The sequence below is a fragment of the Tasmannia lanceolata genome, unplaced genomic scaffold (genome assembly GCF_043159265.1).
Source record: "Tasmannia lanceolata isolate RefF3 unplaced genomic scaffold, GAP_Taslan_0.1 ptg000003l, whole genome shotgun sequence".
NCBI classification, from domain to species: Eukaryota; Viridiplantae; Streptophyta; class Magnoliopsida; order Canellales; family Winteraceae; genus Tasmannia; species Tasmannia lanceolata.
Window position 1 is genome coordinate 58,274,667 of NW_027518680.1, and position 119,757 is coordinate 58,394,423.

A 119,757-nucleotide genomic window follows, 5' to 3' on the forward strand; every position below is an offset into this window, starting at 1 on the left:
GAGTCAAATAATCAGTTTTGGACTCACAATCAGTTGTTAAAATCCAGAACAAACCGTGCCTATGGTGTACTCATATTATGAATCCAAAATTAACTATTTGATTAAAAATTAAGAGGCTGTTTTACGTCTGTTGTGACTAAGTGTGTCTGCCATAAAATCGGCCATTCATTCATATATATTTTTTTGGGGTGAATGGTAGGTATTAAAACACACGATTTTTAGTGGGATTAATCTCAGCCCTTCAAATAAAAAAGGGAAAGGCAGATTTTTAGGCGAAGCACTTAGTCGGGACGGAGGTGAAACTAAATCAAAAAATTAAATGCAATTTTGAGTCCAATAATCTGTTCGACTCAAAATCAATTCTCAAAATCCAAAATGACGAGTTTAAATAAGAATTCAAACTTCGTAAGACTTATGGAAGTGTTAGCGTCCGCGAAATGGCTTTCCAAACCCTTCCAAATCTTGATTTCGTTTGGAAAATAAAGATGAAAGTGGAATTGAAAAACGATTCAAGGGTTCGGTAAAATCATTTTATATGAATTTTTTTCCATGGAAAATGAATATTCCAGGGTTCGGTAAAATCATTTTATATGAATTTTTTTCCATAGGAAAAAATTCTCCTTGTTTTCAAGGAAAACTACAAGCCTACAAGAATGGAAATTTTTTTCTTGTTTTCAAGGGAAATTTCAGGCCTTATAACCCATGGATTTTTTTCCTAGGTCCAAATGCCCCCTTAAACTCCTACCTAATCCACCCAATAAAAATGAGGGATCCACCATTAATACCAAAGTGGCCATGAACTTGAAATAGACCCACAACTATCATTGCAAGTCAAAATATCAAACTACATTATGCAGGAAGTAGATGACCATATATTGAATTTTGGGTCACTTTGCCATTACATTACCCATTGGATGCCAGAATTATTTTGGTTCTTGGGACTTTTGTGGAACAAAAAACTTCCTGGGAGATTGGTGGGAAAACAAACTCCCTGGAAGTATCCTGGTAAAATAAAAATCCCGTTCTTTGTTTGGTTGCTTGAACTGTTGGGAAGAAAAAAGTCCTTCTTATGGTTATTTTGGTTCCTCGGATTTCGTGCGGGATTATTTAGGTGCCTGGGATTTTTTTTCCAGCTTTGGGTTTCGTGCAGGGTTATTTTGGTTTGTGGGATTCTTTTTTGCCCACTATATACCTAGCAACCAAACGTGGGTTTCCTGCGGAAATTCCACAAAAGTCCCAAGAACCAAAAAAATTCTGGCATCCAAACGGAGATCATATCCATTAAGGGACCTGAGCAGTGGATGTCACTATAAGAGGATAGGAGTGTTAGAGGAATTAGGTCAAGCAAGAGTTCGCTTGAAGCATTACACCCAAGGTATCTAATTTGGAATACCAGGTTTGTTGCCTCCAGACCCTATATATATTAGATACACTAGGGTTTTAATAGGTTAGTGGGCTCTAGCCCAAATAGGCCCACTACACCGGTCCATTATCTTATTGTGCTTATATTAGAACATACATGGGTTATATTATATACCCAACAATCTCCTCCTATGTTCTACATATAGCACAATCCAATAGATAGATAGTGTAATGTTCAAAACAAAATATTGAATCATCCACATCACCATATGGTCTATATCATAAAAGATCTGTAATCCAACTGAAAACATGAATCCTTTTATGACAAACCAAGAGTTTTATATATACAACAAGTGAAACTCAACCAAAAGGTAGTTTCACATATAAGTGAACCCCACTGATCTTAGATGAATTCATTCATGGGGTATGATTCTCATCGAGATCTAAAATAAAGTTCCACAAAAAAGTGAACTCTATGCATACTGAAATGCAAGCATAGTCTTTATGACTTTAGAAGATTTACTCATCAAGTGAGTCATCTTCATCAAAGTCCAAATCAAGACAAGCTCCTCCTTTTTCGCCAATCCCTGTGAATTACCAAATATGAATTTCATGAAAATGAATCCAATCATTTGTGTAAAACACTAAAGTATCTAGTTCTACCTGAAGAAGAACTTAGTACAATTCCATAATTCACGAAAGTATCCAGTTCTATCCGAAGAACTTAGTACAATTCAAAATGGCTGAAAAAGTATCAATATCACTCTCACCATAAGCATCATTGTTAAGTTTCAATAAAGAACAAGACCTAAACAGCTTCTTTTGCAAATAACCATTCCTAATTGTCAAGTTTCATTAAAGAACAAGACCAAATAGTTTCTTTTGCAAAGCATCATTTCATATTTCTTTTTGGAATGTTACAGTCATCTTATCCATATTTGAGTTAAGCTGTATCATCAAGTTTGGAATGTACAACATTTTCCAAAAAGGACATGTCATCAAACGTGGAATGACACACAACAACTGTAAATATCATCGAAACATATCAAGTGCCTATCTTGGCCAAAAGGGAGATTCGAAGATTCAAAATAACATGGATGTAGGTTAAGTCCTGTCTGTACAGACTTTAACCACATTTCCCCCACAATTTTGAATATTCGATCTTTGGTCAATCCCTTTTGTGAGAGCTTCGACCTATTATCCTTCGATTTCGTATCAAGCAAAGTGATAATCCCGTGTTCTTGAGATAATTCAGCATATGACATGTTTCAGCCTAAGATGTCTCCTCTTACCATTAAAGAGTGAGTTTTTCACAACCATTGTTGTAGGTTGATTACCACAGAAGACACATAAGGAACTAATCCTTAACTGGGTCAGTGGAATGTCCATAACCATAATCAGAATCTTTATCTCATCTGCTTTCATTTGTAACTGAAGCTAGTGCATAAAGTTCCAATTCGACCTCCACACAACATCAGTAGAGTTGTTGTCCCCGAATTCTGATCCCCATGATGCATCAGAATATTCTTCCACGATAAGTGGATGGCCACCATAGTTATGAGCATACTCTTGAGTGCACAAAATGTATCTCATCAGCCTCATAAGGGCATTTCTATGCTCATGGCCAGGATTGCTAGTAAAACGACTCAGCATGCCAACTATAAAGGCTATGTCTGGCCTAGTGCAACACAAATCATACATGAGACTACCAATCAGTTTAGAATAATCTAACTGATTCACACTGTCTCTTCTTTAGAGATCAGCTTCTTGGTATAATTAAAATGGTGTCTCAATCAGTTTGCACTCACTGCATCCTCAAAAGGAAAGTAGTTTTTCATATAATGGGCTAGGCCAAGGGTGATTCCTTGCCTTTCAAAAACTTACTTTCATACCAAGAATGGTGTTAACAACACCCAGGTCTTTTCATGTCAAATTCTATTACTCATCACATAAAGAGATTGAAAACAAGAAGCAACATCTACATACAAGCAAATAATCATAACCTAATTCGACACAAAACGATAGTAAGGCATTTATCCGAGTAATTGATCAGAAAACCCAAAGCTCTTTACTACTTTGTCAAATGTCTGATGTCACAATTTAAGTGCTTGATTAAGACCAATACAAGGATTGTTAGAGCTTAACATTCATACGAGCTTTGTAGAATCACATACAAACAAATTTCTACTTACAACCCATAGTCTTAGCCTCATTAGCAAATCGACTAGCTACCAAGTTAGATAACCAACAGAGAGCTCATTCCATCATGAATGGCTTCTGCCCATAACATAGAGTCCATAGATCTCATCACTTCCTAACAGGATGATGGATTATTCTCCATATGGTAGGTCACATAGTCCTCACCATAACCCTTGGGTACTCTATCACATAAGCCAAAGAATGGAGGAGCAAATGAGTTTGGCACTCTATTCAGGATGTGACTTGCAACCAAAGCAATTTCTCCCCAAATGCAACCAGGCATGCTAGCTGACAAAACATGGAGTTTAACACTTAAGTTAACGTCATGTTCTTATACTCAGTTATGCCACATGATTGAGGCGAGTGAGGAGCAGTGGTTTCAAGGAATACGCTCTAAGAGGCACAAAATTCCTTAAACCCTGTCATTGTGTATCCTCCTCTTTTATCACTCCTAAACTTACACTTGTTAATACTTAATTGACATAGTTAATGATATATTATGAGTGTTAGGAAGTTGGATCATTTTCTGAGAGTTTACATGTCCCAATCGGTTGTATAACAACTTAGGATCAATTAGCAGTGAACTATCCTGACTAACAGTCTCATTTTTTTAAACTCAAACCATACATACCATCTATCAAATATGCACAACCAAAATATGTTGAGTGAACAATCAAAATTACTCTACCACACATAAATGAAGTGCATAAACCAAAATAATAGTAACTACTTTAACATCTTATAAAGGTAGTTGTTTACCTGAAGAAAGGGCCAAGTTCGCAGTACCAGTGTGAGTCACCTCCATGTCTGCTCCACTAGCCACTGTACCAGTCTCCTTTACTTCGGTAACACTAGTGAAAAGTTTCTTTGAGTTGCAAGTATGACAGATGGCAGCTGTATCTAACCACCAATTTGACGAATTACTGGCCTTATCTTTTCCCAACATGGCAGTGAAACTTTTAGGCTCATCCTTATCTACCAACATAGTAGCTTCCTTATATGGTGTGTCAAATTATGCTTCTTAGGTAGCCGACAGTCTGTTGCAAAGTGACTCCATTTCCCACAGTTGTGGCACTTGCCCTTCTTTTTCTGAAAGATAGTCTTTTTGGCCTCCAGCTTGGGATGGTCACTTTTAGGTGACTTGGATTTCTTAGGAAATTTCGTGGGATTTGATACCGCGTTAGCAGCAGAGTGTTGTTGTCTAACCATCTCCAAATTATTCCTGGCTCGATCCTCATCTTCGATTCGAATGAATCGTTTGAGAGCATCCAATCCCACTTGCACCTTTTTCCTATACATTTCATTTTAAAAAGAATGCCATTGAGATTCATCAACTTCTTCATTCGTGTCAGCAAAGGTATTCAAAACGGTGTAAAAACAATTCATATATTTTAGACCGAATTGAGTCTTTCACTTCCATGAATTAAACTCAGATCCATCAAATGATTGAAGTTTGACCATCTCAAAGGGAATAGTAGTCTGTTCCATTTTAGACTAACTACAAAAGTAAATATGGAAAGAGTGCACCTGATTTGTGTATCGCGAAAGCCGAAGCCAAATGGGTGAACCAAATCGCGTACCAAATCCAAATCCAACAGCCAAGGTGAAACCCTTCAGCAACAGATAACAACCAAGGTAATAACCCAAACCCAACTGACAACTATTGGGATTTACAGGGGGTGAACCAGAGAATAAAGAAACAGCCAAGGCCAAACCCGAGGCATTTAGGCTCATGCAAGAACTGGTGGCAAACCAAACAGATTCGAAAGAATCCAAACTATCAACAAAACTAGTGGTAGAGAACTGGTCTAAAACCAGTTTCACAAACTGAACCAGTTGTAAAGTCTGAGAAAACTAGTTCCAAAAAACCGGCCACAAATGCCGCGAAGGTAACCAGTTAGAAGTCGGCGGCTTGCATCAGTTGACAGCAATTTCTGAAAAACAGATTTCTCGTCCTACTGTCTCATACCAATTATGTCTGAGAAGATCCACAAGAACCAGCTTACAAGACCACTTGGAACTGGCTGTAATTACTCTTGCGAGATGAATGAATCAATCAACGGTTACAGGTTTCTCGCATAAACCAGTTTCCAAATCGTAAAAACAATTACACAAACTGATTTCTCGCTCTTGTGCGCCAAATATCGCATAAAACCCTCCTAGGCACAGAATATCCCAAAAGGTGATATCGCACACAGCTGATATAGCGCATAGGTATCCTGTCCAAACAGGTGACAAATATCTCTGGTTCGAACCAAATAGCTCCAATAGATCAATCCACCAAGGGGATTTGGCTCCAACAATTGGATTCCGAAATTTCACCGTCCATCACTAAAAAAAAAAATTTCGACCACAAAGAACTTCCACAAGTTCAGCCCTTTGGAGCAGAGAGGTTACGGGCAACAAGATAGAGCCCATGATGAGTCAAAAAAACCCCCAAATCTCAGCCCTTGTTTCCACAACCGGTGGAACCGGCTTGCCAAAACACCAATCTCTTGTAGAGAAAGAGAGATAATTGCGCTCCACAAGAGTTTAGGGTTGCAAATAAGTTGGAGCCCGCCGCTGGCCAAGGAATCTGAAGCTCTCGCTGATTAAGAATCCGAGAGAAACCCCCAACGATCCAACAGATTTCTTTCAAGATGTATGTTCCAAGATGAAAGAAACCCTCGTTTCTATTCTGAGGTGAAGAAAAAAAAGAAACCCACAGCCAAAAAATCCGAAAAACCAATCGATGTCTGTGGGATTGAAACCCACGCCCAAACAAGTTTTGAGGAAGGCAAAACCACGGCCAAATTGGATCTGTGGAAGAATACACCCACTCTCAAATCGACCCCCAAAAGACCCTTGAAATTGTGGTGTCTTTATTTCCACCATGATCTGCCCAACTATGGCTGAAGTTCTACCAGGCTTCAAGAGGAAAAAAATAGAGCAACAGATGTCCTCTTTTTGTGTTGAAAGAGACCAAGAATTCCAATGGTGGTTTTGCAGAGATCCACCACCGAACAATAGCAAGGGTTTCCCAATTCAAAACAATCGATTACCTTTTTGCCTTCTCTGTTGGGTGAAAAGCACGTTGCAAAACCCACGTTTGGTTATCTTTCTTGAACCCATAAACGTGAATCTAATTCGTTGGTCCCCTCTAATAAACGAACAATTGAATTCGGCTATGGCCTGTGTCTAATTGCACCGACCATGTGAGAGAGAGTAACCCCCTTTAAAATTCAATTCCCAAAACAGTGTGAATACGTGATGGGGTATACGAGAGAGAAAGAGGCTATCAACCTCTTCTTGGTCTTGATTCCAACGAGTGAAATAACCCATGATCCAAACTTGGAGGGAAGAAAACCCACGGCCAATCTTGAAACCCACGTCCAAAGCCAAAAGAGGGGAGAAACTCACGCCAAAAACCAATGGAAGAAACCCATGTCAATTCGATTTTGTTTCTGTGTGAAACGTGAATCCAATCCGAGAGATAGAGGCTTCTAATCAAACGAGTAAAAATTAGGGTTCATAATGCTTCAAGATTGTTAGAGGAATTAGGTCAAGCAAGAGTTTGCTTGAAGCATTACACCCAAGGTATCTAATTTGGAATACCAAGTTTGTTGCCTCCAGCCCCTATATATATTGGATACACTAGGATTTTAATAGGTTAGTGGGCTCTAGCCCAAATAGGCCCACTACACCGGTCCATTATCTTATTGGGCTTATATTAGAACATACATGGGTTATATTATATACCCAACAAGGAGCCCTTATCATGCAAGTAAATCTTGTTTTACTGAGTTTTTTAATTTGCTTATATTCAAGGGTTCGGTAAAAACGATTCAAGGGCATTTTTTTTTACTTTTTTTCGTTTTTTTGCATTTCATGGGGATTCAAGCTCACTTGTCTTCTTGTGCATGTGTCACAATGTAAGGTTTCGTCTTTATGATCTATGTGGTACAGCCTATTAACATTGTGGCCCATCAAATGAACGGTTTGGATTATACTATGAAGTGGGCCCAGTACTTTGTAAAAAATACTTGACCCCACGGAGAAATGGCTTTCCGCAAAATTGCCTAGCAAACAAATCCTAGCCATATATATACATATGGAGATAACGAAGAAAACAACTAGGGAAGACAATGGAAACGACATAGAAGTGAGAAACCCCAAATATGAAAGCCAAAAATGAGAAAGCAAAGACAAACGAAGAAGATACCTTCTACAAACAAGGAAGAAGTCTAAGAGATACTCTTACCACAATCAAACAAATCTCGGCCGTTGGTTCTTCAGCCCATCAATCCTAAACATTACTATAAGTAGCTAGGGAGGGTGCACACACTAAACATGTGTGAAAGAGAGCGCGCCCAATTGCATTAGAGGTTTTTTATTTTCTTCCCCCTTGAGTTCTTTATAGCTCTTTCTCATTGCCCTCTTGTACTCCTTTGTTGCCTCGACCTTCTAATAAAATCTCACCATTTCAAAAAAAAAAAGAAAAAAGAGCGCGCCTAATTGCTCGCCATGGGCAAGCCACACGTGTTAGTCCTACCATTCCCTGCTCAAGGCCATGTCATTCCCCTCATGTCATTCTCCCACCAGTTAGCCGATCGCGGATTCAAAATAACATTCGTGAATTCGGATTTCCATCACGCCAGGGTGATGGCGGCATTGAGAGATAGTCCCACCGATTGTGAATTTGTTCGTCTAGTCTCGATCTCCGATGGGTTGCCGATGGAGGAAGATCGGAACGATTTAGGCAAGCTAAGCCGCGCTATGTTTAGTGTCATGCCGGGTAATTTAGCGGAGCTGATCGGAAAGATTAATGAATCTGATGATGATAAAATTACATGTATAATTGCGGAAGAGAACATGGGGTGGGCGTTTGACATTGCCGATAAGATGGGAATTCGGAAAGCGGCTTTTTGGCCGGCAGCGGCTGCGCTCAATGCATTGAAAAGTCATTTACCGATGTTAATCGAGGCCGGAACAATTGATGATAAGGGTAAGACCGCCTATTTTCCAACTAATTTGTAGTGATAATTAGCAAAATGTATGATGACAAAAAACTGCTAAGCCAAAATGACGGGTTTAAAATGTCTAGCTAAAAAAATAGAGAAAAAGTTATAAAAAAAACAAGAAAGGCAAAGGCTCCATTTTTATTTATTTTTTGGACGTAAAATGGGCGTAAAACAAATTTTACGCCTATTGTAACGCCCAATTTTGGCCTAAAGAAACAAAGTCAAGGAAAAATTGCCAATGGGGGACACCAAAATACAAGAATTGCCAACAGGGGACACACTTTTGAAAAATTGTTAGAGAGGGACGAAATGGGGTTTATCAACCCTCTTTAACAATTTTTCAAAAGTGTTTCCAATTCTCGTATTTTGATGTCTCCCATTAGCAATTAAAACGACATCATCGTACTAATAAAAGTTGATAAAAAAAGTTGTTAGATTCATCCAAAATTTCAATACATGTCATAAAATTCTAAAATCTAAAATAATAACCAATGTTTATGCTGCAGATGGAATATTAGCTTACCAAGTGTTGAAGGGGCAGGGAGAGTGGGAGACGGTGAGAGTTGAGAGGGCATGAGTGAGGAGATGATGTGAAGTGTTCTAAGAAAAATAAGAAAAAATAAGTCTATTTTGAATAGAGTTGTTATTCAATACACTTTCGAAGTAGTTTTCAAAAGTATTTAGAAAAATAAGGAGAAGATTTTTAAATATTTAAATGCTTTGAAGTTTTATAGAAAAAGTCTACAATAATACACTACTCAAAATGTAAATAAAATATAAATTGTGATAAAAAAGAGCGCGAAATAGGTAACGCAGTTGGATCCGGAAGCGTTCTTCGACGATCTTGGAGACCGGATAGATCTGAAAATTCTTCCTCTTTTTTGGATTTCTTTTTAGAAAATGATAGATCTTGATCTACGCCACAAGCAAGGGGACGCATGAGCTCGATCAAGCATGAGATCGCCGGATGATTAGATCTACGCCACGAGCTAGAGGACGCATAGGCTCGATCAATCCTGGAGCTAAGTGATGACATTCTTAAATTCAACAAGAAATTGAGTAATGAAAGATACTGAATTAAGATTAGGACACTAATCTTCAAATTTCATAATCTAAGGAGAAAAGATGAAAGATAAAGAGAAGAGCCAAGTATATCTCAAATTTCTCTCCAAGGAAAACCCCTACTCTCAACTCAACTCTCAACTCAACAAATTCCACGTAGAAGAACCAACTAGAGCAAGGATTAGATTCCTTTCACCAAGGAGAACCCATACAAAAAATTTAATTCCAAAAACTAAAAGAACTGAGAAGGAAAGATGCCTTATATAAGCAGACCGTAATGAAACATGAAATTCCTATAACCATTTCATGTGAAAACAGATCCTTTATTTGTACATCGAGTCCTTTACTTTAGAAAGCCCCTTTTTAGAAAGATTACCCTTGTTTCTGTTTATGACTAGGATTGAAACAAACTACTATAATTCGTCCTCACCTACGGCACCTCCGCTAAGATCCATGTAAGAGTCTATGTGTGTCAAGAGGATGCTCCTACATCAAACTCCCCCTTCTTGAAGAGAGCTTGTCCTCAAGCTCGGACCTTCAATATAAGGAATTGAACAATCCGCACAACCCTCTTGACCTCCATGAACCGTTGCATCTAAGTGGAGTTTTGACATTGGAAATACCATTTATGAAAGCTTGAAAGCCATAGTAGAGCCAGAATTCAGCTTATCTTGCTGAAATTTCAGCTTAGTAGTGAATTCTGCTTACAAAACCTTAGTTTCTATATCTCCAAGCATCTGCTAAATTCTGGTTCAGAACTTCAGATGATACGACACTCTGGTTCAGAATCTGCACTCGTTAGACTGTCATCCCTTTCACATTATTAGCTATAGACAATTCAGCATGCTCCTAAAGGTTACAAGCCTGAACACCACCCCACAACTCTTCCTTTCTTCAAGCCACAATCAAGGCATATGCTGAAACCTCAGAAAGCGAAAAAGATTGCGCATTTTGAACACAGTTCAGTCCCTTTTCTCCACACCAACTTGTCATTGGAGAAAGTTAAAGGGAGACAGAGTCCAATACCAGTTTTGGTAAAGCAATATCGTCATAGTACTTGGGTGCCATCTCGGTGAGCTCATCCAATGACTTTTGATGAAGACCAGTTCCAGATACATTTAAATGCAAAGAGGCACTTGAGTAATAATGGATGATTTTTGGGCAGACAGAATTCCTTAAGAAGCTGACCAAAGGCAGTTCATATCAAACAACAATTAAATGTGCAAATTAAACCACATGTAGAAATTTTCTCTGAACTTGAACTGTATCAAGGGAATTTGAAGTCCCAATTCCAAGCCCAACACAAAGCCTTCTAAGGACTCTTCAATGGTAAGTCCAATAAGGTCTAAAAGCTTGAAAACTCTAGCTTTCCAATATTGGTAATATGGAGGGCAACCACTGTGTCACATTAGGCAGAAACTTGGCTATAATACAAATTGAATCAACCTCTCGACTAACACCAATCCTAGAAGCTAGGATAATCAAATTTTCCAGATAGGTGATTAGCAGAGGAAAAAGATATTTTAATTTCCACTGCTGACTATAAAATGGATGGGGTTTCACTAGTGGTTTCCAAGATTTAAAGCTGAATTCAACCTTCATAGTGCAGAACTGTCATGCACATATGGTTCAGGCCAAAGAGCAACCGCATCAACTCCAGTAAACCAAAGAGCAAGCAGCATGTGGTTCTGACCCAGCCTTCTCTTCCACAAATTCAAGGCTTTTAGAATCATTTAGACTTTGTTTCTTTCGACATAAAATAAAATGGGCGTAAAACAACTGTTATTCATTTTTTAAGTGAAAAAACATATGTTTCACACCCATTTTACTTTTAAAAGGCTCTGTTTCTTTTGACATAAAATGGGCATAAAACAAAGTTTACACCTACTTTTAAGTGAAAAATAGGCATAAAAAAAATTTTGCACCCATTTTTCAGAAAAAAATGGAGTAAAATTTATTATACGCCCATTTTATGTCGAAAGAAATGGAGCCTAGATGTTTATAATAAGTCGTCATGGTTTTGGTGTCCGTGAATTTACGCTACTTTGGACTACACTAAACTGGGTCTGATTTGCAGGAGTTCCTACAAAATATGAAATAATCAAGCTCTCTCCGACCATGCCGGAGATGAACACGGCGCAATTTGTATGGCACTGTATCGGAGACTTGGACACATCTCAAACCATCTTTCAATGCATGATCCAGACCAACGAAGCCATGAAAGGCGTCGAATGGCTTCTTTGCAACTCCTTCTATGAGCTTGAGCCATCAGCGTTCGACTTGGTCCCAAAAATGCTGCCCATTGGGCCATTACTCGCTGGAAACAGGCACGGTCAGCCCGTCGGAAACTTCTGGCCGGAGGACTCGACTAGCCTGAGTTGGCTTGATAAACATCCTCCCCACTCAGTCATTTATGTTGCCTTTGGGAGCTTCACAGTGTTTGATCATAGACAATTCCATGAGCTAGCACTTGGGCTCGAACTTTCCGGCCGCCCGTTCTTATGGGTTGTCCGGCCGGACCTCACCGGTGGGCCCAACGGGCCCACTGATGCATACCCAGACGGCTTTCTTGAAAGAGTAGCCAATCGAGGGCGGATGGTAGGTTGGTCCCCTCAGCAGAAGGTGTTGGCTCACACTTCCCTTGCATGCTTCGTAACCCATTGCGGTTGGAATTCGACTATGGAGGGGTTAACCAATGGAGTCCCCTTACTCTGTTGGCCTTACTTCGCCGATCAATTCCTTAACCGGAGTTACATTTCTGATGTTTGGAAAGTTGGACTTGGGTTGAACCAAGATAGTGATGGGATCATCTCAAAGGAGGAGATCAAGAAAAAGTTGGAGGAATTGCTGAGTGATGGTGGGATAAGAACCAGAGCTTCAGAGCTTAAGGAAATGGCGAAAAAGAGTGTGAGCGAAGGAGGAGCTTCTTCAAGGAATTTCAATGATTTTGTTGAGTGGATTAAGTAAATGAAGATGATGGGTTGTTGATGCAGGGGTTCCTCATCGTTTCTTCTCATTAGCATGCATGGTGGGCCAGCCTTGGTGATCCAAGGCTTGGAGAAGTTTACTTTAAAGAGTAGCCACATTTCCCCTTTAATTGTGCATCATACATCAATGAGTATATTTAAATATGCACATTTAGACTAATCCTTGTTTCATTCAGGAAAGTCATTAGCATTTGCATTTCATTTGAATCTGATCTAGTATGTTTTCATTTAAATTCTTGTGTTGGTGTGCATGCAACTAGAGATTCTGGATGTTGACATTCTTGCTATGATTTGTGAACACGGACACGAGTGTCGTGTGTCGACACGGACACGGAGTGTTGGACACGGCAAACTCCCAAAATTTAGAAACGGGGACACGGCTAAAATAGAAACTACATATGATCATGATTTGCGGACACAGATTCGTGTGTCGGACACGACATGGATACACGATATCTGACATGGAATCCCTTAAAAATCTAGAAATAGTGGCACACTCGTACACATACATACATATTAAGTTACCGACACTTCTAGCAATACACTTAAAAGTGTCTAAAGGAGTGTCGACACGTGTGGACATGGGTGTCGTGTCGTGTCGGCAATAAATTCGAAGTGTCGGCCAAATCATAGCATTCTTGTAAATTTCCTTCAAGAACGAGACATCTCCAGGCAGATATTGCCATTTTAATTGGCTATGTATCGTACCTTTCGAGTTTCACCAAGAGAACTGCTAGATCTGAAGATGCAGACTATGTTTCTTAGCTTTTGAGTTTCATATCTTACAACATTATCATCAATGTTAAACCAGACATCTTGGAATTGTGGTAACCAACAATTCTTGCTGTTTTTTGAATGAATTCCAATGCATTTGCTAACCCTGGTTCTTGTAACAAGGGAATTTACTGAAATTTTGAGGAATCAGACCCAATGTTTTGGTGTTTGGTGAATTTGAGCACAGAAACAAGAGTGTTTGTACTGAATGGAGCTTTGAACGATCAAACTAGAAGAGTGCATGTTGAATGCTCATGAAATTTCACCTATGTTTAAATGAGCTTACCTTCTAGCAAGGTATTAAATGCATGTAGTTTACATCTGATGAGAAGTCGAAAGAAATTAAGTGACGGGCGACTCTGATGTTGTTTAAATCATTGAAGGTCATGACAACTATTGTTTTTGAACAACTTTTAAGGAGCTAAGAATTCCATGTTTGATTAAAAGGGAAATTTCAATTGTGGGATTCCTAGTATAAGCAAAATTCCCTATATTTTTGAAACTGAGGATTTCTTTTATATATGACACAAGACATAAATAGTGAAACTTTGAATCGACTCCTAATACCTGCTGCCCTTTAGTGTATTGCCTGAGACTGTTGTGCAAGGTTTCAATTGTTGCTGCCTATGTGGTTTTAGAATATCTTAAATTTTGGAATACTGATTGGAGATGAGAAGGAATTCTTTGGCTATAGGAGTCCTAATAGCTACACCTTAGGCAAGATTCTTCACCAGTAACTGGTTTTAAAACCAACCCCTACAACCAGTTTCCAAAGGGAAAGATGATGTGGAAAGTTCAATCCAAAAGGGATTTACAATTGCTTTAATCAGGTGGAGCTTAGTTCACACACCCAGGAAGGAAAATGGTGAACCATTGTTCTTGGGTAAAATATTATCATAACAAAATGGTGAGCCATGGATGAGATAATTTCAGGATAAGCTTATCTAAGCAGGATAGTCAATCTTAAGCTTATTAAAGAAGAGAAAATCATACCATCCAAAAAAGAAAAGAAAAAGAGACAATCATGCACTGGAATGAAGATGAAAATGACAGGACAAGGAATCCCTTTAGACAAAAAAAAAGAGACGAAAAAATAGAATATGTCACTCATAACAAACAAAAATAGAAGAACAAAATAGAAGATGCCAAAACTCATTCACTAACAGTACAATCACAATATATGAAAAGGTCTATAATCCAAACAATCCCAAACACTAATCCGTAGGCCTGTTGTGATTGAGATTGTTCAGCCACGCTTGATGCCACGAAATGGTTGAGAACTATGAGTGTGCCTCTATCTTAAGCAACATGCCTATCCATCTATGTTGCGTGAGTACGGATACAAGTGTCGGATTTGGCTAACCACATCAAAAGAGGGGATTTTCTAGCGTCCATCGCAGAAGGCATTTCACGGATGGTCTGTTACATCTGACAGCAGCCACCTTATGAATGAAGACAAAATCTGCTGAATAGTGAGCCTCTGTGGCAGCTGTCAGATGCAACAGACCACGAAATGCCTTTTTTCTGCGATGGACGCTAGCAATTCGTGGATTCATTGATATAATTTAATCAATTCTAATTTTATTTCTTTTACATGATTTTTTTTGAAATGGGTCTTTTACATGATAATATGGTTATAATAGGTAATATATTAAGAATTCTAGTTAGTTACATAAATACAATGCCTTTATAAAAACTAATTATTAAAATAGATAATAATGATGACCTTGATGACAAATCTGGGGAACTGAAAATGACAAAATCTCCAACTCCGCTCCATCTTACACCTGCGTGAGCATTGGCTGACCGTTTCATGTGGCTGACTTCCGGCCTTCCGGGCGCATTGTCATGCAAAGATCTCGTATATCCCATAGAACTCCTGCTAGTTTACAAGGACCCGGAGCCTTGTTACATGCCAATGCCAAGGTATTAGAGGAGTCCCCTTCAATGATTAGAGGGCCGGGAATTGATCTCGCATACCATCTCAAACCCCAAAGAAGAGCTTTTACTTCAGCTTCGTCGCAATTTCACTCCAGAGAATGATTGAATCATTCGCTCATTGTTATCTCGAAATACTCTCCCTGCTCGGTTATTTTGTTTTTTTACAGTAAGTAATTGTTTTTTTTTTTTACAAGTACCAAGCTGTTTCTAAGTTAAAATTCGGGTCGAGTCGACTCGACCCGACAACCCGACTTTTCCCCAAGAAACAGCTAAGTACTTGTAACAAAAAACAATTATTTGTTGTAAAAAAGACAAAATTCTACTAAAAACAGTGAATTACAGGAGGAAAATTTTAAAGATGGGGTCGAACCGCTAAAATATCAGGTCAAACTAGCAAAATCTGCGTCGAAATGTCAAAATCTCAGGTCGAACAAATATTTTTTGGGTCTAACTGTCAAAATCTAAGGTTGACCTGGCAAAATCTCGGGTCATACCGGCAAAATTTAAAATGAGGAAGAAGATGCATTATTACAAAGTCAAAAAAATGATGTGACATCAATTAAAGGTACCATCCCTCTGTCATTTCTAATTTAAAAAGTAATGCATCTTTTTTCCATGATTAAAGCTCTAGTGACTGACACAAATTTATATACCTTAATGGTAACACAAAGATGCAGAACAATTTTGCAAAGTGCAATCTCTGAAGGAATCCCTGAGCATGTTCTCATCCAGATTTCGACCTGCAAACCATTGGAAAAACAATCTCTCATAATCTTCCAAAGTAATGCATAAAAAGTTAATGAAGATAATTTGAAAGATTGTGATTATCCAAGTCTAGAGCATTTCCTATGAAGACAATCTTGTTCATTTGATTTTCTTCCTGCTGCCATTTGCGAGCTGGAACAATCTCATATATCTCCCTCACAGCCTGCAGAAGAGTGGAGATGTTAATGTTTCTAAAACCCACGTTATTTAATCACATAAGGCTATACTTGCACAACAGTCACAGACTATTTTATTTTTATTTTTTTGGATTAAGAGTCACAGACTAACTTATCTGTATAAGTATAAACAAGTAGCTGGCGACACGCACAAACTTAAGAAATTGATGCACTTCAACAAATTAAGGGAAGCATTTAATGAAGAAGAGGGCACATTTAATGACATGTTAGGGTGAATGATGCCCAAAAACTAAGAAGCATAATGACAGTGATTTGGGGATAATAGGAAGAGCAATAGGTACTGATAAATTCACTACAGATGGAGAATGATGTTTACGCTTTATAAAGATGTGGGCATCACACTCTCCCAAGCCCTTGATAAGCCTCATAATTCCATGAGGCCCAGAATACTCTCCACGGGGCTCTCAGGCAACGGTTTAAATTTCAGCTTTGGTGTCGGTTTCGGCCACCACCGTGACCGAAGTATACCGAAATAATTCGGTTTCGGTGGAAATTTCAGCCAAAATCATGTAAAACTATGATAATAATTTCGTCTTTTTTTTTTAAATTTCCACCAAAATGACTAAAATTTCGGTGGAAATTTCGTAAATTTCAGTGGATATTTATAAAATTTCAGTAGAATTTTTGTAAAAAAGGGTAAAAAAGAAATTTCAACCGAAATTTTGGCAGAATCTTGGAATTTCGACGAAATATCGGCGAACTCTTGTAAAAAACGATTTCATGTAAATTTCATTTTGGCCTTGGCCGAAACCGAAATATTTCGGCCGAAACGTATTTGTTAGAAGAGAAGAAATGAAAAGAAAAAAGTGAGTTGGAGATAGCTCCCCCTCACATATGTATTTATATAAAAAGATAACGTAGTACAAAGACCATCTTGGCCTTAGGCACATACACACTTCTAACAGTAATGTTTCGGTCGAAATTTAAAACAATTTAAAACCTTGCTCTCATGAACCTGCTTTTTGGCTTTTGTCACTTTCTTCTGGTAAGAACTAAGAACTGAAAAGCAAAATGCCACTTGACCATGAAGATTCAAACCCTAAACTGCAGCTGACAAAACAAGCATCTTTGCAAGTCTCCTCGTTTAGAACAATTAAATGGTATTATTAATGGAAAACTACCTGTATAGTATGAAGTTGGTTGGACTTATGGACATTTAAAATCCCTTTGCAGCGATAGACATCCATATTATATTTCTTTTCCCAGAGAATCTCCTCGAGCCATAAACGAACCTGGAGAAAAGGAACTAAGATTAATCGAATACACATAAATATCTCAATATTCAAGGGAAGAAAGAAACTGATCTACAGAGAAAGCAGTCAAGCTTTATTAAAGAGGAGAAAATTGACCAAAAGGGAACGAAAACATGCATTCTGACAAATAAATGAACGTGAAGGGAGATGGATGTTCATCCCAACATTAGCCATCATCTGCAAATGTCCTTGGAAAAGGAGTTTCTAGTGAAATTAAATGAATGGAAGTTAAGTCCATAGGTACCAAACTTTGATGCTTTCATAATACTGATATCCTTGGAAAAAGAGTTTCTAGTTAAATGAATGCAAGTTGAGTCCATAGCTCCCAAACTTGGATGCTTTCATAATATATGCATTCCAATGATGGCATATCCCAAACAATGTGCATAAGTTGTAGGTTGAAATTTTGGAGCTAACATGTAAGAAAACTAGTCTCAGGAAAGAAATGCCTGGATGAGAACATTTCAAAATCAAGACCACATTGAAACAGAACACATGGGAAGTATAAAGACTGCAGAAGTGGACCTGAAAGATTAGCAAGCATGTTGGGTTTCCTAAGTTAAATTTTGAGGATAAATAAAAGGCAGATTTGAGTTTGCCTCTCTTAGGAGCTTCTTCACTCCAACTTTATCTATTTTTACTTTTACTTTTTGCAGTAAATAGTCATAATTTTCTTTTTTGAGATAAATACTTAAAATTTTTTGGAAACTTCAGTATGAATTATCAGATATGAGAAATTCCCAGTTCTCTATTAGGGAACAGATATTATACACTGGAGAATTTTTCTATATGAACTTCAGTATCAATTTCAGATATGAGAACCAATAGACTAGTCAATTTTTTTTTATCGAAGATATCATGATATCTTGATAGCTAGGAACATAACAGAGAACATGACTTTGGATAGGATAGAATGGAAGAAAATGATCCACTTAGAAGAACCCAACTAGAACCAGGATTAGAGCTGGGTAGATTCCTGTTACCTTCTTCATGAATTTTTTCTAAAGGATTCATTTAGCCGACCCCAACTAGTTTGGGACAAAGGCTTTGTTGAGTTGAGTTGAGATCGTGATATATATTTTGAAAAGATCACTTTAACTACAGTAAAAAATTCCTAATTAGCTTCAATATAACAAACAAAGGTATCTGCACAGGTACAGCTCCACACATGTGATAAATACACTGAAAAGAATAATGCAGTCATGTGTTATCCCCTACCCGAGGTATCAAGAATAGTAGAATATTACTATTTTTAGAATGAGGGTGAACCTTTTATTGATGTTTTCAACAAGTACAACCTACTCCGAAAATATGATCCAAGCCTTTATGTGCAAAGAAGAAAAGCAGCAGAACCTACCACCCCTCTGCAAGTCGCACACGGACTCTTGTTGGTCCTACCAAAGTCAAGCTATCTCAACCATGAGCAACATAAAACCGTAAACACCATTCCCGATGCTTAAAACAGAGAATAAAAGCCTTCACTTAAGGATATCAGCATCAATCCTATGTCCAATGAACAAGGGAGACATCCCATGCATTTGTGTGCTCATTCCATGTTCATTGGAGACATCCCATGCATTTGTGTGCTCATTCCATGTTCATTGGAGACATCCCATGCATTTGTGTGCTCATTCCACCCTTTATGACACCAAACAGAAACAACCATGGACTCTTTAAGGAAAGTTTAGATCAAAACCAAAAAGTGGAATTTGGATGTTGAATTTTTACAATTGTGCGAGTCAATTAGTGAAAGAGTTTAGGCTAATCCTTGGGAGATTCTGGACAGTATTGCACTATTTTGGATCAAAACAGAAAAAGTGGAATTTGGGTGATGGATTTTTATAATTGTACGAGTCAATTAGTGAAAGAGTTTAGGCTACTCTTTGGGAGATTCTAGACAGTTTTGCACAATGCCGAATACTTTTGGCTCATCTATTAGCCATGGTTTTAAATTTCCCCGAAATGACTGAAATGTTTCCGTTTCCATCTCCACCGAAACGAAATCTAAATGATTTCATTCCATGTCATTATTTCCAACCGAAAATCCCGAAATTCGACCAAAATGGTTGGAACAACAAAAAATGGAAAGGTGTTATGATTTACATCGTACAAAGCTATATGCATCGTATTGACATAGAGTTGGGATCCTTGGAGGGGATACTAGTTATTGTACTTATACTTCATTACATTGTACTTTTTTATTGACTTTATTGTTCCATACATGTGAGACAACGCATGCCACAAGGTGTTTGATGTCATGTGATTAAGCCATTATGGATGGCTTTCTTGCTTATGTGATGATTTTTAAGTATGTATTTGCGCTTATTCTATCATTTCCCACGGTTTCATTTTAAAATTTCATCATTTGCATATGGTTTTTTTATGACATAACGGTATCCCCACCCCATTTTAGGGCGGGACTAATCCCTATGGATGCACGCATATGTTTCCATACGTTTCTGTGATTTTACAAGATTTGAACAGAAAGCGAAATGTTTCCATTTCTATGCCGACCGAAACCAAAACCGAAATATAAAACCTTGCTCTTAGCCTAGTTATGGCCCCAGAAATGAGTTGCATAAGACACAGTAAGAGTCAATTTTTGGTGGGGCAGTGTCAGCAGGTAGTATCAATTTCGATCATTGCAGGTACACAACTGTGAATAGGAGACTGAATTAGCCTGGGAAATGCAAATCAAAATCACTTAGTTATGGACAACAATGCAAATGGAATACTTGCTTCTTGCCATCAGTTCATCAACATTCACCAAAACAATGTCTCTTAACACACAGTTTTTTTTTGTTTTTTTGAATGGAAAAATAAGAAACTTAGGTTTAAAGCTATTAAGTCTCATAAACCAAACATACAGATTGGAGAAGAACTGAAAAACCTTCTATTTCCAAAGCAGTGAAAAGCAACCATTGGATAGTAGCACCTAGTTTTCGAATATAAGATTAGCATAGTATGTACAATCACTTTCAATAAAAACAAATTTACCTTATCAAGATCAACTTCCTGCTGCTCACAAATGCACAATGTTCGCAAACTACTGTCGTGACGATTCCTGGCAGGTACAGGCTGGCTTTCTTTCAATAATGCCTCCAGGTGAGCTTCATGCTGTTAAGAAAAAGGAATCATCTGAAAAAATTACTTGGTGGCATGGTTTGAAAATTCGGCCGAAATCCGCCGACATGAAAAGTACATGAATCCGAAATTTCCACTGAAATTGCTGAAATTACCAAAATTTCAGCTGAGATTTCCACCGAAATCTTGTAAAATACCGAAATTGATTTCCAAAATTTTACATGATTAAATTCAAGCCTAAACCAACACCGAAACCGACATTTAAAACCTTGCTTGGTGGTGATTTCTTAAAAGATCTTTCACTTACCCTAGCATCATAAGCCCGGCAGTCCAATATCTTACATAAGTCAACTTGGCATCGGACAGAACGAATGATATTAGCAAGGGAGTTAATGTTATGAATTTCCTTCTCCAAATCATCCAGAACATCTGAGGTCATATGTACGGAATCCTCTGGAGAAACCAAGTCAACCTTGTTAAGAATTATAACATCCTACAAAGAAAAACCAAAACTGTAAGAGTTTATAGTAATCGTGTAACTAAGTATATAGAATTACAGTCAAGAGGAACATATTTCATCAAGATGTGGAGACCAAGACTCGTAATAATAAATGAACTGGCCAAAGCATTTAAAAGAGAAGAACGAGCACTTCAATAATTTATTGATGCTTCCGTAACACCTATCACTGGAGCAAGTGCACGAGAATTACCGCAAATGCAATTTGAAGAAATGCTTCAGGAAATGAAGGTAAATCAAGATGCTTATCAAGCTGCAGCCGGAGGTTTTTGGCATCCACGACCTATTTGGAGGGCAGAACCATTAGTAATCCATTGAAATAAGAAAAAAGAAATGATCTAGTGACACTATGGAGTAACAAACTGCAGAACCATGATACGCCCATGGTTTTAAATTTCGGCCGAAATACCGAAATTTCAGATTTCGGACGGGACCAAAATTTAAAACCGAAACCGAAATTGCCACAGAAATTTCAATCCTTGGATACGCTAGATATATTTATACCCCCGATGCAAACGTAGAAAGTTCATATTTCAAATAAATCACTTGCTTGGAGAAACGGAGAAGATTATTGACTTTAACCTACTTTAGAAAAGGCCAGAAGGAAGGACATGCAAAAGGTCTTCAATACAATCGTGTGACATAAGCTGTTGTCCGTAACTAAAGAATGGTCATAAAATATAATTAATTAACAATGAAGATTGAAAAGTTTGCATCTCAGAGTTTTTATCAAGAATATCCATCCGGTGAACAAAGTATAAAGACTGAACAGTTTTCATTCCTGACTTATTATCACGAATCTCCATGGGGTGAACAAAGAAAGTCTTATAGCTTTAGCGTTAATAAGTGATCAAGTGTGAACAAAAGTGTGAGTGAGGAGATAAAAATGGAAAGTGAGGAAAAGAATAGAGCGCTCTGCATAAAATAACATAGAAACAACCACACAGAAGACATTCTATGCACAGCCATCGAGGAAATACAGAAAATGGTGTGTAAGTCTATTACTTGACAGCACTAGGTGTGAGTGAGGAGATAAAAATGGAAAGTGAGGAAAAGAATAGAGAGCCCTACATAAAATAACATAGAAACAACCACACAGAAGACATTCTATGCACAGCCAAGGAAGAAATACAGAAAATGGTGTGTAAGTCTATTACTAGACAGTATTAGGATTCTCTTGTCTATGCACCCTGGGATGGGCCATTTTAGGCCTTCACGAGCGAAAGGACATTGTGACTCAATCTTGTGAGCCAAGGGAGAAAGCGCTCAGAGAGCTACAAGAGAAAAGATCTTGAACTAGACCTTGCAGGAGGGAGAGGGAAGAAGGGAGGGAGACTCTAGATGCTATATTAGTAGGTTCAACCAAAGTGGAGCTGCACTTGATTTGATCTTGCTTGTACTGCATTAATAAGGGCGAGGTAGAAGGCTGATGGTGATCCTTGTAGTGACACTAAAAGTGTTGAGAGTTTCAATCAATTGAACTCCTCCCTTGATCTCATGCATATCCATCAATTGGGAGCTATACTATTCAGTACAATGATTTATTATTCAAATCCTAAACACATAGGCATTATGATTTGAATTGTATGACTAAATAGTATTATATATATACAACAGTTATACGGCTTTTGATTGTGTCGTATGGTTCAATTCTAGAACCATAGCTTCAATCAAATCATACGACTCAGTTGCATTCAAAATCTTATGGTTGTGGAGAGCAAGGTTGTCTTTAGGGTTCTATTTTTTCTAAATTTTATTTTCGTAGTTTTAAAAAGGGTTTAATAAATCCAACTTAAAACTTTAATTCATTCTATACTATCATGAAAGCAGTATTTAAAAACTTGTACCTAGACAAGAACTCATCCACAGTAAAATGGGGTTCACTCAGGAGAGTCTACGATTGAAGCAGTGAGTTTTTCTTCATGCAGGCAAGCCAAAGGAGTTCTTGATTGACTTAATCGTGCCAAAAACCGAGTGAGTTGCGGAAGTCAATGGTTAATTCGGAAAGAGAAGAGTTGGCAATTTTTTAGTAAAAAAACCCTAGATTTGTTCTTGATTTTTCTTCACAGTCCAAGCACCAAATCAAGTGTTGTTCTTTCTAGAAGGTTCCTAGGAGGGAGTACTTTCATGGTCAAAATTTCAGGTTTCGGTTTTACTTTGCATTTCAGTCGTGATGGAAGTGGAAACATGTCAATTTCAGATGGAAATTTCTGTGGTAATCCTGTAAAATTATGGAAAGGTATGGAAACATTTGCAAATGATAGACTTTTAAGATGAAACTTCAGGTAAATTTACAATAAATACAAATACACTAAAATACCAACACTAAAATACCATCACATAAACAAAAACAATCGTCCATAATGGTTTAACAACATCAAACACCTTGTGGCATGCACTATTGCGCTTGTCTGATAATTCAGTTTTTTTAATGGCAAGGAGATTTATCAATAAAGAAAAGAGGGAGGCCCGTGGCCAAGAAGGTCAGAACAACACAACAGAGAAGAGATACAGCATATACAGCTACAAGGAAACTGCCTCAATACTACAACTACTAAGAGACCACAACTCTCTCAAGGTGGCCAATAATCATAGAAAGCTAGACCGTCCTTAGAGACTCCTTTTCTCCTCTCCACCGGAGGTCGCCCTTGTCCTCTCTGCCCTCTAACTTCCCTTCCAAGAAATCTAGAAACCCTCTCCCTCTCTCTTCCCCTCTCCTCTCCGACCAGGAAGCGGCGAACAGGGCCTATATGTATTGAATGCTAAGTTGTAAAATCCATTTCATTCGTCATTTCGTTTTGGCGACCGGAACGGAATGCTTCGGCGCTTCAGTGTTTCGGCCATTTCCATCCGCGTTTCGGTCGAAACTTTTCGTTCTGCTTTCCGGAGGGAATTTAAAAAAAAAAATCAAAAATTGTTAGAAAATAAGAGAAGCTTGAAGAGCTTAAAAAAAGATTAGAGTAGATCTTAGTTGGTGGGAAAGTGTGTAAATGAAGTTTGTAAGATAAGAGAGAAAGAGAAGAGCGCGGAAAAACAATGGTTAATGGGGTATATATAGTGGTGTGAATGCTTGTGGATGCGAAAAGACGGAAAATACCCTTCAACGGCTATAAAACGGTCATAAACAGTCATAAAATGACGTTAGAATGGTTCAAAAACAGTCCCAGCAGCTATAACGGCATTCCCGTATTTTTATTTTTATTTTAAATTTCTGCTTTTTCAAACAATTTCGGCCGAAACGACCGAAACGGTTTCCAGACTGAAACCACAATTTCGGCCCGTTTCGGCCGAAACGAAATGAAATTTACAACTTAGATTGAATGAGTAACACATGTGAATCATCTGAAACCTACAAAACTGAAGAGTTTAACCGAGCAAACCACAACACTCTGCTCCAACCAAAATAAAATAAAATCCACTATATAGAAGCCACAACCTTTATGGAGTTATTGGGTTACGACACATTGATATTTTGACATCCACAGTGTGAAGGATGAACACTCCATGTGCATCAAGTCACTAGTCGTTAGGAAATGAGAAACAAAAGGCTCACTGAGGAATGAATCACAAAAGCACGGGTCGCCAAGAAGTACTACACTAACGCGACCCCCCTTCTCACCAACCATCAGTAACTTGATTACTTACCCATTAGCACCCTAACTTCTACACAATCCAAGTACAAACAACCACTTACATCAAAACCTAGAAAATGCCAACACTCGTTGAAGAGCTCATAAGAGAAATTAAATATAACTTTACTTCTTGGTTGGCAAATAACAAACACACCATCGTATAACCAGATTATTACAGAAAAGTAAAGGGATTGGACATGGAAGAGATAAAGATATCATCCCAAGCACAAAAGCAATCGTATATAGTTTAAACATGATAAAGGAAACTCACAGTAATAATAGAATCGAGTTTGACTGCTGATTCCAGTTGATCATCCAACCAAAGAACAGAAGCAAGAGGAGCAGGATTGGCCAATCCTGTGGTCTCCAACAATATATGATCCAGTCTGTGGCACACCAAAACCAATAGATGTTTATCGAAGGTATTAAGTATTAGAGGTATGCTTAACTCAAGGGCGCCCTTGCAAAAATGGGGTGAAAGGGCGCCCTCATTGGGTACAAGTCACCAAAGTGCCTTTAATACTCTTTGACTTGCAGCTATCATAAATACACAATGGTGACATCCACCCAATGGGGGTGCCCTTTCAGCCCATTTTTTCAAGGGCGCCCTGAGTTTAGCATTGCTCTAAGTATTAACATTGATTATTTAACTTAGACTGGGAGACCCGCCTCGGTGTCAGAGATAAACATGAGGTCTCATACAAGGAGCGTAAAAAACTCGACATTTGACATCTCCGAACAGTCATATGCCAATTTCAAAAGATATATTTAATAAATAAAGGATCTTTTTTTTAATAGTCTTTAATATATAAAGTTTAAGTCGACAAAATCACAAATATAAAAATAATGCCCAGATAAATAGGAATTGGATACATGTGTCTTATACGATATCTGACAAGTTGCATATGCAAGACCTTTAGTATAAGAAAATAACAGAAATACTCCTTTCTTTCCATTAAATTGCACTGAAAATGTTGTGTGGAAAGTGCAAAAATGACCTGCCTTCTTTTCTTTTCTTTTCTTTTTTTGAAATTTAAAAATGATCTGCCTTCTTAAAAGAACTGACATAATAATCCCCTGTAGCATGTGTCTCTTCTTTTGGATAATTTCTTACAAAGCTTCTCCAAAAGCTAGCAGTAAAACAGAAGTTGTATATTTACAAAATCTATACAAAAGAACATCAATATTTTGTTAATTTTTTAAGAAATCAGGGGCTTTCTTAATTATACAACTATTTTATTCTAGTTCTCATGGTGCCACATCCCAAAACTATAAGTTTAGAAAAGTAAAGACAAGAAGAATCAATTGCTCCAAATGCAATTAGACGAGCAAATTTTAAACACCTTCGATTAATACAAGATAAATAAGAAATATGACCTCTCCTTTCTCTGTATGAGTTGTTCGAGAGCTTGAACCAGACTATGCTTAACCGTGCAACAAATGCACCCATTCGCTAGCTCTACCCATTCTTCAACAAGCGCACCACCCTCTCCCTCATTAATCATAGCCCTCTCGACTCCAATTTCCTCACCAAACTCATTCAAGATCACCGCAATTTTCTTCCCATGTTGAGCATTCAAGATGAAATTAACCAACTGAAATTTCAATATCCAACTTGATGTAAATATGCTCATAACGTTTGAATTCAAGTTAAAAGAAATGCTTTCTAAACTACAAAGATACTAAGCGGAACAGAAGGTTCCAAACCAATAGCTTTAGGGTTTACTTTGCATTGACTTCAGAATATTTACTTATGAAGAATTTGATCATTTAGTGCCCTTTTGGATACAGAGTACAATATTTTTTCGTGCAAACTTATTTTATCACATACACACAAAATATAATATATTGCATGAAAAAATACCGCATAAACAAATTCATCTTCAGGAGATATTTCTTGTAGAAAACAAGCATAATAAAGTTGTCTATCCTATATTTTCATGTAATATATTATATTTATAAATTTGCTAATGTGATATTTTTCACACAATATATTCTATAATGTGTGCCACGAAAAAAAATACATAAGAGAATATTTTACTGTGTTGCCAAATAGACCCTTACTAACCAATCTTTTCAATATCTTATTCGCGGCTTTTGCATTGAGAAAAAATACAAGAAACATTTCATTTTACAGCATTTGTTACAATTGTTCCCATCAGTCTTACACCCTTATCTTCCCTAATCAACCCTACCCTTGTCACCCTTAACAGTTAACACCATACCCTGAGCATATCATCCACCCCTACCACATCACCCTAATAGTTACCGTTTGGCGATAGTTCAGTATTTTTTTGTAGGTCTGATTTATATGACGGACTTTGTTTGAGATCTGTTTCTTTTTCTTTTTCTTTTTGGATTAGCTAGTTTATTTCCTTGGTTAGAACTTAGTGTTTAGAACTCACTTCGATGGCTTAGTTTTAGGTTCTATTGACTATAGATTTTAAAGGCTCTGAATCTTTATGATAACCTTAGCTGCTATTATTATTATTATTATTATTATGTGCTGCCTATTTCATTTTGGGTATGCATGTTGCTACTTAAAAGAAATCATTTTATGCTCCAAAGTTCAGAGAATTAATCTTGCGAACCCTAGCTTTGCACCATAATCCTTTTTAAAGCTAATAACTGATTGAAGGTAGACTTCTTCATTCCATTTTTTTTATAGAATGAGACATACAAAACCCAACGGAACGTAAACGTTTAATAAGAAAAAACTTTAAGAACCAAAGGCTCTTGTTTACATGTGTTGCAGTGCAACTCAAATCACTGGATTGATTAGAATTGGGCTAGACTATCTGATCATTTTTCAAGTTTAATAGTTAAACTTGCTGGCCATTTCATTTTGCCCTTATCTTAGTCATTCTAGACTGGATCAATCAGTTCCCTCAACCACGAAATTCTTCTTGCTCCACTGGCTTACTCCTCTGGTTAATCCAGAGCATTTAGATGGTTATCTCTAGTCTACAACTAGCTCGATAGAGTTCTTCTTTAGTTTCCCTTACTTCTCCAAGTGTTCAACACTTCTTGGTCCCTAGCCTTAATTGGGTCCTACATACATAAATAACCAAGAGGACATGTGGGAAGCACAAGCAAAAATGAAACAAAGGAAAATGCCCATTACAAATGTGTAGACCTAAACTTAATGATGTGAAGACTGTGGGGGAAAAAAAGCAAAATGGAGGGAATGAGAATTCGAGATAAACTTCTATAAAACCTAAATTCTAAACAAACTTTCTTAAATTGAAATAGACACCAAAAAGAAAAAGACAAATCAACTATGATTTCGCCGGCACTTTCAATATATTGTTGACACATGTGTCGTGTCGTGTCCGACAGACACCCGTGCCCTCACGTGTCGACACTCCTTTTGACACTTTTAAATGTACCTCTAGAAGTGCCAGACTTCATGTGGGCATGTCGACAGGTTTTTGTACCGTGTCAAGTGACATTCTATTTAATTATTGAATATTGTGCTTATATCATTTATTATTAACTCTTCTTTTATTATAAACGTTTCTTTTAGCTCTTCTTTAACTAATATTTGCTGGTATATCCCCTCCACTAAACCTAAAACCCTAAACAAACTCTTATTTCAATATTATATTCATTGTATCATATTAATCTTTCTATTAGAGATGGAAGAGAACTATTTTTTAAAATGATGAATGCATTGTTATTTGATTATCTCATGTTTGTTTTAGATTATAGATGATTAGTCCTAAGATTTATTAGTTCGTGTGTTGTAAATTATGACAACTAATAAATCTTAGGACTAATCAATCTTAGGTACCTTACCGATACGCCGAAAGCTTAAGAGCTGATGGAATGCGTTAGGCAAGTTCTAGGTAGCCCTTTCCCTTTCCACAGGTCACCCCTTCCGTGACTTGAACACGGGACGTGGTGGCTGCTCTGATACCAAATGTTAGGTTGCTTACCGATATGCCAAAAGCTCCAGAGCTGAGAGCTGATAGAACGCGTTAGGCAAGGCCCTTTAAACCGGTCCCATACCAGGCTGGGTCCCACTCATTCCCATACCTAGGCGGGCCCCGACTCAAGGACTGTAACAATAAGCCAATGAAAACTTGCCCACAATCTTTATCACACAGTCCTAAAATAATAACTCTTATCTTACCTTCCTTATAATATCCTCAAATAACTAATTTATTTATAATCCTAACAAACAGTATCTTTAACCATCTCTTAACAAAAATTTCACTGTAAATTCTCATTCACACAACTCTAATTTCCATTTCACCATTTACTTCAATCAATTCAAACAAGTTAGAAAAAATGAAAAGAAGAATAAATCTAAAGTAAGAAATTTCACCGAGTTTGGTAGATGAAATTACCGTCGATTTTCCGGCACCGAGATATCCGGTGATAACGGTAACGCCGACGGAATCTTCGTCGATATTTCTTCGGCGAGTTGAGATTTCGGAGGATTCCAACGGATTAGGTTCTTCAATTTCCACGGCAAGTGGAGGATTCTCATCGTCTTCTTCCATGACCCAGGCCTCGGAAAAGAGATGGAAAATGAAAGTAACGTGAAATGATTTTTTTATATGGTGTAAGCCCTTATAGTAGAGTGAAATGAGTTTTTATAGGGAAATGTTATCAGCACTACTGTATTTTGATGAAGGCACTCCTCACTTTATTAAAAGTACGGTATGGCCCGCACCATAGGATGATCCAAACTGTCCATTAGACGGGTCACAACCTAAATAGGCTGTGCCCCAAAAATTATTTCCATAGCTTGATCCTAACCCTCCAATCTTAATGTTAGAGGGTTGATCCTAACCCTCTATAGATCGGAGGGTTAGGATCAACCTATAGAAACGTTTTTTGAGGCAGAATCTATTTAGGCTGTGGCCCATCTAATGGACTGTGGTGCTAGCCATACCGTACTTTTGATAAAGTGAGGAGTGCCTTCATCAAAATACAGTAGTGCTGATAACATTTCCCTTTTTATAAGGTGTAAAGTAAACCATTATACTCCCTTATTTTTCTATAGGATGATCCAAACCGTCCATGTGATGGGCCATAAACGTAAATAGGTTGTGCTAAGAAGATCAAGGATGATCCTAACATCTGATCTAAGAGGTTCTATAATAAATGAACGGTTTGGTTTATCCTATGGAATGGGGCCCTGATGTATTTTTGGAAAAATAATGACCACACTCGGAATTTAAAAACTCTTCTCAAAGTTCAAATGTGCAAATTATCCTAATGGGGGTGCGAATTTATCATCGCAATAAATTTCTTGACATTGTGATGAGCATGCATGTGTGGACAATTAGCCCAAAAAAACCTTCGTGGAAAATTTTACTTAGAAATTTGTTTTGTCTCCATAATTTAGAGGGGAAATGATATAGTTGCGGCTTATTTAGAGGGGTATATTTTAAATTGAAGGTCCCTCTAAATAAAACTTGGACAATGGAAAACTGATAAATTTTGGAAAATAAATTATTTTCCTAACTTTTTTCAGGAAATTCCGGCAATCCAAATAGGGCCTTAATTTGTGTTAGTGTTACGCATGGTTTTAAATTTCGACCGAAATCCAAAATTTCGGATTTCGGTTCGAAATTTCGATTAAATGCCATTATTTATTTATTTTTAAAAAGTGTTACAAAATTTCTGAAATTTCGGAAATTTGGTCCAGCATTTTGAACCAAATTACCAAATTTCAGTTTTCGGTAGGGTCCGAAACGGTTACCGAAACCAAAATTTTAAACCATGGTGTTACGCGCCTAATCGGCCATAACACAAGCAAACATAAAATAGAAAAAGAGGGGGAGAGAGGTTGATTCGAGGCAACCAGACCTCCTAGTGGTTCATCCAAGAAACATAAGTCTCTTTGCTAGAAATTTCTCTTCTTTTCGTTTCATTAGATTGCTATTACATAAATACAAGCAAGGGAGATTGCCACATCACAAGCACCTACCCACTAACAAGACACCTCATAAATAACTAACTCCCACTACCCTACAACACATAGCTATCTAACTATCACCCATAAACACACATCCATCCGCTAACTAACCATATTTACACCACCACTAGCATGCACATATCATTCCTTCGCCCTTAGAAACAACCTTGTCCTCAAGGTCGAAATGTTGGAAAAAAATGCTTTATTCCACCGGGATCCCAAATCATAATGGAAATGATTTTGTTGAGTAGCATAATTAAAATTGGACTTCCCTCTTCAAAAATAACAGTTGCGATCTTTTGAACTCCATTTTCAAAGTCCACCATGATCAAACTTATAAAGAAATTGGATTTTTCATCTTTGTCGGCATCACTCCTCACACGTGTGTGAAGACCCGCCTTAAAAGTTTCCCACGTAATCAGCTCCCTCTCTTCTTCCTTGAGGAGTTGAGACCACGACTGAACTTCACCTTCCAAATGGAAAGAGGCCATTGGAACCTTTTCCTCTAGTGTTTGATGAAAGTCGAAAAATTGATCGGTCCAACTTGTTGGATCTTCACCACCGCTAAAACGCGAAAGGTCCAACTTTACAGACTTGGGTGCGTATGAGTTAGTGGAACCGGAATGATAAGAACCACCATTGCCATTAACCCGACCTTCATGGATTCTAATAGGAACGTGAGAAGTCTATCCAATTTCACTAGCAGATTGACTAGTGATTTGCTCCACACGCTCATTCAATTGGTCAAACATCTCCGCCATTCGATTCATTATGTCATGCTGGCCAGTTAAAAGCGACTCCACAGCTTGCTCTAACCGCTCCACTCGTTGATCCATGCCTGAGCTCTGATACCAATTTGTTACGCGCCTAATAATCGGCCGTAACACAAGCAAACAAACGGAAAATAGAAAAAGAGGGGGAGAGAAGTTGATTCGAGGCAACCGGACCTCCTAGTGGTTCAAATCGAGAGGAACCATGACTCTCCAAGAAACATAAGTCTCTTTGCTAGAAATTTCTCTTCTTTTCATTTCATTAGATTGCTACTACATAAATACAAGCGAGAGAGATTGTCACATTACAAGCGCACTTACCCACTAACAAGACACCTCATAAATAACTAACTCCCACAGTCCCACTATACTACAACACATAGCTATATAACTAACACCCATAAACACACATCCATCACTATTTACACCACCACTATCATGCACACATCAGTTAGAGATTAGAGTTGTCTAGTATAATTCAAGAGTTATCCTTGGGCAATTTTATGGAAAAAAAAAAATTATGGTACCCAAAATATGATAGAAATGTATAATGTAGGTCCCATTAGGTCTAGATTCGATCAACGAGGAGACCAAACAATTTGCATAATTAATTCTAAAAAAACAAGTTGCATAATTAGATAATTAGTGGGTTTTTTCTTATTATTGTTTTAATCCGGAATTTATCTAGAAACCCAGGGCGGCACCTTAAATTATAAAAATAGCAGTTGTTATTTTCTATGGGACCAATTACCAATGGGGGACAAACATTAGGCAAAATTATCAACAGGACCCATGCTTTTCAAAAATTATCAACAGGGGACAAAAGAGGTCTTGTCAATAAAAGCTGGGCAAAAATACCCTTTGGCATTTACAACACATTTTGACCTTGTTTTCTTCTTCTTCCCTCTTCTTTTACTTCTCCATTATCACCTTTTGATTTTTTACCCTACTAGTCATCTTCCTCCTTGTTCAGCCACCATTGTTGCTAACAAATCTTGAAAACTTGAATGTTGAGTTCTTACCATCTATCTCTTTGTATTTACGTTTTTTTTTTAGTTTTTTTTTTTTTTAGGGTTTTGCACTATTTTTCATTCCTCTGTTTCTGATTTATCTTGTTAGGGTTTAAGCGATTTGTTTTTTAGGGTGAGTTCTGGAGATAATGCATGGATGACTTCACTCACTTTTTTGGAAGACAAGTGGTTGTATAAGAAAAGGTTGATGTAATACATGAATGGATGGCTACACATTTTTTGATTTACTTAATTTTTATTATTTTTTTTGTAATACACAAATTGGGATGTAATACATGAAGCACATTTAATGAAAACAACATCCATTTCTTTTGCTATTTCTATCATGAGCAGAATTATAATGCCATTAGAAGAGTTGCTATAGGTAGGGGTTTTGTAGCAGAAGGGGTTTATCAACTCTCTGGAAGGGGGTTAGTAACTCTCAAAAGTAGGGTTACTAATTTTCGAATGGGCTTATCAAGTGCTTGAAAATTGGCAGAGGGTACTGGAGTTTTGGAAGAGGGTTTTCAAGTTTCTAGGATTGGGGTTATCTAGTATAAAAATGGGGTCACCAATTTCCGAATGGGGTGATCAAGTCCCTAAAAATTGGCCAAGGGTACTAGAGTTTTGGAAGGGGGTTTTCAAGTATCTGGGATTGGGGTTATCTAGTATAAAAATGGGGTTACCAATTTCTGAATGGGCTTATCAAGTCCTTGAAAATTGGCCGAGGATACTGGAGTTTTGGAAGGGGGTTTTCAAGTCTCTAGGATTGGGGTTATCAAGTATCAAAATGTGGTTACCAATTTCCGAATGGGCTTATCAAGTCCCTGAAAATTGGCCGAGGGTACTAGAGTTTTGGAAGGGGGTTTTCAAGTATTTGGGATTGGGGTTATCTAGTATCAAAATGGGGTTACCAATTTACGAATGGGCTTATCAAGTTCCTTAAAATTGCCCAAGGGTACTGGAGTTTTGGAAGGGGATTTTCAAGTCTCTGGGGTTGGGGTTATCCAGTATCAAAATGGGTTACCAAATTCCGAATGGGCTTATCAAGTCCCTTATGAACACTTTTTGACTTCCTGTTTTTTTTCACTCGTTCATTTTCACATTTTTTTTCTTTCTACCGTACGATTCATCTTCCTCATCCTCCATTGAATAGGAGAAGGAGAAATGCAAAACCCTAAAACAAATGAAAACACAAAACCTAGATATTGAAAGATAGATGGGAATGAACTCACGTTTCAAAATTTTGAGTTTTCTCACCTCCAATGGTGGCTAAATGATGAAGAAGATGACTGATAATGTAAAAAAAACAAAGTTGAAAATGAAAAAGAAAAAAAAAAGAGTGAAAGAAGAGAGAAGAGGGAAAACTGGAAAAGCAAAACGTGTTGCTTAAGAAAAGGGCATTTTCGTCCAGCTTTTAATGACAAGACCATTTTTGTCCCTTGTTGATAATTTCTGAAAAGCATGGGTCTTGTTGATAATTCCACCTAATTTTTGTCCCCCATTGGTAATTGATCCTTTTTTATGCAAAAGGACCGTGCAAAATTGTATGGTACAAAAATGTCTACACTCTCGTACATGAGAACAACAGTTTATCTTTCCTTTTCATTTTATTTTTTAACTGGGAATTTATCTAGGAAGCCGAGATGGCATCTTAAATTAGAGCAATGATAGATACAAGGGAGCCCTTGCATAAAGAGCGGCAAAATGGCTATTCATTGGCTATTCATTGGATCCACGTCACTCTCAGTTACTTTTTAAAATTAGTTGAAAAAGAAAAACAAGTTACATTTGATGACGTGGATCCAATCACGAGCCCTTTTGCGGCTCTTTATGCAAGGGCTCCTTGTATCTATCATTCCTCCTTAAATTATAAAGTTACCGGTTGATATTATTTATGCAAAACCACCTTGCAAAAGTGTAGGGTTTCTTCTTTATTTTATTTTTATTTTTATTTTTTTACCCACAATTTATCTAGTAACCTGGAGCGGCAACTTAAATTATATAGTTAGCGGTTGGTAATTTTTTATGCAAAAGCACCTTGCAAAATTGTAGGGTATTTTTCATCTTAACAAATATATATGGAGATTATACCATCAGGATCAAGGGTCAAATCAACTCTAGCGTCCGACTCAACCGATTTTAAAAGGTTACCAAAAATGACGTGGATCCAATCAAGGGCCCTTCTCCGGCTCTTTATGCAAGGGTACCCTTGCGTCTATTATTCCTCTCAAGGAGGAACACAAAATTATTTCTCTCTATAATTTTTTTTATTAATTCTAGGTTTCTAAATTTAGATGTGTCATAATCTTGAGGGTCGCGCTGACCTTATCTCCATATAAAAGTAAAAATGAAAATCTAAACGAAAACGCTCCTGCGCTTTAGTTGTTTATAACGCCTCCCATTTGTCACTTTTTGTGGACCCGCAAAGGTGTACCCGCTAAATGTGAAAGTACTAGCTGTACAATAAATAAGGAAATGAATGCCATTATCAAAATAAAGGCCATGGATTTCATTTCACAAAAGAAAATAAGAAATTAATAAACTGGGCAATGATAAATTCACCCCATATTTTTCAAAATGGACTGTACAACCCACACCATAAGATGATCCAAACCGCCCATTTGATGGGCCACAACGTAAATAGGTTGTGCCCCAAAAATCATTACCATGGGATGATTCTAACCCTCCGATCTAAAGAGGGACTCACATTATGGAAACTTCTATAGATCAGACGGTTGGGTGCGTTCTATAGATCGGAGGGTTAGAATCATCGAATGGAAATGATTTTTGGGGCACAACCTGTTTACATTGTGGCCCATCAAATGGACGGTTTGGATCATCCTATGGTGTAGACTGTACCGTCCATTTTGAAAAATATTGGGGCATTTTTTAAATGGTTTTCTTTCACAAGTGGAGCCTTCTACGAAATCCCGGAGAGACACAACAGAATAAGATATTCGGCATCCCCAATTTTTTATATTAGCACCCTCTCTACAATAGAAGTTTAAAACAAAGAGTTGGTGGAAATATCAAAATACAGGGGTGCAAATATCAAACATCTTCCCAACCTTACACTCCCAAATTTCCCCAAAAACAACCCTCAGAGAAGAAATAAAACTAGAAACGAAAAAAAAAACGAGCGTTTCTAAGTAAAAAATGAAAAAAACGTAGAGTTTCGGATTCAGCTACAACCTAAAAGGAACGAAAAAATGAATCAAAAAGAGAAAATAAAAGCAGTTTCATTGATGATATTACTATACAACCTTTTTCTCAGTCGACCCATAATAAAAATCAACCAATCTCTGCAAAATCTCAATCTGGGTTCTTAAAAAAACGATATAATTCGCCGTTTCTTCGAACAATCGATCAGACCTCATCTCTTCTTTGGCCGGAATCAGCCTTTTCAACTCTTCGAGCCTCTCCTCCACGGACCCATCACCACCTCCCCCATTAAAAACATTCTGAAAATTCGGTTCGTGAGGATCTTCGAAACGCTTTTCTTGGGGAATATCGAAACGTTTTTTCGATCTTCTTGGGCTTCTCTTTCTTCTTGGAGCCTTAAGGCTTCTGTTTATTGAGCAGAAGCTCATGGCGTGGTGAATAGAAAATGGCGCGTTGGAGGGGGTTTAAGTAAGAGAGAGATACGGAAATGCCACTCGAATTTTAGAAAACTACGAAAATGCCATTATGTCTCCCTTAAGAAATTATATGTTGTCCGACCGTGAAGTATCGTCGGGGCCTACTTCAAAAGTACCACCCTTGATATCTGATCCAACAGCAGCCTCTTAAAAAGTGGACTGCTGTTGGATCAAATATCAAGGGCGGTAGCTTTTTTATGCTACTTGACGGTCGGGCATCATATAAAAGCTCCCTTTTCTTCTTCACTAATTTGATAGAGATTCGGAATGTGTTTCGGCCCTCACCGAACTGAAACCATTAAAAACGAATATTTTATTTAATATCAAATTTCGGAAGAAATTTCTGGAAAAATGCTTTATATTTTAAAAAAATTGAGGTTTTTGGGTTGAATTTCTTGAAATTTCGGACGAAATATTAAAAGAAATGAAATTTTGGCTGAAATCCGGTACCATTTTGAGTATTGGTGATTTTGGTTTCGGTGTTGAAAGAAATTCGAAATTTAGGTCGAAATTTAAAACCATGAGCTAGGGTCGAACCTTCGACCTCAAGGTGGAAGGCCAAAGACCTTACCAACCAGAGGCTCAATCCCTTTTTTTTCTTTTTCTTTTTGCTTCACAAATGAGATTTTTTTCTTTCTTTCTTTGAAGGTGGTAATAAAGGTGTTTTTTCCTTAAAAGGGGGAATGCTAGTATGACTCGAGCGAGTTTTGCCTTTGCCTATACCTTCAAAGTACAGGTGGCATTGATAGATTCAATCTAGTAGGTGATTTTCTAGTGAAACCTATGGTGGATAAGCTTCTATATGAATATCTGATCCGTTGATTTCGATCATCTAACCGGTGACATATGAAGAAACCCTAAATGTGCGAGATCCAATGGGCGACCTATCAAATGGATTGTTTTGATCAAGCAAATTTAGGACCCATTATGCCATAATGGGTCATTCTCATGGTAATTGAAAATTAAGCTTTACACATAGATTAATTATAAGTATCTGTTGTTCTTGCCTTAATTATGTGTAGCTTCACTTAACTCTCTCTCTCTCTATATATATATAGAGAGAGAGAGAGAAAATTGTTGGTGAGCTTAAGTGCACCATTTTTTGGGTGCGCTTAAGCTGTTATAACACCTCCCATTGGTGCGCTTAAGCAGGACCCAGTGGGACCCAAACATTTAAACGAATGGGAGGCGTTATAACAACTTAAGCGCACCAAAAAAATGATGAGCTTAAGCGCACCAACAGTTTCCTCATATATATATATATATATATATATATATGAGAAAAATGATTGTGAGCATGAAGCTCATATAGCTTATATGAGCTTGAGGGCCCAAACACATGTGGGCCCACATTGTTAGGATGATCCAAAGCATTCATTTGAAAGGCCCTTACATAGATAGGATGTGTACAAAAAATCGGCTCCATAGGATCATCCTAACCCATCAAAAAGTGGAGGGCAAAATGGACAGACACTGTTTGCCACAAATCTGCCCATTTTGCCCTCCGCTTTTGGAGGGGATATGATGATCCAATGGAGCTGGTTTTTGGTACACACCCTATCTATGATGGGGCCTTGCAAATGAATGGTTTGGATCACCACAAAAAATTTGGGACCCATGTGTTTGGGCCCTCAAGCTCATATAAGCTATATGAGCTTCAAGCTCACAATCATTTTCCTTATATATATATATATATATATATATATATATATATATATATATATATATATATATATAAAACGGTTCCTACACATATGTGTAGATAAGTTATCTACACACTAGCTTAAAATACAGTGGGGGCCACATTTTTTGGGTGATCCAATCCATTCATTTTTAAGGCCCTCACATAGATAGGGTGTCCACAAAAAATCAGATCCATAGGATCATCCTAATCATTCGAACTGTGGAGGCAAAAAATGGACTAATTTGTGAAGGTTTAAAGGCATCCATTTTACCTCCACAAATCGTAGGGTTGGGATGATCCTATGGATCTAATTTTTTGTAGACACCCTATCTATGTGAGGGCCTTTAAAAGGATGGCTTGGATCACCCAAACAATGTGGGCCCCCACTGTATTTTAAGCTAGTGTGTAGAGAACTCTCTACACATATGTGTAGGAACCGTTTTCTCATATATATGATGTTATCCAAACCTTGGGCTATGTTTGGCAACCATGAATTTCTTTCCCACATAATATTAATTTATCGGGGTGATGAGTAAGGGGGAGGGGGGAGGGGGGAGGGGGAGGGGGAGAATTGAAAGAGCATGAGTGGCAAAAAATCTGAATTTAGCCCTATAATTAAACCCATGTTTCTTCTCTTTCTTGTGCACCTGGCAAAAATTTCGATCTAGAGTTTTTCATAATGTGCAGTTGCTTTACAGATCGGAGGGTTGGGATCATCCTATGGAAATGTTTTTAGGGGACAGCCTATTTGCATTGTGGGAACAGTTTGGGGAGACCATGGTTTTAAATTTCGATCGAAACTGAAATCCACTATACCGGAAATGTTATAGAATTTCGCCAAAATTTCGTATTTAGGCCGACATGGGCAAAATCTCAAATTTTTTAACTCAGAAATCTAATTTTTTTTAATAATATAAAGTATTAGTCCGAAATTTTGGCCGAAATTTAGTAATAAATAATATATATATATATATATATATATATATATATATATATATATATATATATATATATATATATATATAGAGAGAGAGAGAGAGAGAGAGAGAGAGAGGTATATAATGGTGAGAAGATTTCGGCCAAAATTTCGGGTCATGGAAACAACCTTTCTCCAAAGCAGGGGTAAGGCTGCGTACATCTAGCCCTCCCAGATCCCGCAATGGCGGGAGCCTCGTGCACTGGGCCGCCTTTTTTATTTTTTGTTTTTTTGTTTTTTTTAAGGCTGAAACGCATACCAAAATGGTAGCAGACTATTAACTCTCTATTTGGATTTTGGGTAGACTCGTAGGCAATGGTATTTCCGTAGTTACAATCAAATGGAGGGTAATTTAGTAAGCAATTTGAAAAGTTAAAGAGCGGGGCACAGCTTGCGAGCAAGAATTGTTGATGAGAGGAGGCCGGCAAAAAGCCTGCGAATCTGCAACGGGGCATGTGGAGTTCCGACTTTACGTTCCATATGCCGAAAATACCCCTATTTAGAAGTTCGAAAACATTAGAACAAAATTAACCAGGTAAAATTTTTTACGAGACCGAAACTACACCTTCTATTTGAAAATGATTAACATACCCCCAATGGAGTTAAGAATTAATTAAAAGAGGAATGATAAAATGAAGGGTGCCTTTAAAAAAACAGCTTCAAGGGTGCCCTTATTGGCTGATTTATGCAAAGTCAACACGGTTTCCACTTTTTTAGAGCCATAAATCAGCCAATAAGGTCTTCCTTGAAGCTGATTTTTGCAAGGGCGCCCCTTCATTATATCATTTCTCTAATTTAAATGCTAGTTGTGAGGCTCCTTCCAAATAGCTATTCTTTGGGACCTGTTTGTGCGACATCTATGTGATCGGATCTATTGATCTGACTGGTAGCCACAAGCCCGGTAAAATGCCGTTGAGAACATCTTCATCGGATGATCCTAGGGCATTGATCCATTATGCCTTTTAGGGTTTTACCGATGAATGTGAGTCGCCTCGTGATGTTCTACAAGATCAATGGTCTTGATTTCACATATACATTTTCCCATATGGGATTCAAGGATTGATCCTTACCGTTGATCCTGATGTTAGTGTTTGCCTAATCCTTCTTTAAGAAATAATAATAGGGCAGTCGTAGAGTTCGAAGGCGCATGAGAGGTTGGAACATTACCAGGATTTTAGAATGATCTGGACCTTTCATTTTGGTAGGACCTCAATGGAGATGGAGATAATATATCAAAAAAATTGTGATACAAAGGCCATGCTGGCAACAATGAAAATTAATCCATGGTAAAATTATGAAAAAGAAAGCCCAAGGTCTTAATAAGGTTGAAATTTTCAATTCTAAATGCTAGAAATTTTCAATCCATGGAAAATGAGTTAGGCAAATGCTGGAAAACTTACTTTCAAGGAATTTTTTTTTTCCAAGAATACTTTCTTTGCAACAAAAAAGAGGAAGATAAAGAAAATATCCGGAAAAGGTAGGTTAGACATCTTATTAAGGTTCAAATTAGAGTCCGAAATTGCCCAAATCCGATTTCGTCCAAAATTTTGAAATTTCGGATGAAATTTCAAGAAATTCAAACCCAAAAGTCTTAAAATTTTGGACATATCCAACGTAGGCCTTTGGATGCTCTGGTGAGAAGAGGCGACTCTTGCCAAATTGATTGAGTAAAAAGAGGTGGGGGCAGACCGAAAACAACTTGGGTAGAAACAGTGATGAAAGACTTGATAGCTAGGAACATAACAGAGAACATGACCTTGGATATGATAGAATGAAAGAAAATGATCCACGTAGAAGAACCCAACTAAAACTAGGATTAGAACCGAGTAGATTTCTTTTACTTTCTTCTTCGTGAATTTTTTTCTAAATGATTCATTTAGCCGACCTCAACTAGTTTGGGACAAAGGCTTTGTTGAATTGAGTTGAGTTGAAATAGCATTTTTCCGAAATTTGGACTGAAATTACCGAAATTTCGACCGAATATATTAGTCTTAATCGTGAGAGCCGAAACGGTTACGAAACCGAAATTTAAAACCCTGGTGTTTGCTGGATAATATTATTTACTGAAAAGTTCTGAGGTAGGGGTAGTATGGATAATGTGGGTGGCATTGAAGGGTAAAATGGTCTTACGTGAGTGTGGTAAGGGCACATGGGTGCACATGGAACGGTGTACCTTTGAGTTGGAGGGGTGGGGGCCACAGTTGACAGGTGGGACACGAAACTGAGACGAAATGTACAGCATGTTCTGCACATTCCCTGCATGGAATTGATAGGAAAAAAGCAATTTATATCCACGCCATTATTCTGATAATGGCACCCCAAGCCCTATCAAATACTTTTTTCAAAGGTTTTCCTTCGCTCCATTGTAAGGAAAAAAAGAATTATATTGCACGAATTTTCTAAAAATGTTTAGAAAGGAAAAACCGTTTTTAGAAAATTTTGCACCCATGGTTTTAAATTTCGACCGAAATTTGAAATTTTGGATTTCAGTCTAGACCGAAACCGAAATCCACTATACCTGAAACAATATAGGATTTCGCCGAAATTTTGGTAATTTTGCCCGAAATGGGCGAAGTCCCAAAATTTTAACTAAAAAAATCTATTTTTTTAATAATATAAAGTATTAGTCCGAAATTTCAGTATTTTTGGCCGAAATTTGGTAATAAATAATTTATTCTTTTCTAATTGTGAGAGGATATCGGCCGAAAGTTTGGTTTCGGTGAGGGCCGAAACGCATACTGAATCCGAAATTTAAAACCTTGTTTACCACACCCTACTTGTACCTCATGTACCCCTTGATCCTAAGGCCTCATTAAGGGCATGCATGTTTGCCAATCATGAAAAAAAATTCATGAAATGTTGGTTTACCTAGTGCAGGAGGGGGGCAACGAATGGAGCTGGAAAACAGGGAAAACTAAAATCCTACTTAAAATAGTGATTTTCTTTTCTTACTTCACTAACACTATCCCATGCTCTCCTAGGTCACAGTCACGCCCCTCTCAAATCTCTCTCTCACAGACCTCATTACACTTAAGTGTAACACAAATATTTCATGATTTTTTCATGGTGCCCAAACATACCTTTACAGAAAAGCTAAAGTTTTGATTTTTTGCAACCCTAATGTCTCAAAATGTGTTCAATTTAGACTTCAACAATGAATCTTGGATTCAAAATCAATTTTCAAAATCCAAAGCGAACAGGCATAGGCCCCCCAGTTTGGATTTCAGAAATTTTCTGAAAATTTCTGAAAGGAAAAATACTTCTAAAAGGTCCTACTTTTTTTTAAGTGGAAAAAAGATGAGTTGAACCAAGACTATTCAATTTTTTTCATCTATAGGGACCTTCAATTTATTGTGATACCCCTCCAAATTAATCTTAATCACATTATTTCTCTCTAAATTGTGAAAAAATTGGTTAAGAAATATTTTTCTTGCAAGAAAAACCCATTATAGCGACAAAACTATAACGGGGAATAACCCGTTATTGAGAAAAAAAATTCCTCAAACATAAGTTTCTATTTTGGTCGCAAACTCTGTACTTAAATACAAGCACAAAGTATTGCAACATCACCCTATTAACCCACTTACATGGCACAAGAAATAAGTAATTAACGCCCGTAACCCTAAAACACATATCCACAACTACATAATAGCTACATTACAGGCTTACAGCTACCCATAAATACCATAATCATATGCACATATCATAAGTTCATAGCCGTGGTTTTAAATTTCGACAGAAATCCAATATTTCTATTTCGGATTTCGGTCAGCACCGAATCCGAAATTGGGAATACCCGAAACTGTACTTTATTTTGCTTAAATTTCGATCATATTTCGTTTTTCCAAAATTTCATCCCAAAAATCTCGACGCAAATTACTGAAATTTGGTATTAAATATAATATCATTTTTAATTGGTATATAGGATTTTCAGTTTTAGTGAGGACCATAACGCATTCCGAAACTGAAATTTGAAACCGTGAACATCATCTCCTCACACACATGCTCTCTCAAATTCTCTCCCCTCTCCTACTCTTTCTCCCCTCTCCTACTCTTTCTCTTCTCTATCACTACTTGGCATATACTAAAATTTCCTAGTTGTCAACTCATGGTCTCTCTCTCTTTCTCTCCTAGATCAACACCCGTGGCTACTCCGTGTGGTCTCTTTCTCATGAGCGGGTGTAGTGGGGCATATGGGTGCTGCCCCATGTGCACATTAGCCAGTGCATGGCATGTTGGGTTTATAGGGTACGTGATTGTGATAGCAACACCCTTTTTTAAGCCAATGTTTCTCTTTCAAACCAATTTTGCTCTCTCAAGCCCTTGTTTTTACACTGTGGTTGCAATGTTTGAAGGGAACAGGGATGGAATGTGAGGGACATTATGATTTCTGGTCGTACCTCACAATACCCTTTTCTCACTACACGACATTTTACTCAACTTTTTCTTTAATCTCTCCTTTTGCTTTTTGAGGCTGTGGTTCCATGTGCTTTGGCTTGATTTTTTGCTAAACGACAAATAGGGTGGGACCCATTTAAGAATCGAACCGTGGGCCCCACTAGTAAGGTCATGAGTGCCCAAACATTGAGGTCATGGGTTTGGGTTTGAACCCAACACACCCACACCGAGACAATGACTTTACAGTTTGAGTGTTTTGGCCATGATGATAGTAAAGTGAGTTGCTAGGCAATTACGCAGAAAGCCATTTCTAGGCTCAGTTTTGCATATTAGAACAGCTAGCCACACAGGCTCACTTTTTAACATTTTTTGTCTTATTCATTTATTACTCATCAGAGGTGGCTGTTCTCCCGTGAAAAAAAAAAAAAAAAACTGCTGCAGAATGATGGTTTTCCGTGAAATTGCCACGATAATAATAATAATAATAACAACAATAGAGGAAATGAAGTACGTGCAGCTGCATAGATAAGCTATATGTGCATGGCTACACAAACCATAGTAGGGGCCACATTTTTTGGGGATCTAAAGCATTCATTTGGAAGGCCCTTCCATGGATAGGGTGTGAACCAAAAATCAGCCCTTTAAGATCATCCTAACCCTACCATTTGTGGAGGGAAAAAATAGGCAAAAACAGTGTCTATCCATTTTCCCTCCAACTTTGATTGAGTTAGTATAATCCTATAGGGCTGATTTTTTGTACACACCCTATCCATGGAAGGGCCTTCCAAATGAATGCTTTGGATCCCCCAAAAAATGTGGCCCTCACTATGGTTTGTGACCCATGCACAGATAGCTTATCTGTGCAACTGCACATACTTCATTTCCTGATAATAATAATAAGAGAAAACGGTTTCTACACACATGTGTAGATAAGTTATCTACATACTAGATTAAAATATAGTGGAGGCCCACATTGTTTGGGTGATCCAAACCATTCATTTGATTGGCCCACACATAGATAAGATGTCCAGAAAAAATCAGCTCCATAGGATCATCCTAACCCTTCGAACCGTGCAGGCAAAAAATTGACAGATTTGTGAATGTTTATACACGTCTATTTTACCTCCACAAATCGTAGGGTTGGGATGATCCTATGGAGCTGATTTTTTATGGACACCCTATCTATGTGAGGGCCAATCAAATGAATCGTTTGGATCACCCAAACAATATGCCCTGCACTGCATTTTAAGCTAGTGTGTAGATAACAGTTTTCTCTAATAATAATAATAATAATAATATCCACGCTATCATATTTGGATAATGACACCACTCTCTTCATTACACACTTTTAACCAACTATAAAAAAAGAAATTAATTAAAATTCCCAAAAACTCTCATCAGTCAATCATAAAAGTGTAAAACAACGTAATTAGTGCAATTATCAAAGGTAGTGAGGATATCAGTTCCATAATAATAATAATAATGATTAACATATGATGAGATGATGATGGTAATACTAGGCTACTGATATTCCTAGTACCCTGTTTTGATAATCAGAAAAACTCACCTCGTCTTTTACTATTTACAAGCTGTCAAAAGCTAATACAATTCCCAAAATGAAATGACAAAGTGAGTTCGTTTCATTATCAAAATGGCAATACAATTATCAATAGCCTAATAATGATGATGGTATTGATGATTTGAGGAATGCTAGATTCACAGGCGCCCTTGCGAAAAAGGGAGCAAAGGGCGTCCCCATTGGTTAGATTCCATTTAAGAGAGTTATTGCCATAATTTTCTGTGCCGTCTTAAATCGAATCTGGCCAATGAGGGCGGCATTTGCCCCCTTTTTTGTAAGGGCGCCTGTGAATCTAGCATTCCTCTGATGATTTTGTTAGTAATAATAATAAGGGACTTTCTGGGAATTTCACTAAAAGCCATTTCGTGGCTCACTTTTGCAGCAGAGAACAACCACCTTGGAGCAGATTTTGTCTTAGTCATTTAATTAATATGAGGTGGCTAATCTGACCTGCAAAAGTGAGCTGGGAAATGTCTTTTTGCAAAATTGCTTAGACAATCCCTAATAATAATCATAAAAAATAGAGTCCAGACCCTCACGCTCATAATAAATTCTACTGATCAATTTTTATATGTGTAATCAAGACTGATTATCTTCTAGACCATCATAAGGCGACCCATGTGGTCATAATCTTAGGAAAATGGACATCTCATTAGTAATATGAATGAAGGTTTATAAAAATCAATATTTATTTTTGTGGAACCTTTCAATAGTCTTGATAGAAGTAACATATTTGATTATGGCCCCTAAAATCAATATTTGATTGGGAAAAATAAACTTAGACCCCCTGTGGTTTCTGACACATTCAACTTAACCCCAAAAGTTTAAAAAGTTACAAGTAGACCCCCTGTGGTTTCAAAACGTGACAAGTATATCTCCTCCGTCAGTTTAACCTGACGGAAAGACTAAAACTAACCACTGTTAATATTTTGAAGGCAGAAATACGCTCATTTGTAGAGGGATTAGGGTTACGCCATTTTCCACCGCCATCGTCGCCCCTCCGGCCACCGCCTTAGTCGCCACCTTCGGCCACCGCCGCTGTCTCCATCTCCGGCAACTGCCGTCACCTCCACTACAGACATTCGAACCCCACCCCATGGCTACATCAAACCCACATTTCAAGAAAAAAAACTTTGATAAAAACAAAAAAATAAAGTCCTAAAACATTATGGTTTTTGTGCAAATCATTATAATAATGTGAATGAAGACAAATAAAACTCATAAATGGAGGGTTTATGTTGATAAATCAACAAAGGGTTTGAATCAAACCCCAATTTTTAGTTTTCAAGTATGAAAATCCTAATTTCCAGTTGGGGAAGACGAGGGCATTCTGGTATTTTCCACCACACCGTCAGCTCCGTCCAGTTAAAAAACCCCAATGAAACCACTGGGGTCTACTTATAACTGTTTAAACTTTTGGGGTTAAGTTGAATGTGTTAGAAACCACACGGGGTCTAAGTGTATTTTTCCCTATTTGATTTTTTACCTCCTTTATAGTCCTCTCTTTTGTATTGTTATGTATCTCCTCTTGTTGTAGACCTTGACCATCTCGGTTATGAGCCCCTTTATCCTTATTTATATAATTCTGATCTTAGCCATTAAAAAAAAGGGCTCGATAGATCAACGGTATAGAATTATCAAATCAAGATCAGAACAACAACAATGGGCTGGACTTGAAGTTATCGGTCAGATCTCCACGAGTAACATGCGGGGCCCAAACGTGACTTTTAGGAAGGAGGATAACAGTCAGTCTTTTTAGAATTTATATTGTAAAATGCAAAATGGACAGTGTCAGAACAAAAATGCTTAAACCTCCAATAAAAGGAGGGATACCGTTGCATACTTGATTTTTATGGCCTATTTATTGTAAGCATGGTTTGAAATTTCGGACCAAAGTTTCGGTCAACCCCGAAACAGAAATTGCAAATACCCGAAACGTTACACGATTTCGAAAATTTAAGGAAAATCAACCTAAAGAGTCGAATTTTTAAATCATTTAATATTTCCCAAAATTTTAGTAATTTCTGCCGAAATTTGGGAAAAGATAAAATATTATATTTAACAGTTTCGTCAAATTTTGGCCGAAATTTCGGTTCCGGTGATGACTGAAATGCATTCGGAAACCGAAATTTGAAACCATATGGTATCTTATAATCATGCATGACTGTAAGATATCACTTACACTTTTGCTGCCAATATTTTTTCGGAAATGTTATCAGCACAACCATATGTTGATATTTGCACAAAACCAGCTGTCTTTTCTTCTTTAATTGGCTCGTGAGAGCTTTCTGGGAAATGTCACTACCTTTTGACAGCTCTTTAAATACTAAAAGACAAGATATATTAGCGGAAATATCAAAATATGGTTGTGCTGATATCATATCCCCATTTTTTTTCTAGAAAACTACTCACCGACATCCTATAATTCCTCGAATTTATGTTGGTGCGACTTTGTCATAACCTTATCAGTAGGGTGATTGTACTGTCCTTGTCACATCTCATATTCCATTAACTGTTTAGTTGGAATTACAATTGTCCTTGTTTTTCTTTAAGATAAAGTGTTTCTCTAGGTTTGATCTTATCATCAATATTTATTCGACAAACAATGGATAACTAATAACTTGGAATTGAATATGGGGTCACAAAATAAGGGATTGAGCCTCTAGCTCAATGGTTAAGGCTTTGTTCGTAAACCCTCCCCCCTTATTGATCAAAACCATCAATCTACAGCCCAAAACACCGCCAGTGAGTCAATTGAAAATCACTCTAAATAGTCTTATTAAACTCAACCTTCCCTAATTTACCTTTGCCAAGTTCTGTCCATATGGTCACTAAAGTTTTTTGAGTACATGTAGATGAGTTCAGGTCTTACCATATGACCAATTTTAATCAAGGAAACCACTCTTAGAAGTATGAGAACATTCGAAACGTAAACAGATGCTCTAGTAGAGGCAGCCTCATTGTAATGCAATGAGGCCTGATCCACAGGATCCAGTTAGCAAAACGTGATTTGGCAAAACAAAGGGATGGCAAAAATTCGAGTTTAATACAGCATCGGTTCAAAAAACGTAGTTAAAAAAAATGGAAACACAAGAAAATGAGTTTAAAATTGTCATTTACAAAATACGGTGGGAATAAAATTGGAAAGTTGGCGAAAAATGTGTTTAAAACATTTAAAACACGTTTTAATCGTGTTTAAAACGCTTCCCTGAAAAGAAAAGAAACCCGTTTGAAACGGAGTTTTGCTAGCCGACACCCCAGGTTCCAAGATAAATTCCGGGTTTAAAAAAAAGGTGAGAATTGTCCCATCTACGGCGCAACGGGTGCCACCTTTGGTTGATCAGAACCGTCCATTTGACAGGACTTGCTTTGGATACTCTCTAGCCCAAAAAAGAGGTCAAAACTATCTAAAGGAAGGTGAAAACAAAAACATTGTAGAAAACTGGAACTTCTCATGCAGTGTAAAAGAAAATATTATGCTCCTACCCATTGACAAAATTTTCCCCCAAACATACCACTACCAACCAAAAGGGAAAATGTAATATACATCAACAGTAATAAAAAAAGTTTTTAAAGCTTGTTCCCAGATGTATGATCACAAGCCTAAGAGCTAAATAAGCAAATTCTACACGGCAAAGGGAGATAACTTTACTTGGATCAAAGGGGAAGACAACAAGCTTACCCTATTCTCTGCTTATTGATTTCAGAAGAAGGTTCCGGAACGTCGAGGGGGAGTATCTTGCTGTATGGGTTCGCCCGTGAAGGGATCAAACTTGTAAGGTTGGCCGGTAAAAGGATCAAATTTCACCTGAGGTCGTTCTTGGGGCCGTTCCACACCAGTGGAATTGTGGGATTCAGATGCGAGGTAGCTTCTGTAACCTTTGGATGACTCAGAGGGAATGTGTGAGAGAGAGCCCATTTCTCCAAGTTTTCCAAGACTTGTCCGAGGCACGAGAGGATCATCTGATACTGATGAGGGATAAGCGTAGAGCCCCGGCGAATGTTTATAAATATCGTACCTGCAGAAATTCCAGTGACTTGCATTAAATACTTGGGAATATTGGTGGGAGTACGAGTGGACAAAGATATATGTTGAAGTAAAAAGAAAGAAAGGGTGGCCCAGTGCACGAGGCTCCCGCCATTGTGGGGTTTGGGGAGGGCAAGATGTACGCAGCCTTACCCCTGCGCTTTTGCAGAGAGGCTGTTTCCATGACTCGAACCCGTGACCACCAGGTCACAATGGAGCAACCTTACCGTTGCGCCAAGGCTCGCCCTCTTAAGATATATGTTGAAGTATAAATGATTAAAATACACCAACTCTAACAGCTTAAGCTTTTGGACTGATTGGTTGTTTCACATGGTATCATAGCAATTGCCTGACGGCAGTCCGGGATTCAAAACCCAACAACTCGTTCATATAAAAAAATCCATATGTAAACCCAAAAGAGGGGCCACATCCGCCACATTTACGGTCAACCCACAAAAGAGGGGCCACACACGAGGGGGTGTTGAAGTATAAATGATTAAATTACACCAACTCTAACAGTTTAAGCTTTTGGAATAATTGGTTGTTTCAGAATATACAAGAAAGAAATAATAATACAAGAGAATGTAGGTATTGAAGCTTGTTAACTAACCAACTTCTTCAAAAGCTTAAGCTGTTGGAGAAAGGCGTTATTTATCTTTTATACTTTAACACTCCCCTGCACATGTGGTCCACTTGGCAAACACGTGGCACATGTGGTCCCACTTTGGGTCAACCATCGAATGTGGATTCTTGTTATCCGGGAGTTTTGAACTCGAGACCTTTGGCTTTGATACCATGTTAACTTACCAACTTCTCCAAAAGCTTAAGCTGTTGGAGAAAGGCGTTATTTATCTTTTATACTTTAACAAAGCTATAATGAATTAGTAATAGATATGCATTACGACACATTAATTACTAAAAGGTTTCTTCTAAATTTTTGGTAGATACCATAGGATGGAACATATGAAGTCAAGGTTAAGCAGATCATGTTCAATTGAGGGATCGATGCGATTTTGAAGTTGAAAACATTAGAGGTAGATGGAGGAGAGGGTTTTAGCTCAAAAGGCATCAACTGAGACCGTGAAGAAAAAGTCTGTGGATGAGGATGCTAGGGCTAAATCGAGTAAGATGGTCGGGGGACTGGCCTTGCCTCTTCTGCAACTATTGCAACTTCAGTTGGCGGAATAGATGCCGACGATGCCAGCAAAATAAACAGAAATCACTATCTCCAATCGTTTCCTTACTTGACAGAAGCCATTCAGAATCATGTATGTGTCGGTTGTGGGTGTGTGTGGGGGGGCTCTCAAATGGGGAGTTAAGAAAAGAGCAGGCAGGCGGCATGGAGACTAGTCTTGCACTCTTGCCCCTTTTGTAAGTATTTCAACTTCAAATGGCGGGACAAATGCCGTTGGTGTCGGCAGGTTAGAAACTCCCCCAATTTAGTGACCCGTGTTAGTCCAACACCCTCACTGGAGGTTGATAGTATTGAGGGCGAGCGATGGCCTGCCACAGGTAAAATCTCCTCAAATGCGGAGGGAGGGGTTTCAACCTTATCCATCTCGGGCAGGGAAGTGGAAGCACGAATGGATACCCTAAAGGCTTGTCTGATAGGGAGAAATAGAGATAACATTGGGACCCTAAAGGACCTCTGGCTTTGGGCACAAAAGTATTGGGATATCCCATCACTTCATTGCCCCTGCATCATGGCGAAGAACGATTTCCTTTTAATGTTCAAATCGGAGAAGCAGGTCTTAAAGATTCTCACCAAGTCTGATGCTTTGGGGAATCAACTGCTCTCCCTCGCACCTTGGAATAGGGAGTTTATTCAAGGTGCGGAAGCTCTCTGGGTCAATTTCTATGGTATCCCATTACACGCTTGAGCCATTTCAACGGTGGAAGCTATAGGGAGCCTCAGGTTCTGGAGATGAAGATGGAAGGGTAACCCCCAGCAGCATTTGCATGAGTTTTGTATCGGCCAAAATCCTAGCTCCCCGATGGAAGTTTTCAAGTACTTTTGTTAAAATCAGAATCTCAGACCAATACTATACCATTGGAATTGAAATTCAAGAGAAAATAGGGGAATGCCCAACTAATTTCGAGCCCTCCAGCTCTAAGGAGCAACCGCTTTCATTGGTCGAAGCTACTCAAGGTCTCGCCGGTTTGGGTATTTCGACAGTGCCACCGCTCGAAAGCTTTCCAGAGTTGCAGGGCTGGCTCTCCGGCGAAAAGTAGGGACCTACTCTGAATTCAAATTTCAATTCTGACCAATCAAATTCTAATGGCGCGCTGCTCAAGAATGGACCTGTGGATGGTGCATTGGGATCTGAGAACAAGAAATTTGGTCAAACTTGCTCGTTATCTGCTGAGTCCGGCTCTAAGACAACTAACCAACCTGCCCCTAAAAGAAAAGATGGACGGATGGATCCTCCTACCAAGAAAAGGATCTCAATTGGTCATAACCCAAAACTTAGGAGCTTTCCAGAATCTCTTAAAACTCGGGCTTCTGGCTTGAGCCATTTTGGATTAAAATTCAAGGTCCAGAAGGCTAGTTCTAAAGGAAAGATTCTTAAAAGGAAATGGGAGAAACCCTCGGAATCTACTCTAGTAGGGATAAAGGAGAAATCTTTTAGCCGGATTCCAAAATTTCATAAAACACTCGAATCTGCCTAGGGTATGTACTGCTTATGGATAAGCAATCAATGGCCTCCACCTAGTTTCTGTCCCAGATGAAGCTATTTGGGCTTGAGGGAGTGGGGGCCCTAGTTCATGGTACTTTCACTAGGGTTTGGGCTAAAGATAATTAAAGCGTAGTGTAGAAGTATCCTCGACATCATTATCTTTTTGGGTGTTGGGGAGAGGGTTGCAATCTAACATTTTGGTGTGAAAAGACCCATCCTGTCAAGATTAGATTATCATTTCTCAACTCACCTTCGCCTGTTGAGCATAATTCTCTACATAGCTCTTTTATGGAGGAAAAAGAAGTTGTAAAGGTTACGATATTGGGTTGGAAGGCATTACTAGTCCCGTAGTTTAAAGGGAAGTATTTATTCGCACTAGTGGAAAAGGGGGACGGCTATTAGGCGGTAACCCTTATATAAAGGGGGAAGGAGACACCATTGGAATCCCTTTGGATAGTTGGGTGATCCGTTCTCTTCTTCTAACAAGCAGGAATGGACAATCAAAGTAATACACAGAACGACTCACCTGCATGCTCCGGAGGTCGCAACAGAAGGTTGTTTATGAAGATTTTGATTTTGGAAAAGATTCTTTCTAGAATGAGGACGATGACTTATGATGAAGAGAGGGCATCCAAAAGAGGTTTCGGGAGATCTTCTCAGAAAACAATGGAAATTATTTAAGAAAGAGACTCAAGATTGTCCTTGGACATTCCATAGTCTTCGTGGGGCAGCTACGGTCAAAGATACCCACTCACCTTTGCATAAACATCCTTTTTTCAAATTAATTTTGAACGAGGAAAGGATTGCGAGGAAGCGGCAATGGGAAACTAATTAGGTGGTGGGCATCCGGCTAGTGGAGGAAAGGATTGCTAGTAGAAAGAGCCATGGCTTCTTGGATATGATTTTGGAGGACCTTCTCACATACATGCCGGACTTTCAAATCCCTTATCTTCTGGAGTTGGAGAAGTGCTCTTCCTAGGTGAGCATATTCGTGCTGAGGTGACCTCGGAATGTTATAGAAGAAGGGTGATACACATAGCTTTCCGGACGATTCTAGAATATAGGAGCTTTTTGTTGGTCTCTATACAAATGGTGTTAGAGGTATCTTGGTCGCCACGGAACTGGATTTGGAATAGAGAGATTTTCTGGGTAGCCGGTGTTATATCCCAGGGCATCTTTTGTTTGTTTGTTTCTTTTTTTGGGACTCCTGGTCCCAGCTCGTTGTAAAGTTGCTTCAGACCTAAATATAATGTCATTTTTCAAAAAAAAAAGAAGATCATGTTCAATTGAGCTACAGACTCAATCCCTCGTCAATTAAGTTATTAGTAATCTGGAGAACATTTTTCATTAATTGAAGTTAGAAACATTTGAAGGAATTCACGATGGCTAAATTATCAGAATTAGAACTAAGAGAAGTGACGTAGATACGAGGGCAACTTGGGTCGATTTTTGGGAATTCGGGTTGAGCTTTTACCAAAAAATCGGATTGGGTTTGGGTTATTCAATTCATTTTTAGCAAAAGCTCAACCCGAACCGACCCAAATCAAACCACTTTTTTCTACTAATCCAGATGAATTTTCTATAACATATCTTTATATAGCTCAACTAATATTTATATGCTAATATATCAGGTTTCAAAAGGTTTGATGTCCCAGACATGAACAGACAAGTCCGTCTCCAAGTAAATACTCATAGATAAAGAGTTAACTTGAGGGGCCTAATTCTTAAGCGTATGTTTTACCCACAAGCCACATAGAATCTGGTTTACCGTCTCACCAGCCTGAGGGGTGCAACTTGGGTTGGGCTCAACCCGAACCCAACGGGTTTAACCCGATTTTGGCTCGGGTTGGGTTGGCATTTTCTCAGATTGGGTTGGGTTAGGATTGGAAAATGCCAACCCGATTTAATTTCGGGTTGGGTTACTGTCGAGGTCTTGGGAACCCGACCCGGCTTCCATCCTCTAATTTTATCATGATTTTTTAAGGATTATATTTTTTTTCTTGTATTTTTTGTTTGGCCGTAGATGAACCCGAACCCAACCCGACCCGATTTGGAGGCGGGTTGAGTTAGGGTTGACCATCCTCAACCCGAGGCCCCGGTTGGGTCAGGTTAGGGTTGAGGGAATGCTATCTCGGGTTAGGTTAGGGTTTGACCCAACCCGACCCGAGTTGCACCCCTAACCAACCTATTGTCGGTCAACAGAAGAGAAAAGAAATCCTACTGTACAATGATGTTGATCTGAAAGGAACATTTTTCATAGAAGAAAGTTGAATATATAAGACTGACCTAAGTGAAGCAGTCCCTGCAGACCGTGGAACAAAAGGATCAAACGAGGACACATGAGTCGAACTAGGTAAAAGCAGCTCAGAGTCCCTCAGTGCAAAATCCCTTGTTCTTCCAGGCAGATGTGATGGGTTCCGATTCGATCTCAGGTTACTAACCTGGTGCTGCAAAAGAAAGACAAAAAACATTAGCATATGCACAAATGGAGATTTTATAGGATACAGAAAATAGAAAAAGACTTTGACAAGCGAATGTGAGTCCAAAACCGACAATTGGAATCAAGTTCATGTTTAATTTTGAGTCCAATAATCCGCTTTGGACCCACAATCGGTTGTCAAAATCTAAAACGAACAGGGTCTAATGGTGCATATATATACCTTAGCAATTAGTCCAGCAAGGTGTCTTCCCTTATCATACCCATCTGAGGCTGATAAAATGAACTGCAACAAAAGTATATCAAGCTAAAAGAGGAACTGCACCCAAAAGAATAAAAACAAAAGAGTGGTAAAAGGTATATGATAAGGACCTGATCAAGGACTGCTATAGCTGAAGATTCAGGAAGCTCTTTGAGGCGAGTTATCAATGGGAGATCAATCTGCCAATGCCCAACAACATCCATAAAGATAAATAAAGCTGCCATTTCAAAAAGCTGACAGTATAGTCCCTGTTTTCTCTGCTTTGGAAGCAGCATACATCAAGACCAGAGAAACTAATGTCACAAATATCATTCTATTGAATTTCTCGGCAAGGGAAAATCTTGGGATATATATATATATATATATATATATATATATATATATATATATATATATATATATATATATTTTTTTTTTTCGGGTTTATATTAGGAAGAAAACGATAAAAATAAAATTATTTAAAAAATATAGATATATATATATATATATATATATGAGGAAAGTTTTCCTAAGCTATAGCTTATCTAAGCTTATCTAAGCTATAGCTCAAAAACACATGTCGCCCCACATTTTTTGGGGGATCCAAAGTATTCATTTGGAAGGCCCTTCCATGGATAGGGTGTGTACCAAAAATCAGCCCTATAGGATCATCCTAACCCAATCAAAGGTGGAGTGGAAAATGGACAGACACTGTGTGTCTATGTTTCTGCCCAGTTTTTCCCTCTACAGATGGCAGGGTTAGGATGATCCTATAGGGCTGATTTTTGGTACACACCCTATCTATGTTGCATGGATTCTTTGCCTCCCTGTGCCGAATCTGTGTCGACACGTCTCCGCATCCGAATCGGACATGGATTCAAGTGGGAGACACCCGGATTCTTGTCGTAGCCATGTCCCGCATGAATCCTGTTTTTTTCGGCGAATCCGATTCATCGTTGTCTCTTTTGAAATGCGAATCCTGTATATTTTCCCTTTAAAGATTTTTTTGTTTGTTTTTGAAATGGTCCTTTAAACGTATTTTCTTCTTAACTTTTTTTTTTATATGAAAGCACAACCCATACTCTTTTAATAAAAACCCTAGTGCCTCGATCCTCGAACATCGACCCCTTTCCTCCTTCAACTCTCTTAATACAAAACTCGCCTCAACCCTCTACCCTCAAAATTTTCATGAATATATATGCATAGACACACACACACACAATATATATATATATATATATATATATATATATATATATATATATATATATATATATATATATATATATATAAGGAAAGTGTTGGTGAGCTTAAGCTCACCAAACTTATGGTGAGCTTAAGCGCCCCAATCACATGGGTCCCACATTTTCTGTGGTGATCCAAACCATTCATTTGCAAGGCCCTATCATAGATAGGGTGTGTACCAAAAATCAGCTCCACAGGATCATCCTAACCCCTCCATTTGTGGAGGACAAAAATGGGCAGATTTGTGGACAAATAATGTCTGTCCATTTTGACCTCCACAAATGGATGGGTTAGGATGATCCTATGGAGCTGATTTTTGGTACACACCCCATCTATGATAGGGCATCTCAAATGAATGCTTTGGATCATCCTAACAAAGTAGGCCCCAATGTGATTGGGCGCTTAAGCTCACCATAAGTTTGGTGAGCTTAAGCTCACCAACACTTTCCTCATATATATATATATATATGAGGAAAGTGTTTCTACTCGGCCGAGTAGAAAAGCTTATCTACTCCTCCCTTTAAAAAGTACAGTGGGCCCACACATTGTGGATGATCCAAAGCATTCATTTGATAGGTCTTATCATAGATAGGGTGTGCCCAAAAAATCAGCACCAAAGGGTCATCCTAGCCCTTCATTTTGTTGGGCCTTGTAGAAACAGAATGGACGCATCTTACGCATCTTACACAGTGCGTCCATTCTGTTTCTACAAGGCCCAACAAAACGAAGGGCTAGGATGACCCTTTGGTGCTGATTTTTTGGGCACACCCTATCTATGTTAAGACCTATCAAATGAATGCTTTGGATCATCCACAATGTGTGGGCCCACTGTACTTTTTAAAGGGAGGAGTAGATAAGCTTTTCTACTCGGCCGAGTAGAAACACTTTCCTCTCTATATATATATATATATATATATATATATATATATATATATATATATATATATATGTATAAACTTTAAATTTTAAAATTTTATTTTATTTAAAAATTACCGAATCCGAATCCTACTTTTGGGGGTTTGTCGAATCCGACACCTCGAATCCGTGTCGGATCCCAACACGCGAATCTGAATCCATGCAACACTGCATCCTATCCATGGAAGGGCCTTCCAAATGAATGCTTTGGATCCCCAAAAAAATGTGGGGCCACATGTGTTTTTGAGCTATAGCTTAGATAAGCTTATCTAAGCTATAGCTTAGGAACACTTTCCTCTCTCTCTCTCTCTCTCTATATATATATATATATATATATATATATATATATATAATCCATTTCAAAAAAGAGAATAGAGTTTTTGAGGGTGCCCTCATATAAGCTTATATGAGGTGGCTCTCACAAAACATAAGGGGCTCACATTGTTAGGATGATCCGAAGCATTCATTTGAAAGGCCCCATCATAGATAGGTTGTGTACAAAAAATCAGCTCCATTGGATCATACTAACCCCTCCAACAGTAGGGGGAAAAATGGGCAGATTTGTGGACAAAACGTGTCTATCCATTTTTGCCCCCACTTTTGGAGGGGTTAGGATGATCCAAAGGAGCTGATTTTTTGTACACACCCTATCTATGATGGGGCCTTTCAAATGAATGCTTCGGATCATCCTAACAATGTGAGCCTCTTAAGTTTTGTGAGAGCCACCTCATATAAGCTATATGAGGGCACCTTCAGGAACTCTATTCTATTCAAAAAAACAATATATATATATATATGAGAAAACGGTTCCTACACATATGTGTAGATAACTTATCTACACACTAGCTTAAAATACAGTGGGGGCGACATTATTTGGGTGATCCAAACCATTCATTTTTAAGGCCCTCACATAGATAGGGTGTTCACAAAAAATCAGATCCATAGGATCATCCTAACCATTCGAACTGTGGAGGCAAAAAATAGACTAATTTGTAAAGGTTTAAAGACATCCATTTTACCTCCACAAATCGTAGGGTTGGGATGATCCTATGGATCTGATTTTTTGTAGACACCCTATCTATGAGAGGGCCTTTAAAATGGATGGCTTGGATCACCCAAACAATGTGGGCCCCCACTGTATTTTAAGCTAGTGTGTAGAGAACTCTCTACACATATGTGTAGGAATCGTTTTCTCTCTCTCTCTCTCTCTCTCTCTCTCTCTCTCTATATATATATATATATATATATATATATAAGAAAAAGTATAAAATAAAATTATCATAAAATATCAGGATAACATCATGATGATTAGTATCGCGATATTTTATGACAAAAATGAAAATATCGCTATATTTTTAAAATCTCGGGATTGTTTCGGGATTTTGTCGGTTTATCAAAATGTCGCAACAAAAACACGATCATAGTTGTAAAACTCTTACGAGTCGTACAAGTCAACTCTCGAGTTGAGTCGAGTCGCATAGGTGACTCGCCTCTGTTGAAGACTCTTACGGGTCCCTACAAGTCGAATAAAAAAACTAAGATTCTTACGAGTCAAGTCGAGTCGCTGGGCCTGGGCTTTCTTGTTTTGATGGTTGAAAACTTGGAAGTTGGAACTTAGAAATTAATTCTTATTTTTGAATGGTAGGCAATTGCATTAAATGTGAAAAAAAGACCAAGGAGGTCCACACAAATAAAGAGACATAAAAAAGAAAAAAGAAAGAGAAGAACAGGCTCCACTGTAAGGGTCAAGGAGGAACGAAGTCAACTAGCTCAACTCTCTCCCTAGAGACACCAACTCTAACTAAACTGTCCGCCACACCATTAGTTGACCGCCTAACAGGATGGAAAGAAATCAATCCATCCCCCACCTTGTCTTGGATCTCATCGAAGAAAGAGGCAAATGGGACCCTTATTCCTTGTTCAAATCTTCATTCTCAAGATACCTTATTACTTGGGAGATAGCATGCACTTCAGCTTCATTAACGTCTGCTCCAATGGGACCCTTAACAGCCCAATTTATAGCTCCAAATTCATCCCTCAAGACTCCCCCAATTCCGACAGGACCAGGCTTCCCCATGCTAGACCCGTCAAAGTTTAGCTTTAAAAAACAATTTGCGGGAGGCTCCCAGCCTTGGACAATCTTGGTTCTTGGCCTGAACCACCACAAATCTCCTTCCAACCATACCATTAATCATAGGTGGATACAAATCTAAAGCAAGGAAGGGTTTTTCCCCATGATTAAGTTCTAGCCAGAACTTAATTATTTTTGTACATGCAAGTTACAAGCATATAGTTATTTATATTTTTTGGTTAGTGCTTTATCTATGTGCTATTGGGTTATATTTTTTGCATGCTTCATCTTTTGATATATAATTATATTTTTTCAACTAAATTTCTGTTCTTGTCAAAAACTCTTATGAGTCACGAGTTGAGTTAGTCAAAGTCATAAAATTAAGAAATCGAATCACGAGTCGAGTCATGGTTTGACAACTATGAACACAATGTTTTCAAAATATCGGAGACATTTGTGACATAGCTGAGAAACCACTTACATCATATCGAGTAGCTATACGCATACGAAATATCCGAAGTAGACGCTCTGTAACTTCTGAGGGTAATGAAACAACAGCCTTTTCATATGGATCAACAGCAATGGGTGCCTATATACCACAAAGCAACACTCATATAAATGAAATAACTGTCGCAGATTTACAGTCCAATATACAATACACAGCAAAACATCCACATTATAAGATTTAGTACAGAGATAGGACATGCAATATACAAGACCAACCAAGCTTATCAAACATTGTTTTGTTTGTTATTGTTATTTATTGTTGACAAAAAAAAATGCCCCACTATGGTTAATATCAGTGACCAATGCCTGGATCAGGTTCTTCTTAAGAACGTTAAATGAACTTAATGCGTCAGACAAAGCAAAAATGTTGCATTTCTCCATAGCATTGGCTAACAGGAACACATGGAAGCACATTTCTGGCGATGTAAAAGAAATCAACTGATTGTGCCTCTCAATGTGTTTTCAGTTTGTGCCTCAAATTATGCAAGACATCTACGACAGTTTGAACTAAATATGAACAGGTAAAAGCAAATAACAAAACCTGACAGTGGAAAATGCATAAATGTATAGTGTCAATGCCAATTCACTTTTCTTTTATAGAAAAAAGAACATAAAATGGTATGAGATAGACCCGAAGACGAAGAACTATAGGGTTTACTACTACGATATAACATGCGAAGGCTGACTAATACACTCTTTAGCTAGGAAGTCCATAGAAGCATGTAAATAAGGGACTGGTCAACGCACTGGTTAGTAAATGTACTTAAGATTTACATGTGAATAAGGGAATACCCAATACCCCCCCCCTCAAAAAAAAAAAATGAATCTACTAAAAATAGTTTCAAGACCAAAATCTAAAAGGATAAAAAGTCAACTTTCCAGTTCTAGTACAAAATTCGAAAAAGGGTCAAGTCAAAATCTTAACTTCCAAACGATGGGGTATTTTCTCAATTTAAATTTTTTTTAAATTATATCATATCCAAACATTATTAAATCTCAAAAGTCTGGTAAAAAAATCTCATAATTTGGTCTCTAAATTTTTTTCATCTTGCCAAGCACTGGATAACGCAATGGTCAACAGACTGGTCAACAAAGGCATTTCTGATAGTGATTTTCCTTTGAGTAAATGTTGGATCTTTTAATAAAAAGTGTTTTTTTTTAATATTTGGTTCATATAATTATGGGAAATGATAAATGCGCCCCTTTTGATTACTTGGGACACCATCTGCAGCGTACGTGGCAATCAGGTCGGTTGAATCCTTCCCATGTGAAGTACATAAGCTCCTCTGCCGTCACAGATACACTACAGTCGGGTGTCCATTGTAATGAATAGGGGCGCATTTATCACTTCCCTATAATTGTTTCTTATTTTTTTAGTAATTTCTTATTATTTAATTTTTTTAAATATTTAAGTATTAAAAAAATTCTCCGACCCTTCACGCTTCTTTTTTAGTAATTTTTTTATTTTCTATTTTGTTTTTAAATATTTAACCATTAAAAACAATTCTTCTACCCTTCACGCTTCCCGCCTTCCTGAGAGCCTTCGCTTCCCGCCCTGGCAACCTTGGTGCACCCCAAAGACCCAAGAAGGCGCACTTTGTGGTCCCCTTATGCTCACAAAGGAAGCCACCAATGCCTGCTGGCCCAGGATTCCCCAAGCTGGAAGCCTGAAACCACCAAAGTTCAACTTAAGGAAACCTGAAGGAGGAAGTGTTCATCTGGGGCTCACCCTGATCTGCGAGGTTCTTCTTAAACGATCTCGTTCTACGAACTTCTTATTGAGTTCTCCCCAACTCCTTTTGAATTCTTGCAAGACACTAGCCCATTGTATTGACAATGAGAGAATGCGTAGCTGGCAATCTAACCTTCTAGCCATGTCCTTCTAGCCATGCGTAGTCTCCACCAAATATGAACTAAGATATCAAAGGGATAGATCAATTGTTTGCTGCTGGGTATACCATTGATTGGCGGTGAGGACTTCGTTGACAAGTAGATGATGAATTGGACAGTGGTGAACGGGTTGACGAAGGCCTAGTGGCAAAGTCAGTGGTCTAGCCACAAAAGCGAACGGTGCGCACCAACCCCTTTAAGGGCACCTTAAACTCAGGTACAATTGAGGCTTTCTCACATTGTCCACTAGGGATTCGTTGATTAGCCCCTCTCTTCGGATATGTGCATAGCACAGCCTCACTAGTGCGAGTTGAGTCCATATGCAACGGGACCATTAGACAAGCCGAGTAAAGAAAGCAGTATCGAATAGAGCGGACTCAAGTACACGAGCGAGGGAGCGATCTCCATGAGGGTCCCCATCCCTGATGATGAAATGGATAGTTTAGCTAATTGATGTGCCACCCTCTTACCATTCTTATGAGTATCCGCATTCAATTAGAAATTTCAAAAGAAGAAATTAGAGCGTGTTGGGGATCGAGGTCGAGAACCAGTCCCATTCAAGCCCAGCTAGCCCGCTGCTATAGTGCCACAGCTAGCCATGGCCTCATCAGACAGAACCATCCAAGCTAGATAGCTACCAGCTAGTTGTTCCGTTCTGTCCGTAGGCCCTCACTTCACTAACTTATACTTCTCTCTTGCGTGCGAGAGTCGTTAAAGGGAGGCTTTGCCAACCACCATGAAAAGCACATGAAATAAGGACAAAATAGAACTCTTTGTAGCCATACAATTAGGAGAGACCAGCGAGCGGAAAGAGCGAGCCAAGACTTTGACAGTGAAACAAGAAAGAGGCGCTGTCAAGCCCTCTTCATCCTAACTAAACTACCCAGAAACACATCCGTACCATTTATCCCAAATGATAGTGTATCAGAGACACCAGATTTCCCAATGGGCCGAAGTCTAAGTTTAACTTCAGTTGCCTTTCGTAGGATATGACCGTCATGATACTGCATTGATCAATCTAGTATTATCATCCACAACTTCTCCCGTTTATGAAGGTTTGTTGTCCCACCCAACTATACTCCTTACTAACCAAATCCCAACTTATAAATATAGATTTGATTTTACAAACCAATCCCTCAGACCCTCACTCATCCTATGTGTGTCCTTTACTTGATAACTCCCTTGCCATCCTACCCTACACATGCTCAAAGCTATTGTCCCACTCATAATTTCACTTAAATAAGGACTTTCAGGTGTAACCAAGGTTTTAAATTTCGACCGAAATTTTGGGTTTCAGTGGCTACCGAAACGTTACTTTTTTTCAACCGAAATTTCGAAATTACGTTTTCCTGAAATTTCGGACCGAAATTCCGAAATTTCAGGGAGATAATGTTAAAAATTGTCTTCTATTCTTTATTTAATATTTCCCTGAAATTTCGGGCGAAATTACCGAAATTTCAGGCGAGATAAATATTACCTTTTATTGATTTCGTCAAATTTCGAACGAGATTTCGAAATTTCGGCAAAAATTTCAGTTTCGGGGAGCACCGAAACGCATTCCGAAACAAAAATTTTAAACCTTAGGTGTAAACCAACTCCACATCCCATGTTCGTAGACCCACATGTCCCACGACCCATGCTCCTTCTACAATGATGGGGTCTACTTACCTTCATACGCTTGATCTCTTCCCACCAACAGAAGCTATTGCACTTCTTCACCCAACATTTCCCCATCCCTTTTCCACAATGCCAAACTGAAAGCTCGAGCTCGTTGCAAGTCATGTTAGGGCCCCTAACCATCCGCTCTCTTCGATCACAGTTGCTTGACCCAACATCCTCACCAGCTTGATCCCAACCATTGTTACCACCTTGGTCTTCTCCCACACATCAGTGACACAGGTCCTCCCATCTTCCATTTAACTTAAATGTTCATTGGAAAACATAGGTCCTCCAAGAAGGAAGCATTAGAGGAGGCGTGATCAATCTGTCAAAACAAACCTAAATATTCTCCCAAGGCTAGCAAGGTCTCAATGCCCCAAGTTCTGTACCACATTTGTTTGAAGGGATGACATGGGCTGAATTCCATTTCACTGAAATGACTATAAGGCCACCCTAAGTCTCAACTTACTTTATGTACCCAATTGGCTTGTTCCAACAGGGGCATAAATAGCCAACTAGAACTCCCCAACTGCTTCCAGGATATAGCACTTCTATCCTCCATTGCCAAGAGATCCATTTTTGACATCTTTACAAGAAGCTCTCTTCCATATGCTTAGAAAAAGTTCATAAGAAACTTCCATTCAGCCATCATCACTTCATCCTTGTTGCAACTCTCAAAGAGCCCTCGCGGGTAAACTCTATACAGGGTTTAAAATTTCGGTTTCGGTGTTTCGGACCTAACCTAAATTCGATGGGAAAAAAAAAAGCAAATTTCATTAATGTGCCGAAATTTCAGCTTAAATTACCAAAATTTAAGCCGAAATTTTCAAAAAATATAACTTTTTAATTTTTTTCTGAAAATTTGGCCAAAATGACCGAAATTTCGGATTTTCGTGGTTTTGGTTTCGGTATTTCGGCCGAAATTTAAAACCACGACTCTATAAGCTATACCATCTAGAGCCCAATTACCTCAACAACACTATTGAAAAAGCAAGCTAAAGACATACTTCCCCAGGATCAATCCCAACTCCTAGGGATAAACCCATTCCATTTTGACCTTCAATGTCAAAACCAATTTACTAACAAATTCTACATTTCATGCACTTTTCTAAGGTCAACACCCACAGCCCCAAGCAGCAGCCTCCATCAGTAGCTCTCCACCTCGATAAAAGCAACCGATAAAACCCCTCATCCTGATTTTTTTTCTATAGTTTCGTCTTTTTATGTGATCACAAATATGCATATTATCGATAGCCTAAATAGTTGCAATTTTAACCATATAATATCTACCAAGTTGAAAACCGATTTGAGTTTCCACAGTTCTTGCTTGGTTCATAACTAGTGCTATTCAATATTTGGTAATTGAGTTTCCACAGTTCTTGCTTGGTACATAACTAGTGCTATTCAATATTTTTTAGAAGTAACACCAAAACCAATTATGTTTTAGTGCAGACTGTTTTTAGTTTGCAATTATGTAGCCAACTTTACAGTTTTAAGTGTTCTAATTCAACCAAATCTCAAGTCCTAGAAAAGCTGACACCATGGCATCTACATTGCTATGTATGACCAAAAGAAAGTATAAAACCAGTTCCACAAAAAACAACCTCCAATGAAGTTTTCAGTCGTGTAGCCTTTGATTTATGATCTTCTGAAGAATCACAGGCATGACGATCCAAGTATGGTTTGTCTTGAGATTCATCACGAGCCCGCTTCCTATCTTTTTCAACAGGCCTTGCAATTGATACCTATTGACACATAAATGTTCATCTAATTATTTCATGAATAAAAATCAGAGAAGGAACTGTTTTTTTTTTTTTATAAATAGCAGGATGAATTCATTGAAGAGGAAGAGGGCCGAGATGGACCCCAAACAAAATTACAAGAAATCAAAAACAACAAAACTAAAAAACAATACAATTCTCAAGGAGGAAGGAAGTCCAATAACTGGTTCAAACATGGTTTTAAATTTTGACCGAAATACCGAAATTTCAGATTTCGGTTGGGAACTGGCACCGAAACCGAAATCACCAAAATCCGAAATTTCAGCCAGAGTCCGAAATTTCGGAAATTTCAATTTTGGCGAAAATTTCGGGAAAGTGTTTTTTAAAGTTTTTTTTCCAAAATTTCGGTAATTTCGGCCGAATTTTCAGTACATTAATGAAATTTGCTTTTTTTTTACCAAATTTCGGCCGAAATTTTGGTTTCGGCTATGTCCAAAACTGAAATTTAAATCCTTGGTTTAAACAAACCTGCTAACATTAAAGAGCACAACTCCAAAAGCAGATAAATTGAGGCTACTAGTGAGATTTAGATCCATGCCTGAATCTTAAATTTTGGACCTCTTTCTGGCCCCTGGACTGTTTTCCCATCCATTTCTTTGATTGCATTGTCTAGTTCCTACGAAAAAAAAAGATTAAAAAAATATACCAAACATGAGAATTATACAAAAAAACATTATTAAAGAAACTATTAACTAAATTTTTTTGAATGGCAGAAACTGTTAACTACAAGCGAGCATGGAATTTTTAGCTGGCCATAATATTATCATAGAAAAAAGATAGTCAGTACTTGAATAGAATCAGAGATGTCAGACAAACTCAGACACAGCACCTTGTATGAGACCATTTATTTATAAAGGCTACTGATATTTGCAATACCATGTTTTGATAATGACACATTGTCTTTTCCTTTTTAATTGGCTGACGAGAGCTTTTTGGCCTATTCAATTAACCATAATAATAACCAGACTTTGAAATTTTACCGGTGCTAAACTATTAAATCACGGTGACCATAATATGCAAGACTAAGGCCAAAGACCATAGTGCTTTAGTCAATAATAAAGAACAAATTCAGCGAAAGATATTCATTTACAAGATATTCCAGAAACAAATGAAAACAGAAACCAAAAACTTACTGAGCGTTTAGAGAAGTGAACAAACCCAACTGGAAAGTGGCTCTTCCTGGATAGTGCCACTCTTTCTAACTGAAAGGGAAAAATTTATGAACAATAAAATTTCCGAAATGACATTGCATAAGCCGAAGTCAAGAATTTCTTTAACCATTATACACACCTTTCCAAATGGTTCAAACAACTTCTTCAGATACTCTTCATCAGCATTTGCAGGAAGGCTTCCAACAAATGCTATTTTAATCTGGAGTTCGGCAAATGAACAAAGATCAAAATGAAATGACTTAAATACTGAGTAACAATTAATTATTCTTATGCAAATCCATACTTCAAAGTGGAAAACCTAGCCAAAAAGCTTCTACCTTAGCCATTTCTTCTGGATCAATTTCAGGTTCCTGTTCAGCCCAATCTACAATAGGATGCCATTTACCACTGAGCAGAAAATCTGGGTTGGAACCAACTCGATATGCACGTGCAGCAGCCTGTGATGGAATTTTCAAGCGGACAAGATCAAAAACCTAAGAGCTGGGATGGAACGATAATGGATTTGATAAGCTGTCTTCCACAAGATGAATGGTCAAAAAGGCTGATGGAGCGGAATACTCATGTCAAGATGATGGCAAATTCTCAACAATCAAATGAATTGGTCGAGTGAATGGTCAAAAGGCCGACAGCAAAGGCAATGAAAAAATTGATCTGGTAATGAGTATGCAGTACTAATGGTGAATACAAATTACCTTTATTCAAATTAATCCAGAAATTTAAATTCCTGAGAACAATCAACAAGGAGGTATGTTTGATATTCGATTGTTCGATAGGTATGCATAGATCAAATGTGACATGGAATTTTAGTGATCTGATTTTAACTTGAATTTGGAAACGATTTTCTGTAAAAAAAATATCCACAGATTCCTAGAAGCATTGCCAATGTTATACAATGGAGTGAAAAAAGTAGGATGAATCCCATGTTCTGGAGAAACCATCATGATTCTTGAAAAAATTTCTGGATCCAATTGTCACCAAAATTAGAAACATCATATGGTTATTCACAATTGTGAAGCATGCATTCACAACCTGCAAATCCTATCTGTGTTTCAATTTCCCATGCACCAAATGAGACATAATCACAGAGACAAGATGAGAAGAGAAAATAAATTAAGAACCCCAAGATTCAAACCAGTCTTTCAAAGTGATCATTAGATGAATAAACGAGGTACTATGTTCTTGTGAAATATGTAGCCAACGTAGACGTAAGGACCCATGAGAAGAAGAGGGTCATTTATGTACTCAGTGTACCAATTCACAAAATTCATGTTGTGGGTAGAATTTATGGCTCATGCAAAATATGCATAGATAAAAAATAAGTATATCTCTATGAAAGTCTAAAACCTCATTAATTGTAAAGGTTAGATTCCATGAACCATAACTTCTCTTCGACTTACAAGGGAAGATATATAGTTAAACGCCCTTCAACCACTAGCCTGCCAGCAAAATTTTTAGCGAAGTTTGAACTTCTAAAAGTGTTCTAGCCTTGGCTTGGTTGAATCTTTGAAATCCTAGAGGTCCCATGAAAGCTACAACAGCTTTGTCTTCGTGATGTATGGAAACATCTCATATGCTTTCCACTTAGTTATTCACTTTATTCTCACCATCACATTCAAGTTCTGATGCAGATCCCATTGTTAAATGCCAAAAATTCATGTCTCCATTCTCCATTGGCTGAAGTTTTTTGCCCTCTTAAACTTCCACAGCAATGCTACTTCATCTCTTAATATTATGTTGGCCCTCTCCATCCATAATCCACATAATGTGGTATGAGGGATAACTGCTCACAAAAGTATGCCCTCTTGTACTATACAACCCTTTCAACCCCCCTCTAATAGATCAAAAACACCCCTACATCCCAAACAGATTGGGGGATTGTTTGGCTACATAGCAATCAATTTCAAGGGGATCTCAAATTAAGGGGAATAAACTTCTTGGGGGAAAAAATTCAAGGGAAATCAATTTACATATTTGCATGGGTGAAAGGAATGCAGTCCAAAGGTAGGGACCGGTGAGTGTGTGAGGGCAGATCTATAGACGGTCCTGCACACGAGTCCCCTGCACCAGCACATTTAGTGTTAGAGCGGTTGCACCAAGCTGAGCCATCCGGATGGAAAAAAGACGAAATAATAAAGAATATGAGTGTCGCCAAGCCACCCGAAACATCATCTATTGCTAGGAACATCTAGTTCATCCGAAATAATTTTACTACCTACATCCAAAAACCCCCGAGGAAAAATTGTTAGATCTTTACAAGTTGTTGCGTAGGGGACAAGGTGGTAGACCCTATCTAAAGATGAACCTGTAGCATTCCATGTAGATTTAGCAAAAAGAGTCACATCTTAGACTAGCAAGAGCCCCCATTGTAGATAAAGCACTTTGCTTGCAATGAATTTTCCTATTTAAAGATGCTTGAATGTCAAGATGCACATCTATAATTGCTATTTGTTGGATTGTGGATCTAGAAAAAAAATTGGTAGTGGATCACAAAATACACCAGTCGTTGCACTGTCCCTTCGCATTTTGGGCTTATTTTTTCTCCTCTTTGACTAATGCCTGGATCAATTTGAGCATTCTTAAAGACTGCCATTTTTCCTTCTTCTAGTTCTAGCTAGTTCTTTGAAAGTTGAGCTTGGTGGCAACTCTATGGTCTATTAGGAAAGAAAAAAATTAGAGAATTTGATCATGTGTGCAACATTTTGGACGAGCTTTGGCAAACATTTTGGAGTATCAACTGTTGCGAAGATCATGGGAGGTACTTGTTAATAGTCATGTTCGTTTAGCAATTGAAGGATAGTTCATTGGGAGCTTCCTCTTTGGCAAACACTTTCGAGTATCAACTGTTGCGAAGACAATGGGAGGTACTTGTTAAAGGGTAGTTCATTGGGAGCTTCCTCTTAATGTCGTCAAATTAAATTTTGGTAGTTCAAGTATTGGTAATCCTAGACCGGCGTGAATATATCGCATGTTACATATCATGGGGGAAGTAAAATTGGGTGGATTTTTGCATAGTTGAAGATTAATGTGCTTCCCTCTATACGTTCTGCATCCAGGAAGCTACACCTCTACTTCCAAAGCAAGACTGGCACACTTATAAGAAATGTGGAATTGAATTGGTGGAAATGAACCCAAAATGAATTATACAAGATAAAATGGGATGGAATACCAGTTAATGATTGTATCAAAAATACTACAAGCAGAAATTGAAAACAACTAGATTCATTATTGAGCTTGGGCAGTCACTCCAATATAAAGAGCCATCTGAAATTATTAACTAAGAGCAATTATTTGGATCCTGCGAACAGGCTTCCACAATCAACAGCCTATGATCAAAAATGAATTTCTGATGGCCATCAACAGTTATGCAAGTTTCTGGATTCTTAAAAGTTGCAGTCGCTGGACATGTAACAAGATGCATAAGATCATGAATAGGATGCAAAAAAGTCAGATATAGATGGAAAAAAACGTAAACAAAAAAGAAAAAATACTGCGCATATGTAAATGGACCAAAGTTAGAGCTAAGATTAAAATCCAATAGCAGAAAGACTCCCTGAGCCGCAAAGGATGGATCATAAAGAACAAGGGGATCCAAGTGATGCAATAAAAAGACCAAGTTCCGCCAAGCCTGGCCATCTTGACCTTCCAAAGTTCATAACTTTAAACCCCAAACACCTGTTTGGAAAGATATATAGCTTGTTTGGAGGATGAAAGAACAACAGTTATTTCTATGGATTCTCAAGTATTTTTTCTTGAAGGCCTCAAAAAGTAGCCCAAGTTCAACTAGAGATTTTTGTTTTGACAATTCTTTGTTAATTTTTTGCTCAACTTGGTTTTAGCGGGCCCTATCTCGAAAGATGGATTTTGGCTATATAGTTGCTAGTTTTGTTCTAGAAGTCGACAAATTATAAGAAAAGTCTTTCAAGCACTTGGCTACGGACTGAGATAAGTCTAGGATCGACGATAACTATCAAAGTAGGTTTTAGATTGATTGGAGTATAAAAGACGTTATTTTGTTGCTTTTGGCATTCTTTTTCTGTTCTTTTCTTGTTTTACAAAAGTTGCTCTTGGCCTTTTCGAAATGGAAGACCAGATGCAATGGACATTTCGGATAATGAAGCCCATAGAGAAGAAGAGATGCAAGGCTTCAAACAACAATTAGATTGGATAACTGTGGACAGCAGATCCTAGAGAAAGATGCTGACTATTGTTCTCAAGAACCCGAAAACCGCCTCAATTCTGTGGTCCACCTGATGAGCCAGTAGAAGAGATAGAGTTTCAAAACTGTCTTAAGTCACAAATCAAAAATAGAAATGATCTTGAGCCCCAGATCAAGATCCAATAAGCGATCACGAGTTGGTAGCAGTTTTTAATGATCCTGATTATAATAAATATCTCGATGAGGAGATGGATCTGCCAGAGTGATATAGAGATCTGACTTTTTAGATTATATAACAACGTTGAGGAACGTGTAGGCTCTTTTCTTTATTTAAAGAGAATGTCGGAGAAGGGGGAAAGCCAACTGTTTGATTAAACTCCAGATAGACCATTGGTTATTAGGCATGCTGTTCTTTAACAATTATATGGCTCCAACTCAAGTAGAAGGAACATGAAACGAACCTGAGAAAATACGCAAGGAAAAAGTACTCATGGGCTTGGATTGCAAACTCATAAACTTAGCATGGTTGCCTGCCCCAAGTATTTGTTTTCAAGGGTAGGGGACTTCATCTGTACATTTTTTCAAACCCAAGTTCATGTTCTTTTCTCCATTTGAAATCCTAAGCTGTACCAGGGTTTTAAATTTCGGTTACGGGAATATTTCGGGTTCTGTACGAAATTTTGACAAAAAATTTGTAAAATGACGGAAACATTTCGGTACGAAATTACGGCTGAAATCCATGTAAGATTCTTCACTATTGGTTTTCTTTTAATTTTTTGTTGTTTTTATAGAAATATCTTAAAGGAATCTCGTCGTTCTTTTATTTTCTGCAATAGAGTTGATTTTTGTCAGGTTTTTGGTCGAAATGTCGACAATTCGACAGAAACTTTGCTTTTTTCAAAAGTTGCATGGTTCACATATTTCACTGAAATATTAACGAAATCCTATGGTAACTTTCCGAATCCAAGTGGAAATCCCTTCGGGAACAATAGAGATCGACATAGTTAGGCCGAAATTTAAAACCATGAGTTGAACAAAGGATGAAGATAATGCATTTTTAAAAGGCATAATTTCACACTAGAGTATATCTTTTGACATGTCTATAGGTTGCATTAATGATCATACCAAAAGCTAAAACAGCTATTTCTATAGAGTTTGCCAGATTTTCTGTTTTGAGAGTACAATGAAAAAAATCGGTGTGATCTTTAATTAATCTTTAGGGCCCAGAGTAAACGAAGAAAATATATGCGATCTTTAATTAATCTTTAGGGTTCTTTTAAGTTGTTTTTTCACTTTTGAGTGGCCCTACCTAGGAAAAAGGCGAGATGAGTTTGGTTCTTTAACTGTTTCAGTTGATGTTTCTGTTTTAGAAATTCATCTATTTGGGAAAGCCTTTTACACTTAAGGGCTAAGATTAGGCCAGGATTAATAGTGAAGATCTGAGTTGGTTTAAAGGCTGATTGGAGTATCCAATATGATTTTGCTGGGTTTGACATTCCAATGATCTAATTGTTTGCTTTGTTATTGGCTCTTTACCTATTGCTCTTTGCTGCTGAATCAACTACTTGCTGCTTTCTATTTGTTTTCCTGCTTTACCATAGTCCAGATAAAACTACTCTCTTGGCAGACTTGTTGACAAAAGGTATTCTCTTTAGAACTTCATATTGTAGCTTTGAGAATTGATATCAGAGGAAATCTCTCCATAGCATAGTCCGGACAAAGTTCCTCCTATTGAAAATACGCCGAGAAGATTATTAAGATCTTGAGTGATTACATCATGGATCTTGATATGCATCAAATAAATCAGGACACACTCATCGGACTAGAGTTTTTTTATTCCCTATAATGAGTAGTAACTCGGAGAAATGCAGCAACAACCTTTCACTCTTCTAACCATTTCCCATTAAAGGAAGTTAGATTTTCTTTTCTTTTTTCTTTTTAAATGATACAGATGTTGTAATTTGTTATGGGCTATGATTTGTGGACACGGACACGGAGTGTTGGACATGGCAAAGCCCCAAACTTTAGAAACGGGGACACGGCTAAAATACAAAGTATATGTAATCATGATTTGTGGATATGGATTCGTGTGTCCACTTTCGGCATGGATACAAGTTGTCTAAACGAGGGAAACACAATATTCAATAAAAAAAAACAGAACGTCACACTTGACACGGTACAAAAACATGTCCACACCCCCACATTAAGTCTTGCACTTCCAGCAATACAACTAAAAGTTTCCAAAGGAGTGTGGACACGTATGCCGTGTCAGATACGGCAGGACAGGTGAATCGGCGATAAATTCGAAGTGTCGGCCAAATCATAGGTTATGGAGAACATGATAAACCTGAAATATGTTACTCGACATTTTAACAAAACCCAATTTTAATTTCAAAAGTCTTCGGATTTTTTATGTATAAGTAATTGATTGTTTTAATAGAATGGATTTCAACTTGTTGACACTTTTGAGTATTCATCAATATAGCTGTACTGCCAATTCCACAGTAATTACCACAAAAGGAAAGATTCTAGGTAGAAACTCAAGTCTCAATCAATGATCTAAGATCTAAATGCAGATTGCTAACTAAACCAAGGTGAACCACAAAAAGAAGAAATCAACGGAGATCACCAAAGATCTCCTCTTTAGTCGAACCCAGCTCATAAAGTGGATAGGTTTCGAAACACAGAGGTAAAATGAAGCTACCAAGGTAAATAGATGAGAAATTAAACAAACAAAGCAGCTAAAGAAAGAATAAAGCCAGTAGTAATAGAACGGTAAAATGTTAGTGTGATCAGCCATCGAACACCAATAGGAAACTATGCCATAATTTGACATTGACCAGATAATAACTTACTATTGAGATTGAGATCAGGATATTTGAATCATCAAGAGAATGAACATACTATTGAGATTGAGATCAGGATATTTGAATCATCAAGAGAATGAACATACTATTGAGATTGAGATCAGGATATTTGAATCATCAAGAGAATGAACATACTATTGAGATTGAGATCAGGATATTTGAATCATCAAGAGAATGAACATAATATTAGAACAGACTTGATTTAAAAACCAAAAGTTCATATAACATGAGAATTCATGAACCATTATCATTCGATAACATCCTATTTGTACATAAGGATGAACTAAGATAGAAAGGGAGAGCATTTTTTTATCGCGATCAACAAAGGAACACCAATAGGAAGCAAAGTCATGAATTGAGGTTGACAAAATTATAAGTTATTATAGAGACGAAAATCAGGATTTTGAATCATTGAGAGAGTGGTCACAACATTGCAACATACTTGAGTTAAAAGCAAAGCTTCATATAACATGAGAATTCACAAAACATTCTCATGCGGATAACATTCACTGTGTACACAAGGGCGAACTAACATAGAATAGGAGAGTTCCTAAGGCCACAATAGAAGGTTATTAGAAAGACATCATCAAAAGTTTGAAGACAATTGAGATAATCGAGCTTGCAAGGCTACATATGCACGTTCGGTGTAAATTTCTGTGAGTCACCAAACCAAAGGAAAAAAAAAGATGTCAAAAATCAGAAATTAAGTCAATTGTATCTACAGTCATATAAAAAAAATCACACCCTGTGAGAAGTAAACTGAAACATAATGGAAGAGGAAGAAGAGTATCACACAAAATCATGAAAGACTGCTTTAAATAACATATATCCATCAATATAAAATAGAAAATCAGAATAGAAACCAAGATGATAACATACTGCATGAGAAGAAAACAGCACAAAGGCAAAACCACGGTTTTGTTGCCTTTTTCCGGTGGATGTGTCTTCACTGCTCGCAGCCGTTGCAAGATCAACAGATACAACATCTTTAAAGGCCTATGCAGCAAAGAGTGTGTAGATTAGAACATTAGAACCACAGTTAGCAAAACTTCGTTTTAAACGGTGTTTTATTAAAAAAAAAAACGATTTATTGGTGTGCCGTTTAATACTCCATTTGAACCTTCAACAATGAAAAAAACGGAATGAATTTTAAACACTGTTTTTTGGCCAAATTTCCAATTTTACCCTCACCATATTTTGTAAATGACAATATTTTAAACTCATTTTCTTGTGTTTCCGTTTTATTGACTACATTTTTTTTTAAAACAATACTGTATTAAACTCGAATTTTTGCCGTCCCGTTTTTTTTTTTTTTTTTTGCCGAATCACGTTTTGCTAACTATGATTAGAACCAAACAAAAGCTGCAATTCATTTTCACAGACTACAGTTATAAACCATAAATTACCTGTCGAACCATTTTCTCAAATTCATCAGAACTCCAATCTGACAGGCATAAGAGAGCAAAAGAAAAAGATAATCCGATGGGTAAATAAAAGCATAATCAAACACCAAAAACTGAGAGGACAACTAGAATAACACCAAAAAGAAACGGCTTGACACAAAAAAAAAAAAGAGAAATTTGAAACCAACGCTCGGGCATTGCTAGTGAACGAAATAAAGAAATTGCTAACCTTTACGAAGATTGCCCAAAAACAAGGAATCTTGATCTGCTGATAGAGAAACACCTATCTTTTTCCCTTGCAGCTGAAACAATCAACAACAAGATGATAAGGTATGCATTACTAAAATATGCCTATTGAATATTAATATCTAAGACATTCTTGAAAGCAACATTTCCACTTAATAGATTACATGCACACAACATGTTTTGACTTATTAGAAAAGCAAGAAGAAGAAAGAAATAAGAATTAGATTTCAAAGTGGTCCCCCCAACAAAGAATAGTTTTAAAGTTCAGATATAATGAGAAAATTGGTGAGGCAAATATTCAAGAATGTAGGGAAATTCAGAAAAAAAATTAACAGCAAATAAGAAAACTTAATAGTAGAAAAATGTACAAGAAATAGGAAATATTTTAACAATAAAAAAAAAGGAAATATTTTTACTTCCAAAATTTTGCCAGCATTGTTTGGGTGATCCAAACCATTCATTTGATAGGCCCTCACATTGATAGGGTGCGCCCAAAACATCAGCTCCATTGAATGATCCCAACCCTTCAAACTGTGGAGGCAAAAATGGACAGATTTGTGAAGGTGTTTACACGTCCATTTTTGCCTCCACAAATCGTAGGGTTGGGATGATCCTATGGAGCTGATTTTTTGGGCACACCCTATCTATGTGAGGGCCCATCAAATGACTGGTTTGCATCACCCAAACAATGTGGGGCCCACTTTATCTTAAGCCGTCGGTGTAGCTACACGTATGTGTAGCTACACTTCTCTCTCTCTCTCTCTCTCTCTCTCTCTCTCTCTCTCTATATATATATATATATATATATATATATATATATATATATGAGGAAAATGATTGTGAGCTTGAAGCTCATATAGCTTATATGAGCTTGAGGGCCCAACCACATGTGGGCCCACATTGTTAGGATGATCCAAAGCATTCATTTGAAAGGCCCTAACATAGATAGGGTGTGTACAAAAAATCAGCTCCATAGGATCATCCTAACCCATCCAAAAGTAGAGGGCAAAATAGACTGACACCGTTTGCCACAAATCTGCCCATTTTTGCCCTCCGCTTTTGGAGGGGTTATGATGATCCAATGGAGCTGATTTTTGATACACACCCTATCTATGATGGGGCCTTGCAAATGAATGGTTTGGATCACCACAAAAAATGTGGGACCCAAGTGTTTGGGCCCTCAAGCTCATATAAGCTATATGAGCTTCAAGCTCACAATCATTTTCTCTCTCTCTCTCTCTCTCTCTCTCTCTATATATATATATATATATATATATATATTGTGCATGCAGAAATAATTGTGCATGCAGATCCTGGAGATCACGCTGTAATAGAATCTTTCATGTCTTTAACAAGAGCTTGATTACTCTACAAATTATAGTTAAACATAACAGCTCGGAATTAGAATTCCTCTTAGGCAACAAAGTAAATCCTACTTCCATCATAGTCTTGAATGATGACAGAAAAACCACCATCCCACTTCAACATTTAAAAATGCCATTGAACTGAAAAAATGAGACTATGCATTTGCAGATGAAAAAAAAATCTAAGAACAATGCCATTCAAAAAAAAAATTCCAAGAATAATAAACTATATTAGTGCATTACTCATTTTACCGTAAACCCATTCTTTTCTTTCTGGGCTTTAAAAGCGGCCTCTTTTGTTGCAAAACGTACAAAGCAAAAGCCCTGTAAGGTCAAACAGGAAAACTGTAAATGTGCTCGCCAGCCAAGAAAATAGAAATATTGGAGAAGAAAATGAAAAGCTAGTGAATAAAAGGCCTAATTCAAACAAGCATAAGAGTTAAAACCTTCGAGTTGCCACTGTGATCTTTCATCATGCGTACTTCCACAATTTCTCCGTAAGAAGAGAACAGCTACAAGGTAAACCACAAGCCAAGAAAAAACTATTGTCTTTAGTTAACTTAGTGCTTTGCATAGAACAGCGAGGATGATATGGCAACAATCATCCACTCCATTCACAGCATACAAGTTTGAGAAAATCAAGAAAAATATTTTAATTAATTGTATAATGAAGACCAAACAAATATCTTTGCAGCAATACATTGAGAAATACATTAGTCTCCCCGCAAAATCAACAAATGTGTATTCAGTAATATCTGTAATGTAAAAGATTTTCAATCAAAATTCTCAAATTAAACAAAGTCAAATAGAGTTGCCATAGTGATGTGATCCGACCGTTGGATCACCACTTTATTATGTTTGCACTTATTTATTTTGGTTTTATTCGACTTAGTTGACATTATTAGTTTATCCTAGATGTGGGGGATGTCCACATCATCTAGGGCCCACCTTTGCACACACCACTCTGCCCTTATTTCTTTTGTTTAGCTTGTTTTCCCTATTATGCCCTTATGTGTTTAATTGTTTTTTCTTTGTTTTAGGGGCAAGGCGGCCTTTTCACCTCATATTAAGTGAAGCTAGCAAAGTGTGTGTGTGTGTGTGTGTCTATATATATATATATATATATATATATATATATATATATATATATATATATATATATATATATATATATATATATATATAGCAGAAGAGATAAGGAGAGAATTTTTTGAATTATTTCAAAATTCTATGAGAATTACACATCACTTTTTTTGACTTTTTTTAACAAAGGCACTCATTCAACCCACATATTTTCAATCCTACCCCCTCCTTTATGCTTTTTAACAAAGGCACCCATTAAAGCCACATAATTTCAATCCTACCCCCTCCTTTATGTTTTTTTAATAAAAAATCTATAGGGTGATCTTAACCATCCGATTTAAGAGGAACAACATATTATGGAAACCTCTATAGATTGGAGGGCTAGGATCAGCCTATGGAAATGATTTTGGGGCACAACCTATTTATGTTGTGTTCCATCACATGGATGGTTTGGATCAACCTATGATGTGGTCCATAAAGTTCTTTGTCAACCCGTGCATCGCACAGGGTTTTTTACTAGTATATATATATAGCAAAAGAGAAAATGAGAGAATTATTTGAATTTCTCCCAAAATTCTAATAGAATTACACATCAATTTTTTTGACTTTTTTTAACAAAGGCACCCATTCAACCCACATATTTTCAATCATACCCCTCCTTTATGCTTTTTAACAAAGGCACCCATTAAAGCCACATAATTTCAATTCTACCCCCCTCCTTTATGCTTTTGTAATAAAAAAAGTGGACAAAGCAGTGTTTAAAAACTCGTTGACTCGGCACGGAACTCGGCCGAGTCGACTCGGTTTCGTGAAGACCGCATTTTGGAGTAGCAGACTCGGCGAGTCCGGGCCGAGTCAAACACGAATATTACTTTTCTCTTGGATGGGATCAACTAGCAGGAGAATCTTGGCGATCCGTGACTTCTCCCACTGGTTGATCTTCCCAAAACATATTTCTGAATCTAAGGCGTAAAAAGACAAAAAAAAGAAAGATCCGTGCTTGATTTATTCAACAAAAATGATACGATTCATACCTATAAATCTGTGTTGAATGTCTCACATTTCTATTCATCATTTCATCCAAAGAAAAGCTCAATCTCCCTTAGTTCCTTGTGCAAAAACCTTTTGCCATTGCCTTCATCCACTGTTTTCTTTTTGTGGAAGCAAACCCACATCTAAAGCCTATGATAAACCCTCCTTGCGGGGTTTCCTACTAGTTGCGCTTTCAAGTTTCAAATTTTCGGCAGAAGAAGAAAAATCGAAGAAGAAAAATTCTCTGGTTTTCGTTCATTTCTCTGTTAGGAGGAACTGAGGAAGAAGAAAGGTTCTTTTGACTTTTCTAGTTCTTATCTGGTAAGGACCGTAAGGTAATGAAATTATGAAACCCTACAATATAGTATTTATTAGGGAAATTATACATCCGGCCCTGTCTTACCTGGGACAGCCCCCCATCTTTGTAAAGAACAGACATAAACACATGAAGGTGGCTGTCCCAAGAAAGAAAAATGGGGTATAGTGCATTAAATGAGGGCCCTTTTTCTTACTTGGGACAGCCCCTTTAAGTTAAAGAAATGCTACAAAGTACAAAGTACAGATACACTTGAGGTGGCTGTCCCGAGTAAAAAAATGGAGTACATAACTTTTAATAAAGTGAGGAGTGCCCGAATCAAAATACAATAGTGCTGATAACATTTCCCTAAAAAAAAAAAAGGAAAAAAAATTCAAAATTGCTTTTACAGCCATACCCATTTAATGCCATTTATTAAACACAGGCATAGCATAGCATAGCATAGGTGTACTGGGCGGCTACCCATTTTTCTATGAAAAAGTTAGCTGCAATTAAACTTTTAATGTTGGATAATCCAAACCGTTGGATAATCCCCTGTCCGATCTATTTTAATTGGTTTGATGACTTTGATCATCTGAGCCGTCCATTTGATAGGTGACAACGTAAGTAGGTTATGCTCAAAAATTTATTTCAATACTTATTGTTGATTCTAACCCTCCGATCCATAGAGGGTTAGGATCAACCCTCTAACATTCAGATTGGAGGGTTAGGATCATCCTATGGAAATGATTTTTGGAGTATAACATATTTAGGCTATGGCCCATCTAATGGACGGTTTGGATCATCCTAGTGTGGGCCATACCATACTTTTAATAAAGTGAGAGTTCGCTCATAAGAAACAGTAGTGTTGAACTGTTGATAATATTTCCATCTTTTTTTTATTTTATAAGAATTTGCTACCAAGCTTCTCGTATGGCAATTTCTCGGCAAGTGGCCATGGTGGTGCAAAGATACGCACCTGTTGCTAGCAAACGAAAAAAAGTAATCATTACCCAGAAAAAGTAAAATAGCTAAATTATATAGTTTTAAATGAAAATTTACGTAAAAATGGTTGTAAAATTGTAAAATTACAAAACAAATACCAATAAGATATAGAAGGTTATGACAATTACGAAAAAAACAGATGCTATAAAATCAGAATAATTATTACAATCCCTATATCTGCGGCAGAATAATTATTACAATCCCTGTATCTGCGGCATATTAGCGGGTGACCCGCGGGTTGACCCGGCCCGACCCACCCGTTTCCCAGGTCTAAATGTGAGCCATACACTTACAGTACTTCTTGAAATATAATAAATCTGATATATTTTTTGTATGGCTCACGCATAGGATGATCCAAACCATCTATTTGTTGGGTCAAAACATCAATAGGTTGTGCCCAAAAAAATGATTGCCACAAGATGATCCTAAATCTATTGATAACTGCATATTATGGAAAGTTCTATAGATCAGAGGGTTGGGATCATCCTATGTAAATAATTTTTGGGCCACAATGCATTTACATTGTGGCTCATCCAATGGACAGTTGGGATCATGTTATATTTTAAGCCATATAGTACTTCTTGAAAAATAATGGACTATAGGGGATTACACCATATAGAACCTCATATAATCTAATCCCTTATTTTAGTAATGACAGTCATCTCCTATTTTTACACTTTTCTAGATATAGTGACACTCAATGCCGCTTGATCCTGCATGGGAGCATGGGACGATGTCGAATCCACCATCGAGAAAAATGGTGCGTTGTATTTATTGTAACAAAATCACTACCGGTGGGATTAATCGCTTTAAACATCATCTTGCTAAGTTACATGGCAACGTTGCCGGGTGTCCAAGCGTGCCTGAACAAGTGATGAAAGAAATGAGAGCTGCCCTCGAAAATTATAAAGAGGAGAAACAAGCAGTAAAGAACGTGAACGAACAGATTGCTGAAGAACGAGGCACACAAGAAGAAGACATGCTAAGTAGAGATATGCGTGCAGCGAGGAAAGCTAGTCAACGTACATTCTTTATGGAAATGGAAGCACAACGCATCGCACGAGATGGAGCTGGCCCATCATCAGGACCTTCACGTAGGTCAGATGCAGACCCGTCATTTGCACCTAGACGTAGGTCTGATGCTGGTCCATTTGTGGCAGCACGAAGTTCTGATGTTGGCCCATCGGCGATAGGGCCCACAGGTACGGGCAGAGGTTTTCGTTCAGCCTCTTATCACGAGGTTCCTACAAGGACTGGAACTTTAGACCCACTTACGTTTGTACCCCCATCACGACAACCTACTTTAAGAGCAGCATGGGGGAAAGACTTGAAGAAGAAGTTGGGCAGGGTGGTGGGAAGACTATGGTATTTTGCCGGACTGCCATTTCATGCGGCTTCCAATCCATACTATAGGGCGGCCATAGAAACAGCGCAACAAGTAGGACCTGGAGTTAATCCACCAACTCCATACGAACTTGGAGGTCCCATATTAGATGCAGAGGTTGAAGATGTCAGACAATATGTTAATGACTTTAAAAGAATATGGGACAGATCGAGATGTACAATTATGGCCGATGGTTGGAAAGACATCAATGGAAGGACACTGATAAACTTTTTGGCATATTGTCCTCGAGGGACAGTGTTCCTTAAATGCATTGATGCTTCAAGTGAGCAGAAGAACGCAAAATATTTATTCAAACTATTTGACAAAGTGGTTGAAGAAGTTGGAGAAAAATATGTTGTTCAGTTTGTAACTGATAATGCAGCGAACTATAAAGCAGCTGGAAGACTATTGATGGAGAAAAGAAAAAATCTTTTTTGGGCCCCTTGTGCGGCACATTGCATTGACTTAATGCTGGAGGAGATAGGAGACTTGCCAGAATTAAAAGAGTGGATTGAGAAAGGAAGAAAGATAACAAAATTTATTTATAATCATTCACAAGTCCTAAATTGGATGAAACATCATACTGGTCAAAAAGATATTATTAGGCCCGCTGTCACACGATTTGCTACCGCATACCTATCACTTTCTAGCATAAATGAGTGTCAAGCAGGGTTGAAAAGCTTGTTGGCTTCGAGAGAATGGAATGGATCCCGCTATGCAAAACTGGCAGATGGAAGAGAGGTTGAACAAATTATAACAGATCGAAAGTTTTGGGAAAATATTCAGCGAATCATCAAAGTCACACAGCCACTTGTTACCGTGCTAAGAATGGTGGATTCGGAAGAAAGACCTGCTATGGGGTTTATATATGAAGCTATCGATCGTTCAAAGGAGGAGATACAAAAACTAACGAAAAACTTATGCAAAAAGTTGTGGGATATCATTGACAAGCGATGGGCAGCGCAACTCCATCACCCTCTTCATGCAGCAGGTATAAAAGCTAGTTTTTTCTAATGTAATGTTGAGAATTTTGTTGGTAAAAACATCTGAAAATTCTGATTAACTTAACTTTTGCAGGCTACTATTTAAATCCAATATTTCAGTATGGTGGTAGAATGTCCAATCACCCGGAAATTATGGAAGGGTTATTAAAGTGCATCAACCGCTTGGAGCCAAGTTCCTCAAAGCGAATGAACGCATCAATTCAAGTATAAATATTTACCAATCAAACATAATTTATTCATTATAAATTCCTTTCATTAGATTCAATAGTATCTTATGTAGTATTACTGATGCATTCTCTTTTTATTTATAAGATTGCGGAGTTTCGCGATGTTATTGGTAATTTTGGGAGTGAAGATGCATTGAGATCCAAATCAGCAATGGACCCAGGTAATTTATTACGATGTAATTGTAAATAACATATGATTGCTATTTGATATGATTCTATCAAATTTATATGAATAATTATTTTTTACGTTTTTATTAAATACAGCGGAGTGGTGGAGTTTACATGGTACTAAGCATCCTGAATTGCAAAGGATTGCTGTGATTGTGTTAAGCCAAACTTGCTCATCTTCAGGATGTGAGTGCAATTGGAGTACATTTGCTCACATTCATACAAAGAAGAGAAACAGGCTTGCAGTGAAGAAGATGGAAAAACTAGTGTATGTCCATTAAAATTTGAGATTGCGAGAACGAAATGTTAGAAGTGTCCCAAAGGTCCAATTGATTTAGATATAATTTTTGCTGAAGAAAATGCTGAGGAATGGTTAGTTGAGAAGGAACCACCACTTTTAGATGTTCAGGCAAGTAGACGAAAAGAGATGGAATGTGAGGAGTCACCGACAAATGAAGGTGGGTCAAGTGACAGTTCTGATAGACATCAGCATTGCATAAATGATGAGCCTAGTGATAATGATGATGGTGATGGAGACGACGGAGGTGACTTTGCAGTTTATAATGAAGGTGTTGATGAGCCCAACCCTGATGCGCATGGAGACGCTGCGGGTCATGAATATTTTGTTGGATCTGATGATCAACATGATTATGATGACCGTGATCCGTATCAACACTACACTGGGGACGTTGACGCTTATGATTTGCATGGTGCTCTAGAGATGGATCCGAATATTGGCTATACATGGCAGCATAATATAAACACATTTGGCATATTTCTTGAATATTCTGAGAGTAACTCGATTGATAACCATAATTACACCGACCAAAGAATCCATCAATTTCCATATAGCCACTACGAGAGTGGCTATGATCCACACTACTGATGTGCCTACTCTTATATTCATCGAGAAGAAATTGTCTGAGCGGAAGCCCTTGTAAAATTTTGAATTTAATGTAACACAATGCATGTCTTGATCATGGGCTATCTTAGGCTCTTTTCTTTGCATTTTTGTCAAATATAATGTATTCTTTTTTTGTAGAAAAATATGATCCATTTCACTAATGATTTAGTTACTAATGATACTTTAATACTTATTTTTACATTATTTCTATTTTTTGAATTATTTATTTATTTTTATAAAAAATTACGGCTCATCTGACTTGGCCGCGTCAACCGCGTTCTTGACCGCGTCTGCGTCGAGTCGACAAGGATTTCCTTCGGCCGCATTCCGCGTCGAAACCGCGTTTTTAAACACTGGGACAAAGTCAACATAGTGACGTTTTTTCTATGCAAAATTACGGATTGGGTACATATGTTACATAATACTACGGATTTTTGTGAACATATTACATAATACTACGGATTCATGACGCCTTTCAAAATATTGACGAACCCGATTATTTTTTAATACAAAACGTGTTCATTTAGTACATAATACTACGGATTTCGACCACCTTTCAAAATATTCCGGGTTCCACTCGAATGCATGGGTTTGGCTATAGATGGTGCGTGAGACCCACCTGTCAAAGCGTGAGTGTGAAATACTCCACCGCATCAAATAGGAAAGTGATTAACCATTTATATTTTTCTCGCCCCGTGCATCGCACGAGTGTTTTTACTAGTGTGTGTATATATGTGTGTGTGTGCGTGTGCGTGTGCGTGAGAGAGAGAGAGAGAGAGAGAGATACAGGGAAAAGCAAGGTTGCCAGAGCGGGAAGCGAAAGCGAAAGCGAGCCGCGAAGGCTCTCAAGAAGGTGGGAAGCATGAAGGGTAAGGGAATTTTTTTTAATAGTTAAATATTTAAAAAATAATAAAAAATAAAAAATTACAAAAAAAATATATAAGAAATAATAATATGAATCAAATATTTAAAAAATACTTTTTATTAAAAGATCCAATATTTACTTAAAGGAAAATCATTATCAGCAGAAATGCCTGTGTTGACCAGTCTGTTGACCGGTGCCTGACAAGAAGAAAAAAATTTAGAAACCAAATTATGGGATTTTTTTTACCGGACTTTTGAGATTTACTAATGCTTGGACATGATAGAATTTATGAATTTTTAAAATTGGAAAAATACCCCATCGTTTGGAAGCTAAGATTTTGACCCAACCCGTTTTTTCGAATTTTGTACTAAAACTGGAAAGTTGACTTTTTATCTTTTTAGATTTTGGTCTTAAACTATTTTTTATATATTCAAATGGGGGTTATTCCCTTATTTATATGTAAATCTCAAGTACTTAAATGACTTTACATGTAAATACTAAGAAGAGGAAGAGATGAGGACTAGCGAGAGACAAGGAGGGTAGATAGGAAACGCGCTTCCCACAGAGTGGGATATGCGGTTCCCATAGAGTGGGATACGCATTTCCCATAGAGTGGGAATCGAATTTCCCATAGAGTCAGATTCGCGTTTCCCACGTTTCCGAAACGAGATTTTCAAAAAACGGGGAATCGAGAAGATTCTCATTTCCGAATCGATTTTCGGGGAATCGAGATTCCCCATTCTGAGTAGAAATTCCTGCTTCCCTGGGAAAAGAGCCCTAGCTTTTGAAGAATTGTGAAAATCCAAGAAAAAGGAGCTGTTGCCCGTTGGTCTCCCCTTCTCTCCAACACTCCAATGGCGTCTTCTCCTCCCCTTACCCTCACGTGTGGTGAGTCTTCTACCTTTCGATCTTCCTCTATTTTCTTCCTTTTCCTCCGCTCTTGTCATCTATCTCTCCCTATTCTTCTCTTCTTTCTCTTCTTCCTCACTGTTTCATTCTTTTCTCCCCCCACCCCCCTCCTCTGACCCTAACTCTCTGTTCATCTCTCATCTCGCCCATCTTTCTGTCCCTCTCTCTCTATTCTCTTTTCTCACTCGCCCCCTCCTACCTATCTCTCACTCTCACGCCTCTCTCATTCTCTCTGTCTCGTCTCTCTTGTTTTTCTCTCGCCCTCGTTGCCCACTCTATCTATCTCTTGATTTCCCATCTCTTTCTCCTTTCTTGAATTTCCCAACTCCCTACCCTCTTTATCTTCTTCTTCTTCCTCGTCCCCAACTATTTTCTTCTCCTCTACTCCTCTCGAATCCTCCTCATCAACAAATATTTGGAGAAGTTGTTGTTGCTAGGCGTTTGGGATCGTGACCACTGGATTTCCCCATTATCTTGGCCTCTTTGTTAGCACGATTCAAAGTGAAAGGACTGCTGCGTTTGATGGTGAGATTTTTCCATATTTTCAGCCCCTTTTAGGACTCTTTTAACTTCAGAATCCCTTAGGAACCTCCCTAATAAATTATCCCTAGCAAGTTTTAATCCATTTATTGTTTTCTATTAAATATTCGGGCCCTACATCTTTATTTCTTGCTGTGGAGAGCAATGAATCATTGAATGAAGTCTTTTATTTGAGCCTTTAAATCCCAACTTGAGTTATTTATTTGATATGTCAATAACTGCTTGAAGTAGAAGTATTTTCATTAATGGTTCGTTGTCTACCATTCATTTTATGCTGAAAAATTTGCCATTAAATGTTTCTTCACTTGTTTATGGGTCATGGATGGTTGTATGGATATGAAGATTTGGTCCCATTGAGCTCCTAAAGTCCTGGTGGTAATCGCGAGCCTTCCGGGTTTGCACCACATAGTGTAAGAACTGACCGAGTAAAACTGACTCAATCGAAATTAAGATCAAGTTAATGGACTAACTTGACATTTTCAAAAGCCAAAGAAACTTGACGAACTTAATCAAGATGTATGGCAAAAATTGATCAAGTTTCTATGACTGGACCTCGAACTCAAAACATTCAATCAAGCACTCAAAAAACAAGTTCACTTTTTCTCGATTCTATTATGTTCTAAACCAGACAAAACGCCAAATCCCTCAATTGCGTACTCGGCCAAGCTTTTAGCTTAATAACTATTTGGCCCCTATTGAGTTCAATTAGATGTTAAAGCTTTAATATCTTGATTATTTTGACGTGTTACCCAAAATTTATAGATTTGATACATAGTATAAGAAAAAACAAACCTCACGAATCTTGATTTCTGTTACATTGCGAGCCAAACCCCCAACAAAAATCTCACAACCTTTGACACGGTGCTCTGCTCAATCCACAAAGCCATAGAAAAAGAGTCATAGGTCTCAAAGTTTCATACTCTAATGGCTTTTCACCAAAAAACAGAGCTGAACTAGGGAAAAAGGAAACAACCAATCTAGCTTACCATGTTCCCCCATAGCAGCATGTGATGAGTGTTTTGCCTGTAGCATTAACAAAAAATTCCATCAAACCCTATGTAACTAGTAGAAAAATCTAACAAGTTTACAAAATGCAACCGATGCCAACATTAACGATTCCTTTAAATAAAAGCCTATCTCACCCAATCAAAATAAAAGATGTGAGAATACGGGAGGGATTTGTCTAAAAGTCCATGATATGCATGCAAAACAAAACCCCTTGAAACCATCATACCCACATTAGAAAGAATTCAAATTGTGTGAGAAAATATGTTCTCTTTTTGAAAGATAAGGGAGAAAATTATGTGAGAATATATGTGAATTGACTGAAATGCACTTATTGTGCAGACATCAGCACTTAGCAATAACACAAACATTTTGAATGGGGGCTTCTTCTTCCGTGGTTAAATTAGGAGGACATCTAAAAACTGAAGAATATATGAACAGTCTGAATTTACATATGTTAATAGAGTAGTTTATCATATGCATGGTCCGGACGATAGACCTTCTCCCGGTAGATCACCATATAAAGAGTGGAGACAACAAAATGCCCAAATTATAGCATCGCTTCGGAATAGTATAGATCCCATTTTTAGCAATAATGTAATGTTTTTGGATGCTACTAAAGAAATTTGGGTCTCTCAATATGAAAGGAACTCAAAATTATCACAACTGATATGACTCACATGAGCTTGGCATATGTCACATGAATCTTACCAATTAATGGAATTATTGAGAATCATTGCTAACTTTGAACATGGTGATGCTTAAGACTTCTATTTGTGTTAGTTTATTTCTAAATTTACATTTAGCATCCCACTAACATTTTAAAATTTAGCGTTTGAGGTAAGTTAGAAAGACCAGTTACCTTGGTCGGCTATTGTAGGTTATTCCTAACAGAGTTTTAAGTAAAAATAGTGGGGACTTCTAAATGAAATTAAGCGTTGAGATTTATTCACATGTTATCATCATTTGCGCTCTTCATTTTTTAGAAAGTTAATTAATGGATGTTAGAAGAAGTTGCTTTAGAGTTAATGTTTGTGTGTCTTTGTAGCAACTTTCCATCCCTAACATAAGGAGACTATGAGAGTCATATGAGACGTAATCATTAATAATTGTTAGAAGAGAGAAAGAAGGTTTTGCGGTATATAGAAGAGCATGTGTTGTAAAAGTACGTTTTGTACAATTTTTAATGAATTCAATTAGATATTTCTCTCCTTTTCCCATGTGTATCTTCTTCCTATGTGGTTTTATTCCCATATTTGTGATACCTCAGCTTATGTGTATGGATTTTTGGAATTCTCAGCGAGAAAACAGGGTTAGACAACAGACCAGAAATGACACCTTCTCTAAAATGCATTGGATGTATGAGTCAATGGTAAAATCCCTTGAATTGAAGCCAAAAATCGACATAACTCATAATTGAAGTCACTCTTCAGTGATTCAGCATTTGCAACAGCAATTTACTTAAATTGATCCTGAAACTAAGGCCATGTTTGGATTGCAGGATTTTCCTGGAAAAGTTTGGGAAGGAAAATATTTCTAAAATTTCTTACTTCTTTTACACACAAAAAATGAACCAACCCTAATCAATTTTTACTTGGAGGAAACTTCGATTTATGATAATATCCCTCTAAATTAACCATAATAATAGTATTTCCCTCCAGATCGTGGATATGAAAAAAAAAATCCCAAGAAAAAATTTCCATTAGAAATGTTTTTCTTGCAATCCAAACATGGCCTAATCCACACAAAAAAAAAAAATCTTCTTCCAAACTTTGAACTCCCATCAGTGTAATTCCATCTCGATTCTGAGCATTCAACGTAACAAATGGGGAAATCTAATTTGATTGGGCAATAAAAGTATAAAACCCTAATTGGCCATTTCGATACAAGGATTTTACAATCTAGGTTTGTAAAATTTGTAAAATCCTGGATTTCACAAACGGCCAATTAGGCTTGTAAAATCCAGGATTTTACAAACAAAAACCTGGATTTTATAAGCCAAAATTTGGACTTTATAAGCTGAAACCTAGATTTTACATTCCAGGTTTTAGCTTATAAAATCCAAGTTTTAGCTTATAAAATCCAGATTTTAGCTTGTAAAATCCTTCTGGATTATAAAATCCATGTATCCAAACAGCCTTTAAGGGTGCATAAAGGTAACCAGTTTCTCATCCACAAACCCTAAATTCAATTTTTACAAATTGGCTCAAAGAAATTGCAGTAAATGGTAGAAGAATCCTCAAGCAGAAAACTTGTAGCAAGAAACAGATCTCCGAAACAGAAATTAAAATGAAATAAGAGCTAAATGAAACTAAAAACTTCGATAAACTACGAATTTCAACATAGAAACTTGAAGATTTAGAGATTATAAGAACTGTTAATTAAAGGAATGTATATACCTGCGCCATTAAAGACTGCAAATCGGTAGTTCTATAGGCCAGTTGCGAGTAGGGAATTCGAATCGAAACCCTAAAAAGTTTTCAAAGTGTTTTCTAACCCTAAAAATGAGAGAGGACAGGGGTTTTGAGCGGGGAGGGTACTTCGAAGAGGGATAAAACTCGGAAATTTTTTTCCAGAGTTTGGTTAAAGAATTTTCCATGGAAATCTTTCTTAATTTTCTGCTGTATCCAAACAAGTCATGCTCTGTTTGGTTGCCTTTTTTGAGGATAATAGCAAGGAATGTAATTCTATTGATTTGCTGAAAACTGTTTGGTGGGAATTTAGCTAAATTGGAGAGTTTGACCACCGGAGATTTCGGGCCCTTGTCTGGTGATGTGGCACCGTGAAAACTCCCTCGATAAATTTCTCCAAATCGAAGAAAAAATGGGAGAAATTCTCGGGCAAATCGTATCTCCACCTTTTTAGATTTGCTGGCAAATCTTCGGCAAATTTGGGCAAAACCAAACAATGTCTGTTAGATTTGCTCTCAATCTCCCCGTTGACTGATTTGCTTTTGATTTGCTTTTAATTTGCTTTTAATCTCCCCTTTGACTTCTTCTTCTCTAGATCTCCCAGCCATCTACAAACAATCAAACAAAGCATAAATGCCTTTTTCACACGGAAAGGGCCTCTCTACTAAAAAGTGTTTTTCTTTCTTGGGGTGAGTTCGGTTGCATCACTTTCCAATGAAAAGCGTGGGAAGTAACTAACCAAGTTTTCCGTCAAACTACCTTTCAACTTAGGATCATTTGCCATTAACCGTATTTTCTTGTTTTTCCGGTCATCGGCATTCAATGTTATTAGACATGGATGTGGTTTGCTGATTTCTTTCTGTTAGTTATCTTACCAATATGACAAAATCTCCAAATCTGATGGAACGAATTATGCAAGGCCTTTTAAACCTCTACCATGTCAGGCTAGGACCCACCCAGTCCCATACCTAGGCGGGCTCCCACTCAGGACTGTAATACTTTCTGTCCTCTAATGCAGAATGGATCCCTTTTTCATCTCCTCGCTTCATGGCCAAAGCCATCTCTTTCTTTTATCAAGGACACACGTGAGAAGGGAACAGTGTGTTTCTTTATATAGTCCTTTTGGGAGTTAAGAAAGGGAACTCACATCTTACTATTGGCCTACTAGGGGTATCAATGGACCTAGACAGTTCGATGGGACCATCCTAATCCGATTATGAACTTAATGGGCATGATCTAGTTCTAGAAACGTTAGCATGATCCATGGACACATTTGGATCCCTGTCATACCATTCGAAATTATTTCCAATATGATCTTACAATTACTTAAAACCCATGGAACAATCCTAAATCCAATTTTTATTATAACATTGTAGGCACCCCTTGTTGTCAAGGTCATGCTAATGATAGGTTGTCACAGGGATGTTTCCTATGATGAGTCCAGGAGCTTCTCTAGCCTTTCTCTAGATTCCTAAAAATGAGAGCGGAGAGGGCTTCGAAGAGGGATAAAACTCCTAAAAAAATTTCCAGAGTTTGATGCAAGCATTTCCATGGAAATCTTTTGTAATTTTCCTCTATATCCAAACAATCACGAAATGCCTTTTCACAAGGAAAGGGCTTCTCTACTAAAAAAAGCATTTTTTCTTTCTTCGGGTGAGTTCAGTTGCATCACTTTCCAATGAAAAGCGTGGGAAGTAACCAAGTTTTCTATAAAACTACCTTTGACTTGGGATCACTGTATTTTCTTGTTTTTCCAGTCATCGGCATTCAATGTTATTAGCCATGGATGTGGTTTGTTGATGCCTTTATGTTAGGTATCTTACCTATACGACAAAAGCTCCAGAGCCGATGGAACGCATTAGGCAAAGCCTTTTAAAAATGTGCCATACCCGGCTAGGTCCCAACCCAGTCCCATACCTAGGCGGCCCCTCACTCAAGACAGTAACACTTTCTCTCCTTTATTAGTTGTGGCCAGTTAGATCACCTTAGTTGTCAGCTAACACCCAGGGAATGCCGGAATGGATCCCTTTTTCATCTCCTCGCTTCATGTCCAGAGCCAAAAGAGTGGCCGGGTGCTCTACGATTTCAACATGAATACAAAAAACAACTCATTATCTTTTATCGAGGACACCCGTGAGTAGGGAACAGTGTGTTTCTTTATATAGCCCTTTTGAGAGTTAATGAAGGGGACTCCCATCATTAAGGGTGTCAATTTTGGCTCGGGCTCGGAGGCTCGCTCGAGCTCGGCTCGAAAAAAGCTCGAAAAAAGCTCGGCTCGAATCCTTAACGAGCCGAGCCGAGCCGAGCCGGCTCAAATTACACTAGTAGGGCCGTCCAGGGAAGATGAGGGGTGTGAACATAATATAACCCGAGCTCGGTAAGGCTCGCGAGCCTGGCCGAGCCCGAGCCGAGCTTTTGAGCTTAACGAGCCGAGCCGAGCCTGGCCAAGCTTGGCTCGGCTTGGCTCGTTTACACCCCTACCCATCATACTACTGGCCTACTGGGGGTATCAATGGACCTAGGCAATTCGATAGGACCATCATAATCAGAATATGAACTTAACGGACATGATCTAGACCTAGAAACGCTAGCATGATCCATGGACACATTTTGGATCCCTGTCATACAATTCAAAATTATTTTCAATCTAATCTAGACAATTATTTAAAACCCATGGAACAATCCTAAATCCAATTTTATTATACTATTTTACAAAAATTCCTACTATTTTTATGACTTAAAGTACTATTTTAGGTATATTCTAGTAAAAATAAGCCATATGCATTTTGTTAACGATTCCTACATTGTTATTCATCGTCGACTCATCTGAATCAACTCCCTTTTACCCTGGTTGCGTTCTAGTATGAGCTTGCATTTTGTCGTAATAGTTAATCTAGACTCCTTTGACTATCTGGGTTCACATTCTAACTTCTTTTTAAAATTCAACAATATACAGTATATGCACACAATGTATGTAGGATCTATTTGAGGACTTAAAGACACAATTCGAAGATTAAAGTCAAGTCTTATTTGAATTAGATTGTAAAATCAATATCCCTAACTTAGAATCCAAAAGAGGCATCAAGAGTCACCTAAAAGAGACAAAAATAAGTTAAAAATATCAAAGAAACCAAGTAGAACAAAGCGCAAGAGCCAAATAGAAGTTCAAATGGCAAAAGAACTAAATTAACACTTGGTCGGTCGACCAAAGGCCATTATCATAGAGCTATTTGAGCGTTCGTTGCGATCTTTTCTAATCTAAAGGCGAAGGCGTCACGACATGTTGTTGATATTGATTGAGTTGGAGGGACTTTCGCTGACTGAATCCTACCAACGTGATCTTGTTGCCCCCGGGAACAGACATGCATGAAACCTTCTGCGAAGGATGAAATTTCTACCAAAGAGATGACAAGTACTGCTTGGCCGCAAGCGCTTGATGCGATTCACCAAGCTGGGGCAAACAAAGCCATCCGGCCCGGGGATCCTTGCCATTCCACGGGAAGACAAAAGCCGAGAAGAGCCCTCCTGCCCACACCCATATCTCTTTCTGAGTCAAAATGCAATAGAATGAAACCCTTGTCCAGCACGGATTCAGGGAATTTTAGTAAGAAGACGGCAACCTTGCTCCGATCCCTGGATAGGAATCGGAAAACAGGGCTGGGCGATGCTCTCAGAGAGCCTTCTTGCCACATTAAATCGCGAGCAACTCTTTCTCGATTTGGTTACTAATAGTTCCTTCATAGCCCTGCTGTGGCAAAAAAGATAGATGCTGATCGATGAGATTGAGATGATGCCCACGAAAACAAAAATCAGAATGAGGAAGAACAGAAAGAATAGCTTTTAAAAACCTTCGATGGCTAGTTCGGACTTGGTCACTACCATCTGCTGCCCCTCTAACCACTTAACAGACAGTGTAGAATGGATCTTCACGCTTGTGATCCGTTTTGATTCGTTCCCTCGCTTCAGGCTCTGTCACTTTCAGGCGCCCTCAATCTCCTTTCTTTCTTTAGTTCGCATTCCATTTGCTAGTCGGATTGCTTTTTGCTTGGAACGCAATCCTGAAAAAAAGATCATTAAAAAACTGAACTTAGATTCGAACGGAATTTCACCGCTCCGTGGGCTTTTTTAATGTGATTTTTTTAGCGTAAGCGGGTTTCACGCCTCAATGAGGACAATCATCTGACTCTTTTTTTGGCGGGAGAACGATTTGAGCGGATCCTCCAGGAATAGCCAGTCCCAGGGAACAAAGCCCTCCCGAACCGCATAAAAGGAAATGATTTGTGAACCAATTCCAGATAAAGAATCTTGAATAGAAGAAGTGCGGCCTCGGTTTGCTGCGTGGACTTCCTATGCATTTTCTACAAAGTGGAACCCCCCATCTAGGGGTGTAAACGAGCCGAGCCGAGCTCGGCTCGGCTCGTTAAGCTCACAAGTGAGGCTCGGGCTTGGCTCGAGCTCGAACCAGGCTCGGGCTCGGCTCGGCCAGGCTCGCGAGCGGCTCGCGAGCCTTACCGAGCTCGGGTTATATTATGTTCACACCCCTCATCTTCCCTGGACAGCCCTACTAGTGTAATTTGACTACTTTTTTTACACTATGGGGGGTGGTCCTAGTAACAAATGGGGTTCCAAAAATGAAGTGACATATTTTGCCCCCCCCCCCCCCCCTTTCACTCCATGGTATATATATATTTAAATATATTAAATTCTTAACGAGCCTTAACGAGCCGAGCCTGGCCTAACTCGGGCTCTGCTCGTTAAGCTTAACAAGCCAGCTCGGCTCGGCTCGTTAAGGATTCGAGCCGAGCTTTTTTCGAGCGAGCTTCCGAGCCCGAGCCAAAATTGACACCCTTACCCCCATCTTTGTCGTGCCTCAAATGTATCTCACGATTCTCTTTGCTGCTAAAAAATGTGTTCTCGTTGGCAGTATAAAAGATAAATAATGCCTTTCTCCAACAGCTTAAGCTTTTGGAGAAGTTGGTAAGTTAACATGGTATCAACGCCAAAGGTCTCGAGTTCAAACCTCCCGAATAGCAAAAAATTCACATGCGATAGTCGGCCCAAAGTGGGACCACATGTGCCATGTGTTTGCCAAGTTAGCCACACGTGCGGGGGAGTGTTAACAAGGAATGCCTTCTCCTTTCCATTACTTTTCTTTGAACTATTTTAATAAATATAAAAATGAGAACTTTTGCTCAAAAAGTATTTCTCCTATTTTTCTTTTTTTTGAATGGCACCAAATTTATTAAACGAAAACAAAGAAAGACTGAGATGGTCGATACAAAGAGGGTAAAGATATAATAAACAAAAGGAAAAAACAGCCTAAAACAATAGAGATACAAAGAAAAAAAATCAGGGGGAGACCTATTTGAATGCTTGTTTTTTAGAAAAGGAGAAAAACACTTAACTCATATACTCAGTGATATAGTATGGTCAATGAGGCCCATATATATAATATAACTAATACCTTATATATTAGTGAAAAATTAAACTTATGAACCCCACATGAATACTAATTAGTGATCTACTTGTGGGGTTAAGATGGATGGCATATCCAAAAGCTAATTAGACCCACATATAAAGTAATGTGTTCTATGCTAATGGTTCCTACGTAGAAGGCTTGATGACGAAGAGACAATGGACCCATAGTTAGCAAAACGTGATACGGCCAAAAAAAAAAAAAAAAAACAGGATGGGAAAAATTCGAGTTTAATACAGTATCGGTTAAATATAAAAAGAAGTTGTCAAAAAAAAAAAACAGAAACACAAAAAAATGCATTCAAAATTTTGTCATTTACAAAATATAGTGGGGGTAAAGTTGGAAAGTTGGCCAAAAAAACATGTTAGTACATTCAAAACATGTTTTAAATGCGTTTAAAACGTTTTCCTCAAAACAAAAAAAAGGATTTTTTTCAACATAAAAGTTTTAAATGGTAAGCCAATAAAACACTATGAATGGACCCCACACATGCTTATCAATGACCTATTAGCTAGAAGGCCTAAGATGTGGGGCACGTGGGGAAAAAATTATTGAGGCCCACATGTATAGAAATCATTTATATAGTATTTGTGCCCACATAGAGAGATCACATGTATATTTAGAAATTAAGAGGTGATCACATTTATCTATAGAAATTATTATGTACTTATATACTTTTTTTTATTGTGTAGAGGGAGCTTGTGGCTATGGCGATTTGTTCCAGCAAGGATATGGCCTCTAGACAACAGCCCTAAGCACAACCCTCTATAATATGGTCTAACTTGTGGTGCATTCTTTGAGATCATGTGTGTTACTGATACACAGTGGTGCTTACCGGGCTCAATCATTGTGACCGCAACTAACTTTTGCCCTCCCGATTATTCGAAGCCAAACGAAAACTAGTGCAACCCTCCGCTCAAGCATTTTGACCTTTGTAATGCGGGTGCTTAAGAGGGAAGAAGAAGAAAATTAGAACACAAGAACACAACTTAGAGAAGAAGAAGAAAATGGGAGCAATGCTCAACCCAATTGATATTCCATCAATTACATAAGTTTATCAACATAAAAAAAATCCCTCTAAAGATGGTTTCGAACTCTTTAAAGAAAAGAAAACCAAAGCAAATTCGTTCAAGCTCCTCCACTAGCTAGCTTAGGGACTAACATAACATTAATTGTATAGGAACTCACTAACTTTGACTGTTTTGGGAACCCACAGACATAGTCCACAAAAACTGCCATAACTTTCTGTCATCTTGTCCAATTTTCAAGCACAAATGCTTGTTGGAAAGATCTCAAAGAAACCTACAACTTTATAGTTCACCACTTTCCATAATTCTTCCATTTAAAAGCTCAAAATCAGGTTCAAAACGGGCCAGCAACATTAATGAGGGACTGCACCTTGGAACTTCACCAAAACCACCTAGGCATGACATGGCTACCATGTTGGCACTGCATCATTATTTCCGGGTGAGAAAGAACTCGCCCACGAGTTCTCATCAAGCTCTCCATGATAAGTTGTCAAGTCTTAACATTGAAGTTGGGTGGGTATTAATATTTGGAGGGAGCTCAACCTTGAATGCATTATCCCCAATTTTCTTAAGCACTTAAAAAGGGGCATCCACACGATCTTGAAATTTGCTAAACTTCCTTGGTTCAAGAAAACTCGCCCTCGAACCTTGAAGTATAGAAGAATGATCATCAATTGAAACTTCCCAAGATCAAACTCCGCTTCATAATCTCCATGAAGAAGTGATAACTTGTCTAGATTTTGAACATGTTTGAATATATAAACATCAACTGTGAGCTTCAATGTAGGATCGAATAAAAATGGATCGATGTAATTGGATGAAAAAAATCGATGTAATATTTTTCCATTCACCCATCACTTCAATATCCATCGGTTCACCTAATATGCAATCGGATCCAATTTCTTTGGCGATGAATTTATTGAATTGCCGTTGAAGTTCCTCGTACTCCTCGTTAGTTTCAACAACAAGTAGAGCATTGAATTTACCATTATCATTGGTCTCTTGATCAAATTCGTTCTTGGAAATAAAAAAGTTACTCTCATATCCTTTCTTGAACCATGCAATCCGATACTGCTTTGGATGTTGTTCGGTTTTGAGTTTGTGCTTGTTCACCATGTCATGAGATACGATGTTCTCAGATAATGCATCACTTTGCCAACCCATGTTCACCAAGATTGCTATATACCAGGCCGGGATTGTCCCTGTGACTCTGTGAGCTTTCATCGTGTTCCTTACGTTAAGACCTGTGGCATGAAATTTGAGCTCTAGGGTAACCCTGGGTGGTTAGAGGTTCTAATCTACAATATGGGTGGGGTGGGATATGTTCACGAAGTGTCCATTAAGGGCTCCAACACAAATTGGATACAGATGTCACGAAATTGGGGGCAAAATTGGCAGCTAAGACTACTGTCCAACTGGAAGGACAAAGCTTGTCATTCCAAGTGACTACCAGTGATGGTAAGATGGTGCAATCTGATAATGTTGCACCCACGAATTGGCAAAGAGGGCAGACCTTTGAGGGCAGAAACTTTTAGAGAGAGGTGATCTATGAACAAACGTGCCATAGAAATAATATATTTTTACTATTATATTATAGTTGTTTCCTTATTATTCAAGTTATATTTTTGTATCTGAATCAATCTGTCTCAATGTAAACATGGTGTTTAAATAAATGTAATAATATTAGAAAATGGAGTCCTTTTCTTTTTAACTTATTCCTTTTGGTTTTTCCAATATTGGTCTAGTAGATGCCATGCCATTACAATGTGGTCATCTTCAAGGCAAGTATGGAAATTTTAGAGTAATTTCTGATCGATTGACATTTGATGTTGACGTACAAATGTTCTAATTGGATCAATTCAGATTAATGGAAAATGTCGATGGATGTACGTTAGGGTACAATGAGTGATGCCGCACCCTTAGCATAATTGATAAGTAAATGTAAATATGCGAATAAAAAAACAAAAAAAACTTTAACTACATAAAAAATATATTTGTATTCTCTATTTTTAAACAACATATCACCTACCTTTTTTTATCCCTACAATCATGTTATTTTAAATTAAAAAAATTATTTTCTTACCTCTTGGAAATCCAATCAACCCAACTCTCTCTCTCTCTCTCTCTCCCCCCCCCCCCAGTATGTCTCTCCTATTTTAGAAACCATGTGAAACTACCAATTACTCCAAAAGCTTAAGCGATGTAAAGTGAGATACCTTTCAATTCGGGGATTAGCCCGGATTCGAGGCGTACCTTAAACAAAGAAACAGTCGCCATCCAAGGAAGTAGGCCCTGGATCACATGCTGTGCTCTGTCGCAACAGATAACCAGAGATACAAAAGGTCCGTGCCTGATGACGAATGGGGAAGGGGTTAGGCGCCCTCAATTCGCCCAACTGCAAGCACCTGGTCTCTTATGCCATTTATTATTAACTTTGAAGAGTTTTGGGCGAAAATCATGCGAAATGGGAACGAATATCCCCGAGATAACTTCTAGCTAATCATGCATGTCTCGGAGATGAATAAGAAGCACACACAAAAGAAATGAAAGACATGGCACCTAAGAATAGCTAGTTTATGAGTGTCATGCCTAATTGGTGTCTAAGTTCTGATGGGCAAACACATGCATGCTAAAGCTAAAGGTATAGGGTCTGTACATGAAAGTAAGAAAACACAGCAAAACACACAACACAACACGACTCCACACACGACTCGACACGACAAACCGTAGACTCTAATGCGATACTTGACTCGGACCAAGATGACCATCCGTCCTGGCTGCACTACGTATCCTGGCCTCGGGAAGAATCAGAGTCAACGTAGTTCGGAGACCTATGCTAAACTACAATGCCTAACCCTCTAGGACCGCTATCCTAGACTCGATCAACTAGACTCGACTAGTTTTTAAAGCTTCTTGCTATTACTTAAGTTCAAGTGAATTGTAATTTTTAGAAACATACTCTCCCTTTCTTGTGTGCAAACCAAACAGCCCCACAGGGAGACAATGTTGAGAAGGGTAACCCTTACTCCTAAGAATGAGAATATTAACACCAACATTAGTAATTTCCTCTACAGATTTTGAAAATCATCCATAATTGCCATTCTAAACTTTGGAGACAATAAATGTCCACCTCAAGAAACTGTAACTGTAACACGCCGCCTGTCCACCAAATCAATTTTGGTCTTTGTTTTAGTTAAATTGTCGATGGTTGATTTACCCAATGAATTATTTTGATAACACAAAGAAAAAAAAAGAAAAATATATCTGAAGTCTTCTGTTATACAACTCAGAGTGTTGTTAAACAGGATGTGATATTGATTTGGGTGATCTTGTATATGAACCTCCAAGAGTTGGCCCAACCTTGTGGGAGATAGGTGTTCCTGACCGTTCCGCGGCCGAGTTCTACATTCCTGATCCTAATCCTATGTATATAAACAAACTTTATATCAATCATCCTGAAAGGTCAGTTCTCATCCTCTCTATCTACTCATTGATTCTTTATTCTCATTGCTCCTAACTTTACACATATCTATATAGAATATGGCAATGACAGCAGAACATGTAGTTATGATCTGAAGCTCATTTTCATATATGTAAATGAGACCAAACTGATCAATATCCGATTAGTATGCAATGATTGTATATAGCATTCAAGTTATTTCCTTGCTTGTCGTGGGTCACAGACAATTTCTTTCATGGGGATATGATTCCATTGAAGTTATAAACCTTGAACTTCTCTTGACAGATTTAGGCAATACGGTTTGTGGGAGAGATATGCCGATCTATATCCCGATGGAAATCTTGTCTATACAGTTGGTGTCAGTGATTTTCGAAATGATTGGTTCTTCGCACAAGTTACCAGGTTTGATTTCTTCAACTTGGATTTTTCGATAGGTTCATTTACGTTTGCATTTCATCTTCTTTTCGTCTCTGTTTAGACATTTATATTTACTATGTGTTGCTATGAAAATGAAAATGTTCGCCTGTTCCTCATCATCGTATGTTACTAGATGATACCTTCTCTACCTTATCCAAAACTCATCTCATCATACGGAAAATACTAAAAAGTTCACTATTGGAGATGGCGTTATTGAATTTTTTATACTTTAACACTCCCCCTCATGTGTGGCCCTTCTTTTTAGGGTTGACCTACACGTGGCACATGTTGCCCTTCTTTTGGGTTGGCCATTCATTACATTTGGATTTTTCATGTCAAGGAGGTTTGAACTCAGGACCTTTGCTCTGATACCATGTGATCCTAAGAATTACTCCAAAAGCTTTAGCTGTTGGAGATGCCGTTATTTAATTTTCTATATTAAGAACATGCCATCTTCCCTCTTTGGCTCTTTGCCATAAAAGTGAATAAAAAGAGAAGAAAATATCTCTCATCGATCCCCAAAATGTCTCTTCTCCATTCTCTACAAATACAGGAAAAATAAATAAATAAAATCTCTTCTTCCAAGATTCACTCTCTCACTCACATTACTCTCACGTCGGTACAAGATATAATCATACACTCTTTATTAATCTCATGCTTCTCTCTTGTTACAAAGTCAAAAATAACTATTTTCTCTACCACTTTTTTTTTTGTTTTTCAATTATTTTATACCGGGGCAACACACATCGCATCACATATGTCCCAATCTTCATACAGGGTTTTTGCAGCCCACAACCTACCTTTTTCCGTAAACGTCGATTCAGCCATCAACAATTGAAACGACAAATTACAAGGATCAGAGAAGCACCTATTCCTTTTCATTTATTCATATTATTATTTGTTGGGGTTCCACGCAAAAGCAATAGTCCCACATCAGACATGTGAAATGGATGTGGATGGGTTTTAAGGGAATGGGCACCCTCCCTCTAATAGCTAGCTTTTGGGGGCGAGTTCTACCCAGTTTGATTCCCTACAAATGCTATCAGAGCTAGGGCGCGGTAACTCTCGGGAAAATCTCGGTAACCCTGGTGTGCCTCCGAGGACAGTGGAATTCCCTCGGAGAAGATCTCGTGGTTCCCACGTTGCTGCCGCGTGGAGGGGCGAGATGGTCCACGTTGCTTCTGCATGGAGGGGGAGATTTGTTGGGGTTCCACGCAAAAGCAATAGTCCCACATCGGACATGTGAAATGGATGTGGATGGGTTATAAGGGAATGGGCACCCTCCCTCTAATAGCTAGCTTTTAAGGGGCGAGTTCTACCCAGTTAGATTCCCTACATTATTCTTTATTTGTTATGATTTATTCGATCTTATTTATTTGATCCAAGTTTTAATCACTAACCATTTCTTCACACCTTATTTGCCATTTCATTATTTATGCTTAACATTTATTTAAAGAACATCTAAGATTTATGTCTCATTTATCTCTTTAATCTATGGTTTTATATTGCATTTTTAATCAACCATATTTATGATTACACACAAAACATCATCTTTTTATGTTATGTTGTTTTCAGTAAACAAAAGAACAAGCACGCAATACTTGTGAAACTTACCAACTTCTCCAAAAGCTTAAGCTGTTGGAGAAAGGTGTTGTTTAATCTTTTTATACTTTAACACTCCCCTCACGTGTGGCCCCTCTTTCTAGGGTTGGCCTACTCGCGTGGCACATGTGGTTCCTCTTTTGGGTTTGGCGATTGCATGCAAAATATTTCTATCCAGGAGGTTTGAACCCAGGCATTTGCTCCGATACCATGTGAAACTACCAGTTACTCCAAAGGCGTAAGCTGATAGAGGTGGCGTTATTTAATCTATTATACTTTAACAATACTGTTGGTGGTGGTGGTACCAAACCCTGGGTTGTTTGAAGGAGCCCTTGTTCTCTTTCCTATACGAAACTCTTGCCAAACCCTGGGTTGTTGAAGAACATGGCCTAGACTAGTTCGTAGTGATAGAACAAAGATCCTCTTACTATGGGTGTTTCACACTTATCTCCATATGAATCTTCTCCATCTTCAACTCCAACTTTGTATTTGTGAGACAAACAATTACTCTTAAGCTGTTGGAGAAGGCGTTAATTATCTTTTATACTTTAACACTCCCCCTCACCTGTGGCTCTTGTTTTTAGAGTTGGCCTACATGTGGCATGTGTGGCCCCTCTTTTGGGTAGGTCATTGCATGTGTGTTTTTATATACCAAGGAGTTTTGAACTCAGGACCTTTCATGTGAAACAACCAATTACTCCAAAAGCGTAAGCTGTTGGAGAAGGCGTTATTTAATCTTTTATACTTTAACAGTATTCACCATATCCATATGAACATAGACGTCAAAGATCGAGGCAGTTTGAGAACCAACTCTCTAAGAGGACAATCTTGAATTCATGACTCAACGTTCAAGAATTAAGCTCACTAAAAGTAGGGGCTTCAACTTTCGTTTTCCATTGCAATAGCAACTGAACGGTACCTAAGCCATTTAAGGTGTGAGTGAAAAATTCAAAATTAGAACTCAATGGCTTATTGTTGCTATAGAATCTCAAATGCTTTTGATGTTCACGAGGAATGCAGTTATGTATTTTGAACCCTTTTTATGAAGATGAATGAATAGATGGCAATATTGGGTCTATGATTGTTGAATGAAAATAACAAATTTTTTTATTTTTTATTTTGATAAAGATACCGATTTCATTAAAAAGAAAGGATTACAAGTGCACTTTCCATGTAAAGTGAGGTTCTAGATGCTCCTGATTTGGCAAGACAACTAGCTAAATCGTTGGCAATTTTAGGAATGAGAGAAAAAAGAGAAAACGCCATACAAACACATATCTTTAATCTCATCGATGAGATTGGCTAGTCCCCACGGGTCGTCGCAAATCCCTTGGCATACAAAATATATTAGAGGAATCATTTCCACTTCTAAACTGCACTCTTTCTGGGTGATGAAAATGGTGATCAATCCCTGGTAAAGAGCATGAAGCTCAGCTTCAGTGAAATCGGTGATGCCAATTGGGCCCACAAAGGAGAAGATGATGTCACCAATGAATTTCTAAAAACACCTCCAATACCCTTGCCTAGGTTACCAAGTTAGCAACCGTCGACATTGAGTCTGATGCCGTTTCTAGATCAGGGTTTCCATCTCACTATCACTTAATTTAGTTTTGAGAGATCTCCCTCTAGTGACGATGTCTATCGAGTATTCTGATAAAGATCAGTGATATTGAAGAGCCCAAGTACTGCAGTTGATTTTATAATCCAAGCCATCAAATTAAGAGAGGACCCTCGACCTACAATAATACTCCAATTCCTCTCTTTCCAAATAATCCAAGATTCACCAAAAGGTGTGAGGCGCCACAATGTTAGACCAAAAGAGCCAAAACTTTTTTTTTTTTAATAGCAGGAGCCAAAACATGTTACTCTCCAAAATAATCATCTAATAGGTCCTAAACACTATCGTATGTTTGGGCGAGATTGGTAGGAATCGCGACAATGGTTGGTTGGATACAACATTTATTTTTATTTTTTTGCTGAAAGCGCATTTAAACACAGTACTTATTTTACATTGTTCAGTTAGCATATTTCTGTTTTTGCAGAATGCATATTTAACTCTGTGCTGAATTTGACAAGAAAGCAACCAAAATGTCATGCATCCCTCCTTAAGATTTGATATGTAGTGAAAGTAAAATTCCTCACTTGACCTAAAATCTCACCCTCTCTCTTTCTCTCCAATCTTACTCCATCTTTACCTTGTCTATCTCTTAATCGCCCGACAAAGTATGTTTATCAGTTGAACCGCGAAAATAAATTCCAAGAAAATACCATCCAAACAAATGCAAAAATGCGTCCTTATAAAGTATAGGATGCCACTCCAAAAAATGTACGTATTTCTTATTTTAGTGAAATTTGTTAATGTTTTAAGCTTTCAATGGAATTGAAACTTTCACCAAAATTAAAGCAAAATCAGTACACACAAACGTCCTTCTACTTTTCATTTTCATGTGTTTCAAAACTACGGAATAAAAAAAAAACAATAGTTTAAAGCAGAGTATAAGAAGGCATGCATTGCATTCGTAATAAGCTATTAGAGTTGGCCTGTAATGCATAAGTATAGTATATATGTAAGGGAAGTGATATATTCGCCCCCTTTTTACTTGGGACAGCCTGCTCTGGTGTATTTATGACTACTCTAGCTTTTACACTAGAGGGGGCTGTCCCAAGTAAAAAAAGGGGGCTAATATTATATCATTTCCTAACATGCAATTAATTTTTCTAAGCCATTAATATTTGCACTGCCATGTTTTGATAATTGCCCAAAATCCCCTTTCCATTCATTATTTAACCGTCAAAGGTTATTACAATTCACAAAAAGCTCTCAGAAGCCAATTGTGAGTTAGTGCAATTATCAAATCCTGGTAGTGCAAATATCAGTAGCATCTTTTTAATACGCTCTCTTATACTTTTGCCATCCCCTTTCTCTCACATAGATGCGTGCTCTTTTAATACACGTGATTATGTTAGTAACACTTGTAATTTGAAATGAACTATTCACTGAGGGGCCGTTTGGATTCGTGATTTTAGAATCTTGGATTTCCTCAAAATTATAGATGGGAGATGAGAGAAGAAAGAGACCAGCAATTATTTTTTGATTTCTCGCTCTTCTTTCCGTCAGCAGGAGAGCAGGAGATCATTCCATGCTTTCAAGTTTTAGAAATCTCACGATGGGGGAGAGATATCTAAAACCTGGATTTCTTACTTAAAATCCAAGAAACGCTGTCGGCACAACATATAGCAGCTTGATTATGAACCCTCTTTTACACTGTTTTCAAACTAAAAACTCAATTCGAAAATCCGCGTATCCAAATGGCCCCTAAATATTTACATATCTTTTTTTGGTAGGTAATCTGGGATCGAACCTGCAACCTCAAGGCAGAGAAAAAGAGCCTCAACCATTGAGCTACAGGCCCAACCCCTAAATATTTACATAGCTGGTCTGGTTTGATAGATACATGGCTCCCAAAAAGCTGTAACAACCATTGGGATCGAGAAGTTTAAAAATGGAGAAACTAAGGTATATCTACAGCGAAAGAAGGGCTAGCTGCAATATTAGCCACATATCTTAAAATCTAAATGCGCGTAGAAACTTTCCCTTTCTTTGCAGTTAAATCTTTTGGAAATTAACTCATGGTTTCGAGAGCAAGTGATTACTCAGCATGAGAAGGGAACGTGGTGATCCTTTATATGGGCGTTTAGGAGTCAGGGAGGAGACTGATCCCATCACACTACCTTCCCTTCTTCCTCTCTATCCCATATATCTACATTTCTATTAGGGCCTGTTTGATTGCAGGATAAATTTTTGGTGGCAGAACTTATTCCAGTTCAAGTGCTTAGCCAGCATTTGTTGAACAATTGTCCCAAACAGTAACAATCCTTTCTGATAACTTTAACCTAGAAAATGAAAGCAACTGAAATAATAGATGAGAGATAGAATTTCAATTACTTGGGACCAAAAAAATTAAAATTCCTAAAAACGTGAAAAAAAATACTAAAACATCCATATTCCATTAAAAAAAAATAAACGAAATACCCCTATCTGTTAGAGAATGACAAAAAAATATCCCATGCTTTTATCCTAACACCCCTTGCCCTTTATCATGACATATCCCCAATTGTAGATCACTGCACCCCCTTCATTTTTTTTTGCACAAGAATTGCTTGTTGTCATATCTTTCCTAATGTCACTAAAGTTTGACATGAGTCCTTTGTTGGAAATTATCCGTGTAGTGGTTGAGAAGAAGATAAGAAGATGCTTCAAGGCGCGTAAACGTTCTCCTTAAGATGATAGTCGCCTCCACCAGTAGTGTGCAAAGGGGACCACGAACTCGCCTCCAAGATACAATGAAGCCCGGTTCCAAACCGATTGTTTGACGACGTTCTGCACTGAACGAAATCAAGCCTGAATCACCTTTGAATTTTGTAAGTATTTGAGACCCAAGAGCTCTGTTTCTGCAGAAAACAGAATACTTGAAAGGATTTCTAAAAAACAGTAAAATAGTAACTTTGTAGGGGTTTAGAGAGAGAGAGAATTGTGCTGGAAATAGTGATTTTGGATATGCCAAAGTAGAAATCCGAATTCTGTATAGAATGAGTATTTTCTGCTGTTTTTATAGAGTTTCTGGTAGCTTTTCCCGTTGGAAAACACCCTTTTCTGGACATCCTTTCAGCGGGTTTGAATTCTGACCATTAGATCGTGTCTAATCGCGACTCTACGGACTAGATCAATCCTAGAGTGACCGTTGGCTTGTGTAAAAACCCTTTCAACTCCGAACCGCTAGATTGCCCATCAATGGTGCAGATCGCACCCTTTGGGCCTTTGACCATTGAGTAGATGGGACACCATCCAATGATCATCTTCCACTAGCCGTTACACTACGATCTGACGCTTCTGATCGCACCCGCTCACACACTATCCATTGGAGCCCCTAGGCCTGCTGGGCCAACCATTGGGCCCGAACTCAGGCCCAACGGTTGCGAAGTGCAAAGTGCGCCTAAAAAAATGCCAATAAAGCGCCACTATGCGCCCTATAGCCCATTGCCCACACCGCGCGCGCGCGAACGGTGCGTTGCTCCGTCCTGCGGTTCAACCCAAGGCTAAGGCCCATTGAGCACCATAATAAAGAAGAGAAAAGAGTAAGGTTTTATAAGCCCAAAATTTTCTTTCTTATGAGTCAGTATGGGACTAATTTTTTCACACTACTTTTGCACTCTTATCTTTCTCTTGCAAAAAGCAACTTTTTCCAAAGAAAAATTTTTCCTTTTCCAAAACACTTAGAAAACATTTTTCGAACACTATCTTTTGACAAAAAAATAAGATTTTGAAAATCAAAATCTAACATCATTCGTTGTCGCTCATTTCACATTCCAGTTCTCCCATATTCTATTTTTTTAATTCTTCTTTTCGTATTTCAGTTGAGGTGCCTTTCTTAAGGTGCGTGTCTAAAATATCCAATCCTTTTGGTTGAGGTGCTTCATTGAAGTGAGTGCCCGAGTGTGTAATTCTCTTCAATGAGGATCGGTATCTAAAGCCAACCCATGTTCATCTTGCCCATCGAGGCAACTTCTTGTCCATTCCGGCATTGGTCCATTGTGACTCATTCTTGCTCATTCCGGCATTGGTCCCATTGTGACCCATTTTTTGCCTATTCCGGAATTGGTCCATCGTGACCCATTCTTACTCACCCATCGAGGCTTGAGTCATTCTTGCCCATCACGAAGACTCGCCTGTTGAGGCTAGAGTCCAATCAAGCCCATTGAGCTCTCCGCGGCACATTAACAAAGCGGTGCATTTTTCAGTAATCATCGGCAACAACATCAACAGCCATCATCAAGGGATCTTCGTCGTCAACTTTTGACACTGCTAATCAAATTAGTAGAAATTTGAGAAATTCAATTTTTTCTGATCGATTGACATTTGATGTTGACGTACAAATGTTCTAATTGGATCAATTCAGATTAATGGAAAATGTCGATGGATGTACATTAGGGTACAATGAGTGATGCCGCACCCTTAGCATAATTGATAAGTAAATGTAAATATGCGAATAAAAAAACAAAAAAAACTTTAACTACATAAAAAATATATTTGTATTCTCTATTTTTAAACAGCATATCACCTACCTTTTTTTATCCCTACAATCATGTTATTTTAAATTAAAAAAATTATTTTCTTACCTCTTGGAAATCAACCCAACTCTCTCTCTCTCCCCAGTATGTCTCTCCTATTTTAGAAACCATGCGAAACTACCAATTACTCCAAAAGCTTAAGCCGTTGGAGATGGCGTTATTGAATTTTTTATACTTTAACACTCCCCCTCACGTGTGGCCCTTCTTTTTAGGGTTGACCTACACGTGGCACATGTTACCCTTCTTTTGGGTTGGCCATTCATTACATTTGGATTTTTCATGTCAAGGAGGTTTGAACTCAGGACCTTTGCTCTGATACCATGTGATCCTAAGAATTACTCCAGAAGCTGTAGCTGTTGGAGATGCCGTTATTTAATTTTCTATATTAAGAACATGCCATCTTCCCTCTTTGCCATAAAAGTGAATAAAAAGAGAAGAAAATATCTCTCATCGATCCCCAAAACGTCTCTTCTCCATTCTCTACAAATACAGGAAAAATAAATTAAAAAAATCTCTTCTCCCAAGATTCACTCTCTCACTCACATTACTCTCACGTCGGTACAAGATATAATCATACACTCTTTATTAATCTCATGCTTCCTCTTGTTACAAAGTCAAAAATAACTATTTTCTCTACCACTTTTTTTTTTTTTTTTTTAATTATTTTATACCGGAGCAACACACATCGCATCACATATGTCCCAATCTTCATACAGGGTTTTTGCAGCCCACAACCTACCTTTTTCCGTAAACGTCGATTCAGCCATCAACAATTGAAACGACAAATTACAAGGATCAGAGAAGCACCTATTCCTTTTCATTTATTCATATTATTATTTGTTGGGGTTCCACGCAAAAGCAATAGTCCCACATCGGACATGTGAAATGGATGTGGATGGGTTTTAAGGGAATGGGCACCCTCCCTCTAATAGCTAGCTTTTGGGGGCGAGTTCTACCCAGTTTGATTCCCTACAAATGCTATCAAAGCTAGGGCGCGGTAACTCTCGGGAAAATCTCGGTAACCCCGGTGTGCCTCCGAGGACGGTGGAATTCCCTCGAAGAAGATCTCGTGGTTCCCACGTTGCTGCCGCGTGGAGGGGCGAGATGGTCCACGTTGCTTCTGCATGGAGGGGGAGATTTGTTGGGGTTCCACGCAAAAGCAATAGTCCCACATCGGACATGTGAAATGGATGTGGATGGGTTATAAGGGAATGGGCACCCTCCCTCTAATAGCTAGCTTTTTAGGGGCGAGTTCTACCCAGTTAGATTCCCTACATTATTCTTTATTTGTTATGATTTATTCGATCTTATTTATTTGATCCAAGTTTTAATCACTAACCATTTTCTTCACACCTTATTTGCCATTTCATTATTTATGCTTAACATTTATTTAAAGAACATCTAAGATTTATGTCTCATTTATCTCTTTAATCTATGGTTTTATATTGCATTTTTAATCAACCATATTTATGATTACACACAAAACATCGTCTTTTTATGTTATGTTGTTTTCAGTAAACAAAAGAACAAACACGCAATACTTGTGAAACTTACCAACTTCTGCAAAAGCTTAAGCTGTTGGAGAAAGGTGTTGTTTAATCTTTTTATACTTTAACATTCCCCTCACGTGTGGCCCCTCTTTCTAGGGTTGGCCTACTTGCGTGGCACATGTGGTTCCTCTTTTGGGTTTGGCGATTGCAAGCAAAAATTTTCTATCCAGGAGGTTTGAACCCAGGCATTTGCTCCGATACCATGTGAAACTACCAGTTACTCCAAAAACGTAAGCTGATAGAGGTGACGTTATTTAATCTATTATACTTTAACAATACTGTTGGTGGTGGTGGTACCAAACCCTGGGTTGTTTGAAGGAGCCCTTGTTCTCTTTCCTATACGAAACTCTTGCCAAACCCTGGGTTGTTGAAGAACATGGCCTAGACTAGTTCGTAGTGATAGAACAAAGATCCTCTTACTACGAGTGTTTCACACTTATCTCCATATGAATCTTCTCCATCTTCAACTCCAACTTTGTATTTGTGAGACAAAAAATTACTCTTAAGCTGTTGGAGAAGGCGTTAATTATCTTTTATACTTTAACACTCCCCCTCACCTGTGGCTCTTGTTTTTAGAGTTGGCCTACATGTGGCATGTGTGGCCCCTCTTTTGGGTAGGTCATTGCATGTGTGTTTTTATATACCAAGGAGTTTTGAACTCAGGACCTTTCATGTGAAACAACCAATTACTCCAAAAGCGTAAGCTGTTGGAGAAGGCGTTATTTAATCTTTTATACTTTAACAGTATTCACCATATCCATATGAACATAGACGTCAAAGATCGAGGCAGTTTGAGAACCAACTCTCTAAGAGGACAATCTTGAATTCATGACTCAACGTTCAAGAATTAAGCTCACTAAAAGTAGGGGCTTCAACTTTCGTTTTCCATTGCAATAACAACTGAAAGGTTCCTAAGCCATTTAAGGTGTGAGTGAAAAATTCAAAATTAGAACTCAATGGCTTATTGTTGCTATAGAATCTCAAATGCTTTTGATGTTCACGAAGAATGCAGTATGTATTTTGAACCCTTTTTATGAAGATGAATGAATAGATGGCAATATTGGGTCTATGATTCTTGAATGAAAATAATAAATTTTTTTATTTTTTATTTTGATAAAGATACCGATTTCATTAAAAAGAAAGGATTACAAGTGCACTTTCCATGTAAAGTGAGGTTCTAGATGCTCCTGATTTGGCAAGACAACTAGCTAAATCGTTGGCAATTTTAGGAATGAGAGAAAAAAGAGAAAACGCCATACAAACACATATCTTTAATCTCATCGATGAGATTGGCTAGTCCCCACGGGTCGTCGCAAATCCCTTTGGCATACAAAATATATTAGAGGAATCATTTCCACTTCTAAACTGCACTCTTTCTGGGTGATGAAAATGGTGATCAATCCCTGGTAAAGAGCATGAAGCTCAGCTTCAGTGAAATCGGCGATGCCAATTGGGCCCACAAAGGAGAAGATGATGTCACCAATGAATTTCTAAAAACACCTCCAATACCCTTGCCTAGGTTACCAAGTTAGCAACCGTCGACATTGAGTCTGATGCCGTTTCTAGATCAGGATTTCCATATCACTATCACTTAATTTAGTTTTGGGAGCACCATCTCTCAAAATTTAGATCCAATCTCTAGTGACGATGTCTATCGAGTATTCTGATAAAGAGTGATATTGAAGAGCCCAAGTACTGCAGTTGATTTTATAATCCAAGCCATCATATTAAGAGAGGACCCTCGACCTACAATAATACTCCAATTCCTCTCTTTCCAAATAATCCAAGATTCACCAAAAGGTGTGAGGCGCCACAATGTTAGACCAAAAGAGCCGAAACTTCTTTTTTTTTAATAGCAGGAGCCAAAACATGTTACTCTCCAAAATAATCATCTAATAGGTCCAAAACACACTTAGAAAACATTTTTCGAACACTATCTTTTGACAAAAAAATAAGATTTTGAAAATCAAAATCTAACATCCTTCGTTGTCGCTCATTTCACATTCCAGTTCTCCCATATTCTATTTTTTTAATTCTTCTTTTCCTATTTCAGTTGAGGTGCCTTTCTTAAGGTGCGTGTCTTAAATATCCAATCCTTTTGGTTGAGGTGCTTGATTGAAGTGCGTGCCCGAGTGTGTAATTCTCTTCCATGAAGATCGGTATCTAAAGCTAACCCATGTTCTTCGTGTCCATCGAGGCAACTTTTTGTCCATTCCGGCATTGGTCCATTGTGACTCATTCTTGCTCATTCCGGCATTGGTCCCATTGTGACCCATTTTTTGCCTATTCCGGAATTGGTCCATCGTGACCCATTCTTACTCACCCATCGAGGCTTGAGTCATTCTTGCCCATCATGGCATTGGTCCTTAGTGACCCATTTCTATAAGGTTTGGTATTTCAACCCACCCATGAAGACTCGCCTGTAGAGGCTAGAGTCCAATCAAGCCCATTGAGCTCTCCGCGGCACATCAACAAAGCGGTGCATTTTTCAGTAATCATCGGCAACAACATCAACAACCATCATCAAGGGATCTTCGTCGTCAACTTTTGACACTGCTAATCAAATTAGTAGAAATTTGAGAAATTCAATTTTACTGGGGAATATTATTGTAATCAAATGTATATCTATTTCCAAATGGAAAAATGAGAAAAATAATAAATAATATTTTATGTTAAAAAACCTAGAATGCTCATATACTTGTATCTCTTAAAATTACTCAAATACCCTTATCTCGTAGCAAATGCCCTAAATACCCTTATCTTATGTAAAATGACCAAAATACCCCTACTCATTAAATGACCAAAATACCCTTATCTCATAAAAAATTATCAAAATATCGAATCTTATTAAAAAAAAGAGGAATGATAGATGCAAGGGCCGGAGAAGGGCCCTTGAATAGATCCACGTCATTCTTAAAATCGGTTGAGAAACTGAATCCTGTTGCACTTAGTGAGGTGGATCTATTCAAGGGCCCTTCTTTAGCCCTTGCGTAAAGAGGGCCCTTGCATCTATCATTCCTCTAAAAAAAATAAAAGCAACCCTATTTTATATAACATTATAAAAATACCCTTAACTTTTGAAAAATGGTGAAAACATACTCATATTTCGTTCACCCATACCTCTCATAGGGGATTAGGAGTATTTTGATCATTTTTATGAGATACAAGTACTTTGGTAATCCTCTATGAGACATGAGTATTTTGGTCACTTATCATAAGATAGGTATTTTGGTTATTTTCTATGAGACAAGGGCATTTTGACCATTTTCTTCTGCATAGGATCGAGTAATTTTAACAAAAAACAAAGTCGACAAATAACAGATAAACTAATTCAGGACAAGCTATCCGTAGCAACATGCAATCAAAGAAAAGGTCATATTTAAGGCTAGGCTATCCTGATATCAAACATATATGATCATGGTCGTAGATCTCTGCAATAGCCATCAACGGTTAGGATATTTCTTAAAGAGAATTTCATCATTCAAAACTTTCTAAAAATGTTTATGTAACGCTATTTCTGACATAGGGTATGCAGGGTAACATTAGTTCTGACGTAGAGTGCCAGTAGAAAAGATTTGAGGAGAGATTTTCTTAACTATTCTTAGCTAACTCCTTCATGTATGCTCTGTATCATTTCTATAGCTGGCCTATAAATACCCATTTGCTTAAGCTTGTTTACACAGTGTGATTAGGGAGCTAAGATGGCTAGGTGTGAGCATGTAGTTGGGTTCTTGGCTCTGGTTCTCTTCTTTGCTGTAGCCGGGGTGACCGGCCAAGGCGGATGGGACTCCGCTCATGCGACGTTCTATGGCGATGCAGGAGGTGGTGGAACCATGTGTAAGTCTGAGGGTCCTTATTTATGTTCATGTTATGTATGTAATTTTTACTGCCAAAATTGAAGTTTATGGTTTAGGGTTAGATAGTTAATTTAGTAGATTTTGATGTTTTAGGGATCTCTAATGTCTCACTACTAAACTAAAAAACAAGGAGTTGTTTAAATGAATTTTCAAAGAAATTATTTTCCATAAAACTCTGATTGGATAGGCTAATGCTTGCTGAAACTATTTTATGTGGTGACTGTTTTTTACGTGGAAACTCATAAAAACGAATAGAGTCTATATGCCTAGGGAATTCCGTGGAGAAACATTTCACAGCTGACACTGGCCCACACAGGCTCATGCTTCAGCAGATTTTGTCTTATTATGAAACGTGAGCCTGTGTGGATGTTCTCTCATGCAAAAGTCAGGTGAGAAAAGGTCTCTCTCTCTCTCTACGACAACATTCCACTTTGATTGCATTGCCAAAGCAAAACAAATTATGGGTTTGTTTGGTTAGAAGGAAATACCTTTTCCTTGGAATGCTTTCTCCTTTCCCTTACTTTTCAGGACACTAATTTAAACATTGGGTTTCATATATATGAAAATGGGAACTTTTCTCAAAGGGAAATGATTTCAGCACAAACATATTCTGATACATGCGCTTACTTGCTTGTCTTTTAGTATTTAATTAAGAGCTGTAAAAAGGTTATTATGATTCCCAACAACCACTTTCAAGCCGATATAATACTAAATGACAAGCAAGGTGAGCGCATATATAAAAACTTGGTTGTGCTGAAATCATTTCCCTTCTCAAAATGTATGTTCGATGGAGCCCATATATACACTAATGAGTTATTTAATAGTAAAAAAATTATGAACCATATTTGCACACAAATATAATGTGTGCAAAGGACCTCACACTGTTAGCTAGCGGCCCAAAGATGCAGCCGCCAGCAAAAAATTGTTGAGGCCTATTGAAGTATAAATTATTAAATAACACCAACTCTAATTAACTTAAGCTTTTGGAGTAATTGGTTGTTTCACATGGTATCAGAGCAATGGCCTCATTGCAGATTCCAGGTTTTTAACCCAACAACTCCTCAATATAAAGAAATCCACATGTACGGCCTACCCAAAAGAGGGGCCACATGTGGCACGTGCATGGCCAACCCAACAAAAAGAAAGAGGGGGGCCACACGTGAGGGGGAGTATTGAATTATAAATGATTAAAAAACACCAAAATGTAACAGCTTAAGCTTTTGGAGTAATTGGTTGTTTCCACAATTTTAAATTTCGGTTTCGGTACCAATTTCAACCAAAATCCCAAAATTTCAGCCGAAGTCTTGTAATAAAAAAAGTATTATTTTATTCATAATTTCGGCTGGAATTTCGGAATATATACATTAAAAAAAAAAATCAAATTTTCCGAAATTTCTGATATCGGCCGAAATTTAAAACCATGGTTGTTTCATAAGGCCCACATGTAGAGAAATCACTTATATACTATTTGAGGTCACATGAATATAGAGAAATAACTTAGGTACTTATATCTTGTACAGATGGAGCTTGCGGCTATGGCGATTTGAAACAGCAAGGATATGGGCTCGCGACAACGGCCCTAAGCACAGCCCTCTTCAATAAGGGTCTAACTTGTGGTGCATGCTTCGAGATCAAGTGTGTTGATGATCCCCAATGGTGCTTACCGGGTTCACGTTCGATCATTGTGACCGCAACCAATTTCTGCCCTCCAAATTACTCTAAGCCAACAGAAAACTGGTGCAACCCTCCTCTCAAGCATTTTGACCTTGCAATGGATATGTTCCTAAAGATTGCAAAATACAAGGCTGGAATTGTCCCAGTGACCTACCGCCGAGTCCCCTGCGTTAAGACGGGTGGCATGCAATTTTTGCTTCAGGGCAACCCTGGGTGGTTAGAGGTCCTAATCCTCAATGTGGGTGGGGCAGGAGATGTTCACGCGGTGTCGATCAAGGGGTCCAATACAAATTGGATACAGATGACACAAAATTGGGGGCAAAATTGGCAAACGGTTCCCCCACTTCAAGGGCAAGGATTATCGTTCCAAGTGACTGCCAGTGATGGTAGGATGGTGCAATCTGATAATGTTGCACCCCCGAATTGGCAAAGAGGACAAACCTATGTGGGCAGAAATTTTTAAGGGGAGGTCATCTATGGACGATTGGGCGATATCTTTTCGATATGATTTAAAATAATAGTAATAGTAATAATAATAATAATAATTAGAATATAATTCAGGAGTGACATTGTTTCACAATGTATGTCTCACTATGTACAAGGCATTTAAATGAAAGGAATATTCAGTAGAAAATTGTTACCAACCTATATCGGATCGCAACGGATTTGATCTTCTCGGAGGGAAGATCAGCCTCTTGACCCACTTCGACGGAAGGGTCGTTCCTCCTTTCTGTGCAAAAAAAAAAAAAAAAACAAATTTGTGATAACTTTCTTCATTCCCTCCAAAAGACTGGTTACAGGTTATTTATTAAAAATCCATAATCTAGATAAGCCTTATCACTAAGACTCCTAACTAACTAAATAACTACAAAGCAAATATGAAAATAACAAATATCACAACTAACTTATTTCAGCAAAGGTGGGACCCAAATAAGCACGTAACATTCCTCCCCCCTTAAATCAACCTTATCCTCAAGGTTGGATCATTGGAGCAGATAATTTATGCCGCCGGGGTCCCAAATCTTATTGGGCATCATCTTCACGAAAAACATAGTTGACATCAATGGTTAAGACAACTCTATCTTTAAACCGATCTCATCGCGGCGTTCATCAAAGCTATGGCGATGTTTTTTTTCTGAAACGATTTGGATGTTGACAAACGGATGGCTGTGGGCGAGAATTTGTTTGATGACGTCGGACAGTTTGAGAACAGGCTCTTCGACGACGAACTTTCTTTTGTGCCTTTTTCACCTTTTCTTCTAGCTGATTTTTTTCTCCCTTCTTCTTTCCTCCTCTTTTTCTATTTCGACGTTTCTTTTTCATCGTGCAAGCATTTTCGACCGTTGTGCCGGTTTTGTTCAAGCCTTCCGCAAATCATCGATGTTTTTCCATCATTTCCAAAAGAAGTGCTTTAATCTCCTGCAGATCTCCACGTATTGATTCCCAAATCTTCGAAGACGTAGCCATGGCGCAGGATCGAACGCTCTGATACCACTTGTTACGAACCTATATCGGATCCCATCAGATTTGATCTTCTCGGAGGGAAGATCAGCCTCTTGACCCACTTCAAGGGAAGGGTCGTTCCTCCTTTCTGTGCAAAAAAAAAAAAAAACACAAATTTGGGATAACTTTCTTCATTCCCTCCAAAAGGCTGGTTAAAGGTTATTTATTAAAAATCCATAATCTAGATAAGCCTTATCTCTAAGATTCCTAACTAACTAAATAACTACAAAGCAAATATGAAATAACAAATATCACAACTAACTTATTTCAGCAAAGGTGTGACCCAAATAAGCACGTAACAAAAATGTAGTCTTTTTCTTTTTGGTTTGCAACCATGGAAATTTTAGATTAATTTCAGACGGTTCGAAATAAATGATGCAGTGCACATAATATAATTGAATAATGGGATTTGCTAGGCAATTTTGCAGAAAGCTCACTTTTTAACATATTTATTCTTATTCTAATGCATGTGCGGTGGATATTCTCTCATGCAAAATCCAGCTGCCTAGCAAATCCCTTGAGAATGGTAGGATGGTGCAACCTTATAATTAGGGCTGCAACTCGGGTCGGGCGGGTCGGGTTTTGGAGAACCCAACCCTACCCGAGAAATATCTTGGGTCGGGTCGGGTCGGGTTTTTTTTCGGAAAACCCACGATTCCTAAACCCGGCCCTACCCATGATAAATCTCGGGTTGGGTCGGGTCGGGTTAGGTTTTTTCATGTTGACGCAATTTTTTAAGGAAAATTCTTGTTTGGCAAGGCAACTCAACTCATAGAAGCAGAAATTACACTCACATTACACTTGAAGAAAACAATGATGCAATTAGACTCACATTACACTTGAATCAAACAATGTTGTAATTACAATCAAACACTTGAATCAACTCAACTCATAGAAGAAGAAATTACACTCACATACAATAACAGTGGGTGCGTGGGTTTTCACTTTTAACTTTTAACTAACAATAGAAAAAAATGTACATACTATAACTTATGTAACTCGGGTCGGGTCGGGTCGGGCCCCTTCAAACCCGGCTCGACTCGAGATTCATGCGGGCTTTTGAATGCTCAACCCGGCTCGACCCGAGATTCATGCGGGCTTTTGAATGCTCAACCCGGCTCGACCCGAAACCCATGAAACCTGAACCCAACCCACGCTATTTTCGGGTCAGGTCGATGCGGGTCCGGTAAAACCCGGCTCTAGTTGCAACCCTACTTATAATGTTGCACCCCCGAATTGGGACAGGAGATCTATGGACGGTCGGTCGATTTTGTTCCAGTGAGATTTAAAATAATAATAATATTTTTACTTTGTTTCCTTATTAATCGGCTTCTACTCTAGCATATATGTTACTGAAATCAATTTAAAAGAGTGTGACTTATTAGAGAATATCAGATCTAGACGTTGGATTGTGTTGGCAGATTGGGCAGTTAGGATAGGTTAGGATTTCTGTTCAATTGTGTTTATTTCCAAGTGCTTATATTAAGCATTGATTACATGAAGTCAGAGCTTTTCAAGGTTGGTCAAATGCCATCAATGCTGTAGCGAAGTGGAGCTTTGTAGGGATGATGCTTAAATCAAGCCTCCTCAATTGAAGAGATATATAATCCTCAAATAAAGGTAACAAGGAAGGAGATATGGTGAGGTGAGAATTCTAAGCCTACAGTTGGCTATGGCAGTTTAAACTGAAAATGAGGCCTGAAATTATCACTCTCCCTTTACTCCCTACACGCCCCTTCTTTGCCTTTTTTCTTTAGCATTATAGCAACCTCTAAATTGATAGGGACACTCCATTTTCATTATAATTTTCTCTCTCCTTCATTATCCTCTCCTTTTGATCACTACACCCTTCTTCTTTGTCCTTATCTGCCCCCCTACTTGACAGCAGCACCCACATTGAATCATAAATATCCAATTCCAGTTAGGACGCTCATTTCCTTCACACACCACTTCCTCCTGTCCTAAGTGAACCCCTCCAAAAATTTGATATCCACACTCTCCAAACCCAAAAATAGGGAATTTTTGCACCTTCAAAATCCCTAGAGTGCGCGGTAGCATTTTTTTCAAGATTGCCGATATTTGCCATCACCAGCAGAGTTACTATTTGTTGCATATATTTTCATTTCTATTTCAGTTGAGGTACCTCTTCGAGGTTCGTGCCTGAAATAGTAGCTCTACTCAGTTGAGGGCCCTCAATTCCTTGAGGTTTGTGCCTGAGAGAGACAAATACCATGAGGATCGGTAACTAAAACCAACTGTGAAGATTTGCCCATTTAAGCTTGGTTCATTGTGACCCATTCCCTTAAAAATTGGTATCTAAAACCAATCAATCCTTGAAGATCGATATCTAAAATCGGTCAATGAAAACTCACCCACAGAGACTAGAGTCCCATCAAGCCTATTAAGGCTCATCTTCCAAGCGACATCATCTTCGGCAATTAGAATCAGTCATCAGGCAACAAACAAAAGTCATCAGCTTCAGCAACATCTTGATATCTTTAGCGGACAATTTGATTACCATGGGGAATTTTTAAATTTCATTGTAATCAAACGTATATTCAATCCACATATGTTTGAGGGGGCATATTAGTCCACATATGTTTGAGCGGGCATATTAGAGAATATCAGATCAAGACGTTCGATTGTGTTGCCAAATTGAGCAGTTGGGATAGATTAGGATTACCATTCTCTTGGTTGGTTGTTTAGATTAGGATTACCATTCTCTTGCTTATCCTCATCTTCTATTATGTTTATCTCCAAGTTCTTATATTAAGCACTAATTATCAATAATGGAAACAATCGGAGATTAGTAGAAATCAGTTATTCGATATGACTCACTATATACATGGTGTTAAATAAAAGGAATATTAAAAAATGGTGTCATTTTCTTTTATTTATTATTCTTTTTTTTGTGATATGCTGGTGTAGCTAGTAGATGCCATGTCATCAGCATGGGTTGTCATCTAAGAGGCAAGCATGGAAATTTTTGAGTAATTTAAGGCTAATGGAAAGTAGTGATGCAGTGCATATACTCTAATTGAGAAATATATTAAAGAACAAACAGGGGTGCCAAACCCTAAATCACAAAGTCGAAGAACCCCAAGTTCTCTTATATGTAATTCTTTTATTTCAATATCAAAATTTCTTCTCATAATCAAACATCATTTTTTATAATAAGAAGTCTGCTTATAACAACTTCTACTTTAAACCGACCAAATATTCCCAATTAGCTTGAAGCACCAAATGATCTACTAAAAAATTGCCCTTGCAAAAACCTACTACAACGGAACCACCATTGTAAATACCTGAAGTTGCCCTCCCTTTGAAATTCGTCCCCTTTGTTTACCAAGGGTATTTTGGTCATCAAGAACTAGATTAGAAATTAGGGCTTCTTTAGAAAAGTCTATAAATACATCTTTGAGAGAGATTAAGAAACCCTAAACCGTTTTTGCAGCCCTAAGAGAAGATCTACAGTGAGAAAGAGAGGAAGAACGTGATTTGGAAAGAGCGAACACGATTCGAGGTAAGACTTTTGATCTTTATTAGTTAGATGAATAAAAAGAACCCTAAACTAAAGATTTGATATGAGAAGAGATGTGATTAGAGCCTTGATTTCAATCTATGGCAAACTCCATGTTAGATCTTGGATTCATTGGGATCCGTTTCGTGTTGAATCCCCAAAGAACTCAAGATCAATTGATTTTTTGTCCATAGAAAACCCAATATTGAAGGATTTGACCTAGAGTTAGATTTATTTTCTAATAATCAATCGTAGTGATTCGGAGTGTGAAATCAGGTCTATTGGATCCCTCTTGTCGACCCGATTCCAACGGATCCGACCACACGCAAATCGGAGTTTGGATGAAAAAGATATGATATATTAAGGTTATGTGAAACCGGGTAAAAATCTGGAAATTTCACGACTCGGAAGAAACCCAGCCTTGATATTTAGACGCCCGAAATTGAGTTTGAACGTCCGGCTCGGACGGACAAATACATGGGAATTCGGAACCGGAGAGTTGATTTTTCCCCAATTTCTCAGAGACGCCCAAAGGAGGCGTCCAGAGGGGAGGTCGGGCGTCCGAACGACCAGAAAATTGCGAATTTATTTTTAGATTTCCAATTCAACTTATATGCTTTGCCTTAACCATTTAGACCCTTATGTGATGTATATGAATTGTTGGTACTAAGTGTTTAACAAGGAAAGGATTATAGGAGGCAGTTTGATATTGAGGTATGTAATTTCGTACTACCTTAGTACTGCGATTTTGTGGACCCCGATCCCGAGGACGAATGGCGAGGGACACGAGATCCCACGCCAATCCTCTAAGATCTCCACAATGTGAAGCAGAGCTCTACCAAGGAACTCTCGAAATGGTGCCACTCACAGCATGGGTGGCGATATAAATGAGATACCTCTCGATTCAAGAACTACCCCGGAACCAAGATGTACCTATAACAAAGAAGAGTCGCCATCCAAGGAAGTAGGCCCTGGATCTTATGAAATACTCTGTTACAATGGATAACCAGAGATACAAAAGTCCGTGCCTGATGACGAATGGGGAAGGTGTTAAGCGCCCCCAATTCGCCCAAGTGCAAGCACCTGGTCTCTTATGCCATTTTTAATTAATTTTGAAGAGTTTTAGGCTAAAATCATGTGAAATGGGAGAGAGTATCCCCGAGAAAACGTCTATCTAAGCATGCATGACCCGGGGATGGGCAAAAGAAAATAAACATCCAAATCCTAACTCACCGCATCTAATCTTAACCCATCACATCTAGGAAAGCAGTAACATCCGCACGCACA

The 119,757-nt window shown here is 38.0% G+C and overlaps 4 protein-coding genes, 1 long non-coding RNA gene and 2 pseudogenes across 7 annotated transcripts; 5 read left to right on the plus strand and 2 right to left on the minus strand.

Moving 5' to 3' along the window:
* The first annotated feature begins 8,202 nt into the window (after positions 1-8,202).
* LOC143869969 (UDP-glycosyltransferase 83A1 pseudogene) lies at positions 8,203-12,688 on the plus strand (annotated as a pseudogene).
* Positions 9,172-29,345, minus strand: LOC143856824 (Cobalamin biosynthesis CobW-like protein). 2 transcript variants are annotated; one of them, XM_077367123.1, is made up of 10 exons: positions 29,126-29,345; positions 26,151-26,368; positions 25,045-25,159; positions 21,335-21,424; positions 20,932-21,117; positions 20,538-20,657; positions 17,409-17,519; positions 16,171-16,253; positions 15,979-16,064; positions 9,172-9,577 (listed from the first exon to the last, which is right to left on the minus strand). In XM_077367123.1, exons 1-9 carry the CDS (start codon positions 29,279-29,281, stop codon positions 15,980-15,982), a joined length of 1,164 nt encoding a protein of 387 aa, XP_077223238.1. In that variant the 5' UTR covers positions 29,282-29,345; the 3' UTR covers positions 9,172-9,577; position 15,979. The 2 variants fall into 2 exon arrangements, with proteins under 2 accessions (XP_077223238.1, XP_077223230.1); XM_077367115.1 differs by having other exon boundaries at positions 9,172-9,583.
* Positions 29,346-48,195: 18,850 nt separating this feature from the next.
* LOC143856833 (uncharacterized) lies at positions 48,196-88,397 on the minus strand. Of its 2 annotated transcripts, XM_077367132.1 has the most exons (18): positions 88,243-88,396; positions 85,825-85,861; positions 85,631-85,704; positions 75,869-75,934; positions 75,675-75,746; positions 74,042-74,114; positions 73,816-73,853; positions 73,289-73,405; positions 65,704-65,823; positions 65,505-65,585; positions 65,348-65,416; positions 64,753-64,830; positions 64,038-64,178; positions 58,859-58,966; positions 54,278-54,346; positions 54,129-54,191; positions 53,755-53,915; positions 48,196-48,782 (listed from the first exon to the last, which is right to left on the minus strand). In XM_077367132.1, the coding sequence occupies exons 1-18, from the start codon at positions 88,249-88,251 to the stop codon at positions 48,467-48,469; spliced, it is 1,692 nt and encodes a 563-aa protein (XP_077223247.1). In that variant the 5' UTR covers positions 88,252-88,396; the 3' UTR covers positions 48,196-48,466. The 2 variants fall into 2 exon arrangements, with proteins under 2 accessions (XP_077223247.1, XP_077223249.1); XM_077367134.1 differs by lacking the exon at positions 58,859-58,966 and having other exon boundaries at positions 88,243-88,397.
* On the plus strand, positions 79,538-82,506 carry LOC143858837 (uncharacterized). Its single transcript, XM_077369550.1, has 5 exons — positions 79,538-81,212; positions 81,299-81,429; positions 81,538-81,613; positions 81,717-81,806; positions 81,959-82,506. Exons 1-5 carry the CDS (start codon positions 79,538-79,540, stop codon positions 82,504-82,506), a joined length of 2,520 nt encoding a protein of 839 aa, XP_077225665.1.
* A 3,223-nt stretch (positions 88,398-91,620) lies between the features above and the next one.
* Positions 91,621-96,293, plus strand: LOC143869970 (expansin-A15 pseudogene; annotated as a pseudogene).
* Positions 96,294-98,010: 1,717 nt separating this feature from the next.
* LOC143863647 (uncharacterized) lies at positions 98,011-98,621 on the plus strand. The gene is made up of 2 exons (XR_013240925.1): positions 98,011-98,220; positions 98,504-98,621. It is a non-coding gene; the product is annotated as an uncharacterized LOC143863647 (long non-coding RNA).
* A 12,992-nt stretch (positions 98,622-111,613) lies between these two features.
* Positions 111,614-114,104, plus strand: LOC143863653 (expansin-A9-like). The gene is made up of 2 exons (XM_077374387.1): positions 111,614-111,753; positions 113,294-114,104. The coding sequence occupies exons 1-2, from the start codon at positions 111,618-111,620 to the stop codon at positions 113,908-113,910; spliced, it is 753 nt and encodes a 250-aa protein (XP_077230502.1). The 5' UTR covers positions 111,614-111,617; the 3' UTR covers positions 113,911-114,104.
* Positions 114,105-119,757: the final 5,653 nt, after the last annotated feature.

Coding starts and splice junctions, on each gene's coding strand:
- LOC143858837 (XM_077369550.1), top strand. CDS start 79,538: ATGCCGCTTGATCCTGCATGGGAGCATGGGACGATGTCGAATCCACCA. Junction 81,213..81,298: donor TCACCCTCTTCATGCAGCAG/GTATAAAAGCTA, acceptor TAACTTTTGCAG/GCTACTATTTAAATCCAATA. Junction 81,614..81,716: donor CAAATCAGCAATGGACCCAG/GTAATTTATTAC, acceptor TATTAAATACAG/CGGAGTGGTGGAGTTTACAT.
- LOC143856833 (XM_077367132.1), bottom strand. Junction 74,115..75,674: donor AAGAAAAGAATGGGTTTACG/GTAAAATGAGTA, acceptor TGATTGTTTCAG/CTGCAAGGGAAAAAGATAGG. Junction 73,406..73,815: donor TTGAGAAAATGGTTCGACAG/GTAATTTATGGT, acceptor TTTGCTGCATAG/GCCTTTAAAGATGTTGTATC.
- LOC143863653 (XM_077374387.1), top strand. CDS start 111,618: ATGGCTAGGTGTGAGCATGTAGTTGGGTTCTTGGCTCTGGTTCTCTTC. Junction 111,754..113,293: donor AGGAGGTGGTGGAACCATGT/GTAAGTCTGAGG, acceptor TATCTTGTACAG/ATGGAGCTTGCGGCTATGGC.
- LOC143856824 (XM_077367123.1), bottom strand. CDS start 29,281: ATGGAAGAAGACGATGAGAATCCTCCACTTGCCGTGGAAATTGAAGAA. Junction 20,658..20,931: donor GCCGGGCTTATGATGCTAGG/GTAAGTGAAAGA, acceptor TTTTCTTAACAG/CATGAAGCTCACCTGGAGGC. Junction 17,520..20,537: donor AGGAAGTTGATCTTGATAAG/GTAAATTTGTTT, acceptor CCTTTTCTCCAG/GTTCGTTTATGGCTCGAGGA.